Raw genomic sequence first — 142846 nt, forward strand, 5'->3', positions numbered from 1 at the left:
CCCCACAGACCAGATTTAGGGGCCAGCAGGGATCAACGGACTTAACAAAGAGCTTTCATTGCTCTATACCACAACGTGAAGGTGTATTTGCAAACAGCTGTGTGCAATCATTTGTGGCTTTGGAGGCGTGGCTAATGCTTTCTCTGAGCCTGTGCTTTGACTCATTGGCAGTGAGGGCAGATAGTCAGAGCTTAACTCTTGTTTGTAAGACTCAGAACAGCACCAAGCCTTAGGATACACACATAAGCAAGCACACAGCACACACACTCCATTCACCCTATTTTGTGTAGAGCTCTCTCAGCATGCCACCATTTTCACTGTTTAGTATTCACACGCCGACCATCAATCACATCAACTCTCAAAGAGCCCCAAAGCAGTTTTATAGAGCTCAAACTGGTACACAGACACTTCAGCTAAGTTAAGCTTTGTGGCTTCACTCACAGTAAAGGCAGTAGATGACGTCATTGGTGTCTCATTAAATAGATACTACGTGGAAATAAAAGAAACTTTTTTTCTTGAAAGGCAAATATTGACTGTAGGTTTTCACAATGCATTACAAACTCATTGACGTGTATGTATATTGTCTAATTTGAATTGGATTTAAGAAGAAATGTCATATGAGCACCTTTCCATTTTAGGTTATGTAACTAATCCTCACCTGCTGCGAAGAGATTTTTTTTTTAAATTGATCCTTGAACACTACAACCCAAATGCTCCTCAACCAACTCTAAAGGTGGTAGTAATTTAATAGTCAGATTTGTTCCAGAGTTGATTTGAAGCCAAAGTATTAAAACAGTTTAGAGTTAGAGAGTTGGAGTACAGTTTGTGTGGTAAAATTTATGTGCTGCAAATGTAGTTTCTCTTTCCATCTTTAGGAATTTTACAGGAAAAAGTAAGCATCACAAGTTAGAAGAGCCATAAAAATTCTGGTGGATTTTATGAAACATGTTCAATTTGTATTAATACACATCAGGATCCTGATCACCTCATATTTTGCGATAATGAATGCCGACTGACTTTACTTTATCTTGCTTATTGCACAACTATAAATAAATGGACATGAAATATTGATTTGAGTTGAAATGATCTTATCTTACACTAAAAATGCTGGGTTAAAAACAACCCAAATTGGATTGAAAATGGACAAACCCAGCGGTTGGGTTAAATGTTTGCGCAAGCTGCTGGGTAGTTTTATTTAACTCAACTATTGTTTAAAAATTACTGTATTGCATGCTTAAAATGAACCCAAAGTATGTTGGAAATTAGCATTTATTAATATGTTTAATAAATGAACATTTATTAATAAGTTTAATGAATAATAACTAAACAATAAACATTTATTAAATTGCTTAATAAAAAATGTTCACCTTTTGATTATTAGTGTTGCCTCTAGCCAATTTTGGGTTCATATTAAGCCAGCTAAATAGTCATTTTTAAACAATAGTTGGGTTAAATAAAACTGCCAACGTTGGGCAAACATTTAACCCAACTGCTGGGTTAAAGGGTTAGTTCACCCAAAAATGAAAATTCTGTCATTTATTACTCACCCTCATGCCGTTCCACACCCGTAAGACCTTCGTTCATCTTCGGAACACAAATTAAGATATTTTTGTAGAAATCCGTTGGCTCAGTGAGGCCTCCATAGCCAGCAATCACATTTCCTCTCTCAAGATCCATTAATGTACTAAAAACATATTTAAATCAGTTCATGTGAGTACAGTGGTTCAGTATTAATATTATAAAGCGACGAGAATATTTTTGGTGGGCCAAAAAAAACAAAATAACTACTTATATTGTGATGGCTGATTTCAAAACACTGCTTCATGAAGCTTCGGAGCGTTATGAATCAGTGTGTCGAATCAGCGGTTCGGAGCGCCAAAGTCACGTGATTTCAGCAGTTTGGAGGTTTCACACGCGATCCGAATCATGATTCAATACGCTGATTCATAACACTCCGAAGCTTCCTGAAGCAGTGTTTTGAAATCGGCCATCAGTATATAAGTCGTTATTTTGTTTTTTTGGCGCACCAAAAATATTCTTGTCGCTTTATAATAATAATATTGAACCACTGTACTCACATGAACTGATTTAAATATGTTTTTAGTACATTAATGGATCTTGAGAGAGGAAATGTCATTGCTGGCTATGGAGGCCTCACTGAGCCATCGGATTTCAACAAAAATATCTCAATTTGTGTTCCGAAGATGAACGAAGGTCTTACGGGTGTGGAACGGCATGAGGGTGAGTAATAAATGACGGAATTTTCATTTTTGGGTGAACTAACCCTTTAAAACAACCCAGTTGCTGGGTTTGTCTATTTTCAACCCATCTTGGGTTGTTTTTAACCCAGCATTTTTTTAGAATGTACCTTATCTTAAAGCTTCCATTAAGAAACAGTCCAGTACAACGTACAAAACAATATTTTTAAGATTTCAATTAACTAGATGGGATGAGCTGACTGGTATGACGTTGCCATGGGGGACAACGATTATAAAACATCAAACTGCTGGATGGTGCAAATGACCAATCAGAATCAAGTGTTCCTGTGAGCCGTGCAATAACTAAAGGTGCGTTCACGCCATGTCGGAATTACTGATTACAACTTGTAAAATCTGAATTTTCTGAGAGTTCCGACTTGCACCACATGACTGCTGTACAACCTGACCACTGCATATTCATTTTGGCATTGAAAATGTTGCCATAAAAACACATAATTCTGAGTCCGAGAACAGCTTTGAATAGAACGCCACGTCAAATATGACTTGGGGTGAACACTAATGAATTGAACCTTATTGTAAAGTGTTGCCCAGAATATTTATTTAATACATTAACTTTTATTTTAAAAATTATAATATATATATGAATACATTTTATTTGTGAGACGAAGGGTGAGGTCACGTCATATTCTTCACCGTTTGCTCTCATGATTGCAAGCAGCTCCAGACCTTCCAACTGAAAGGCCTGGACCCAATTATAGTCTATACATGTGGTGTTTGAAAGAGCTGGTCTGTAGCCAGAACTGTTACACATGATGCTGGTCTCTCCTGACCTCTCCTCACAAACAATCAAACACACACAAACACAAGTGCCCCCTGGTTAACAGCCCTGACAAAAGAGCGCTTACATAAGACACGGGATCAGGGTGTATTTCACCTCTTTACAGTGACATGACTGGCTCGCAGCTGTCCTCTATACTGTAATCACAGTGTTAAGAAACAATGCTCCATAGTAACACATGAGTTTTCATTCACTTTGCACATGTTCTCATAAAGAGGCTCTCTTTTTTCTTCTTACCCTCTCCCCCCTCTTTTTCCAGTAACTAAGCACCTTGACTAATTTCTGTGAAAATTTGGGTGACAGTATGTGCTTATGCAACTTAATAAGTGTAAGGGGATTGTAAGTCTACCCTGAGCCATTTTGTTCTGTAGTGCCCTCCCCTCTGCTCTGCCTCTAGTATGTGAAACTGTTGATGCAGGAGAAACCAGGGCTATTTGTCATATAGAGAAATTGTCACAAGTAACTATTGCATAAATGATTGTTTTCTCCGATGGTTTCAAACATCTTGATTTAAACCCTTATAAATTAGAATAATTATTGTGAATTCTAAATTCTTATGAATTCATCTGAACTAAAATTACAATATTGGGCAATAAACATACAAACACATTAAAACTACTTTGGAAATATTTAAATATAATATAATATACTTTTATTATTTTAATTTTTAGAAAATTAATAATTTAATTTATTGAAAATTATAGACCTTAGCCCCACCCCTTTTCAGCGCTGTCTTCCGGTTTGTATTTCCACAGCATGAAGGTAAGATCTTACGGATTTATGAATGAACTGCTCGTTTTAAAACCTTCCCGGTCTAATAACAATTGTTATGACGTCCGCTTCAAATATTACAATGCTCATGATAACTTTTGTTAAAGGATTAGTTCACTTTGAAATGAAAATTAGCCCAACCTTTACTCACCCTCAAGCCATCCTAGGTGTATATGACTTTCTTGTTTCTGACGAAGACAATCGGAGAAATATTAATAAATATCCTGACCCTTCCGAGCTTTATAATGGCAGTGATAGGGTTAAATGAGTATGAGCTAAACAAAGTGCCTCCATCCACATCCATCATAAACATACTCCACACGGCTTCGGAGTGTTAATAAAGGCCTTCTGAAGCGAAACGATGTGTTTGTGTAAAATAAATATCCACATTTAACAAGTTATGAAGTCAAATATCGAGCTTCCGCCAGACCGCCTTCCATATACAAGTTACGAAGAAAGTGTAAACTGGCGTCGCGTCAATTACACTTTTTCCGTAAGTTTAATAGGGAAGTCGCATGACGAAGCGTAAGCTTTGTGAACTGCAAGAGTTTTACACTTTCTGCGTACGTTGAATATGGAAGGCGGTCTGGCGGAAGCTTGATATTCGACTTCATAACTTGTTTATGTTAAAAATATGGATTTTTTTTTTTACACAAATGCATCGCTTCGCTTCAGAAGGCCTTTATTAACACTCTGGAGCTGTGTGAAGTACACGTTTATGATGGATGGATGTGGATGGAAGCACTTTGTTCAGCTCATACTCATTGAACCCTATCACTGCCATTATAAAGCTCGGATGCGTCAGGATATTTAATAATATTTCTCCGATTTTCTTTGTCAGAAACAAGAAAGTCACATACACCTAGGATGGCTTGAGGGTGAGTAAAGGTTGGGCTAATTTTCATTTCAAAGGGAACTAATCCTTGAACTCTAAAATAAGTAAATCCACTTAACCAGGTAACTACTCTTTGACAGTAATGCCATAGAAATATACAGAGCTTCCGCAAAAACGGAAGTAAAAAGATATAATTCCAAAGATGGCTGCGTGCTTGTTTCTCTGGTACATTAGGTCTATAATTTCTGTTGGTTTAAGTGTGACCAAACAAACTCAGTAAATGATCACAGTTCACTCATTGTGCTTAGTTTTCACACTAAAGCATGTCTAAAGAAACAAAAGACTTGGTTTTATATAATGTGGATTGACAAAAAAAATTGCAATTATGTCCCATCACATTTTGCAAACTTCAGCTGATGTGATAGAATCAAGCTATTTCTATTGTCTTGTTTCATTGTTTTTCATCCACAAACAGAACGACTTGCATCCTGCTGTCATTAAATTATGCTTTGTTCACTGCACTCAGTACGATAACCTTCATGCACTGTGATAAATCCTCATTTAGTTTTATTCTTTTTATATTGCTCTGAATTGCTGAGGTAAATCCAGTAACCTCCCATTATCCGTGGAAGCAAAAGCTATGCGTAGGAGTTAGAAATTATCTGTCAAAGAGCTTTTTCTGTTGTTTTTCTTCTTTTCAAAGAGGTTGCAAGTGAAAATAGTTTCTCTTGGCTACACGGGACGTGGCAATGGCTTTCTCAGACACTGTGGTACTCTGGAATTCCTCAGCCTGTCAGCAGCCGTCAAATCCTTGCTTTCACAGTGCGTTTAGTGCTTTGTGGGAGCCCTTACACTGGTACGCAGATCCTTCAACCCTGACCCATAATCGCACAAAGCATCAGGCCGAGTGGAATGGCCACCAGACTCCAAGATTTTGGGTAGCTGGTCGATTGAATTAACCCTCACCTGCATTGTCAGCAGTCACAACACAATACAGGCCAGCGCAGATTTCATTTCATTGTGTTTGGAAAGAATGTGTGCCCGGACCCTGATAACTAAACAGAGCTACTTTGTGAGGTGATGATGTCACTGAGGGAAGTAACACTGGAATTTTCCCAAGGTCTTGAGCACACATAACAAGCACAGAAGATTGATTTACTTCACGGAAACTCCATAGTTCAGTTGCTGTCCCTGCTACTTCTGTCCCTGTTGATAACGTTCTTATATGTGGAAGATGTGCAGAGGTTAAAGGATGACATGCACCGTAAAGGTCTAATTATAACCATGAGCTGAGAGCAATAAATAACCAAGTAGCACTGTGATTGTCTGATAAAGATATCTGTGATCACCAGATCAGCTCTCTTCCTGTCTGTCCTCTTCAGCACTGAAGAATATGACTGAACCTTCATTTCCTGCTTGATCGGGAGTCTCCGGGAGGCAAATCCTCCTGGATCTTGTCTTGCTGTGTCATAATATTCCTCTCATATAGCCTACACACAGACATAGGCTTTTTTAACTTTATCCTGCATGTAGAAATATATAGAAGTTTTAGCCTTAGAGTGAAAAAAAAGTTTGTGTTAACTAATAGTTAACTAAGGTTAACAAATGGAAACTTTTTGTAAAGTGTTACCAAAAGTTGTAACATTATGCAGTAATGGTTTGAGATATAAACTGACTTTGTGAGACATATTCACAATTGTGATATATCAATCGACCCTTCACCGGGAGTTTGATTGACAGGCAATCTAACCAATCATAACGCCGAATCTGCTGTTATGTCCGACAAAGCAGTTATGCTGCCTTCACGTGCTCTCAGAATTATTGTAAATACGAGTTTCCCAGGTAAAAATTGCACATGAACGCCCTCCCAAAAATGCGATGAGCTCGTAATCACGACTTCAGAAGTGGGAATTATCAAATTTCCAATAGCACGTGAAGGCAACATAAGTAGATTAACGTCAGCGGACTTAAATTTGAAAAATGGTGTGTACTGACGTCGGTTCACAAGCCGCTTGAACTGAGGTGCTACAGCGATCTGTCACGACACATTAAAGAGCCTCAAAACGGTATTTATTGTTTAAAATTATTTAAAAATGACAAAATTTGAGATTTTGTTTCATATCAAAAGTAACATGCTCTGTCTTGTCTGTCGACACGTTGTCAGTGTCCTCTTTGCTCCATGTATTTTTCACTGCGTGAGAACATGTGAGAGCGGCATAGCTTGTCGGACACAGCAACAGTAACTAAAGAGGACGGGTCTTTGCGAACTGTCAGCAACTTGCACTGACATATCTTATAATATGCCATTGTTTTGTCTCAAGATGCACACCAGTAATGTTTTTTCTAAGGCATATTTATAAAAGCTACTTAAATGTCCTAAATTAACTAAGTACTCATGGCTTAATCTAAGCCCTGTCTGTGAAACCAGGCCATAAAGTCACATGACCCTTTTATTATTTCTTTATTCTGAGGCAGAAACAGATTTCCCAATAAAAGACCAGTTTAGACCAGCTTGAATTTCCCTATCCGGTTATTGGTGGTCTAGCAGGCAGACCAACAAAACTGCTGAATAATTGCTGAATAACTGGGAAAACCAAAATAAAGACCAGCATCCAAAACAGAACATATGCCGGTGACCAGCAGTATAATCTCAATTATCAAAACAAAGGTTAGGCTTTAGATCAAGAGCATCTTATGAACATTGTATGATGAGAATGTAGCTTTTCTTTCTACAATTCGTATTTCACTTATGTCACCACAGCTGTGATGAAGTCAAATGTTCCATCATAGTGTTGACAGAATTTTGAATACTGTCCATCAATGGACACTGAGTTCCAGCTCCCTGTGTAGGGTGATGTAGCTAAACTATCAAAGGTTATAGCCTGTCATGTTTGATTCATTCATGGCCCGAATGTTAAAAGCTATTTGTAGCATGAGATCTTTTGGTCGAGAGGGCTGCAAACTGACGTTTTCCTTTGTTCATCTGCCACACAGAAACATGCAATATGAAGCAACTGGATAAAAGTGGCCCAAATATGTCATTGTTAACAGTGAAGGCGTCTAGAGCTCAGAGAGTGCATGTCAGCTGTTTAAGAAAGCAGCTCAATGGAGCTAATGAACTCAGACGCCACTTTAATTGTTTTGAGTACTTGAGGAAATGTGATTAAAAGCCAGATAAAATAAAGCCTTGGCAATAAAGCAACCAAACTGACAAAGGCATCACAGAGCAACCACCATAGCTTCCCTGCTTATATTAGTCATTTCATCGCCTGCAGCTAAAGTCTAGTCTGTTCACATGAAGTATATACAGTAGGATCTCCATGATTTCCTTATTAACAAGTGACTATAAGTATTTAAATATAAAATCACATTTTGAGATAAAAGTTTGCGTGATATAAAGTCACTGGTACAAGAAACGAAGTTGCCACTGCGATGTATAATGTCACATTGTGAGATATAAAATCATATTTTGAGATAAAATATCACATTTTGAGATATAAAGTCACATTACGAGATTTAAAGTCACACTGCGAGATAAAGTTAGATTGTGAGATAAATTGACACTTATATGTCATATTTTGACATATAAAGTCACATTAACAGATTTAAAGTCACATTGTGAGATATAGTCATAATTTGAAATATATTCGCAATTGAGATATAGTTATATTTTAAGATATAAAGTCAGATTACGAGATTTAAAGTCACACAGAGAGATAAAAAGTGAGATATAAAGTAAATTGTCTTTGGCAGTTTGATATGCGCTCCGAACAACTGATTCGAAACAAAAGATGCGTAAAGCTTCAAAGCTTCATGAAGCGGTGTTTTGAAATTGCCCATCACTAGATATTGTTGAATAAAGTCTTTATTTTGTTTTTTTGGCGCACAAAAAGTACTCTTGTCGCTTCATAACATTAAGGTTAAACCACTGTAGTCACATGAACTGTTTTAAATACGTCTTTAGTAGCTTCTTTAAAGTCACATTGTGAGATATAAAGTCATAATTTGAGATACAAAGTCACATTATAAGATATCACTTGCAAAATTTAACATTTAAGCTATAACCATACAATAGTATAATTTAAGCATTAATGAAAAGAATATTGGAAAAGACAACATAGACAATGAACTGTACACAACCCGAACAGACACCATTAAGCCTCATTATTTCTGCAGGCAAGACAAGTGTTTACCAATTATTAACTATAAAGGCACTGAGATTATGAAATTATCCCCTTCACTGATAGCTTTTCATAACATATCCCAAGAAAATGAAAGATGATGCACAGACAATAAGTAGACAAAAAGTATATTTATTCTGAGAAAGATAACAATCTACAGTACAGGGAGGTCTCTGTTATTGCATGTCGGCTTTTTGTCTGAACGACCACCAGATCCTGAACAGTTCCGTCTGGTGGGACGCTGCAGCAATGAGCTCACTCACACAGTAAATATACAACACTGCAATGCAACTTGCGTGCAAATCAAAGCAGTGAATAAACACACTGCGTGTCCAAAGTGATAGTTTGGCGACTTGTCAAAAACCTCTCAGTAATTGATCCTGCCCTGTGAAAGCACACAGCACTGTAGCGCTCATTTGCTTTGGTCAGTCTGAACTTAAGGCCTGTTGTTTGAAACATATGAAACAATTCTTAGATTCACAATATAAGGAATGCCACCAATATACTTCTTAATAAATGATTATGATTACAATATGCCTATGCTTAAAGAGATAGTTCATCCAAAAGTGAAAAGTCTGTCCCATCTTCTCACCCTGATGTCATCCAAAATGTGTATGACTTTCTTTTATCTGTGGAGCCTATGTGTGGAACACAAAAGAATATATTTTATATAACTGTTTTCGATCACAGAATGAAAGTCATTAGGTTTTAAAACAACACTGACTTTTACTGTATGGACAAAAAAACTTCTTTTGTGTCCAACAGAAGAAAGTCATACAAGTTTGAACACAACATGAAGACAGAACTTTCATTTTTGCAAACTATCCCTTTAAAATCAATATGATTGTTTGGTTTGGGGTTCAACTCTCACTATGCCACCTTTAACACTTGCGGTTTACAGCACTGTAATCACTTGCTGAGAGCCATTCACTTAGTTTCAACGCCATTTCAGCGCCTCGCCACATTCTGGCACAATCTAACAGTACAAGTGGCAAGCATAAAACTCATCTTGATTTCATTCTTGCTTCATTCTGTGCTCATGAGAGAAAAATGTTTGCCACTAGTGACGTTAGTGATTCTTCCTCACCTAACCCAGCTTATGCAGTGAAACATTAACTTTTCCTTACTCTGTCATTCAGCTTAATACTCATTCACGTCGCATAGCAGCAGGCGACTTTTCCAGTTCGTTCGACGTGGAAGCCTGATAAAAAGTGCAGTTTGCCCTGGAACAGCATTCCACGTATTTTATATAGAATTAATTTAATTATATGACTGTAATGCTTGTTAAAGCATGACGTGGCTGACATCATGGTTTAGGGGCGACAAATACACAACTAGTAGCTTAAACCTTAAAGGCAATGTAAGTTGCTTTGGATAAAAGTGCCTGCCAAACGCATTCACACAATTATGGCAGAATAGTTTTTTAAAGATTTTCTGTGAAGGTGAAGTGTGTCATGTCTGCGCCACTAATGTCCCCAATTTGTGAAACAATTGAATTAATAATTGAGAACTGAATTGAATTAATAATTACATAATTTTGAAAGAACAGAAATGAAAAAAAAAACAACAACACTAAAATCTCTCATCATTTGCTATTAGTTGAGCATACAGATAGTCCCATCCTCAAACTTACACCATTGTTTGTGTTGTTATTATGTCCAACTCAAACAAAAAGACTGCAAGTGGGGCGGAAATTACACATTTCACCTTTTAAAAAGTGCCATAAACTGCAAAGGCATGAAAAACCTAATTAGAAATTTCAGGCACAAATATTTTATCGGCTTAAACGGAAACTGGAAAGCAGTGTCAACCATTATTTCTGGTTGAAAACTCTGGCCTCTCTAAAATAAGTTTTTCCTTCATCCAAAATGACCAGCATACACCCCATTCAAAAGTTTGGGTTAGTAAGACCTTTTTTTAAATGAATGCATTTATTCAGCAAGGATGCATTAAATTGATCAAAAGTGACAGTAAAGACATTTATAATGATGGATTTCTATTACAAATAAATGTTTCTTAACTTTCTATTCATCAAAAAAAATGCATCACGGTTTCCATTTTAAGCAGCACAACTGTTTTCAATGTTGATAATAATAATAAGAAATGTTTCTTGAGCATCAAATCAGGATGACATGAAGGATCATGTGACACTGAAGACTGGAGTAACAGCTGCTGAAAATTCAGCTTTGCCATCACAAGAATAAATTATATTTTTTAAATGTATTAAAATAGAAAACAGTTATTTAAATTGTAATAATATTTCACAATGTTTTTACTGTATTTTTGATCAAATAATTCCAGCCTTGGTGAGTAAACGAAAAAAAGTGCCGACCCTAAACTTTTGAACGTTAGTGTATATTCCAATAAATAACCAAGAATGTCTGAGCTAATCAGAATCCTCCTGACAGCACTGAAACGCTTCACTCAAAACACTGTGTTTTTGATGAAACTCCAGGTTCAATGACCAGATATATAATCCAACTGGCCTACTAAGTCTACTTACTTACACTCAAAGACCCTGACCTCACAGCATGTTTGAGTCTGGACTTAACTCCAAATGTAAACAAGACAGCCTGGAGAGATGTGCCAGCGTCCTGCTGTCTCTGAAATGGACAATTATTCACCCTCACTGGACAACAAGGTAAATGTCAGTGATGTCAAGTTGATAGTGTGTCCACATCTGCTTGTACTCTACATAACACTTAATGCTTTGACAGATACATGACGAAGCACTTGAGTATCTCAGATTGAATCCGGTCTGGATCACTCTGGATAACAATGGCAAGTAATCCTGTTCATGTAAGTAGAAGAAGTGTTAAAACACCAATAAAATGCTATGTTTTTGCAGAGATTGACCAATAGGGTTGCTTTTCACAGTGCTTGAATGAAAAGAGAAAATCTGGCAGTCTAACTAGATCTTTGATAGTAAAACAGCCCTTAAGTCCACTTGAAACCCTCTTCAACAAAAGATAAGGTAAAGAAAGACAGATGACTCTTGCCCTGAATTGTTCACATGAGCATTTGAGGTTAACCTGGGACTTTCCAAATGGAGAGAAGATCTTAAAATGTAGCTGACAACTACTAGTGTCTATGAATCTTTCCATTTTATGACAAAAGCGTGATGATCTTTTCTAAACTGTCCCATTCATTTCACAGCCACCTGTGCTCCAGTTCACCCACAAACACAGTCTCATAAAGCAGATGGATCTGTGTCCATTTCTGTCCAAAAAAGTCTAACCGAATCCACGTCAACAGTACAATCACATTCTCGCATCTACGCCAAACAGCAGTATTTCCTCCACCATGATTCGGAGAGCTTCCTCATTTTATCGGGCGTCCGCTTCTTCAGCCTTTTCTGTTGCTGACTGTCCGAGTACTGGATGCTGGCCACTATAGCAGTGTCAAACACCTCCTTTAGGTTCTTCTGGGTGAGCGCTGAACACTCCATGTACGAGACAGCCTGCACTTCCTCAGCACACACACAGGCCTCCTCGGGGTCGACTGGCCTCTCCTTGTACTGGGCCAGCTGGATGAGCACTTTGACGTCTTGCCGGAGGTCAGCCTGAGTGCCGACCAGCAGTATCGGCGCCCTCGGGCAGTGCCGGCGGATCTCAGGCACCCACTTCTCCCTCACATTCTGGAACGAGGAGGGACTTACCACACTGAAGCAGAGCAGGAAGATGTCAGCATTGGTGTAGCACAGCGGCCGGAGCTTGTCAAACTCATCCTGCCCAGAGCAAAGAAAGATTCAGTAGTGATAAACATCCAGGAGAAACTAACACTTGTTATTGTTTTGGATTTAAATGTCAAATGTGAATGGCCCCAAGGGTGTTTTGTTCTGCTCACTCTGTACATTTAGAACTTCATACTGTTAATTGTTAGATTTCTTTAGTTATGAAGTTGTGATTTACTATTAAACATCTTGTCAGTTGTCAGAAATTTGTTGTATATGTATTCTTTATTTTTTCTTTCTGTTTGTTTATTGTAAACAAATGTTTGAAATATACACTACCGTTCAAACGTTTTTTTTTTTAATGTTTTCGAAATAAGTCTCTTATGCTCACCAAGGTTATATTTATTTGGTCATAAATACAGTAAAAACAGTAATATTGTGAAACATTATTACAATTTAAAATAACTGTTAACTGAATCTTCAGCATCATTACTCCAGTCTTCAGTGTCACATGATCCTTCAGAAATCGTTCTAATATGCTGATTTGCTGCTCAAGAAACATTTCTTATTATCAATGTCGAAAACATTTGTGCTGTTTAATATTTTGTGGAAACTTTGATCATTTTTTCAGGATTCTTTGGTGAATATAAAGTTTTAAAAAAACAACATTTATTTGATGTTTTGTAAAAAAAAATTGTAACTGTCTGTACTGTTACTTTTTAATGCATCCTTACAGAATAAAAGTATTCTTTTCTCTTTTTTTCATCAAAATTGTAGTATAAATAAATTTAGTGATGTAAAAACTTCTCCAAACACCAATAAGCAACCTTATCTTACAGTAATGGTACTTTAATCTTCTAAACTGCCAACTTCCAGGTCATGCTTATGATTCCATTTCTCTGAAATATCAGAACCCACTGTGATGTCAGCGGCACAAATGATACAATCTAGAACAGAAAATGTGAGATCTGTTGTTTATTACTGTTGCATTCCATCTCTTTTACTCTTCCTTTAGAGTCTCCAGCTTGGTTTCTGTTGATATACCAAGGAAGCTTTCTTCTCACATTAGTCAACTGGACACATTGTAACCTAAGAGAAACAATCATCCAACAGTGTATTTTATATAATTTATATGCAAGTATGTTGGTATCTGGTTTATGAAATTAAAGGTGTTGATACACAGGGCAACTTTTTGAGCAATGTTGCCCAGCGATGTTACTTGGGCACTTTCCCATTGAGAATGGGCAACAAATTTCTATCTGGATGCTTTAGATCAAAATTTGTTGCCCATTCTCAATGGGAAAGTGCCCAAGAAACATCGCTCGAAAACATTGCCCAGCAACATTGCTCAAAAAGTTGCCCCGTGTATCATCATCACCTTAAAAATTCTCGTTGATAGTAATTTTTATGTTATGGCTGATACCCAATAAATGGCTGATATTAAAATTCCATTTGATATTTGCTAGATTTAATTTACCCAGTGTTATTAATTAAATTATTAGTGCTTATAAAGATGAATTTTAAATAATGTTTAATAAAAGCAAAACTAAATGTAAAAGTAGAGGAAATGAGCACACACAAACTTATAAATAAATAATAAAAAAAAAAATCTCAAGTCTTTCTGTGTCTCTCTCTTCTCTTTCTTCCTCCATTTCCACTGACCTAAACGGGACTGATCCAAATCTCTCTTGGCTTGCCTCCCTTCACAGTCTCCCCTTAGCTTGCTAAACTCATCGAAAACACACTGATCTCACGTTTCCAGTGACTAGTCCCAGCTGTACCCCGGCTGAAAGTAGGTCTCCCTTTCCCTCGGATCGAGCCCAATTCATCACAATTAGACTGCTTCCCATTTGTGATCCCCTAGAGCTGGTTTCCCCCTCCCACAAAGGGAGAGAGACACTGACTGACCTATAATAGTGTTCCCATAGGATAAACCATATACTTCTTTATGATTCCTGGACTGCAAACTTCAGCTGAACTTTACCAGAAACTCTTATCATGAGTAAGCAAAACAACACTGAATCACTTTTGTTCTTATCTAACAGATAGGCAGCCATATGACTAATTAGGACATGACTCACAAGTCTGTTTACAGTTAAGAGCGGAGGGCTTCGACCAGCATGTGTTTGTGCAAACAATATGTCATCCTTATACAACGACATGATGAAGTTACACTGCCTTGAATGTGTTTGTGTGAGGTGGTTTGTTTGGGTCTGGTGGTGCTGAGTGGGCTCACTGGACTGACCTGACCGGCTGTGTCACAAAGCTGAAGTTTCACAGGCTTGCCGTCCACAGCTACAACCGCTGCAGAGGAGAACAGATTCAGTTCGACATTTAACCCTATTTAGGCAGTGCACATCATTAAGACACATGGACTGTGATTAATGAGACTGAATTGGGTTGGTGAACTTGCTGATCTTACAAAAACCATAAAAACATCAGCCAAACATCATGTGGCCATGTGATCAACTGAATTAGGTCACTCAATTTATCAATCTTTATCATTAATATAATTATTTATATATATATATATATATATATATATATATATATATATATATATAAATATGGGTCAAAGACATTTAGATGTCCGCATCAAAAGAAATTTACAAAAGTGATTTTATATACATAGAAAGCACATTAAATGCAAGTAAAACATCTACTTTTAAGGTTTCAAATGGGAGAAATAATTTTATTTTGGGAGAATAAAATGTCAAAATGTGGGTCAAATAATGTTCTATTGTCATTCAGTGTAACACTTTATGTAAAAATTGAAACAACATACTTATTCTGACCTGTACGTTTTAAAATATATTAAAGAATAAGTGAGCATACTAAATTTTATTGCATTTTAAATGAGTAAAAAATTCTCGCTGACAAATGGGCAAAACCTAGGATATGGCAAAGTTTAAAAATGTAAAATTACAAGTAATTAGCATTTGGGGTAAAAGTCTTTAATATGGCATAAATAGATTTTTGTTGTAAATATCCCTGACAAGATTGTTACACTGAATGACATTTTAGTTGGTGTCTTCTGTAAATCATGGTAAAAATGTATAATATTTAATTTTTGCTCAGGAAAAAAAAACAGGACCCATTCTGGTGTATGGAAAAACAACAACAATTCAAAGCTGTATTACACTTATTGTTTTGATGCTTGAAAACCCTTTTCCGTCTTTGACCCATATATATATATATATATTCTAAATTGACATTAACTAGTTCAAGTTGGTATTGATAGACATCATGTTCCAAAAAATAGTTTGACCATGTTAAGCTGAAATGACCAGATGGTAGCTGGTTTGTTGCTGGTCTAAGGTGGTCTATCAAGCAAATGACCAGCAGTTTGGACAAGCTAATAGCCATCTTAGACCAGCTACCTTTACCCAATACACAGCAGCAGCACCATCTTAAGCTAGATTTTCTAGCAGGTGGTTAGAGTAGTTAAAGTTTTGAAGTTTTAATTTTTACATTTAGTTTTATGTTTTGATTTTAAATGCTGGAGTGATATTTACCTGCAAAGTTGTCAAACGCTGTTGGAACATACTCGGTGGGATATCCATTGGTGGTATAGCTCACAATGAGACTAGTTTTACCCACTGCACCATCACCAACCAGCACGCACTTCACCCTGCGCTCCGCTGCAGACCCGAAGCGGCTCTTCACCGCGGATGACAAATCTTTTCCCCTGAATCTCCTCGGGGGTACCGGCGGCACAACCGTACCTGGGACAGGCTTATATTCTCCACCTCCCTGCGGAGGCATCGCTGAAAACACTGACCGTCCAGGAGTTTTAATGCAAGGTTCAGCGATTCATCTCGCGTGTGAATGAGAGATCGGAGCGCCCGTCTCCGGTTTCACCGCGGTGTCCATTTATTTTTGAGGGGGGAAAAAGTCCGCTAAAAGCTACATTTCAAATCAAGAAGTGTTTGCTTTATCTGGACATAAAACAAAGAAACGCTAAAGCAAAAATAAATACGAAGCCCACACATACACTGACGTTATGCCCTCATGAGGCGAGCCATCCTCCGCCCTCTCTAAAACTGATCTGAGCACTTTACTCTTTTACTCCCAAACACTGTGGCTGTGTCTCAATGCAGAGTCAGCCGCCTACTAGACAGTGTTTTGAGGCGCGCGCAGCATTTTTGTCCGTACCCGAGGTAGGCAGCTGAGTAGGATTTGAGACAGAGCCCATGACATCATCCACTGTGAGCTGCATTCATCCGTGAACTGAAGTTCAGCAGACCTGTTGTCATTACTGATAAACTCAACTGAACTGCCGCGAATACACGCGTCAGCATTTTTATTTGTTATCAGTGATAATGTCCTTGAGAACAGAAATGGGCGAAGTGCATATAAATTTGTGTTTGACAAATTTAGTCAAAATTTAGTGTTTAATGGGTGTTTTTTTTTCTAGAAGAACAATGTGCAATATGGATATCGACACTATCATAAATCCTATTAAATTCTTCAAATAGTAATAATTAAAGTAAATATAATTAAAGTAAATTATATATATATATATATATATATATATATATTTTTGCCACTTTCCGATACAATGTATTTATGTATGATGAATAAACATCAATGGCCCATCAGTGAACCTGCATAGACAACTGGCTGCATTGAGATCACATTTTTGATGCATTGCTATTGTGGATATACTGAATGTTTATGGATCAGTGTTGTAACTAAAACTACTCAAAATTGTTCTTGTTAATTGAAATAAAGCTGGAATATATATAGTTTTTATATATGTGTAATTTGTGTCTCTAATGTTGTTTTTAAGTAATGGCTAAGTGGAAAGTGGAATTTATGTGCAATTTAAGCAAGTAAAAAAAAATCAAATTAATTGAATTGTGACGCCATCTATTGGACAAACGCAAAAACGGTTTAAATTCACCCAAGAACAAGAGAAAGACGTTTAACTCTAGTCAATAGAAAATATTAGTTAATAATATTAACTATTAATAATTTTCACATATATAATAAGGTACATTTAGTGGGTTTCATGTATATTATGTGCGTTTTTATAGCTCTTGCCGTTTATTTTTGTGTGGAACGTTAGTTGCAGATCTTGTTTGCCCCGAGCCCCGGTCTCAGATGAACAGACACCCGCACATGATTCTGAAACCTTAGCTTTATGTGAGTGTGACAGATGGCTGCAAAAGCTGTTAAAGAAACTAAAACAAACCGTGAGGTCCTGTTGGGCTTCTTAGAGGAGGCAGAATCATGGCAGCTTCTTAGCAACCAGTTTCCAAGTAAAGTCGGAGGGAGACCTGCGTGGTTAAGCCAGGTGGATTTGCCAACTGTGTCTGAGTTACAGTGTGAGAAGTGCAAACTTCCAACAGTGTTTCTTCTGCAGGTGTATGCGCCTGTTATGGAATATGATCGATGCTTTCACAGAACACTATTTGTGTTCTGCTGCAAGACACCAGCCTGCTATACAAGAAATGACAACAAGTGTTTTAAAGGTAATTCATGAGCTGTCAAAATATGTTGAGTAGAACTTTCTGATGGATTTGCTATTTGTATATATATGTATATATATTTTAATTAAAGAGGTATTCATTTGGCATCATCTCTCATATTGTCTAAAAGTGGTTTAGTATTAATCGTACAAGCCTCTGTATAACATATGTATAAAGTTACAGTATTTTGCTTTATCCCCATTTCCAGTGTTCAGATGTCAACTCCCAAGGAAAAATGACTTTTACCCTTTTGATCCACCTTCTGATGAGAAGCCAGACCACCTTATGGATGATCATCAGGTTCTGAGCTCTGGGCTCAAATTGTGCAGACTGTGTGGCTGTCTAGGACAGAAAGCCTGCTCTCGATGTCACTCTGTCACATACTGCAGTAAAGAGCATCAGACTATAGACTGGAAACACCGGCACAAGAAAGAATGTTCAAATGAAGGTGAGTGTATGCTTTGATTATGCATTATTTCTAATGATTGCAACTTTAATATATACTTCTTCATATTTGGATCTATAGCTTCTCAAAGTTCAGAAGAGCTCAATTCATTTCTCTTTCCTGAGTGGGAGCTTGTTACCGAATCAGAAGAGCTTCCAGCAAAAGATGAGAAACTCCATGAATCCCATAGTTTGGATCAAGAGAGCATGGGATGCGTAAATAACGGTATGCCTTTATGGACAGATTCAGCAGCTTGATATTTCTACATCTTGTCAAGGATTTGTCATTCAGTTTTTATGTACCCTCTCAGGTTTGGAGAGCAGTGAGCTAGAGAGTATGGCGCTTCATGAAACACAGGACACTAAAGTGTTTCAGAAGTTCAAGAAGCGAATTGCTAATGAACCACAACAGGTCGGTTACAAGAGCCTGAAGAGCAAATGCTACCCATGGCTTATATCTGTTATATATTAAACGGCTATGTATTTTTTAAGGTTTTGCGGTATTGTAAAGAAGGAACTCCTCTTTGGGTGTCAGCTGAACACGTGCCACGTGATGAAGAAGTTCCAGAATGTCCATGTGGTGCTAAACGTCTCTTTGAATTTCAGGTAATGTAAAATATATGTTAAATATAAAAAGCACATTGTTGCTTAAACACTACCATTTAAAAGTTTGGGGTCAGTAAGATTCGTTTTCAAGAAATTAATGCTTTTATTCAGCAAGTATGTATTAAATTGATCAAAAATGACAGTAGAGTTGTTGACACTCCTTGTTTTAAAATACAAAGCTGTTTTAATGTATCTCTTACATGTCATACAATTGGATTAATGCATTACTCTGTGAAGCAACGTTGAGATTTTATTTTAACACTGTTTAAATTGTGGCTGTTTATTTCAGATCATGCCTCAGTTACTTAATCACCTCAAAGTGGATAGGACAGATGCAAGCATAGACTGGGGGACAGTGGCCATCTACACATGTGCTGACAGCTGTGAACAAGGGACCGAATATTCTGCCGAGTTCATCTGGAAACAAGACTTTTCAGGAGAACAAGCAGTGTAGAATTAGTCCATGCAGATGAACTACTATTTAGACTTGTGTATCATAAAGCACATTTGTAATAAAGAAATAACAATAAAGGATTGGTTCTTTTGAGGCAATAACATACACCATTTGTGTCCCTAACTGAAATAAAAAGATGTCATATATACAGTATATATAAATACAGTCTTTGAGTCCGAGACTTGCTTCAAAATGTAAAAATAAACCTTACCAACCCCAAACTTTTGATCAGTAGTATATAAATGTTAACAAGTCTGACTCAAGTTTGTATTTGCATTAAATAAAACCTGCTATTTCTAAAGCAACATCTTAACACAGTTTTCCTGCCTTGTTATTCAATACAATTGTGTCATTTTTTATTTATAGTTCTGGAAAAAAATCCAAATTAATCTCTCACTACCTCATTCTTTTGAGTCTAAAAACTGTAATCATAACACAACCAAAATAATATGTCTTACTGCCATTCTAGGAGGTTCAACATACTTGGAGGTAGAAATGTACAAATGAAGAGATAAGCTGAAGTTGGCAAACATTTATTTGCATTCAATGTAGCAAAGTAAGTTAGTTACATAGACAAACAAATTAAATTAAAATGTCAGTGCTTTACAGGGGGCTTATGGGAGACCTACAGCACATCATACAATGAAATGGGAATTCAGCTGTTAGATATGCCAACGGTTATCATTCAAAACTAACTTAATGGTCAAATCCACATAATGATTTCAACAACTGAAGGATCCGCATACTTGTTTGCAAAGCTTTGTTAGAAAATAACCTAAATGCGCTCCTTCAAACAAAATTTTCTTGCAATGGTCAACGAGGGCATTAATTGCCACAGACTGATTCCTCTCACTGATGGACAGCCAACACAGACAATCAGTAATGCAATACACATAAAACCTGCTAACAAAGGGAATGTGTAAAAGTATGTATGAAATGCTGAACATTATAACATCATAAAACCATAAAAGATTTTGTTAAAATGATCAGACATGGATAAAACAGTATTTTCAAAACCAAATGGCGGGTGAGAAACATTTTAAAAAGGTAAAATAAAAGCATTATCCTCAGATCGATCCACTTTCTGAGTGAAGAAAAAGGTGTCCTTTATATTTACAAGCTTATAAAAGTAAATGAAACAGTCACCCCAGACATACCGGTGGGCTCAGCAAGTAATTCACTAGCGGTAACAGAACGGTGTGCTGCACAGAGATTACGTAGTCTTCCTGAACCCTTTTAAGATTGGGTATATATTCTCAAAAGCTTCATAGATTTCTCCTCTAACCTTTGCACCTGGAGAGGAGAGGAGAGGAAAAAAAAAAAAAAAAAATTTTTCATTATGTAACCTCAATTTCACACACAAATCTCATACTAGTATTGAAACGTACTGTTTGTGCCATTTTAATTACAACAATGACCTCACCTGTGAGTACAACTTTGCCTGAAACGAATATTAAAAGGACGATTCTCGGTTTGATCATTCTGTAGATTAATCCTGGAAATAACTCTGGTTCATAGCTGGGGAAAAGTATAAGCAGGATATTAGGTTTTATATCAAAAGGTATTACAGTTTTTCCATCTCATAGTCAGAATGATGCTCACAAAGAATTCAAAATCTCAGGGGATTAGCAACGAGAAGACTTTGTCTGCAAGAACAAAAAAATAATGACTTTATTCAACAATTTCATCTCTCCCCTGTCAGTCTCCTACGTTGTTTACGTTGTATAGACAGTGCAGCACTTCCAGGTTCTATGTCAGAACTCCAGCTCATTATTGGTCAACGCTATTCACGCGAGCAGCACGACGCATGCGTGTGATGCTGACGCAGGAGCCGGATAATACTGAGCTGGCATTCTGACGTAGAACCTGGAAGCGCTGCACTGTCTATACAACGTAAACAGTGTAGGAGACTGACAGGAAGAGATGAAATTTTGAATGAAGTCATTATTTTTAGTTTGTTTTTGCACACAAAAAAATATTCTCGTCGCTTCTTAAAATTAAGGTTGAACCACTGTAGTCACGTTGATCATTTTAACGATGTCTATTTTGCTGGACCTTGAATGTGGTAATTACGTTGCTTTCTATGGGGGACTAAAAAAAAAAAAAAAAAAAAAAAAAAAAAAAAAAAATTAATTCGGATTTCATCAAAAATATCTTCATTTGTGTTCTGAAAATGAACAAAGGTCTTATGGATGTGGAACGACATGAGGGTGAGTGAGTAATTAACTAACCCTTTAAAGGATTAGTCCACTTTTAAATTAAAATTTCCTGATAATTTACTCACCCCCATGTCATCTAAGATGTCCATGTCCTTCTTTCTTCAGTCAAAAAGAAATTAAGGTTTTTGAGGAAAACAATCGATTTTTCTCCATATAGTGGACTTCAATGGTCTCCAAACGGTTGAAGGTAAAAAACTACAGTTTCAGTGTAGCTTCAAAGGGCTTTAAACGATACCAGACGAGGAATAAGGGTCTTATCTAGAGAAACGATCGGTCATTTTCTAAAAAAAAAAAAAAATTAAAATGTATATACTTTATATAAACAAATGATCGTAAGTTGAATATGGAAGGTGTAGGAAATACAGCGTAAGCTTTTTGAAGAATACGGAAGTGCGGTTTTGGCAGAACCACTTGAAGGTGATCAGTTGTTTATATAAAGCACATACATTTAAAAAATTTTTTTAGAAAATGACCGATTGTTTCGCTAGATAAGACCCTTATTCCTCGTCTGGTATCGTTTAAAGCCCTTTGAAGCTGCACTGAAACTGTAATTTTTACCTTCAACCATTTGGAGACCATTGAAGTCCACTATATGGAGAAAAATCCTCAAATGTTTTCCTCAAACCTTCATTTCTTTTCAACTGAAGAAATACATAAGCATCTTGGATGACATGGGGGTGAGTATATTATCATGAAATTTTAATTGGAAAGTGAACTAATCCTTTAAGTGGTTCAAACAGTAATGTAGAATATTCTAATTTATTCATAAGGCATAGAAAAGCATTCAATTTAGTTTGAGATGTACTATAAAAACAATATTAATTAATAATAATAAAAATAATTAATAGACAAACCTGCTAAACTGCTGGTGTGTAAGCACCAGGCCCTCTAATCGGATGGGAAATTTGACGTCGCAGCTGCCCACCATGTTCTGAATTTTGAAGTCTAAGAATTTGGCAGGAAAACCCAACTTCTGCACCACTCTGGCATATTTTCTGGCTGCTAATCGGGACTGTTCCTCACTGCAGAAGCGAGTGCACACAAGAAAGGAAAACAAACACACTGCTGTTAGTTCTACATGTGTGAGAGGAAGAAAACTACAGCAAGATGGCATTCGTACCTTTTAGCTCCTGTGCACACCATCTTCCCTGAGCTGAAGATGAGAGCAGTTGTTCTGGGTTCTCGTATTCTCATGATTACAGCAGCAAAACGCTGAAATAGTTATTAACGGAAATTTGTGTTAAATCAAAGTGGATGACCTTGCATGAAATGTTTAGAAAAAAAGTGTACACTTGCAAAAGTGATTTTGATTTATATGAACTGTTAGACTAACAATAGGCAAAGTCCCTTTCAAGGTAGGTCAGTTCACTCTGCGGTCATATTTGCAACAACTACAGGCAGCTATTTCGGGCATTCAAGACCAACTCTTATCTACTTGAATGAGGAAATTGTGAAATATCAAAAGCTGCTTGCCAAACTCACATTTAAATAACATATTTCAAATCAGAAAAATACAAATCTGACAACCTGTCCTATAATTATTTTTTAATGGTCAAATGGCATTATCAATGATCAAAAAGTTGCATAAAAAACTAAGGTCAATTTTTTTAAAGAAATTCTTAACTAGTCTTACCTTTGGATTATATTCAGCATTTCTGGCTCGAAGTGCTATCGTCTTCAAGTCAAGTTTGCACCCCAAGTTTACAGTGGACACAATATTCCTTAAAAGTAAAACGTATTATAATTTAACTTTTTTTCAACATAACATGGAAATACATATGATAAATTCTAAAGAGCAGTCATGTTACGAGCTTCTAGAAAAGGTGTCCAAAATCAGTCCTGGAGGGCCACTGTCCTGCAGAGTTTAGCTCCAACTTGCCTCAACACACCTGCCTGGAAGTTTCTAGTATGCCTAGTAAGACCTTGATTGGCTGCTTCAGGTGTGTTTAACTGGGGTTGGAGCTGAACTCTGCAGTGGCCTTCCAGTAGCAGGACTGGAGTTATTTTTTAATAGCTCAAAAAACTTTTTTTGTCTTAAAGGCAATCAACAACATTTCTAACAGGATTGTGCAGTGTTGACAGCTAAAGAACTCACTGTAACTGGGGAACGATGCCAGAGCTCTCTGAGGCTGGTGTGGCAGGAGTGACGGGGGTCATAGGGGTGAGAGGTGTGGTATAAAGTGGCGTGTTGCCTGGCAGTGCCGTAGTCGTGGACACCTGTGAGTGGTACAGCTGGGGTGTCTGGCCTGAACCTCCCACCATCCCACCCTGCTGTTGTGAGGCTGCCTGTTGCTGTTGCTGCTGCTGCTGCTGCTGTCGCTGCTGCTCCTCCAGGAGGGACAAGCTGTTGGTGTTCTGCACTGGCTGTGGTGTAAGTCCCGTGCCATACGGCATCATAGGACTGAAAATGGGAATGCCAGGTGTCATGGCACTCTTTGAATAGAAACGAGCTGAATTAATTTCATGCATTGATGAATTGAATAAGTTGATTAAAATACCTGTATTATGTAAAGCCTGGAATACACAGCATGACTTTTGCCCCAGTAATTTGCAGCCTGGAGCAGTAACTACTACTTGCTGAAAGTCAGAGACTATTTTAATTAGTTGTGCTTCTCCTAGCTACAAGGCGTTTCTGTGTGAGTTTGTGTTGTGTCTGGAACGACTTGTAAGTGTTAGATGCATGTGTCTGAAAATCAGGTGAGATTTTTAAAACCGTGTATTCCAGCCTTAACTATGTTTACTCAACACTACATTACTCACCTGCGGAGATGCCAGCCCTTGAGGGAAAGGAGGTAGACTGTTGTTCTGCTCCATATTGACAAATTATGAAGCAAAACAACCTAGTAGTGATTTCAAGACTAGCTTGAAGACCTCAATGGATTCAAAAGACCTGTGCTGAAATAAAGAACAAACAAAAACTCTTACACAACAATACTTCCGAGAAACTTGCGTGTATTGTAGACAGGTAAATCAATAAATATATGCATATTTACAGGAGGAACATAATTGCAGGGTTTGGTTGTGAAATGAAAACCTGCGGGGTGTCATTATTCCAAGTTTATTAGGAAAGTAAATTTAAAAGTAAAGTACAGAACGTATCAAACGTGTCAATACTGTATACACCAAGATTAGTTTATAGGTAAAGGCTTGTGCTTTTTTTGCAGTGTGGCTCAATGTTATATCACATTATCAACATCCATTAACATAAGACAACTCACATTCAATGGAAAGCGACAATGGAGTTGACAATTAATCAGGTAGTAGTGATCAGAACAAGATTAATGTCTACGGAACAGACTGCAGCCCAACATGGCTAGCTTGGCTAGTTTGTGGCGCTAATCTGTTCGTTACAAACTCAAACAGTTCATATTAAATATATAACAGACATCTTTCCCAAAATAGTATCACGGATTGTGCGTGAAAAAGGGGAAAACAAACCGATAATTTGCAGTATTCACCAGGCGGGCTGTGAGTTTGAGTGGAACAGTTCCAGAAGCGCAGGGAGCGCGCACAACATGAGATTTCACAACAACTTCCGCCGACTTCTTTATGCGCTTCCGGTGCATCATGGGCTATTTTAATATATATGCAATTCATATAAACAACACCAAGAAAATTATTATTTTTTTAATCATTTTATAAAATATAACGGGAAATTATTCAATTATGCAAAAAAAAGTAAGCGTAAAAAGAGTGTAGTAAAAGTAAAAAGCTGCTGCTGCTGCTGCTGTTTCATCCATTAATAAAATATTTAAGAATATTACTACTATTAATATTAATAATAATAGACGTTTTGCTTTTATTCAAAACACTAGTATTTTTAATCATGTATGATTAAAGCTAGACCACTTCATTTTATGTATATGCAACTTCGACAGTAAGTGACAGTATAATCCATGTTTATTTCTCTCTCTCTCCCATGGCCATTAAAAAAACCCTGTCACTTTCAATTAACACCCTGACTTTTATTTTGAAACGGTGTTTTAACAACCCTCGGGCTTATGTGCTCTCGGAATTATCGTAAATACGAGTTTCCTGGGTAAAAATTGCACATGAACGCCCTCCCATTTCTAAACTTGAATGCAATGAGCTCGTAATCACGACTTCAGAAGTGGGAATGATCAAATTTCCGATAGCACGTGAAGGCAGCAAAACTCTCACTAAAGAGGGAAATTAATGTTTCCCGTAGATTAATACGTGTATACATATTTTAATGCAAGTCCAATGGCAGCTGTGGGGACATGGTCTTTCTCTCGTCCTGCAGTGGAGAGAATGAGATGTATGCTGCTAGCTGGACAAAATGCTACAGATGTTGTAGAAACAGCAGTAGCAGGTAAATACACACCTGTTGTGCTCTTCATCAGTCAAATACTGTAACTTTTATTATTTAAAGTTGGTTGATAAATACAAGTACTGTTAATAATTATGGATCTGTTTGGACCTTCAACAATTGTTTATGTAACTATGTTTACTAGAGATTCAGTAATTATCATTAGAGAATGCATTCCCATTTTTTCATATGAATCCCAACAGTATGTTCTAAATGTTAGCACACTTTGTTTATTTAAGGGATGTATTGGAAGTATTTAAGAAAAAGTATTTACTAAATATGCCATACATATGAAGTAAATAGTTTTCGATATTGTGGCATCTTTCATATATAAACGAAAGCAAGGCATCTATGCTTTTCTGATTAAGAATAAAAGGTATATTCTTTCAGAGGTTGAAGATGATGTAGACACGGGACGGCACATTGTTGGCAGAGGAGGATATCCAAATTTCAAGGGAGTGGTTGAATGTGATGCTGCAATTATGGAAGGTGCGCCAGGGAGATTTGGGGCAGTGGCTGCACTGCGAGGGTAAAATAATAGTCTTTTGAGTATTTTCCAGTAGAATCTCTTACATATGTTACAGTGCTTTCACTTGCAATGCACTGCTTAGAGAGAAAAACAAACTTTTTTTTCCCAAAATGCCTGGTCTGAAACCATCTTGTATACTTTTGTTTTCATTGCTAGTATTGCACAGCCATGTCGTGTAGCTCGCAAAGTAATGGAGAAGAGTCCTCACAGCTTGCTTGTTGGAGATGGAGCAGAAGCATTTGCTAAGGAACTGGGTTTTACATCTGAGGCCAATGACAATATGCTCTCTCACCATACAGCTACTGCTTACCGGGTATTCACACACACGGTTACTTATTATTTCAATGCCTAGAGAGAATATATATATTCAATTTCTTTTTTCCTGTTTTCTTTTTTATATATACTCCAAAAGGAATTCCTTGAAAAAAATAAACCTGTTGCAGGTGGGCATGATACAATAGGTAAGAGATTAATATGAATCATTAATATGAATCGATGAGTGAATCATATGGGCTAACCAATTTTTTAAGTCAGGTGACTCAACCAGGTTGTGTAAATCACTTAGCAGGGAAACATCTACCATAATTTTTTTTTTGGAGTATGGCCTATATCATAAAATGTAATTGTGACATTTAGTATATAATCAGTGTTGTTTCAATTTTATGATTATGAATATAGATTCAAAAAGTATAATTATGCATATTACAATAAATCATTAATGCACTGACTAATTGCAGTGGGATAGTTGAGACTGAGAATATTAAGAATGAAAAAATGTTTGCTCTCACAGGTTTGGTTTATAATATGCGTTTTGTGAAAGCTTTATAGTAGTTAAGCAGTGCATTTTGTGCAGATTCCAGCATAATTTTGTTTACTTTCTCATATAGGCCTTATTGCTCTCGATCTAAGTGGTAACATAACAGTAGGTAAGGTTGAAAATGTTTACATTTCCCGTTTATTTGTAATTCTGTAAAAAATATTGTTCTGATGTAGTAGTTACATTTGTGTTCATATTTCATAATTATACCATAATTCACTATCAATATTAGTCTAATTATACAAATGTGATATTCACCAGGTATTTTTGTATAAACATTTTTATGTTCCTAAATTTACAAATATTGTGCAGGAGTTTCTACCTCAGGAGCTCCCTTCAAATCACCAGGGAGGGTGGGGGATTCTCCGCTTCCAGGCTGTGGTCTATATGCTGACCATACAGTAAGCTGTGCAACTTTATGGGTCGTGGGACCTGCAGGGCCTTTTCTCATTAAACTCATAGCCTGTTTCTTGACTATCAAATTATATTGCTTTTTAAAGTATGACAAGTTTCAGTTTTATTCCATTTTAGTATGACAGCTACTGTATTCTCTGTATTTTCAGGTGGGTGCTGCAGCAGGTAGGGTATTTTTTTTCTGCTTTTGACTTTAATTTAATTTGACACTTTATTGATTAAATTAGTTTGTACTATTGAACACACAGTATTGGCTATAGATACTTTAGAGACTTTACATCTGAAATACACTAAATGGACAAAAGTATTTGGACACCTCTTAATTACTTAAACCTTTGTAATAAGTAATAACTTGACTGGCCCCCACAGAGCCCCAACCTCAAACCCATCACCAACACATTTGTGATGAACTGGAATGGAGATTGTGAGCCAGGCCTTCTTATCTGATATCAGTGCCTGACCTCTCAAATGCTCTCCTGGATAAATGGGCAAAAAAATTCCACAGAAAGACCCCAAACTCCATATTAATGTTTATGTATTTTCGAAAGCAATGTAATTAAAGTCCTTGTTGGTGTTATGGTCAGGTGTCCCAACACTTTTGTCCATATAGTGTATATACTTTCAAAATATATATTCTCTCTGTCTGCAGCTACTGGGGATGGAGACAAAATCATGTGCTACTGCCCAAGCTTTCATGTTGTGCAGCTGATGAAACAAGTATGTAATTCTGTTTTGGTATAAATTAAATTATCTCCTTGGATGAACATACAGTTGTGTATTTATTTTGGTAATTATACATAGGATTATGTCAAAATGTATCCAAAGGTGGAGTTGTAATTTTTCTTCAGCAGTACATTTCATGTTGAATACTAGGAGCATCTGGGTATCCTGAAAATAGTAGTGGTGTAAAGTGAAGACAGTCAATGAAAATCTCATTAAACCATTAGCGACATGTTTGTACTTCAGTAAATTAGATCTGGCTCACATTTCTCACATCTGCTGTTTTCTGCTACCAAGGGCTCATCTCCTAATGACGCCTGTCGTGCTGTGCTTGCCGACATACAGAGGAGAATAGGTGACGATAAATGCTTTGAAATTGGCCTTATTTCTTTGAATATGAAGGTAAACACCTTTTATACGGTCCACTGTTTTCCTTTACCCAATATAAACATTATTAAATATTGTTTGTATGCTGTTGTGTTGTATGCTACATTTCATGTCAGTGAGATTCCTGTACTTATGACAGAAATATAATTTTGTAGAGGTTCTTTGTTACTTTTGATAAATTTGCTTTCTAGCAGCTCATACCCTTAATTGCAACTGATTCCAATTTCTATCAGCCTAATTGAAATAATGGTCTTCTCACAGGGAGAGGTCGGAGCTGCATCCTCAGTGGAATTTCCGTACGCATTCTGGAACCAAGGACTGGATTCAGTGGAGGAGCTAGTTATTAACCAACAAAAACCCATTAACATTTAATTTCTACTCATTAAGTATATGGGAGGTCATAAAACGTCATTACTTTTGACATTTATGTTTAACTTTTCTAAGTGTTCTATGAAAAAACACATTGTTCATTATTCTTCATAATCAATAAAAAGTTGGTGATTTGGTTCACAGTCTTCTTTTTGACAAGTATTGATCAGTGACTCGCACTCATATTAACCAATGCCACGTTTCACAAATGACGTAATTTTCTACCCCTCATGATAGGGGGCAGGATTTCGCCAGTCCTCAGCATGAACGATTCAAGTCACTATGAACTAATCGTGGAGGTTTAATAAATAGATGTGGGTATTGTAGTCCTTTAAACAGACATGTACCATTCAAGCGGGCCAGATGATCTCTGAATTGAACTACAACTTCCGCACAAGTTCTGATGACGACATTGCCTACGCAATCTGTTTAAGGAGTTCCTATTTCCTGGTTGAAGAGTCAGCCATTTTGGGTTTCAACCGACTAGACTTTGCGGCAGCAGCTAGCCAGCTAGTTACTTTTTAATCGGGAGGAAGGTTATTGTTTCTAGCATATCTTCACGCCGCGGAGTTGTTTTGTTAGAAGACAAGCGGTTTCACAGTGTCCAGTCCACGATGAATCCCGAATAGTAAGTGAATAAGTTATTGCACGGCTTTGTTTGTCGTTACTGAGCTCATAATTTACCTGTAGCTACTTTTGACAGGCAGCAGCAATGATGACTAGCTGTGTGTTCAATCTTACCAGCAACCAATATCACTGTATTATATATATTTCACCGGTCAAAACCGGAAAGATTCGTTATTTTCAAGACCAGCTTTTTTAACACATCGCTTTCTCTAAAGAAGTAAAAACTTTTGTAATTAAACGGCTGTTGTATAGCGGAGCTCGGCCAAGTTAAATATCCATCCGCGTTACATTTATGACAAGTAGAGCTCAGTAGTTAGTCATACCACACCTTTACCCTTTCTTATATTGTGATATTTTCATTTCCACTCGTCAAAGCAGATGTTAGCTATCAGGCATCAGTAGAAGTAAATATGAAGGCTAGCTGATGTAAGCTAACGTCTCCAAGTAACGTTAGATTTTCACTTACTTTTTAAACATCTTGACGCACTGTTGAAATGGCTAAATAGCTTAAATATCGTTAACATGTTTAGTAACCTGTTGCTGATATCCAATTTGGTCAGAAAGAGGGTTTTGATTTAAGTAACAAGTTTTTGTCAGGAAGGTGGACTTATAAATGACTGAGTAATGAGAATCAGTCGCGTTCATTTATTTGCTAACACAGCTTTTAAAGTAGTCTGAATGTAATTTATTATCTTTTTATTCATGCGTTTTTATCACCTGCAGTTGCTGCACGCAGAAATACAATCACGTGCCTTGTTGTTTAACACTAAATTGTTAATCACAGGTGTATAATTACTGTACACTTTGACACTAAATTAAAACATAAAAGTCAGGGTCTCTATATCTGGTTCTTAGAAATATAAGAGTGTTTAGCAAGACTTGAAAGCCACATTTCCACAACACCAGTCTGATTTGTGCTATCTTTATTTCCTTATCGGTAGTAGTTTACATAATCTTAAAAGGTGTTTTGTCATTGATTCCATGTTTCCTGTGTTCATTGGCACTGAATTGTGAGGTTTCTATACTCCTGTCCAAATGTCTGAATGTGCAGATGTGAAGTATGTCTCAAGGAACTGAAGTGCCCATCCCTTCCTTTTTGCAAGGTAGTCATGTGTAGGTCACATGCCAAATGACAAGCTACATGGTCTATTACAACTATCACTAGTGTGAGTGTTAAGCAACTCAGTTACTTAACAGACTTAATATCAGCTGTTACTATTTTACATGGGCAGAATAGGGGTGAAATATGTTCTGTCAGAGTTAATAGCTATTAAAATGGTGCTCGTTTAGTGGTTAACACTCCATTACTAGTTTCTCTTTCGGTTCTTCACAAATTGTATCGAAGATTCATTACTAAAGCGCATACAGACTTTGTCGTGGCTCCCTAAGATTGCATGAATCGTGATTAAATAAAGATAGTCGGCAAGTAGGACTTAATGCATATTGTCTCTGTCTTTTCTGACACCAGTTTTTAACGTCCAGCCTAATTGTAGGATTTAAATGCAGAATTTCAGATGTGCATGACACACTTTCCTGAACCTGTCTCTCATTTTTGATGAAAAAGAAGTTTGTTGTTATAGTAGTAATAATATTTAAACTACATTTTTTTAAGTCCATACTTGAACTAACTTTAAAGGAACTTTTACTACACCTACTTATTCTGTTTGATAGAAATCAGAAAATGTTGCAGTGTATAAACAGAGGGTCTTTACATGCAGTTTTTTTGTGTAGTGGCTCCCTACACAGGAGCGTTTGTTGCAGTCAACCTAACAAGGAGAGCATGACTTGAATTCTGTGCAGAGAGAGGGAAACATCAGCCTATCTGCTGAGTCGATGAGCTGGTCTTGACCAGACCAATCTGCTGAATTTCCTTCCTATGGTCTTTTCTTACTAGGCCATGTTGAATAGGGCCAGAGGATTTAGCACAACGGGCAAAATTCCCTCTCTGTGGAATGCTTAATCAGCTTACTCAAGTTTCCTGACCTCAGAGGTCCTCAAGCACATTGTCTCTATTAAAAATAAAATAACATTTTATTTTCTACATACAAAAGTCGACTAGTAACTGATTTACTGCGTTTTCATCTGTTACATCAATGGTCAGCAATAGTACATACAGATAGCAATGGTCTGACCTATTTCACACGTTGCAGGGGGATTTTAATGACCTCATTGTTAATGTATGCCTACAAAATGAACAATGCAAAATATACAATGAAAGAAAGCAACAGTTGGTTTCATGTAGGTCTTTTGAGATGTACGGCATACTGTTTGCATCAGTACAATGGGTATACTACCGTTCAAATGTTTTGGGTCCGTAAGACTTTACTTTTTTTAAATAAATTAATATTTTTATTTAGCAAGGATGCATTAAATTGATCAAAAGTGACAGTAAAGACATTTATAATGTTACAAAAGATTTCTATTTCAAATAAATGCTGATCTTTTGAACTTTATATTCGTCAAAGAATCCTGAGGGGGAAAAAAAAAAAAGTTTAAAGGTTTCCAAAAAATATTAAGTAGCACTGCTGTTTTCAACATTGATAATAAGAAATGTTTCTTGAGCATCAAATTAGTATATTAGAATGATTTTTGAAGGATCATGTGACACTGAAGACTGGAGTAATGACTGCTGAAAATGTAACTTTGCCATCACAGGAATAAATTATATTAAATATATTAACATAGAAAACAGTTGTTTTAAATTGTAATAATATTTCACAATATTACTGCGTTTACAGTATTTTTTTTTGATCAAATGTACCCTTGGTAAGCATAAGACGGCTCAAACATTTGAACAATGTAACAATAAGAAAAAATAATTTATTGGAATAAGTAATTTTAAAGTATAATATTACAAATATAAAATTACAAAATTACTTTTTTTTTTATTACTGTATTTCTGATCATATAAATGCAGCTTTGGTGAACATAATAGACTTGTCTTACCGACTCAAACTTTTGTATGGTAGTGTAATTTTCAGACAATTGCACTGTCAGATATTGATGATCTAATGTTTTGTTGATATTTCTCTTCTCGCAGTGACTATTTATTCAAGCTGCTCTTGATTGGTGACTCTGGTGTTGGAAAGTCTTGCCTTCTTCTCCGATTTGCAGTAAGTAGACTATAAGTTTCCCTACTCTTGCCCTCATGGAGGCATTCCTATCATTTTTGCTTGAATCTACATATTATAATTTCTGGTCAGAGGTGTTAATAATCAGCTGTCTTATTTCATGGATGAAATGAATTAGCATACTAAAAGAATTGTATCACATTTATTGTGAATTAAAATGAACTGGAAAAATAAGACATTTATATTTAACTTAAAAGCACTGTAGGGAGAGATTTGATTACTGAAACTTCTAATTCTGCTATTTTGCTTCTTTCAGGATGACACATACACAGAAAGCTACATTAGCACTATTGGTGTGGACTTTAAAATAAGAACTATAGAATTAGACGGAAAGACCATCAAACTTCAAATCGTAAGTTCCTTTATATCTTGTAATGAAATGAGTGTTTGTGAAATAAGATGACATGAACAGCATGTGATTGAAGAAAAGTGAACATTTGGTGTTTAGATGGTGTGATCATTTTAATTATTTTTGGACATCATCAGAGAGAAAAGGTTTATGTCATGCTTAAAGTGGTCATCTCAGAATCTCAGTTTTTTGAAAAAAAAAAAAAAAAAAACTTTCTTTGGTCTCTGCTAACTATTGAATAGAGCTGGGTTGATCATTTTGATTACTCAATTTTAATCTCATTTTGATGAACCGATTATAAATTTTTAAATCCCATAAATTGATCTTTTATTCTGTTGTTTTCTGTTAAAGCATGAAGAACTTCACTACAGAACACTTCACAACTTTGTTTTTGTAGCACGCCTGCCAATAATAGCATAAGCTTTGTGCTTTGTTACTTTTGAAAAGAAACAAAGTCTCAGCGTTGAAATTCTGTAAAATTTTATCACGAAATTCAAACAATAAATGTAATTTTGCCACACTTTGTGACATGACAGATCGCTGTGGCGCCTCATTTTAAGCAGTAGCACGAGCGCACAAGAACGATCATCTCTTCCTCTTTACTTCTAGTTATAGCATGAAATAAGCATAAATGAACAAATAAGCATGAAAGAAACATTACAACCTACAGAAATGTATCATGTAACTGCTCAGTCTGTCTTAACCGTGAAAAGTAAAAAAGCTTGTAAAAGCAACATAACACAAGCTATAGAAAAATAGCTATAGCTCAAGAAATTTTTGTTAAAATATATGCACTGTATTACATATTATATTTGTACTTAAGCTGTTAATGGTCTTATTTAATGCATGTTTGAATGAGTCTGTCAGGAAAACAAGCTTAAATGTTTTTATTTCCACAAAAAATGGATTAGAAAACATAATTGTATCATTAAGAAGTTTAAATTTAAAATTGCCTTGTGTGGAATTCAAATGTTTGTATACGACTTCAGTTTTTGTTTGTGTTTTTCATTATATCTAAAAAGAAATGCCAAATGAATTTAATAGTTTATTGTTAATTTTAACCTTTAATATTACAGTAATGCACCAACTGGGTTCTCTATCTAGTTTACAGCATTAGTTTAGAAAATAATCGCTTTGTGAAATCTGTGTATCAATGCCCAGCCCTACTGCTGCTGCTATAGTTGAAATAATATTTTGTGAGCCTATTTTTGTGTTTGATTCTGGTGTGTCATATTATTCCTTCTCCCTTACAGTGGGATACAGCAGGGCAAGAGAGGTTTCGCACAATCACATCCAGCTACTACAGAGGAGCACATGGCATTATTGTAGTCTATGATGTTACAGATCAGGTGAGCTTGTCCAAACCTTAAGCAAGTGTCCTAATTTTACTTTAAACACCTGTGGAAATGCCTTGAAACAAAATCGTTTTTTTCCTTATGCTCCACTCTATTTGTTTTTTTTGTTTTTTTTTTTGTTTGTTTTTTTTTCCCCCATTACCCTCAGGAGTCCTTCAATAATGTTAAACAGTGGCTACAGGAGATTGACCGCTATGCCAGTGAAAATGTTAACAAGTTATTGGTTGGCAACAAATGTGACTTAACAACAAAAAAAGTGGTGGACTACACAACAGCAAAGGTAATATTGCTATACTCCATTATATTACACCATTTATATCACTATTTTTATGGCTCTGTTCCAATCCTAGTGAGCTAGCGTGCTGTCTACTCCCTACATGGCCAGCTGCCTTCTTACTAAAATGAGACTTCCTAACTGACTGATTTGGAATGCTATACTTGGGCAGCAACACAGTGCATTCAACTTTTTTTTTTATTTCAGTTAGTTGCTTAGGCAGCAAGTTTTTTTTTTTTTTTTTTAAATGTAAGTTTTTTTTATGTAATGTTTTGTTTCAGCTTTATTTCAATCAGTGATGTTTAATAGTTTTAGTTTTGGTTAACAACAGTGGGGTGCGTTTCCTGAAGCCAACTGTGGTCACAAGTTCTGCGTTATCAACACAAGTGAAAGGAACTTGCGACCATAGATGACTAACGTTGTACAATGATGGTCTGGAGTGTGCTTTAAATGTCTGCCTACAAATGCAGCTCACTGGGTTTTGGAGCAGAGCCTATATGTACATAAGACTTGCAATTGTTCACTTTTCCAGTGTTCTAACAGAAAGAACTGCTTGGTTTATCTCTAGGAATTTGCAGATTCCCTTGGCATTCCTTTCTTGGAAACTAGCGCTAAGAATGCTACCAACGTGGAGCAGGCCTTCATGACCATGGCTGCTGAGATCAAGAAGAGAATGGGCCCCGGAGCCACAGCTGGAGGCGCTGAGAAGTCTAACGTGAAGATCCAGAGCACTCCGGTGAAGCCTGCATCTGGAGGCTGCTGCTGAGGCCCCCTCAACCCCGACCCCCGGCACCTCGGCCCCTGGATCTTGGAGCAAGAGTCCCCACAATAGGAGAAAGGAAGGGGAATAGATCATTTGTTATGGAGCAAAGAGTGAATATGGAGAAATAGAAAGAATAAAAGAGAGAGTGTGAAACAGGCAACAATTTAAGTTACCCAAGTTGTACTGTATGTAGCCGCACTACCAAAAACATTCAAAAATCTGCTGCCCCCTCCCCCCTTGCTTTTCACAAACAATAACTGATGAGATGTCCAAGATTTGGTAACGGTCAGTCCCCTTCACCCCTGTTGTCTGTCAGGGGCTGCTTTTAACCAACCCCACATCAAGAAAGGATGGATTTCATTCTCATTCAACGATTTTAAATCCTCTGTGTGCAGGTTTCTAAGAATAACGTGTGTATTTATCTCACTGCATTCCTACTGCAGGGCTGGTCTGTGGTCAAAATTCAATGACGTTTTGTTTTTCTGTCCTTTTGCTTTTCTTACTTTATTCTTACTTGATTATTTTACTGTTTATATTTGCATGTGTAGGTTTCTGTCACCACAGATTGTTTTGCCAGTCTGTTGCGATCAACCGGGCAGCGGTGGTTCACAGCCCAATATCTGTTTAGTAAAATATATGTACATATACATTATGTATATATATGTAAGATCTGAATTGACAGCTCTGTAGAGTTAAATACATGATTCAAGTACTTTTACCTTTTTCATTTAAGTTGTGGCTGCAGACTTGTAGTTACGTTGCGCAATGTGTAACAGTTAACAAAAATATAAATAAATATTGTACGACCATACTGTACAATATCGGTATGTCTGCAATTCTTGGTGGGACATGTAGAAACCCTTTGTGTTTTATTTATTCAACATTTATATGCAAATCTATTGATCCAATAATCTAAAATCTCTTGATATTGGCCATTTACCTGCGGAATACATTGAAAGAAACAATTTCACAATCGCATATGTGACAAACACTATGTTCTCTTTTTCATAATAAAGGCAAATGAATTCATTTTTGAATGAACTTGGAAACCGCTCATGTCTAGTTTATCATTTTTTGCAGTTTTAGATGAATATTTCACTTATCACAGATAAAGGCCTGAATTAATTGAGGACCTTTTAATACTGTATATGAATCTGTATGCATGAATGGTAATACTTCAGTACATTATGTGCATACTTGTAATTGAGTACTTTTGCATTTAATCAAGTATCTTATCAAAACCAACAGAAATATATTATACAGAAAATAATATAAACATATATACCGAAATATATTAACTAAAAACACAAGAAAACTATCAAAAAGGAGACTTTATTGTTAAAGAGACGTTTTTATATATACATAAATGCAAAAACACAGTTACACATCAGTCTGTGATCTCTACAGCTGAAGTTCTCCAAAACTGTCTGCCTCAAGGTGAATTCATTTTACATGCATTATGCACCATAACTTATTTTTTTGCATTTTGTTCCTTTGACATCTCCAAATGTTAACATACTGATATTGCTTTCACCCTAAAGGTTTAGTTCATACATAAATGAAAATTCTGTCATCTATTCACCCTCATATCTTTCTAAGCTTTCTTTTTTTCTGTAGAACACAAAAGATATTTGAACAATGTTGGTAACTAAACAACATTGAACCCCTTCGACTTGCATTGTGTAGAGAAAAAAAGTAACAACACTGAAACATTTCTTTATATATATATATATATATATATATATTGTTCAACAGAAGAAAATCAGAGTTTTAGAACGACAAGGGTGAGTAAAGGATCATTTTCATTCTTGGGTGAACAATAAAAAATATATTCCTAATCAGAAATATTTTAAAAACAGATTATTCATATAATCAGTCATGATACCATTACTGACACTAATATCAGTTAAAAAATACAATATATCTTTGAGGCACAGGTTACTCAGAAGAGAAACTGAAGCTGCAGTGATGCTAATGAAGGCTGAGCTGTCCTCCATTAAAACTTAATAGGGTAATAACCTGAGATCACAATCACGATTGGCACCATGTATGTTCACTGTGCACATCTTCAGCAGAGCCGAACAGTATTACTAAATTAGGCCATCTCAGGACATTTTCTGACATGAGTATGTTACAATATGCCTACACAGACAATCACAAGCTGGTATGTAAAAATACAAAGTGAAAAGTTCAACACATATGTTGAGACAGATAATTGTGACAACAGCACCTGGATTCAGTAAATGTGTAAAACAAAGATATTGGTGACATGATTCTAGTTATAAGTGTTTTTCATGTGAAAACACCAAAAAGGATGTCTGAGTGAAGACAGTGTGCAGACCAGACATTCGCCTTCCCAGATTCCTAATAACTCTCAGGAAATTGCTTCTGGGGAGAAAGAGTGAAAAAAGTAATGCGGCACTTTCAAAAGAGGCGACAGTCAGAGGGAAAAATGTGAATAATGAACTGTATATTATAGGGAATCCAATAAAGTGCTGCAGGGATGAAATATTTTTGTAGGCCAAAACCCAGAAATCAGAATTTTAGCACTTCCGCTTCCATCTCCTGAAGTCAATGTTTTTTTGGGTTTTTTTTTGTTTTTTTTTGTTGGTTAAATGTCTGAAATAAAGTCTGGGGTTAATACAAGCTCAAATTACTTTCACATTTTATTCTACAACATAAATTACATCAATATTTCCGCCTTGTGATTTTTTTTTAAAGCCTTTACTACTTGTCTTGAAAAAGGCAGTTGCTAACAAGTGGCTAAATGGGACCACAGAGGTTGTCGGTTAAATTAAACATCACACCGAACAGGAACAATCAACTACACAGTAGTCTGCTTTTACAGCATCATTGTGTTTATAGTCAAGCTCTTGCAAACTATTCTATCTCAAACTATTAAAGAAAATGTTCTTTAAATAACAACTTAAAGAGTTGCTGGAAGCCTAATGGTGCTGATGTTAAAGTCATGTGACTGTGGTGTAGTTAATGTATAGCCTACATTTAGCTTTTTACTTCTGCCATTGTATTTAGGCATCAAAAAAATTGTGTTCACTTGTGAAGATTATCATGATGAACAAAACGTGTCAGAATCATAAATTGATGTTGGCTTCCAAAAGCCATTTGAGAAATTCTATTCAGCGTCTAGGTTGTACAACAAAAATGTCATCACTGATGCACTCATATTCAGTCCATCCATTTATTGATATATAACCATTTGATGACACTAGAGGGCACTATACATAATAGTAGATCATTTACCTGATGCTTCCTCAGATCTGGGGTCAGTGAGGCAGTCCATGGCTGACAGAATAGAGGAGAAAAGAAACTCTGAATGAGTTTCCAGTGTGTGAGACTGCCGCTCTATCAGCACCAGTGTGTCTTTCAGAACTGTAGGATCAGAGAAAAATATTAGCAGCAGTATGAGAACATCTAAAGACTAGTGACGTGTTGACAAAAGTAATGGTGTTAATGCTTGATGTAAATGCAGAAATGGAGAATGCTAGGTAACAGCACGGCTCTCTAATTCATGCATGCATGGCCGCATTCTCCAAGCAGAGCGTTTCCTGTTTCTGTCCGATGTGACTGTGAGTATTGGGTTACACTGAACAACATGTCCAAAACTGAGAAGCTGTAGACACTTGTGGAAGTGTACCGAATGATCAAGAAACAAAAAGTCCATTATAGTGATTTGGAAGGTAAAAAGCTCTAATGCTTCATCTAATTTAAAATATAATTTCTCACTTCACAGCTCTGGAGGGTTCAGTAACAAAATTACTAATTTAGTATTCAGTACAGCAGCTGAATTGTAGAGAGATGTTTTCGCTGTTCTTTAAAAAACAATTATATTATCTTATTGTATTATAGTTTGATAGAGCTAATAAGACTCACACGGAGAGGCGGAATTCATGCAATGCAAAAGCATCTCTCCAGTCTGAAGAACATCTGCTGTGAGGGGCTTATGAGCCTGAACTTCTTCCTGAAAACTCTGAAAAATATCATGTGATGCAGTTATGTACTTTTTGAATGAACTTCTTTTGGAATAAAATTATTATTTCTTATTGTATATTAGCTGCATACACACTACTGTTCAAAAGTTTGAGGTCGGTAAGCTTTTTAATGTTTTGAAACAAGTCTCTTATGCTCACCAAGGCTGCATTTATTCGATCAAAAATAGTGTAAAACAGTAATATTGTGAAATATTATTACAATTTAAAACAACTGTTTTCTATTTTAATATATTTTAAAATGTAATTTATTCCTGTGATGGCAAAACTGAATTTTTAGCTGCCATTTCTCCAGTCTTCAGTGTCACATGATCCTTCAGAAATCATTCTAATATGCTGATTTGCTGCTCAAGAAACAGTTGATTGATACTTTATTTATCCCGAAGGAAATTCTTACAGTTGTGCTGCTTAATATTTTAGTGTAAACAGTGATACTTTTTTTTTTTCAGAATTCTTTTATGAATAGAAAGTTTAAAGGGATAGTTCACCCAAAAATGAAAATTTGATCATTTGTGTTCTACTGAAGAAACAAAGTCACCTACATCTTGGATGCCCTGGGGGTAAGCAGATAAACATCAAATTTTCATTTTTGGGTGAACTATCCCTTTAAAAGAACAGCATTTGTTTGAAACAGAAATCTTTCGGAACATTATAAATGTCTTTACTGTCACTTTTGATCAATTTAATGCATCCTTGGAGAACAAACAATTTCTTTCTTTCAATAATAATAAAAAATCTTTCCGACCCCAAACTTCTGAATGGTAGTGTAGTTTACAAACCTTGTAATCAGCCAAGGAGGCTTTGACACTCTCCAATTCAACCACGGGAGGAGATAGAAACTCTACTTTCTCTACCACCTTGTGCAGCCACCGAACCAGCTTTTCTAGGTTTGAGCAAAATACCTGTTGAGAAAGGATGTAACAGTTCTCATTAATTCGCAGCTGTCTCAGAACTTCGCAATCACAAGAGAAAAGTTTACTCACCTGTATGTGCTGCATTAGAGACTCCTGGGTCTCATATTCATCCTGGTCTGTTTGTATTGTCCTCTGAAGCTCTGACATTGACAGTCCACTCAGCTGATCCATAATAGCTTCCACTTCCCTCAGGTTCCTTCTATTCACATCTCGGCTAATCATCTGGATTCTGGTACCAGGCTCCTTTGCTTTCTCTAAATGATCCTCAGATGTGAGAGGAACTTCAGATCCCCTCTCCGCTTCAATATCTTCATCACCCCTTTCTTTCATCAACGGTTCATGCTTTCCCACTTGATCCGTTGGTGATCTGACGGAGGTATTCTCGCTCTCCAAGGATTCCCAGCTGGTGATGACCGGCTGGCTTATCTGGTCACTAATGTCCCTCAGTTGCTGTGAAAGCACCTGAAGTTCTTGTAGACGTTCTGGTAGGCGAAGGAACTCTTCATCTAACTCGTCTTGCGCATTAGGACGAGGAAGGACATGTGTTGAACTAATGAAAGTGGGGACAGATCTGAATGTTGAGAAGATGCCAAATTTACGGTAATGACCCCCTGGCTTCCTGTCGTAGTCAAGACTCTCAACTGACAAGCCAGCTTGGTCTAGAGAGGAGTACAGGCTACTGGACATGATACCATCTGAGGTCTTTGAATGTGATTGGTTTAGTGCATGAAACTCAGTTGACTTTCGACCTGTTCCTGGACTACCCCATCCCTGCCGAGTCCTTGTATGGGATAGGTCCAAACAGGACAGGGTGGAAGAGCTGCAAAAGCGATCCAACTCAATGCCTGAGTCTTGCAACAACAGATCATTTCGTAAGAGAAGATCTCCTTCTGGTGAACCCATTGTGCCTGTGATGTTGGGTCTCAGAGGGTATGTGTAGTCCAGGAGCGCCTCATATTCCTTTTCAGGATCCCAGCTGGGGGATTTGCGGTTTGGGGAGGGTGGCATGGAGTTGGGGATGGCACAGGCCCAATAGTTGGCCTGATAAGGCGACATGTGTTTGAACCCACGTTGATGGTTCTTATTGTAAAACTCAGAAGATCCTGTGTTAAGAAGAGAATCTATTCCTGTGTCCGTCATCTCACCTTTTCTTGTTTTTACCTTTCTCGTGAAATGAGACGTATGATTGGATGAGTGAGAAGTGCTTCTAGGTGTGGACATCCACTTAGGCACTGGGGGTTCTGTGAGGCTCAAGGAAGCTGAAGGGGGACTGGACAGACTGCGTTTGGCAGCCGAAGTGTTAAAAATAGGATCCTTGTCACATGACCATAGTCTGAGGTCCGATATGTTCATGGAAGTATCCAGGTCTTCTCTGGATAATGCAGGGGAGGGTTTATAATATGGAGAAACTTGTGTGATACTTCCAAATGACTCTTTGGGCAGACTTTTGTCCTTTTCTTTAGAGGAATCTTCTTTGTAACTGATCTGAGGAAAAAATAAACAAAAACAGGACATGTTATAACGAAATTCTGTGATGTAGACTAAAACATGACCAGAAAGCCATTGGCTCCTATAATTAAACATACGTTACCATTCAAACGTTTGGGGCCGGTAAGATTTTTTCATGTTTTTGAAAAAAAGTCTCCTGTGCTCACCAAGGCTATGTTTTTTTGATCAAAAATACAGTAAAAACAGTAACACTGTGAAATATTTTTACAATTTGAAATAACTTTTTTATATATATATTAATATATTCCTGTCGTCACAGAAAAGCTGAATTTTCAGCATCATTACTCCAGTCTTCAGTGTCATATATGATCCTTCAGAAATCATTCTAACACGCTGTTTTGGTGCTCAAGAAGTCAATGTTGAAAACAGTTTACTGTCACTTTTGATTAATTGAATGCATCCATGCTGAAAAAAAAGTATTCTTTCAAAAAAAATCCCCTAAACTTTTGAACGGTAGTGTATATTGTTTTCACAGTTTTATTCCCAAACAAAGTTCCCAAACATTACAATTGGACCTTACTATGCTAAACCATGATCAATAATATAGTTAGAATACCATTTAGAACAGCAAACACAATTGTGAATATGTATCTTTAATTAGAAGTAACAATTTCTGGTTCATTTCGAATCAGACATAACCAAAAATAATGACTTGTGGTTCAGTGAGGGAGTCAGTTATGGCGCAGTAATAGCTCTGAATGATTCACTGACTAAATTAATCTGATTAAAACTCACAAGCAAGTTTAAAACAGATTCACAAATCTCACTGAAAAAGTTGCTGTGTGCAGGAAACCCTGGCTTGCACTCACACAAAGCTTTCCGAACTAATTTTAAATTATTGTTTTTTCATTTTCAGCCATTTTAGTTGCAGTCTGGAGCCCTATATAAGACTTACAATAAAATGCTCTTTTATTGTTTCAGTTAGTAAATAGTGGTCGTATAATTCCTGATTCAACATGAACTGGACATAAACTCACAAGCTTTCTATTAACAGTCCACTAAGACACCATTGTCAAGCGTCATTAGATTCTTACCCTCTCCGAGTCTTCATGTGTGGATGAGTTCTTCAGGATGGGCATCTGGCATTGTGTGGAGATCAGTGGTTTCCTCATGGTATAGAGGCTTCTGTCTGTCATATACCTGGAAACAGGTGCCATGGTGACTGTCTTTTTGCAGCCACTCCTCTCTTTGTCTGAGTCTTTAGCTCCCTGGACATTTGTAGGCCTTGTCTTCTCAGTTGCCTTTTGACTGAGGGGTTTAGAGTGACCGCTGCGAATGAACTCTGGGATCCTGGTCTTCCACCTCCCATAGCTCTTGTTCTCCATCTGCGAGGAGGTGTCTGATAAAGCCTTGTCAACTCCAAGAGCCATAGCAACACATCCAGATTCTGTAGTTCCTCATTTGTCCAGAGCGACAGCTAAAAGGTCATAACCACACTGTGTTTTAAACACTGCAAAGGCTTAAAAAAATGATCACAGAAGGAGGCTCTGTGATGCGTGTGATCTAACATGATGCAGGACTCATTTACTGTATTAGGTCTAATTTGGATATGTAATCTCATTATCTATTCTACATGTTCAGGCTTGCCTGAAATGCACGAATGCTCTGTCATGAATGCTCAATTTTGATGATAAAGTAATTAAATTTAATAGCTAAAAATAATTTTGTAATAACATAATAATAATAATACTTAATGTACACTGACAAAATATGTATCTAATCTTTTATGAGTATTAATATGTGTCAGATGAACTGTAATAAATGCAACAGGGTGCAGACAAAGCAGTTTCGTGTATTTCTGTGAAATACTAGTCTGGAACTGTTTTTTGATTGGCTCATGCTTCTGGATTCCATGGCAACCGACAGAAAATGGCATGTCATGAGAGGTGATCACGTGGGTACATTTAAATCGTAGCCTGTTTGCAAACAAAGACAATCATGTGTCTTCACCACAGAACCCTCATGGACTTCCTTTTTCTTTTAATATAATAATTGTTCGTACACGGCTAGTCGGTTCGCATAATTGTTGTTGACCATTTGCAAGGCAATATTTATGAATTTGTTTACTTTGTATCGTAGAGCAAGGAAGCAAAACAAATTAAATCAATATGTTTTTTGTGAACATAAAAAGCCAGCAAGATCCTGTGGGCTACAATGGCACTAGATCAAATAAAAGGCAGTGCGAAATCCTATAGAATGTCATATATAGGCTTGATTGGCAGTTACCATAGCAACCTAGTCATCAAACAAATGCCTATTAAAGACAGCACCATATAGATAGATAGATAGATAGATAGATGGCACAGTGTCTGCATTATACAATCCCTCTAACAAACCGAAATAAAAAGGAATTGATTCAAATATAAAACACACTATGTATAATTCACAATATACAATCTACTTGTTTTGAAAGCCACAATCTGCAACCAGTACCTGTTTGCTTAGAATAAAGAAAGTAAATATCCCCAATTGAGAACTGTTGCACACATCGATGATGGAATGATAGATTAAATGTATTTGGGCATCAGTCACAAACAGGCAGCACCAGAAAACAAAGTGAACAATGTTATGCTATTATGTATCAGCCAGGAAAAATGATCTGTCAAACAACGGCTTCAAACCTCTGTCGATATCACTTTCACTTGGCTTGCGTGGCTAAACACCCTTCATAATTGATCTTAAACTGTGTTTACGTACCGTTTTTGGCTATGGAAGGTCTATCGACAGCTCGATGAACTACGTGCCTGTGATTTAGAGATATAATAGGGTAAATAAAACACCGCTGCGCTGTTGAGGAATCCAAACGGTTAAGGAAACGGTTCATGACACTGAGGCGGGACAAGTAGCGCAGATTGTCGCTTCTCCAGCCAATGGCGACATTAAACTGCACGAGCCTAAATTCAGTAATGCCGACTCAAGTTTCTTATTAATACGCATGCGCAATGTGATGTAAAATGCCAGTTATTGTGGAGAATCTGATGTGACAATACAATGTTTATTAAAGGATTTTTATTGTCATTATTCTGATATGAATTGTTGTTCAGACCGCTGCTGAAATAACGCCTTATCACGCCATACGTGTTACATTTCTCAGCGCTGGTCAGAACCAACCAATCACAGTAGTTTGTGATTATTTGATAAGGATTTAAAAATCATTTTATTTAAATTGTTGTGTCTGTATTCAGTTTTATTATTAGCTATAAATCTAAATTAAAGTTTAACTAAATTAAAAATAAATAAAATAAAGTTTACAAATGTTAATTACAGTTACATACTATCAACAATCCCTGTCAAACGCAGGAAAATGTGTATTCAGTGTAAATCTAAGATTTGCTTCTTATAATAATGCAATTGTGTAAAAAAAAAAAAGAAAGAAGGCAAAAGTACATGTAAATCAGAGACACAAATGCTTTTGATTTAATTGTAAGCAGAGACACACAGACAGACATCGGTAACAAGAAGATAATTTACAGTTAAAAGATAGTGGAAAAGTATATGAAGGTAAAATGCATATAAAAACACAACAATCAAGTGCTAATTAATGGCTTTTAGAGTTCATCTAAATAACATCTGAATATTTTCATAGCGACAGATTACGAAAATAATTTTCAATGCGGTACAAAAAGCTAAACAATTAGAATAAATTAAACTCATTCATACTTATCAAATTGTTTTAAAATGGTTTACTTATTAACTAATGACCAAACCTAAAAGTTGGGCATAAAATGTACAAGAAAGTCTAGACAGTCTTTGCTCATAATCCCACTTACCACTAGATGTCACTAGATACCATGGGTGATGTTGTTGGGTCAAACAACAAAATAAATCTTTTTTATGTAGAGAACGGAGGTCTATCAGGAAATGTTTGACCCTACAGTGTCTCATCATCAGGTTTAATATCACATGTGACCCTGAGTTTTGTCTCAATTTCTGAGCTTGGCGTTCACTTAAATCATATTTTAAAGTACTAAAACCATAAAGCACAAGCTCTGAATCTGCTAGAATTCACAGGAGTACTTCACAAGCACACATGCACAGCCCCCCAAAATCGCCAGACTATACCATAATGCAACAGGATTTGCCATTAGGGACACAAATATTTACAGCAAATACTTTCTGGTCTATCTTTGAAATAGTTAATATTTCACACAGTCAGTAAAAATATAGCAAACAAACAAAGAGCAAGAGGTCAGTCTGTGAATGATTTTCATTACTGCCCATCTCTGTTTGCAGATTGGAAATATTCCCTTTTAGATTTTGCACATAATCTGGGACATGTTCTCAAACACAAAAACTGATAGTAAGAAATAATTTTGGCACAGGTGGATAAGATTATCATAACAAAACCTGTTCTTTTGTCAAGTACTTAAAACTAAATGTAAAAGCAAACTGACCATTAGTGTTCCATTCACAGGAATAAGTAAACTTTACATATGATGTCAACTTCGCACTGGTGGTGACATAATGTCTATAGTGGTTTTTAAAGAGTGAAAAAGAGAAAAGAGTGAAGAAAGAGATGGGAGACCACAGTCAACACTTTACAGCACAGACTCCACACCGTCCTTTTCGTTGAGTGTTTCACGTGAGGAGCTTTCTTCTTGGTTCTGGTGTGTGACGAGAGGGGAGGTCTCTTCTTCTGCCTTGACATTAGCCACCACATCCACCTTCACCTCTTGCAGTTCCTGCTCCTCTTGATGCTGCTGTTGTTGTTTCTTCCTCTCTTGCTCATTGATGTGGTGAAGGATTCCAGCACCGAGGGCATCTCCCTCCACGTTCACAACGGTGGTCGTGCGGTCACTGATAACACGTCAGACACACAGTTTGTTAACTCAAGGGCTAGAAAATCATAATTCTGTTATATATTCTAAATCCTAATTCTATATGCCTTCATGTAGCTCAAACAGTAGAGCATGGCGCTAGGCTAGCGATGCCAAGGCCATGGGTTCAAATATAAGTTGCTTTGGATAAAAGTAATGTTTTCTATTCCATATTGAAAATTTTACATTGTGTCCCTATGTTTAAAACTGTATTCATGCATATACAGAATGTAAGTTTCTTATAAGTATAATGTTTCTGATTATGATAAGAAGATTTAGAAGACTTTAGAAGACTCTTAAGAAGCTTTACACAAAAATAGAGTGCAAAATCAGGTTTCATGATGATGAAGGGTGCATTTAAAGACCTATATATACTGTGTGTGTGTGTGTGTGTGTGTGTATATATATATATATATATATATATATATATATATATATATATATATATATATATATATATATATATATATACACACACACACACACACACATTTCTTATCAATGTTGAAAACAGTTGTGCTGCTTAATATTTTTGTGGAAACCATTTTTTCAAGATTCTTTGATGAACAGACAGTTAAAAAACAGCATTAAGTGTTATTAATAAGAAAAAATAACATTTAATTAGTACATTTAAATAGTTTGCATAAATTAAATTGAAAAAAAAAATTACATTAAATAAAATCAATCATATCCCATCCCATAAGTACATTTGTCACTGATATGGCATCTCAAAAACACAACACTGATCTATGAGGTTAAGTGTATTAATTACAATATCGATATCATGTATTAATTTGTTGATTGACACCAATATAAATATGAGTAAAATGGCAGAAGCTGTCTTACACAATCCAGTCCACAGCCAACATGAGTGACAGGTCATGGGTGGGCAGACCAATGGCCTCCAGAATGATAGCGATGGTGATGATCCCACCAGCTGGGATACCTGCTGCTCCCACACTGGAAGCGGTGGCTGTCACCCTGTGAATAAGCAAATTAACAGTCATTTAGCTGATGCTTTATCCAAAGTGACCAATGGTACGCTTATTACAGGGACAAATTCCCTGAAGAAAAGTGTAGTTAAGTGCCATGATGCTAAAAGCTGTCACCATCCATCCTTCCATCAGATCCTCAGTTCTGCATAGGCCAGCATAACCTGCCACACTGGGACAGGCTCCAGAAAGTGAGTGTATGTTGCTTGTAAAATTAGATCAAGCATAACATCTCTGCCTTGTTTAGATACAGAGCACATGTAGACACAGGAATGTTCACAGGAGACACAGGAATGTTCACAGTATCTATGAATACTCCTGCTGATTCAAGAAAGACCTCATAGGGATGTGCACTCACAGGATTGTGAAGATCTGGCCTGCGTTGAGGTCAACATTGTTGAGCTGGGCAATAAACACAGCCGCAACGCACTGGAAAATGGCTGCACCGTCCATGTTGACAGTGGCTCCAATCGGTAAAATGAACCGACTGATTCGTTTGTCAACACCGTTGTTCTCCTCTACACATTTCATCATGGTGGGCAGGGTCGCTGAGCTGCACAGGCATAGAAAACAGACAGAGTTTGAGTATGTAATGGCAAAATAGATGTAATAGTGTCCATAGCCATTCTATTGGTGGAAAAAAAGGTATATAACCCAACTTTTAGTAACATCACAACCATTACATAACTTTGAATCAGTGTTATTTTCATATTACTTATATACTATTATAGTATTTATTGCTTTGAATTAGCTTTTTTTATATTTTCAGTTTTCATGTAATATTTACATTTAACTTTATTTCAATTTTATCTCAATTAACAAAAACATTTTGCAATAGTTTTAGTTTTAGTTAACACTGCTTTAGATTGGTCTAAAAGGAATGAGACTGCAATTGAAAATTATGGAAAAGACCATTCAAGAATCTTACTTTGTCAACCCGATTAAGGGCCCTTTGCCAACGAATCAAGGTTTTGCATTTCCAACAACAATACTAAAGATTTAGCAAACTGGTGGTTCCAGGAAAAAAGGAAACAAAGCTTGTTAGTCACATTTTGGGAACCAAATTAACCCAAACATTAAGCTGCATTATTGCCTGCATTAAGCTATTGTATGAATGTAGGTTAGCTCATCTAAACCTGCTTTTAGGATTACATACTATATGAAATAAATAAAAAATTACCTGGAGCAGGTAGCAAAGGCTGTGGTGAAAGGTGTGATGAGGCCAGACAGGAAACTGAAGGGGTTTTTACGAGTGAACCCAAAGTAGATAAGAGGCAAGACAATGCCACCATGGATGATGTGGCCCAGGATAGAGGCAAAGATGTACTTCCCCAAACTAGTGACCAACAGAACCACATCTTCCATTTCCACAATCTTACTGCCAACCAAGAACATGATGCCAAATGGCACATACCTGAAGGACAAAACAACAGAATGTATCAGACATCATGTGCATAGTACAACTTAAGTTTTTAGAATATGTAAAAGTTTTACTTTCTTTGAGATTTCAGTGTTGAATATTAAAAGAATGTTTTAGTATTTTGTACTTTATGCTCACCAAGGCTGCATTTATTTGACTAAAAATACAAAAAACAAAAAACAAAAAAAACACCCCCCCAAAACAGTTGTGTACAATTTTTTCAGGATTCGTTGATAAATGAAAGTTCAAAATAACAGCACTTATCTGAAATAGCAAGCTTATATATATATATATATACACATATACACACACACACGGCACGCACACACACATACACGCATATATATATATATATATATATATAATATATAAACAAACTTTTGTTAGATGTGATTAATCATGATATTTACATTATATAATATAATTTATATTATATTATATTATATTATATTATATTATATTACATTATATTTAAGGGTCTGTGCCTTAGACTGGATTAGATGTCAATTTGACCTTTACTTACCACATGATCCAGGACACCAATACCATGGTGGCTTCATTGAAGGCATTGAAAAAACGAATGAGCTCCTCTCCTTCTGTCCCAAGCTTTCTCAAAGCAACTCCAAAAACCATAGCGAAGAGAACAAGGCCCAGAATATTCATTCCATCTGCATCTGTTCCAAAGGGAACCTGAAACCCACCAAAACATGTTTGTCATTGTTATAAAGTGGCTTACATAAGTAGACATTCAAATATTGCCATTCAGCCTTTTCAATGTTTTCCTGGCAGCACAAAGTTAAGAATTGGTTTAAGGCGAACAATGCAACAGTAAAACAGATCTGATGATAACATTGTTTTAAGCAACAAAATGTGACATGTTAATGTGCTCTGATAAATGCTGAATTTGCTAATAACCTATATGAATAACGTTCCCACTCACTGGGATATTTCATATTTCCTGTCACTGAACTTGATATGATTGTACATGGACAAGTGATTTTCAAAAGCCAAAAAAGTCATGAAGCTTGGCTCTCAGACAGACTGTCCCTCAGCGGTTGTGGCAGTGGGGTCACAGGTGATGAAGATCTGAAGGGACTGAGCTACTGTTCAACTGAATCCCTCTCTTGTTCTGGGCTTTATCACACATCCAGGCATGGCTCATCATTTGGCACATAGCACTGGTTGTTCTGTAAGCCCTTCTTAAGCAATTACGGACCTCAAGCGTTCTGAAGGATTGCCCACATATTTGCCCATGCACCAGCAGATATGAGACATTTTAGCTGAGCCAGGATGTAATGAAGACCCAATGATTTATTCAAAGGCTAATCACATACAGCAGATAGAGTATTTCATTTGCAATCTGTGAATGTTTTAATTTTTGCATATTTTGCCCTGAATTTGAAGGAAACACTGATGGAATATATTTAAACATTAACAAATATGCAAGTGGCAGGAGTCGCAGGACATATAAACGTTGTGAATGAAGGTCATTCCAATTCTGTGGAAATATACATGCATATAGGTCTGGATGTAAATATATTTACTATTTGAGGCTGACTGCCCTTACGAAAAAGAAGTTTATTAAACTGTGCGCTGAATAGCCTATTTTTTTCACATAGTTTACATACCCTCTTATAAAATTACATTGTTTGAAACTATTGATTTATAAAGAAATCAGATATGTTCCTAAATATCTGAATTTTTGTGTAGGCTAGTCTGGTATTGTGCATAGGAATTTACTTCAAATCTACTCTTTCTTTTCCACGATTGTTTTCCCTGTTATACAGTAGGGGGCACTATTACGCATCTTCCGAAAGAGTACAGAATCTCCGGATCAAAAGACAGGTGAAGAAGATGCAGCGATAGAAGATTGCTTACGCAAATGTAAAATAACGCAATCATCAAACATTAAACAGCATATAAGTTCAAAACTGCCTAATGTTACCAAATGATATGATGAACCCATCAAGAGGAAACGGCTGTGAAGTTTGGGTGGTGTTGATGGACTTGATCTAGTCCATCTATATTTTGATCATCGTTCTGAATCCCATCCGGACGTAGCCTTTGACAAAAATGCGATTTTCTCAGCTTTTTGTTTAATTATTATTATTTTTTTTTTTTTTTAATGAAACTTACCCACATTCAAGTGTTGATAAAAAAGAATGCATGAAGCTAGAATAAAATGTTTTTTAAAATAGAAAGAGTTAAAGTACAATTAAAGGTATATTTCAAGTATAAAAGATGTATCCCTAAATAGGACATAGTAGTATACTTAAAGTGCAAAATAATATATAAATACTAAACTGTATGGTGTTATGTTCACTTAAAGAAAACTAGTTGTCCACTTAAAGTTTACTACTGTTACGTTTATAGTACACTTAAATGTATACTTTATATAAAAGTTGGCCAATTTCCAAGCAGTATTGAAATAGTACACTTGTTTACTGTTACGAATGCCAGCGAAGATCCCTCAATCGGCCCCGGAGGTCTCACTCTCCCAAATATTAACTGGACTACAAATCCCAAGCACCCACATACCTGGCCTGATTACTGGGCACCTGTTTCACATCAGCCAGCTATTTAAGCCACACACACATACTCCTTGTGAAGTACTGTTTGCTCTGCTACAATTCTGTGTTTGATTCCTGTTTCTGTCTGCCTGTGTATCGACCTTGTTTGGATTACTGACCTTGGATTGTTTGTCGCCTGCCTGTTACCCTGTTGTTTGCCTGGACTATTACTTTGATTGTTTGCTGCCTACCCTGATCCTTTGCCCGGTTATGACTACGATTGTTGTGCTGCCTCTGACACTGTTGTTTACACTGGTGATAATACCTACGCCTGCCTGTACTGTGAGCTTGCTGTTTACCAATAAACCACTTATGAATCCCAATCAACCTGAGTCATCATCACATTTACTACTAGTACATTGATATTAGTATACTTACTACATAAAGTATACTTAAAAATATACTTGAACATTACTTAAGTATACTTAATAAAATTAACTTGAAGTATACTTTTTCGTAAGGGTGTACTAATAATATAATGACAGAAAATGTTAATTGGAAAATTATTTGAAATCTGAATATCTTTCAGCAGACCTTGAATCATTCTACAAGCACATTGCTGAGACTACAATGCAGACACATGGGAGGCACATAGAAAAAAAGCCCTCTGGGAAAGGCTTGCCATCTCCAGCTGCTTGAGTGCTCAGTAGGACAGGAGCAGCAAAACCGGCTGCGTCAACCCTGGCCCTGTGCAAACAAACAGCAAGCTCATTCAAGGCTGCCAAAGAGCCAAACACTACTGAGTGGTCTGAGACAAAACCAGCCAAGAAGCCCCAACTGGACTTGAGTTTCATTTTTTTATTTTATTTTTTTTTAAAATTGCAAAACTACTGGGTTAAATTGACATTTCAGCAAGTGACATGATGTGTGTTGACAAATGTTGACAATGCATGCTTAATATAGGAAAAGGAAGGACCTAATGCTACTAATAATTCTATTAATTAATATTAATATATATATTAATAATTATAATTATTAATGTTATATAATTCTTAAATATATTATTATCATTATTAATACTAATATCAATTAATAATATTTCAATACAATTAATGTAATTAATTAATATAATAATAAAATATTATTAAAAATAAAGAGATCATGTACCTTCTGGTAGTTGAGGGTTCCATTTGTTCCATTTCCAACAAGAATCGTCTTGTAATCAGTGACATACTGTGACAAAAGTGAGAGATAGAGGAGAAAAATATCATGAGCTATATGTAGTGCTTATCAAAGAGCTATTTTGGCCAATTTCAGTCCATTCCAGTTTGCGGCTTCATGAACTGTGATGCATTTGATTATTTCTCTGCACTGAGCGTGTTTATGTGCATGTCTAGTGCCAAAATACTCACAAAAGCAGCATTTAAAGTTAGCTGAAGAGGACTTTGAGACTGGTACACACAGAGACAATGACAGTGATCCCCCACAACTCTCCTATTCAGAACCTCTTCTCAAAAACTCCAATTATATGAGCTAAGCCACTCAGTTTAGTTTTCGCCTACTTTCTACCTCAAAAGTACAAATGGAGTAGGCACCGTTCGCATACAATGTGTTCTTGCGTTAAAAACACGAAACGTGAAGGTGGCACTGAACTATGGAAAAAATGCTGGATCTCGAGACACATTTTTAAAGGTTAAACTTTATGGCGATGTAAAAAAAGCGACAAAATCGCAGCGGAATTCTTATTTTTTAATGGAATATTGCAGTATTTACTATCAATTATTTATCCGTGCACATTTTTTTTTATTTTATTCACATGCCTTCGAAATCTTTAATCAGAATAACTTCCCCTCCCTCTTGCAATGTGGTGTGAGGGCGGGACAACTTGTCACTCTCATGAGATTACAGCAAATGGCAATAATCCAATGATCCAATCAATTTCAGATGGCCAAAATCATATCTCGCCCTACATTTTTTCTTGTTCGAGAAGCCGTTTCACTCAGATATATGCCACAAAAGGGAAGAAAGAACACTTCAATTTCACACCAACTTTAATGAAAGAAGGTGCCTTTTTGAAAAGTTTAGAAAAGTGGGGCACCATTCTCACAGAATGCGTTCTTGCATTTTAGAAAAATGTGCGACGTGCCATGGATTAGAAAAGAACGTGAGATACATTTTTATAAAAGTTGAACTTTGTCATAAAAAAAGTTGAAAAAAACAGCTAGATATCAGCGCAGTGGTGATAGATGTCCATTTATCTCATGATTAAATAGAAAAACATGTTTACATATTAAAAAATCAGTCTAGTGGAAAGCAAAAACTCGTTTGTGAACTGGCTCTAAAGGTTCACAGACAGCCTATCTGTAATGGTTCTTTAACTTAGATGAATTTACACTGTGTTTGGATAATCTGATGTTGACGTGCATAAACATATTTCATTTAGAGATAATTAAGACAACCTGGAATAGATCTACAAAAATGAGTTTGGACAAGTCCATATGTAGATGGCGATTAAAATAATTCCCAGGCATTTCTGTATTAATCCTGTTAATCTGTGTCTCTTTTTCTTTAAAGCCTGTCTGGACTCCATCCAGGCAAGTGTTGATGGAAATCCCACTGGATAGAGAAACATTCTCCCATTGGATAAAGAAACATCCATTTGCACCTAATGACCCTGTTTCTCTTTCTAAAGCTACTCTGGCCTTTAGGAAAACATATTTTTTTGCAAATAGATAACAACTGGGTACCCTGTTCAGTTTGTGTCAGTGAGGTTGTGCACATGCTATAGTCTGGGCACAGAGATGTTATCTTCCACCCCGACCACCAAACCCCCTGACCTTCCTTTGAGCAAAGCGTGCTCACTGTTGAGCAGCTGACCTGTGTGGTACAACTCAGTGAACTAAGCCAGGTTGCCAGGCACCAAGGAATGGAATCAGCTTTCTATGGTAACTGCCTGGTTGCTTGGTGGTGAGAAAGGATGGGAGGTATTTATTAAGCAGGGACAAAAATGGTTACTCCATTTTGTGACTCTCTCAATTAGAGATGAAGGAGCTGTTAACATGGAGGAAGTGATCAACAAATATTCATTCTGGACATAACCGTTGCTGTGTGAGAGTGTGTGTGAGAGTGAGTGTGTGTGTGTGTGTGTGTGTGTGTGTGTGTGTGTGTGTGTGTGTGTGTGTGTGTGTGTGTGTGTGTGTGTGTGTGTGTGTGTGTGTGTTTTGGGGACAGCTGGAGAACAAAAGTAACTCACTGAGCGGAAAGCTGCGGCCACAAGGTTGGATGGAAACAGGTTTCTGAAAAGGAAAAACAAGCAAGAAAGATAAACCAGTGATGCAGACATGTGTAAAAATGAGCTCTTATCATCACAGATGGACACAACTGGTGTTCCATTGCTAAATTCCCACCAGTTTGCATCATGATGGACCTGTAAAGGAAGTTTTGCATTGATCCAGACAGATCAATATCTTTATCTACAAACAGATATCCATTCACTCAGGCTACAGAATGGATTATTTTAAACTAAACTGAGTTTTAGTTCTTATTCATCATATGACCTGAGTTAAAAGAGGATTAATATAGTAACCCTGTGAACTATGAGGCAAAGAGAAGTATATTTTCTCCAGGTTCATGCAAGCCTATTATACAGTCATTCTTCAAGTTCTGATTACATAATTGGATAGAAGATTTATACTCCAACAAGAGGAACTTTCAAGACTTTTTAGTAACAGGTTTCAGAGGTTTCAGGTTTCAAGATATGTGCACATTTCTTCCACAATCACAATTATTTTCCTGTTGGAAAAACAAAACAAAACAATTATTATTATTATTATTTTTTGCAACATTGTAGCTGATTTGTTACTGGTCCGTGGTGGTCTACCGACCAGGTCTACCAGGTCGGCTCCACCAGCTGGTATCCATTTTCTCCATCAACTTGGATGAATAAAATCCACCATATATGTCCAGCAAAAAAAAAAAAAAAAAAAATCATGTAAAACCAGCAACCATCAAAAAGATAACTCCTAGGGAGACATAGCCTTATTTCTGTCCTATAGCACAGCAACAATTGGGCTGTTATGAAATATCGTAACTCTTGTAGGCTGCCATATGCCAGGCTAACTAATAGTATGATGCATAATGGTCAAAATCAATCAGAACAGTTTCAAAAAGTGACACATTATACCTTGACATATTAGAAAACAATATACAGCACTAAACAGACAACCAATTAAATTAAATATTTTGTAATTGTCCATCTAATCATCATTAAAAAACACTAATAAAAGTTTAGCGTCAGTGTTTTGAAATTTTTTATAGAGGCTTTTAGAGGATCAGTTCAATTTGTTGATGGATTTTCCTATATGTTGAAACATGATGATGTTCATGGTAATACCAGGCAATTAATAACATTTTCAGAATGACTATGGCCCATGTGCCATGTTATTACTAACATTTGGTTGTTTCCTGATTTTTAGAAGCTTATCAATATTTTTTTGTCCCTCTTTACTTGATGTCCCACTTTTTCTGAACACACTATGCTTTCTGTTTAAAACATTCTCTTTTCTCCAGAAATATGAGAATTTCCATCTGTTTTTCAGCTCTTCTTTTTCTGAGGCAATAATTAGGATGCACAGCATAGGTGACTTAAATACCTAAAATAAATAAATAAATAAATAAATAAATAAATAAAAGATGCAAAGTATGAAATTATTGTCACATGATCTGCAGGTAAAGGGTGAGTTAAATCTCAGCATGGCCTTCTAATCATGCCAGTGTTACCGGCAACTTCAGAAGCAGATTAATTGCTGCTAGTGGACTGCTTTATTTCTCACGTTGAATTCTATTTTTATCACCAATGTTTAGGCTATATTATTAGCAGTAATTTCACCAAAATGATACCTTGCAAGGTCTAAAAACGAATCCGCTGTCTCTTTGTTGGAGCTCAAGTCTTCCAGCCCCAAGTCGTTGGTGTTCAGCGCTCCGGCTCCCACGCCGGGTTTGATGATGAAGGCGAGCGCAACCCCGATGGATGAAGCGATCAGAGTGGTCACCAGAAAGTAAGACACGGCGATCCCTCCGAGCTTTCCCAGCGAGCGCGTGTCCAGACTCGCAGCGCCAGAAATCAAACTGCAGACCACTAAAGGAAGGATGATCATCTTGAGCATCCTCAGCAGCATCTCTCCGGGGAAGGCGAAATAAGTCATCTGCGCTCGGGTTAGGTTCATGTTCCGGACCATCATCCCGAGCCCTACGCCCACCAGAACCCCGGACACCGTCAGGATCACTAAGAGATTTCTTTTGAAGAAGACCATCAACCTGTCTTTAAAGCTTTTCTTTTCTGATTTTACTGAGACCGCTGGCAACAGGCTTTTGTGCCCGGCGTGCCCATTGATTTCGCTCTTCTCCTCCATGATTTTCCCTACACGCTCAGTCTTTCCACTCGTTTATAAGAGGTACCAGGCTTTTCTCATCAGCAGCGTGCGCGCGCTTGGAAGGGAGCGGACTGGAGAGCGCTTGTAAAAACCGGCCGGCACTTATACATGTGCTGCATCTACCAATGACGAGGGGTCTTTTAAAGATGAAGAATCAGGGCATGCGCACTCCTGGACCACGATGAAATGATGCAACAAGGCGAAGGGTTGCTGATATATAGGCTAAAACCAATCAATGAATTATTATTATTATTATTATTATTATTAGGCTATTATTTTATTATTATTGGGTGATTTCATATGTGTGCTTTTTCCATTTCGTGTGCTAATAAATTGCATGGCAAAGGTTTAATCTATCTATCTATCTATCTATCTATCTATCTATCTATCTATCTATCTATCTATCTATCTATCTATCTATTCCGGAGACAGTTCAAAAAACATGGATTTCTTTTTGTGTTAAGAACAATTATTAAGACATAATGTCAGTTTTTCATTGTTAAAGATGACAAAAATATTTTCATATTTTCATTGAATGATCCCATTATTACTGTAAATTCCATTGTTGTTTGTCATTTTTAAGACAATGGTAGATTTATTTTTCATTAATATTTGCACAATTTTCAGTTGCCATATTTGCAACATGTTCTGGTTGCAATTTTCGTCCATTTCTGTGTTCTGTGCTTATTATATAAATCATAATTTTAGACTCCCACATACTGTACATTTCCCCCCAAGTTAAAGAGCCTAAGATGTGAAAACTTCGGTTCTTTTTAGCTGTCTGTAGTTGCTTTCCCCTGAACCTCAACTATTCTGTTCCAAAAATAACATTTCACAGCTGCCAAACCAGGAGCACAGGAAGCTGAGTTTGCTCTCCAGTCTTTGCTATAATACTGAACCCCACTGTGAGGAGGCTGGGACGGAACAAGACTGTGAAGATTTTAGGCACCAATATGTCTTCTTCTTGTACACTGAAAAGAATCTTCAAAAGTAGCTTGCATTAAAGGTATAATATTGTTTAAAAGTGTTGGAAAAGTAATACAATATGTAATACAAAACAGTAACAAGAAAGGTGGTAAACAAACATCTCACTGTATGTAAAATCAGACCAAATCCTGCAGCTGCTGTCATGCTGAAGAAAGATGAGCTCTGTCCATAAGACCACCTCCTAATCTAGTTAAAAAAGTCTCTCCTCTGCTTTCTGTACCAGGTTTAACTGTATGTTCTGTAGAGCAATTGAATTAACTTTGACTTCCATACCAAAATATGGCTTGTTAAAAAATAAACATACTTCTAAATGTATATTTTATGTTTACTCAGTACAGTAATCTGTACATTATTAGCAAGATTATAGTCTACTTTAAGAAATAGCTCCTAAAAGATTAAATTGTGGATCAAAACTGCATTATTGTTATCAAAAACTAGATATAGAAGTGAACAGACAGGCAACATTTATGTTAAATAAGAAAAAGGGACGTAGAGTAACGCCTGAAGACTGTAATAATATTCTCCAACCACCAGATGGCGTTCCTTTGTCTTGTAAAGTCCTTTCTCTGTTTGAGAAGAATACTGGGTGTGATTGTAGACCATCAGGCACTACTGATCATTGCTTATTCGACATATAAGCACAGAATCTTGTTATATTATATTGATGCACAGCAAAAAAAAAAAATGTATCTTTTTGTTCTTCTTCACGCTTTTCTTATAAAAGTACTGTTAATCATTTTATGGTGATTTTTTGTGCTTTATTGTTGTGATTTATGAAGTCACTTCTCTCAGTGAGAATTATAACATTACACTAAGCCTACCTTACTATACTTTATATTATCATAAAAATTGTCATTTTTAAAAGGTCTACAATCTAATAGGGAGGTTATGGTTAGCAGATAATGAGCAGTCTGTCAGGGCAGCAGGCTTTACCCTGAAAACCTGAAATCAAATGTCAGACTCCCAAGATTAATGACTGTTTGCACTTATTCCATCAGACCACGCTCCATCAGCTGTGGCACACACACACACACACACACATACACATACAAGTGTAGGTAGGCTTTCTTGGCTCTTTGTCCCATTTAGTCAAACATTAGGGTAAACACTCCATGTTTTCCTTTACCGGTGAATTCACTGAAGAACAAGTATATGAGAGAAAACATCTTTCACCACTTTCCCTGCTTTTTTCTTTTTTAAGTTAATGCCTATTTTCCGCAGTGGCAGGCTTTTTGAACACTCCATTTCCTGTTATGCAGCAGAGATTGAACTTGTAACAAAAAAAGATTGAGCCAAGCTGTCGGTGGGCATCTTGCCAGAGCATGCTGCCTTTTCTCGGTTCCGCCACTTGAAGAATTCAACTCTGGCCATCTGAAGTCCTCTAGAAATGACCATTCATGCTTCAAGTACAGTAGGTGTTGCAGCGACACATTTTACGTATTACATATATTTAAATATATATTTTAAAGTCTAGATATGTTCCCCATGCAGAATGTGTCAGTGTGACATGACTTTTAGACTGATTTGTGAGCTCACATTTTGCTCCGTCACTTTTTCATCGTGCTGTAAATATCACATTACTAGACTGTTAGGCTCTTTAAATAACATGTCCAACAGCAGCCTGTTCTGCATTTTGATTTGTTGATTCTACCAGAGGGGGCGGGACTTGCGAACTGGGATTCCGCCTCGACTCACAGAACAACCTATCATTCAAATCCAATGTCTTGCTACTGCGACCACGCGCAGAGTCACCGAAGGCAACCTGCCTACTACTACTTTTGGGGGCACTTTGAAGTCTGACTCTCATATGTGCAACTGTTTACTTTTTTCTCAGGCTGATGGGGCACGGGACGCTTAAAAAGTGCCATGTGAATTCATGTCGACTAGCAAGGCATGCAGAAAGCACTGATACAATGTAAACGCATTCGAGAATAAATCCGCTGAGCACTCAGTGATTTACACTCATTTAACCGGATCGTAGAAGTCCTTCAGAAGGGTGAGTGGACGTTCCTACTGAATTATCAACATAAATTCGTGTGTTTTGACAGGTCAGTTTTGATGTGGGTCGTTCCTGCAAGCGTGCTGACTTGCATATACTGACCCCAGCAGCAGCAGTAACCTGTTTGCACACTGTGTATAGCCTACGTCTACAAACTTGGCAATTAGCATATCTGTAAACACAACCTGCCAGTTGTAGAAGACCACCACTGGCGTGGATGCAAAATAGTTAATGTCTTAAACGAGGAAAGCTACACGACATTCTTATGATTGCTGCTTGTTGATAGTTTTCTGTAATAGACCCGAGTAAGCAGTGAATATTTGTTTTGTTTTGGTGTTATTATATAACTGTTTTCTGAAGCTGTTGAGACGTGTTGCTGCAGTGTTCGCCCATATGGCGTAGAGTACTTCATGTTTTGTACAGTACTTCATGTTGCTAGATTAGTATCAACTAAAGATTGAAGAGTTTTCTCTGTTACCAGTGGCTTTCAGAGGTTTTTCTGATAAAAAGGCCTAAATATAGAAATGAGTGTTGAAAGCTGCTGATGCAGTCTGTTGCAACTTCCAAAGCTAAAATAATTTTTATGGAATGATTACTGCAATAATAATATTCAGTATAGTCAATTATGACTCCATAAGTAAGGCTTGAACACCCAAAAAGGAGGTCAAAGGGAAGGGGGGTATTAAAAGTATGCATTAAAAGTATGTATTTTTACATCAGCGTTTTCAAACAACTTTTCAGTTACCTCAAAAATGAACTTAAAGTGCAGTCACATTAGCGAAAAAAAAATTGTCCATTGCCAATATTGTAGCATTTCATGAAGCACAGCTCACACAGAAGTCACTTTTAAACCAAGCAGTTTTCTGTTGGTCAATAGAGCAGATTCGATGGAACAGCTTGAACATGAGTGAAATCTGTGGTGGGAACTTTTTCACACTTATGTAAAACTCCAGATCGCATGAATTCAAAGGAAAATTTGGGTTGGTCAAAGCACACCTCAATCATCTGTGGCTAGAAAATTACTGAATGAAAGTTCTTTTAAAGTTGTGATGAAACAGAAGTAGAGACATGAGTATGAAGTTCGTCCATATTGTGACGTACATCTGCGTGTTATCAAGGGCAGGGACTTAGTTCAGTTCACTGGTTGTTGATTGGACTTAGAGACGTGGGTGGGGTTTAAGCTAACTAATGCTGCATTCACGCCACCACGTAATTACCGCAATCTTGAGATGACAATACGTGAAGTTATGTTCGGTGTTGTTCACGTCCTCGGACTGGGAATTATACGTTTCTATGGCACCACTATCAACGCCAAAATGAATTTACAGCGGTCAGGTGGTACAGCGGCCACGTGGTACACGTGGGAGCTTTCAGAAAACTCCCAGCTTACAAACTGTAATTACGAACTCTACGAGGATGTGAGTGCTTTTTATGAGCCAGAATCTCATAGTTACAGTAATTACAATATGGCGCGAACACCCCTTAAATCCTGGTCCAGGAGTACCCTAATAAGTACATATTTTGGATGTCTCTAATCTGACATAACCATTTAGGGTGCTTCTCTATTCGAAGGCTGCATCCTAGTAATGCTGCATATCTCGTCATCAAGTTCCATCAAAGGCCATCTTAATTTGAAGGATCCTTAGAAGGCAGCCTTCCTTTCGCATCCTTCAATCTGCCTATTTTGAAGGATGCAACAAGTGTATCCTTCATGTCAGTCACCCACAATCCTTTGCACACATTCCAATTCACAAAAAAAAGGAAAAAAAGCGGGAAATGAATCAGCAGTGAGCTCGTCCAATTTCATTATCTAATGCAAAAAAAAAAGGATTTCAGAGGCATTCTTTTGTTTTGTTGTAAATTATAACACCGTGAAGTAAACCATTGGGTGACCACAGACAGTTGTCATTCACTGTATTGCATATATCATATAATTTTTAAAATAAAGTATTTTTTATTAAAACACAGTTTTAATAGTATGTTCATGTTCTTACTAGACCATCTCATTCTAGTGTTTAATGCTGAGGAGGACTCTAGCCCACAATCCTCAGGAGGACTGGTCTAAGGGCGCAGCCTCACTAGGTTGCAGACTTCTAATTGTGAAGTACCCTTCAGATCTTGAAGTAGCTCATCTACTAAGGAGTTGATGAGTTGAATCAGGTGTGTTTGATTAGGGCAACATACGAAATGTGCAGAGTTAGGGGCACTCCAGGACCAGAGTTGGGAACCACTGGACTAAATAGGCTGGTTTGAGATGGCTGGAATTCAGACGAGAGTAGGCGGCTGCAGTGAGGGGAGGAGTGAAATAAATGCAGTCAAGACGGACACTTCTCTCTTCTAGTAGTCGATCATACACCTACGAGATCAAAGCTGGATATTGCGTGATTCAAGCTCATGTGTTGTGTTGCTAATAAACTGTATGTAATTTAAGTTTTATATGAAAATAAATGTGATGAGCAAGACACCCAAACAAGTACTTATTTAATTCCATCTGAAAGACGTGTTTTCCATCCATTTTTTACTTTATTACAGACATGTATTTTAAATTTCTTTTTAGAAATATGACAACAATCACTTAATCACTATGAAAAGGTCAGTCATTGTCAGAGAGTTTGAAATATTCACACATAGTTTATACACACATAAAAACATAATATCAAAGTTTCAAAATCAAACATTTTAGAAAAGGAACAATACATCACAGTTGTTTAAACCAATCAGCATAAAGATGTGTTGTCAGTAAGCCGTTTGCCATCAAGCTTTTGATCAGCTCAGTCGGTGGAGAGCAAATGCGCCCGACTCCGCAATCTTGCACGGCTGCCTCGCTGGCGCAGTCAGAGCAAGTCGGACCACTCTCGGACACATTTCTAACCGGCATGCATCTCACGGTGATCACAGATTTTGCTCATCTCAAGCTTCTTGATTGGAGAAGTCCTGCATAGGTCACCAGAGAGAAGTCTGTCATTTTACCAGAAGGTTATGATATTTTGATTAAAGATTACAAGGTCAAAAAATAAATAAAACATATACTTGAATGATTCTTTCACAATAAGATCGATACAGTTACGGAAGCTGCACTGGTTTGTGTGTCCCACCGGTCTGGAATCAAGTGGTTAAGGCAAGAGTTTGGCAATTGCGGATTAGAGACACATCTAATTTAGTTGATAATCCAGATTAGGGTGTGTGCTGTGCCTGTGTACAGTGCTTTGTTGGGTCAGAGAGCTCGGAGTTCAGACTCGTCACCTCATTAGAGGTCATTTTTTGATAAATGAATTCACTCTCCAGCCAGCCTGTTATGTTTTGCAATATTTATGTTGTCAAACTTTAACGTTTTGTTTTTATGCAATATTTGATTTTAAAGAGATAGTTCACCGAAAATGACAGTTATGTAATTATTTACCCAGCCTCATGCCATTCCAAATGGAACACAAAAAGACATTTTGACATTTCTCTGTATAATAGCAGTGGATAGTGACTTGTTTTTCAATTTTAAAAGGATGCAAAAGCATCTTTCTCCATTGACTGTCACTAAGAAATGTACTTGGTTGTAGAATACTGTTGTCACACTCATTAATAACCAAACTCTGTGTTTAATCACTCTGGATTAAGCACTCTGAAGAGAAGTTACAACTGTATTTAGCTGTAGCTTGCATGGATAAAGGCAGTATCCTGTGTAACAGAGCCTATGGAGATAACTTTAACTAGTTAGGAGCAAGTGGAGCTCATAGTTTCATTAAGCACTTTCCTTGACTGTAACTTGTAGTCTGTTTTTGTATTCCTTTAACATGTGCTTAGGCCAAGCCTGAATAAGCTTCCCATGGAAGACTTAAATCCATAACATGGTCACGGTTACATTTTCTGCCAGTCTATAATGTTTTAATGTGCTATAAATTATGAGTCCAGTGTTACTGAATTGCTCAAATGCATTTGCATTGAATTCTGTGTAAATGAACTGCCAGTGCCTGGGGCAGTGACCTGCTTTTCATTATAATGTGCAGGAAGCACATTCACTGTATTGAACTCTGAAGCATCAGGCACACTGACGACCTGGGGATTTTGAATGCTAAACCTCTAGGGAGATGTCAAAAGTCCCCTTAAGAACTTTATAACCTGTGGCCTGCATCCTGTTGTATTGCTGTATTGCTGTGTTATATGTTGGCAACATAGTTTGATCAGCACCAAATTTTCTTATCATCATGCAGTTCCCTTTTACAAGAGTGAATTTACAAAAGGTTAGTCCAGGTATTGTTCATGTGTATTTTTTTGTCTTCATTTTCAAGAACAGTGTTACACGTTCATTTGTTTAAGATAAAACTGAACGCACATTTAGCACCACTTATTGGACGTTTCATTTTGATACTTCTGCGAAACATGCAAAGAAGCAATATAATATAATTTTGAAGAAATGTTGCCATAGGCACTTTTTTACAATGATCCTGGTTTGAGAAATTTGGTTGATTATCTCATCTTCAAAGTTAGACTGCTGATACAGGTGGCTCTAATATCAGTGTTCATTCATAAGCGTATTTCAGCAATTTTCTTTAATAAAGTCAAGAGAGATCCAGTCATTTAGACTTTTAGAAAAAATATGCATGACACCTACAAGTAGCACTTGAGACCTACTGCTTATACTTTGTGTTCGGTTATCTAAATGCCATTATAATAAAGTGCTGATATTGAGTCAGTGTTCTTGAGTATTTCCTCTCAAATGATCTGCAGTAGCAGCGAAGGCCCCAGCAGGTTGGGGAGCCTTGTAGAGATCGGGTGTCTCTGGAACAGCAGCAATGCCAGTGTTAGCTGGCTGTCTCTCTAACACACACGCACACACATTAAGAGAGAGACCGCTTTCCTACAGCCAGTTGTACTGCAGCATTAATATTTCATACACCCACCTTTAAAGAAGGAGGAGGGCTGAGAGAACGAGCCGGAGAGAGGCCTCAGAAAAGCATAGCTCAGAGGGCATTCTCCATGGCTCAATAAAGCATGCTAAGCATCTGCACACACCATGACGATGCATGAAGCTTCAAATATTCTCCAATACTAAGTTCATTTTCCACTTTATATATGCTTAAATCTGACCTTTGTGGATTTAATGTTAAAGAAAGCTGTATGTCCATCCAGCCTGACATGGAAATATTGAATGTTTTTGGAGGTAAAATGGTTTTTGGAGGTAGTTCATGTACTGGGTTGTTAGTTGATTACTGTAAATGATTGCAGTTGATTAATATTTAACATAATTACCTTTATTTTTATAGTTATTATTGATCTAAGCATCTGGAACCTTTTGGGCTATTGGGGATATTGGGCTATTTAAAATAATCTGACTATAGCCATGAGTATTCATCCTGATCATCTCAACTATAAACTTAATCTATAACTACAACTGCTATAGTTGTAATAAAAATAAAGCAGACTTCCTCATTCCCCTGACTGATTATTGAATATGAATTTAGACACAGTTACCACTGTTGATGTTACTGCATTGATTGACATAGTTCTTCCTCTTTTGTCATTGTGGTTCAGAATGTTCAGTTGAAATGTTTGATTTCTCCCAATGTGTTTTAAAGTATGAAATTCTCTGTAGAGTTCAAATGGGTCACTCAGGTCTGTACATTATGCAGTGGTTCACACAAGTAATCTGCTTTGCGTTATCTAGTCATACGCACTGTGGTTCAGTTAGGAAACACATTTAGTGATTCCCACATTAAAACACAGATTATGTCAGATATTATTCCAAAAATGCAGGAAACCCCCTGATAACGAACTCAGTCTCTCTTGCTCTCTGTTTCTCTGTCTATCTGGCGTATTTTCAATGCAGCCTTACTTCCCCCCTCTAGCATGAGAAACATTTGTGCAGCATGCATATGTTGTGCATGAGAAAAATTTTCCTTCTGCTCTTGTGTAAAATATTATTTTCTTAATAAGATGTTTGAATGTTGTCGATGGAATAATAGCATATCCATGATTAGTTTTGAATACATTGTCTGTAAACACCTCTTTAATTTGGAGAGAGAGGAGTTACTGTGTGCATATTTTTGCATTCGTCAGTGGTTTGAAAATAAATGCTTGGAATCAACATAAGCTCATTTGTAATGTCTCAGATAATTGTTCGCTGTTCATTTTTCTCTTAAGCAGATATAAATATAGCTGTAATCAGTAATATTTGATAATTGAGTAATATTGTGGTATAGTACGTTTTCAGGCATCTGTGTTTTTCTCCCTGAGGTTTGCTTTGATACGCTCCTGTGTGTATTGCAGAAGGCAGGGGAATTCTGATGACTAAGCACTGAAGCACACATCTTCTGCTGGACATACAAGATCTCTGACCTGCAGTGAACATGTCTTAAAGGGACAGTTCACCCTGAAATGAACATTGTGTCATCATTTACTCACCCTCATGTCATTCTTTATTTCTTCCTTTGAACATAAAAATGAGAAATTTGCTGGTTGTGCTATCTATATAATTAATGAATTTTGGATATTGCCTTAAAGGTTTTAAAAGGGTGAAAAAGCACCATAAAAGTGTCATTAAAATGGTCTATGTGACTTGTGTGCCATATTCCAGATCTTTGAAGTAACACTGTAGCTTTGGCTGAGAAAAACTGTGAAGAAATTCACATACATTCATACTTTGAATTTTTTTTGTGTGTGTGTGTGTGTGTGTGTGTGTGTGTGTGTGTGTGTGTGTGTGTGTGTGTGTGTGATTTGGATCCGTGGAATCATTGAGAAAATTAATTTTTAATTTCCTCATGAACCGTCATGAATACACCAAGGAGAGTTAGATTTTCAGTCAATAATAACTCGACAATTATATATGACCGTTCAAAAGTTTGGGTCAGTAAGGCATTTTTTTTTTTAAAGAATTTGAACCTTTTATTCAGCAAGGATGCATTATATTGATCTAATGTGAAATATTTCTATTTCAAATAAATGTTGTTTTTTTTATACTTCTGTTGAATAAAGAATTCTGGGAAAAATGAATCACGGTTACCCTGTTTTCAATGTTCATATTCATAATAATGAAATATTTCTTGACCACCAAAGCAGAATATTAAAATGATTTCTGAAGGATCATGTGGCACTTAAGACTGAAATAATGGCTGCTGAAAGTTCAGCTTTGCCATCACATTAATATTACATTTTAGAATATATTAAAAAGAAAACGGTTATTTTAAATTGTAATAATATTTCACAATATTACTGTTTTTGCTATATTTTTCATGAAATAAATGCAGCCTTAGTAAGCAAAATCAATTCTTTAAAAACATTTTTAAAAAAGACCCCAAACTTTTGAACTGCAGTAATTATAAAAGGCATAGAAAATAGATTTTTTTTTTTCATTCTTTTTTTAATGCTTGAAAATTTCCAACAGCAGCCAATACATTCTTCTTATATGTGAGTAAATGATGACAGAATTTTCCTTTAAATAAATTTATTACGGTTGAAGGGGGCAGTATCATCCAGAATGGATTTAATTCCAAAATTTTCTTGCCAAAGGATACCATTTTGAAACCACTTTTTTGTAATGTGTTTATTGATCTATTAGTATTTGTTCACTTTCTTATGCAAAGAAACCAGTAGCCTGCATAGGCATTAAACTCCTGCATGCTGCCTGATCTCTTTGTATGTCAGATGCATAGCCTTGTTGTTGCTTTTCAAATGGTCTCTTCCCTAGTCTCATTGTGCTGTGAATTGTTGGTATTATTGAATAATAGATGAGGAGAATCCGGGGGTGTGTCTGTCTCAGGGATCTTATCAGACAGGCAGCAGGACACTGAGTACAGTAAGAGAGATCAAACCCCTACCTTTCAACAACTAGTTACAAACCATAGCTTATTATTTTCTGCCACCAATCTCAGATATGTCTTGATGTGCAATTTTAGTTACGATTTATACCATGTTTTCTATAGGGTGTCATTACTTTGCACACTTGGTACCTTATCAGAATATTTAAATAATAAACCTCTTGTCATTCCACAGTCACTCTGGTGCCTGTGGTCGTGATTGTATTTACACCAGCGGGATAATTATCAGCTGATTAACTGCTGTGGGCTCATTGCACAGTGTGCACCATGTGTTAACATCTGAGCCCTATGTTGTAGTCAAAGACGCAGAACCGGCGCTGGTTTGGTGCCCTGTGTCATAAATGTATGCCAGGCCCGCACAACAGAGGCTTTAGTGAGGCTCTGAGCTGCAGGAATAAAGGGCGCATTCTCACATGCCTGGCCCTCTCGTTCAACCTCCTCATTATGTCTGTGGAGTGGAGCAAAGTCGACTCGACTCTTATTATAAAACTGTCTATTATCACACCGCATTGAGCCAACTTCTCTTCTCCCACCGCCAGAAGCTGTAAAATAACTATCTTGTACAAAAAGGCCTCTCAGTAGAGTAAGTTAACAGAAACAATTAAGCTGACGTGTTGAAGCAAGTTCACTCTTGTAAGCAGTGGTCTTTCGAAACATCCTGATGGCATGATGGCCTGTTTTCTTAATTTGATAAGGTTTTTGAACAATGCTGATACTGAAACTCTTTAATTTAAGGAAAGAGTCAAAATTTATAGATCAAGGGTCTTCAACAGGTAGTCCTCCAAGTATTTGGAGGATCATAACAAAGTATGTAAATACTCTGATGTTGCATTTTTCATATATTATAGAATAGGCTTAACATGCAACACTCAGGCCTGGTTTCACAGACAGGGGTTAGGCTGAGCCAGGATTAGGCCTTATTTCAATTAGGGTATTTAAGTTGCTTTTATAAACATACCCTAGAAAAAAACATTACTGATGTGTATCTTTAGACAAAACAATGGCACTGACAAATTTTAAGACATGTCAGTGCAAGTTGCTTTCAGTTAAAACAGCTCAAACATGCATTTTAGTCTAGGACTAGCTTAAGCCTTGCCTGTGAAACCGGGGGTCAGTTTTATACATTATGTTACAGCGGGGTGCCTGATCCAGCAAGAGTCTCATGGCCTGAAAAGGTTGAAGACTACTGATACAGATGAAGGTTATTGAGAGATCCCTTAGAGGGAAACATATTTTTATTATCATGTGTTCAGTGTTGGGGTGTGAATCATCGGAGCATCTAGTTCTAATAGCGCAGCAGCTGTCTCAGAGAAAGGCAGACCATGCAGACGCCTTCACCACTTCATCAAACAGATGCTCGATATCTAATCCGACTCGTTCACATAGCGTGTCAGGGTCAAAATCATGGTCGAGTGTGAGAAAAGGCTGTAGGCACTGTGTGCCATATGAGATTCCCGCCCTCCTGCTCGTCGTGATAGGGTGGGTTGTCAGCGTTGTGGCCTGGTGTTTGACAGACCCTGCTCCTCCCTTTTGTCAGCTGGCTATTAGGAAACTGAGCACCTTAAAGCTCTGTTTGGAGACACATATTGTATTTCTGTTTAATTCTCATTATGGTAGCCAACATAAATAAAGTCTGGAAGTAAGAGATAGACAGCTACTTGCCGTCCTGCCTCAGTACAACATACAGACAGAGACACCACCAACCTCCTTATGTCAGTCTGTCTTTTTCAAACCGGCAGTGGGGTTTAAAAGTCAAAGGTCATATTGAAAATTGGTATTCAAAGACTAATTTAAACCTGGAAGTAAGCCAAAAGTTTTATAACATTTTCACTATGGATTAGTATTGTCAAAAGTACCGACTTTGATACCAAGTCGGTACTGAAAACGCTGTTGAGCGGATTCGTAAACACCTCTGATTGGCCATTGTGTTCACACGCTCAACATATATGTCTGTGATTGGCTACAACAGGGGTGTCCAAACTTGGTCCTGGAGGGCCACTGTCCTGCAGAGTTTAGCTCCAACCCCAATTAAACACACATGAATCAGCTAATCAAGGTCTAATTAGGCATACTAGAAACTTCCAGGCAGGTGTGTTGAGGCAAGTTGGAGCTAAACTCCGCAGGACGGTGGCCATCCAGGACCGAGTTTGTACACCCCTGGGCTACAATGATCAACGCACGGGAGCGTTTGAAAGCACACAGAAGTGTTTGAATTTGAAAGTGGAAGCCTGTTTCAGTGTAAGCGCTCTGTGAAGAGCGTCATTGATGCCTGTTTACAACATGTTTTTGAAGTGTTGATCATTGTAGCCAATCACAGACATATCTGATGAGTGCGTGAACACAATGACCAATCAGAGGTGTTTACGAATCCACTCACTGGCGCTCAAAGCGTCATATTTTTAAAATGTCAGTACCGAAGTTGGTACTTTTGACAACACTGCATAAGATGCATTGTTTAATGTCTATGATAATATTTCAATCCTTTAAGATATAATCAAAATTCAAGATATGGGGGAAAAAATGCCCCTGTATGAATCCTTGTTTTTTATATGTATATCATATGATATAACAATATCACACAAACAAGAGTGCTGTTTTTTTTACCTAAGTATCAGCATGATTGCAAATGTGATATTGATTGACAACAGTGCAATAAACAAGAAGTAAATATAAATTGACTTATATTGTAAGCACAATATTGTCAATGTTGTCTGTTTTCACTCTGTTTCGCCAATAAAAATGGCATCTCCGAGCAGCACAGTGGCGTTTCTTTACTGAATGAATCCACGTTTTTTTTAAAAATTGGGTTAGTCGATGATTCAATGACCCATTCATAAAGGCAGCCACTTGCTTTGTTCCTGAATGAATCAGATGTTTTTTTTGTTTTTTTTATAGTCAATATCACACACCCCTAGTATGGATGCACAATATATTAGTACCTTATCAGTTATCAGTCGATATTATACTTTTTTTTTTTTTTTTTTTTTTTTTTTTAAATCTATTAAACTAATATTGGCCAAGTTTGGACCCCTTATATATTTGTGTCTGGGCCTCCCTCTCACTGTATCTTGTGTGACTAGCAATATGTCTACATTAGGGAGGGCAAAAAAACCTTAAAAATGCCTTCAATGTTTCAAGCCAATGTTATATTTACCATGTCAGTTAAAATAATGCTCTGTGTTTACATTTAGTCTAGGCCTATGCATTTTGTCGGGACGTTGTCCATATAAAAGTGCATATTTCTTTTAGCCTCATATAGTCAGTCTTTCTTTCCCAAACTTATGTTGGCAGATTAGACCTGTGACAATGTGTTTACCTAATTAAGTTATTCGGCAAGTGAACCACAACAGCAACAAAAATAAGTTGGAACGGAGATTTACTTTGATTTGTTTAGCTATTGGTTTGCTTCAGCAGAACATGAGTTGTTCCTACTACTGTTCTGGCTAGACTCCTAATCACTGTTAGTGCAGAATATATATATTTTGCCAAGTGAATGTGGACAAAGGACTTGGTGTTTGTGTGTGAGGATGGTGGGAGGGGTAAGGGTATGAGGACAGAAGGGGTGTGTGTGTGTGAGCAGGGGTAGAGCGAACAGTTTGTAATGTGGCAGTGGTGCTGGAGAGGATGGGAGGAGATGGAAAGGGTTGGAGGGGAGGGATGTGCTTTTGTTTTGTTCTCTGTTGCTGAGCAATGGGGACTAAAGCATTGGGAACAGCTGTGATGGCCAAAGCTTTTCTCTTTCACTCTGCCGGAGAAGCCCTGAGGCACATACACAGATACAACAGCTTAATGTGTGTGTGTGTGTGTGTGTGTGTGTGTGTGTGTGTGTGTGTGTGTGTGTGTGTGTCTGTACCAGGGAGAGGGAAAAAGAGAGGGAAAAGGAGGCTGATATTAACCGAAGGAGGCATTAGTGCTCTTATGAAGGTCAGGTAATCACTGTGTAAGTGAGTGCAATTAATACAAAGAAAAAGTGACTGCTGAAGCAAATGAGTTCAGATGGCTTTGTGTTGAAGAGGATGCTGGGAAATGTAGTCACAGAAATGGAACGAGATGTAGAGAGTTAAAGGCATATATACACTACCATTCAAAAGTTTGGGGTCAGATTTTTAAGATTTTTGTTAAAGAAATTAATACTTTTATTCATCAAGGAAGGATGAATTAAATTGATCAAAAGTGACAGCAAAGACATTTATAATGTTACAAAATATTTCTTTCTTTTGAACTTTCAAAGAATCTTGAAAAAAATGATCATGCTTTCCACAAACACATTAAGAAGCACAACTGTTCAACATTGATAGTATTAAAAAAAATGTTTCTTGCAGCAAATTAGAATGATTTCTAAAGAATCGTGTGACACTGAAGACTGGAGTAATGATGCTGAAAATTCGTCTTTTACATCACAGGAATAATGCGATTATATGGACTATGTCCCAATAATGGTTGTAAGATAATTTCACTCCAACTTTGTGCTGCACATTTTATTGCTGATTGTTAATGTGAACCTCTCATATTATCAGGCTTTGCAAAGAGGCTGTTATTTTGAAGAATTTAAGAGTTCTAAACTTGAAGCTTATGTGTTTACATAGAATTTTTGTGCATAGTTAATAGTGCTGTCAGACCTGATTCACAGAATGTTTTCTATAGTCACCTGACTTACTGTGTTTGTTTGTTTGCTTGGTTTTTATTGTCTTTATGTGATATTTGTATTTTTTTAATTGAGTTTTTGCCATGAAAATAGCCTCAGATGCTGACATGGCATTAAATAAAATTATACTATACTATAGTCACCTGACTACTACTTGAACATACTGATATGTTTGTGCAGTAATACACCTCCTGTCAGATGCGTATGCTGCTTAATGCATTTGAGACCTGCTTTCCTCAGCGCATTACCTATGTCTTACGGTTATATCATTATCTGTAAATGTTAGAAAGTCCAGTATTTACATTTTGCAAAAAGGTTCGTCCTGACAGCAAGCGAGTCTCTGTTAAACTTTACTGATGGAGCACCATCATGCATGCACATCTAACAGACAGACAATAGAATGAGAGCACAATAATTCTGATTAAATTTACATTTTGCTAAAATTTTGCATTTAAATCTTCCCCATGTACAACAGCACTATAAACGGCAGTACGAAGAGTATGTTGCAACCAGTTGCAGCAGTATTGACAAATTTTAATTTAAAGACAGAACCATAGTTTTTTCAGTAAATCACTGTTTAATAAAAAAGAAAGTCAATTTAATATTTTCCCTCTGCTGTACCGAAAACATACCAAACCGAATGTACCCTTAAGGTGCTACAATAAACCTTTAAGTTGTATATAAGGTGCAAAGTTTTCCCTATAAGGTTTCAGCCTCAGTGACAAGCTGTTGTTCCCCTAAAGGTTAAATTTTTGCACATTTTTTTCTGAGAATGTTCTGTGCACCAACATAGAAGTTACAAGTAAATCATAAGTGTTCAGCAAAATGTTTTTAGTGACCTTAATGTTGTGTTTGTGTTGTAGTGAGTCTGGACTTTAGTTATTGGAGCAGCAAACTCTCTCCATAGGGGTCTTCCTCCATCCATTGTAAACAGTCTCTTCATACGCACCCACCGCAAAGATCACTCCACTGTGTTCCTCCAACAGCCATATTGACCAGGCTGAGCAATGTGTCCATAATGGCTTGGCTCAGGGGAGTCTGGGCTACAAATATGAAATTGTGTCATATTTCTTTTTTTTAGAGGACATAAATTGGGTCATGAAACTCCTGAATTTGGCTAATATTGATACTGGTATGAAAGCATCACATCGTGATCAGTGATTATTGGTGTGGCTCTTATCCCAAGTGACATACATCAGCAGTGGCTTTGGTCCAGGGTCGTCCAATCATTTCATTACCCACAATCCTAAGCACTCTGGTGCCTTTCATTTTTCTGTGTTTGGTGTTCTTACTGACATCTGTGGCTTCATTCTCTTCAACAGGCCATTTCAGAGAGAGCAGACACGGCAACAAATGCTGTAGTGTTTTCAGCAAGTAAACAGAATCTAAAATAACTGAAGCAGTCGACCACAAAATACCAAAATTAAATGGGGGAAAAAAAGAAGAACATGGAAATTGGGATTTGAGACATTCTTTAGGAGCCCACAATTTTGAAAACACAAGAGACATGTTGAATACGGAGGTGCTGGCATGCAGAAGCCCTAAATACCAAAATGATTGCTTTTTGCTAGGAGTTGTTTTTCATCAAGACATTTGATCTTTTTCATTTGAAACCTGCTGTTTTTCTTTTCTTCTATCATGTCTTTTAGTTCGAAGCCATGTAGCAGAAAGCTCTTGCCATGTTGGTGAAAACATGTTCTGTTTTAATGACTCAGGCCATCTTCAGCTATGACTAATATTCATAGATTCATGCTTTTTTAATCAGTGGTGCTGTGGGTTGTCAACTGTACCCCATCAAACAACTGCTTGATGTGAGGAAGACAGATATAAGATATGTTTAGAGAAGACAGTTTCACTGTTTGTAGATGGTGCAACGTCCAACGCTGGAATGTTTATTGAATTAGTCAGCCTGAGGGAAAAAAAAAGGCAATTCATGATAGGGGAATGTTTGCCAGCAAGTGTGACCTGACCACTGTACAAACGTACCTGTTTTCTGCAATTATTGTCTTTCCCAACATGGGTTTGGTACTGTTACATTAGTCGTGAGTCTATGAATAGCACACTAGGAATGTAATAATTCATTGAGCATTAAGTGCACAGACACACACCAGAAAGACTTGCTCAGTTTTTCGTGCTCGCCCATGTAATTATGCTTTTATTTACAGACATTATGGCAGATTACTCACTTGCACACGTGATAAAGTTTTGCTGGCGCCAGTGGACATACTCACAAACACTGAACGCGTGTCAGTGACAAATAAGAGTGTCCACAACAACAAATACATAGAAAAATCTAGTTTAAAACACAATCAAGTTCTTAGAAATGCACTCACACACACACACACACACACACATATATATATATATATATATATATGTGTGTGTATATAATGTGTATATGTATGTGTGTGTGTGTGTGCGTGTTTGTTTTTTTATTTAGACCAAGAAAAGTTTAAATGTGATGATGGGAAATGTAATATTTTATGTTGTGTAGCCATATCAAGTAAAAAGTATTTTCCTCACAACTTGAATACATGTGAATGTACACATCTTAAATATTAATTGCAATAAAGTTTTAACATTTTTCAAAGTAAAACGTTGATCAAATATCATGAGTTATTAATTCATAAATAAAAGTATATATATGTTTTGGGTGAATTGCACCACATGAGTTTTTACAACCTGAACTTACTTTGCCTTGTCGAAAAATTATTTGATATTTTAACTTTATGATATAATTTCCTGTTTTATGTTGTTTTTCTGCATTTTCTAAGAAATAATAATAAAGGATTATACCCAATTTCTTAACATGGTTTTCTTTTCATGAATTTCATCTTTATAATGAGGCTTTTTTCTTTATTATATCAGGACAGTTGTTTCAGTACATTTTCAGTAAATTCAGTAAATGCCCCCTAAAATTTAATCAATTTATTTATAAAAATAAAAATATACTCATTATAGAAGTCATGAGTTATATATTTAAAGTATTTGTGAACAAATTAGTAGATGCGGACAAAAAAAGAACGACATTGACCCTTTTACTTCATATTCCTGTTGAATTATCTTTTTATCCTCCCATAGAGAATTTCCTTTTAGTCGTGGCACCAGCATTTAATGAAATATCTTCCTTTTCCTGCAGGATTTTATTGAGGATACTCTGTGCCAAAACTTTTTGCCTTTAATGTAAGACCTTTCCGCTCGTTCTGGGTCTTTGTGTCCACTCAAAAATTTGGCTCCCAATAAACACATCTTGAGCATTTTGAAGTTCTCCAGCGCCAGCCAGGAGAGTCACAGAATGAAAAAGAAAAACAGCATGATGTATGATGTCCTGTCATATATGGAGTCCACTTCCAAAACCACAACCATCACTGCATTGGTTTTGCTCCAGCCGGGGTGTGTAAGTGTATTTATGTGAGCGTATGTTCATGTGAGACGTGCAAACCTATTAATGTCTGGAGGAGGGTAGGAAAACCCTGTGTTATATCAATATTGTTCTACATAATCACCATGGAAATGGGATAAAACACAAGCGTGTGTACACAAAGTTCGGCGCTCGTTCAATTTTTTTTTCGTAAAGCACAGCATGCTTCATAGCACAGCCTGTTTTTCTTTGCCTTAATACACAGCACCTTAGGGAGAGCAGTGATGGATGACTTAAAATAACCCTTTTTCATTTATCTTCTGTTCCCTTGCTATTGAGATGATGATTGTTATCAAGCTATCGCATTTTCTGCTTATTTCAAAATAACTGTTATCAGCAAATTGCTAGTAGGCTTACTTGTAAATTCCCCCTCTTGCTCATGTTAAGATGATCCCTATAATTAAATATCTGTTTTCTTTGTGTTTCCACTCTTTATCTTGTCCTCTTTTCTTTACCTGCCCACTATCTGCAAGGCAAGTGTGTTACACACACTCTCATATCTCCCGATATCTCCCGTTTTCCCTCCTGATTTCTCTTTCTGAAATGTTGCATGACTCAAGATTTGTAGCATTGCTTCACACATGTATGCAGTAAGAGGAGGTTTGGCGTGAGGGTCTGAGTGATTCTGATGTGGAGGTGGCACAGTAGAGAAATGCTATAATGTTGGCCGTTGGGAAAGTGGGCAGCTGGATTTGCAGGGGGAGAATCATGTCATGCTTGTCCGAAGGCCTGGCACATGGTGCACCTCAGACATGGGCTGACCAAGGCAAATAATAAATAAATGAGGAACAAAAAGGGAATCGGATTTCAGACCGGCTTTAACTTCTCAACTTCCTTGGCCACAATAGCTGGGCGATATACTCAAGAAAATCCCCAAGAAACATTTTTAGAATTTTTTTTTTTTTTTTTTTTTTTGCATTCGGTGGAAACATCATTTCAACCAAACAGCCATTGTGGCCAACAATCATCTTTAAAAAAGTAAAACAATTAAATCTATCAAAGCTTGATTTACACTGAATTAATCAAGTTTTTTTATTTATTTATTTTTTTATTATTATTTTAATTTATATGCATCTGTATACAAATGCAGGGTAATATACAGCAATATTTACTTGCATATATTTTTTAACAAAATATTTTTAATATATGAACAGTCACAGAAAATTTTAAGTGATGATGAATCATTGAATCAGTTTTAAATTGTTTCACTGAAGCCAACTATTGGAACTGATTTTTTTTTTTTTTTTTCAATTTTAGAGAAATGAATAGTACTTTTTCAATCCCAGTGCTATGAAAGCATGTTTCAACATGCTCATACTCATGAATAACAAGACAAGGAATGATATGCAAAACTTATGTAATTGCACAGAAAATTAATCGCCAAAAAAAAAGTGCTTTGAAAAACTTTTTAATATCACCAACAAATAAATTGTGAATATATTGAGAATACAGATTTACCATTGTTTGGGGTCATTTTTATTTATTTATTTATTTTATCTTATTTTTGAAAGAAATGAATACTTTTACATCAAGGATGCATGAAATTGATCAAAAGTGATAGTAAAGACATGTTACAAATAATTTCAACAGTATATTAAGAATTATATTCTTAATATATTAAAAATTAAAGCTGAAGTCCGTAAGTTTTACCTCTTTGTCGCCATCTCTGTTTGAAACCTGCAATTGCAGTTATTTGTGGAATTATCATTTTTACGTGGGTTGTGTATCGGCACGGCTCCTCAGCGTGGATGAATCTAATGTTTGCTGTCGGTCACCACATCGGTGATACAGAATCACAGATTCTACGTTTTGGAAGTGTGACCAAAATAAGAATTTTCACTGGAAAATGTTATCTGAAGGAGTAACAAATCTGCCACTTTTGTTCTGACCAACTGAGAAAAAAGCAATAAATCACTGCCAATGGTGATTAAATCTAACGATCGCTTAGCTCAGATCACGCCAAACTGTGCAAATGATTATTACTGTTACTTTGTTCTCAAATTGTTAATGTTAACAACATCAGCATTGCGTGACTATCTGTATTTAGTGTGTATTAGCGTAAGATTTCAATTTCTGTAGCCACTCCGCAGTCTGAAGTCCTTTGCTTTTGACTACCGGTGAATCTCCCGTTGTCACTGATGATTGTCATTTGGATCTTTCTAGATTACAATCCACCATCAAAACAATTAGTTTAATTATTCCAGCTGTTGTGAGAAGACGCTATAAATGATCTGCTACCTGCTTACATATAGCCTACTAGCTGGGACTCCTTCCTTTCTGTCTACAGACGTGACGTAAAGATGCAAAGACGAATGGCTACATGCTTGAATTTCCCGCGGAAACCCACCAGTACCGATTTTATTATAAAACATTATTACAAGCTTATTGTTGTGAATCAGGCTAAGGTAAGGAGATAGTTTTGAACGCTGGCTGGCTCAAAAATTGATTTTGGATAATTTTTAACCAAAAAAAGTTATGGATAGCGGCTTTAATGTAAAACTTTTTTTTTTTCCTTTTTTTTTTTTTTTTTTTTTTTTTACCATGTTTTGATCAAATAAATGCAGCTTTGGTGAGCATAAGAGGCTTTTTCTTAAAAAACATAAAAACATTTCACCGACTCCAAACTTTTGAATGGTGGTGTATATCGCCCATTCTTCCAGGCCACTGATATAAGTAGCTATTTATCAATGGCTCCAATCAGTTATGGTGTTAAGATGAGGGAGCACCCCCTGCTGAAGTGTGTCTGCATAATAATGAGCCAAATTAGATAATGAGGGAGACAGACGTGCCAAGGGTACTTGACAGAGTGTAGAGGAGGAGTGGAGTGGACTGCGGTGTAGAAAGGAAGGTTTAGCAGCAGTTTAGTCAGGGCCGTTTCTGCTGGCACCAAAACTCTGTGTGTCTGTGTCACTTGGACCCTAAAGAGGCCTGTAATTAACAGCACTGCAATCAAGAGGCTCTTTTGTTTGCATGACTGTGTGTAATAGAGCAGAATGATTTCACACCACTTTTGGTGATATCAACACCAAATATCTGTCATCATATCATGGAGTAAAAGGCTTCACATTTACTTGGGTCAGGCAAGACCTTGTTGATCTGCTGCTTTTCACTTAAAGGGACAGTTCACACAAATTACAATGCTGACAGTATTTACTCAGCCTCATGTCATTGCAAACCTGTGTTTTTAGGGGCTTTTGCACTGGGTAGTTATAAGAACTCAGTTATAGGAACTAGCCACAAGGGCGGTCCCCTGAGAACAAATTTTTCCCTAAAGCCAATTTCCTGGTTGCATTTGCACCACTAGTAAGAACTCTGAAGTGATGTAAGAGGGCCAACAGTGATTGGAGATGTGTTTTTGTTGTGTGTCGTGAGTTTTGTTATAACGGAGATGGAATGTATAAATTATGCGATTGAAAGAGGAAAAAAGTGAGCTAAGAGACGAAATCTCCTACGACAACTTAGTGCTACATATCATCGAGCCTGAGAAAAGAACACAATGCCACAGACAAGCATTTACCTGTCGCCCATCTATCGCTGTTTTCCATGTTCCTGCAGTAAGTATATGTAAACTGTGTTTACACAGCTTTTTAAAAATGGCGAGTGCCAGTATTTCATATGGCATGCGTTCAGTCAGTCAATGTACACTTACGTCACTGGTAGCAGGGTTAGACCCTACTCTGAAGTAGGAGCTAATTTAGGCCGTTTCTCAATATGCGTTCTTAAACGATCTTACGCCCTTGTGGTCTCGTACTACGTCATCATCAAAAGTTCAATTCCAATACTCAAGAGCGCAAGTACAGAGAACGCATGAAAGTACCCGGATGTTTTCTTGATATCGAGGATGCATCGAATGCAGAAGACAGTACAGAAGCCTGTAAGCTTTAATCTTCTTTCTCCTGTAAGAGATTCCCAAGATTGCGTTTTTGGAATTGAGGAACAGCCTTAGTCCCCCCAAAAGGTGTACCTATAACTAAAATCGTTCCCAGTTTCTGCGGTGCGAACACGCCAAAAGTGGGAGCTTCCGCCAATAGTTATAAAAACTAATAAAACATTCCTCCGGAACCTTAACGGAGATAATCAGAATTTGTTTATTTTGTTTGTTTTTTGATCCGTACAAGGAAAGTCAGTAGAGTCCAGTGTTGTTTTGGACCCCATTGACTTTCATTATATGGACAAAAACAGATCTTCAGAATATCTTATTTTTTGTCCCGCAGAAGAAAGAAAGACATAGGGATAAGGATGACATAAAGGTAAGCAATGATCACAGATGTTTCACTTTTGGGTGAATTTTCACTTGATGCTTATCAAAAAAAAAAAAAAAAAAAAAGTGAAATTTGGTAACAACATTTTAGGTTTTATAGATTGAACATAAATTTACAGTAAAAACCTGCATTTCATTAACTGATATAGTTAAAATACTAACCTACTGAAGTACTAATTCTGTTTTATATACCTTTATAATATATGTACAACCACCAAAAAAACACAGGTGATAATGGGAAAGCCACAAGCTGAGGTAAATATTAATATGTAGAAGGTACACCGTGTCATGCACACAAATAAACACAATCATGGTAACACACAACATTAAAATAATGTAATAAAAATTAATTGTACAACATAAAATTATAAAACCCATAACTGATAAGAAAAAACTAAGAAATTGTTATTCCAATGAAAAACTATCAAATGTGAAGTGTCACACAGGGAATTCTGGGAATGTCAATTTACATTTTTTTTTTTTTTTTTTTTTTACTGTAAATTATAAATGACCTGTTCTTTTTCAATTCCAAAAACTGTAATTTAGTTTAATAATATTTTATTGTAAAATGACATTAAATATCCTATTAGATTAACAGTATTACAGGTTTTTTACAGTCTTTTACCCTTAAAATTATGATTTTTTTTTTTTTTTTTTTTACAGTGTTAGGATTTTTTTGTTGTTGTTGTTTCTCTTCTTAAATATGAAAGACTTGCACATCATAGTAGGATTAATCCAGGAAATAAAGCAGTTGCTCATTATTTGGTAGTGACTCATGGTTTTTTTGAATGGATGCCCACACTGTTCGTGCCATGTTCAGTGCTCCTGCTGAAGGGGTAATTGTTGGGAGGTTCCCACAGCAAATGATCATACACTGTCACAATGTATAAGACAGGCTTCGTAAAGAAAGGCAGGAGAGATCCGGAGGGATAGAAAGCGAGCGAGAGAGAAAAAGAGAGGGGAGAAAGAGAGACACAGGGAGACAGAAACAGAGGGGGAGAGAGAGAAATGGAAAGGGCTGTGTTTCCTTGCTTGTAGTGTGGGGGAACAAAGGGGATGTTGTAGATGCCGCCCAGTGGCCAGCACTTCTCCGTCCTACCTCGACTGCTCACTGAGCCATTTCCTGTTTTTGACCTGAAATCTTTATTTAGAACCACCCTTCTGCTCAGCACTCTCCTCCTCATTTATAACAACTCAGAGATAGGCAGAGGAACATGGATTCACACCGCTGCTTTTTTGTCTCACATCTACTCCAGTGATGTTTTTGTGTGGGATATTTGAGGGCTGTAGCTATAGTGAAGTGTGAGATGTGACTTTAGATGAGGAGCTATTATGCTTTTTATATTTTCTTCAGTGTAATGTTGCTGTTTGAGCATGAAAAAGGTCTGCAAAGTTACAAAGCACGAAGTCCTGATATAGTGAATCAATCAGTAAGCACTATTTCTGAATTCCCTGAAAATTGTAGTCTTCAGTTTTCTTACGAGAAGTCACAATATACCTCATTTAAATAATTCCCGCCCAAAGCATACCAAAAAAAAAAAACAAACAAAAAAAAACGAGGCCTGAATTGCGTCAGTAGTATGTTAAAAATAGCTGTTATGGTAAGGGGTTTGACATTACTGAAAGAGTTGACCTATCACAACACACTGATCCAGCTGACCAATCAGAGCACAGTGTGCTTTACAGAAGGTGGGGCTTCATAGAGGCAGGAACTAAACAGAGCGTTACTGACAGACTGGGAAGAGAGGTGCTGCAACAATGTAAAATGTGTGAAATATGTGTTTTTGAACATTCAAATATGAAAACCCATTCTAGTAAACCCTAAAAACTAAATCAAGACTTTGTAAAAGGGCATAATAGGTCATCTTTAATTTTGTGCAATTCACTGTTGTTGTTGTTTGTACAATATGCAAGGCTTTCTTTAAAGTCCAATATCCTAAACTGGCTGAGGCTTAAAATAGGTGAGTGTTGTGCCCGTCAAATACACTAGCAATGGTACATGAACGGTGTACACTGTATGGATACGTGCCCTGTGTTATTGCAGTGGTAGCAATAAATCAGACTGCATTGCTGAACTGTGCAAACAGTGTTAGTTGGTTCCCTCAGAGAGTTTATTTATGTGTTTTGGATTGCGTATTTATTTTGGAAATAATACTTAATTGCCACATAAATACAGTGGATCACGTCTAAAAATAAGAGCAGACAGTGAAGCATTTTATTCTTGGATGATGCATTGCTTAAAACAAGTGTGCCACTTTTATGATCTCATATGTCGTCTTGTGTCCAGTTTAAAATGATGTGTATTTATATCTGGAAAAGCAATCATTTAGGCAGTTTTAAACATTTACAGAAAGGATGACATTTTTGCATCGGATATTATATTCTCTTTGATGTTGTATGTTACTCTCCTGGCAGAATTGACAGTGTGTGCAAGGCATTATATGTTGGCAACATAATTGTGAAAATGCTTTCTGCATTAGAGCTGTTTGTTATACATTTGAATTGTATTGTTTAGTTTAACTGTCTGTGTTTTATCTGTTAATATACAGTTGGAGTTCTAATGTAGGCTACAGGAATACAGTATAAGGCGGTCATGAACCATGCAGTGCTTGTCCTTGCCATGTGGTGGCAGTTTGATAGCTTGAGGCCTATAAGAGCATCATCAGTAAGGTCATACAGTATATGCAGCTGGAGTCAAGCATGCATATTACTTTCTTTACAAAGAAACCCTTTTTCATTACATGAAATCTACTGAAGAACATTTTGTTTTATCAGCCTTAACCATTTTCATGACAGTACACTCTGGTATCTCATGGTTTAAAAGCATTAAAGCATCTGTTGAATTTATATTGATAATTATATAGTTATTTATTTACTTAAAATTATTAACTAATTTTAATGATCAAAATGCAATATTTAGCAGTTTGCAAACATTTTGTGCAAAACCCTTTTAATGCATGATTACTATTTTAAAAAATTTAACATTCCTTAAAATTGTGACATAGCATCATTTGAACTGTACAGCATGGTGGGAAGGCAAGTAAATAATCTCATTTCATGTTCTCAATTTTAATACAAACTGTCGTGTTGACTGCATTCCTCATCCTCAACCTTCAACCCTGTTACCCAAATAAAATGATCAAACAAATAATTTCCTTTAGCTAGCCTTTACTGATCTACAGCTTGATTTAAGCTAAAATTGTAATCCCATTACAGATTCTTGTGTAGTTTTGTGTATTTATTTCATATTTATTTCAAGAAACTTGAAACAAATTTGTTTTAAACTGTCACAAATTCGAGTTAAAAATCACAACCCCCCACAGAAAAGAAAATCAAACCACATGAAATTTAGTTTGATCTCCTGAAGTAGTCATTAACATTTTCTGCAGACTAAGTACCTGTTTTCACTGACCAAAACCTACTTTATTTTTTAAGAGCTTCAGGCCCTGTTAGGTTCAGAAGAAAAAAAGACATGTAGACTACAAGAACTTTCGTCAGTCTTATTTATACTGCCTATGTGCTATGTAGAGACACAAAGGCTGTGTGTCGAAACCTATTGAGCTGCCTGCTTCACCAAACGCATTCGGCTCGCGCAAGTGTCACGCAACGCGCCCGTGAGGCTATCTAGGTAGGCAGCACGCTAGGTTTTGAGACAAAGCCTGAGAGTTAGTGGGTGGACGCGTGGAGGGTGTGCTTGCGTGTGTAGGGGTTGGACTTTTCCGAGGCCAGGCTCTGTGTAGTCGAGCACAAGTCTCACTCGACGTCATTCGCTTTCGAAGGCGATTGTCGGTCATAGTGACTGACTCCGGGCTCGCGGATAGTCTGCCGTCCTTTTCTCTCTCCACAAACTCACTGCCGACCTTCCTCATCAGCTGCGAGAGTTTTATCGGTACCGACTGTCAACAATAAAACAAAGATCCATCCCGATGCTTCAATTTATTCCTCCACTTGAAGTAGACGAGGTAAGCGTGCGGCTTATTCATAAATAACTGAGATCATGTAAGTGGCGTGGAAACGCTGCGGCGTCACTGATGTTGCACATAGCAGAGGCAACAGTCATACATGTATTCGTGCATTGTTGTCTGGCGGTCGGTGCGATCTTCGGAAAGTTCAGAGGCATGTCGCAACCCAAGGCAGAACCGCTCTGTAGCCGAACCGAGTCGTTAGTTAAATCAGATTAAACATCTTGATGTTTCTAAATGTTTATGCTTGCGCTCTGTTTTACTGATATTAAAGATACAGATCCAATTGGCTAAAGAGTTCAGCTCTGGGACAGAGGTCCAGAACCAGACAGACACTTTACACTGAAAGCGGGTTTTTTTTTCTTTTTAAAGATTAAACATGATGTTGGGCCTTACTGTAACTGTAACTGGAAAGTTTTTTTTTTAATTTGCTAAAATCAAAGTGACAGCCTGTTCATTGCACTTTTCAACCACTTTGAATTTAACTGCAAATGAAGTTGTAACTGAAATTATTGACACGTTAAATGAATGAAAACAAAGATATTAACATAATATGATGATTTTTACAGCCTCATTGTGTATTTGAGGCTTGCATGTTTACTTCTTTGTTGAATTAGACTGCTTGTAAATGGACTTTTTGGTTTTGATTAGATGGTAAATTGGCATTGAATAGTTTTGACAGTAGATTTTATTTGGCATCTGATTAAGATAAATGAATTTGTCGTCATGGAACAAATTCACATGCTGGAAAATGGCAGTGGGGGGATTGAGGGACAGTGTCTATGTCTCAGTGTGTGAGCAAAGTCGTTTGTTTTGGTTTTCGAAAATTTGCTTTAAACTACACTGTAAAAAAAAAAACTGCAGTTTAATTTTTAAAGTAAAATCTTAAGTCACAACCTGCAGTGATAAATTCATCACAATGTAGTGAAAAATACTACATTGTTTTCATAACTTTTACTGATTATTCTTTATCTTTATTGTAAAGACGTCTGTGAATCTGTGGCGACTCAGAGCTGCAGTTATTTTGCAGTTGCTTTCCTTGTCAGACACACTGGCATTCAAAGTCCGAATAACTCACATGCACGCACACACACGCACACACTCAGTAAATTCAGAGGATCAAGGTCCAGTTGGATTTTCTAGTGAATGCACGGTTCACATTAAGCAAAGTAGATTACAACCCCTGCTTTTGTCAGTCTGCTCATCGTATTGCTGTCTTATTTCCTTTAAACAAAAAACCTGACTCTGTGACATTTACATGTTGTACTCTCTGTGCCATCTTTAAATGTGCACTTCCTTCCTGCAACAGTCACAGAAGTAAAATGAGGTTTTGTCCCTTAATTAATTATAAATGTCACACATAGTGGGTGTATTCAAGGTCCAGAGAATTCACCTTTTTGACTTTTATAGTGTTGTGGACAAATTATTCTGTGCCATTATATATTGATGGGCCGCTCAGGTTTTTCCTATAAGGTTTATATGGCAAAATTGGACTTATTAGTTAGTCTTTTGAATGAGATATTGTTCCAGAGTCTTTTAAACATAAGTTTTAGTTATATATTGCTATTTCAGTTGCAAATAAAATAGCTTGTCTTACAGTCTAGTCTCTTAAAATGACATGACACTAACTGATTAGTAGTGAGGAGGTCTAGTAATGAAAAGAAGGAAGACTAATAATTACTGTTTATTAGTTTCATTTCACGTCACCTGTTGCTTGAGTTTTATTTTCGTTTAAATGGTGTGTGCATTTGTGTGTGTGCCTATCTTACGCCTTCACATAGTGCTCTAAGACTTCTGCCCCTCTGGTCAAACCGGTTTGAATTGCGTTCCTCTCTATGCTACTGTTTAGCTGTTTTTTAACAGGAGTCTGACATTTAGGAGAAGTTCAAGTGAAGCTTTTATCTTTACTTGTGTATATTGCACACATTTTTTGTTGTTTTTGTTTAGTATATATTACAGCACAGTTTAGGTTACTCCAAAAACTGTGGTATTTTTTTTAGGGCATAATTTTAGCGCCAAACTGAGTATTTTCTGTTAAAATAAGTGCAAAGCTTTCATACATCCTTCCTTAATGTATGGACAAGGTGTCCAACAAAGTGAACATATCCAATGTAATGTAAAAGGTATGTATATGAGTGCATGATGCAGTGATTTGCAACATTCAGTGTATTCTCAGAGTATGTGTCACGCCTTTTTTGCTGCTCTCTGAGACTGAGACCCGCAGCTCTGCCTGCTCTGAAGTGTCACCCACTCCAGTCCATACTTCATTTATAAGTGACTTTCGTAAAGTTTTATCACTTTTATGCTTTTATATATAGATAGATAGATAGATAGATCCACAATGAAGACAGGGGGGGAATGCATTCAACTTTTCTTGAGCAGCAAATCAGCATCTTAGAATGAATTCTGAAGCATCATGTGACACTGAAGCCTAGAGTAATGAGATGCTTAAAATTCAGCTTTGCCATCACAGGAATAAATTACATTTTGTAATAGATTAAAATAGAAAACAGTTGTTTTAAATTTTAATAATATTTTACAATATTGCAGTTTTTACTGTATTTTTGATTTATTCGGTGTATGTGTATATATATATATTAGTCATTAGTAACTCTTTTTACATATCGTTACAAGTTATGACTCACAGTGGCCAAAAAAAAGCTGTTGCAGACATCTTATCTGCTAATTTGAAGAGCATCAGTTGCAGAATGAGTTTTCATCAGCTCTCTGAAAGTAATGACAGGCAGCTCTAACGTTTTATATGGCCACATGTCTCATTTTTCTGTTTATTGATGTTTGCTTTTATTACTTCTCAATTTTGGGCAAAACAATTGATATCACATCCTAATAAAAAAACAGTACAGCAACAGATGTGTATCTGTCCACTTATTTGACTGTCTTTAGTATTGTAAGACTTTGCTATGAAGTAAAGATCGTAAAGCAGGCACGGGTGAGGTACAGTACAGATCCAGCATGCGACAGTTTTACAGACATGTTATTTTGTTAGTTTTTAAGATGTCAGACGGTTGTCTGACCCCTGCAGCTTTCGCTCAGTGCTGTGTGAGAATGTGGTGTCTGGGCCTTCTCCATCTGTCTGTCTCAATCGCTCTATGTTTACCGTCTCACACATCCCTCTCTCTCCTTCTATCTTTTCTCTCACTGCCTTCTCTCGGTCTGTCTTGCCTTTTTCCGTTTTTCTTAGTCGGTCTCACTTTCTCACTTATTTGCTTGTTTGTTCAGTGTCATTGGGCCTTCATCAGGAGTTCTCGTTTAAATTGCACTCCAACTTTGCACTGCAACAAATTACACTAAGTAGAGAGCCCAAGTGGAGAGGATGATGAAACATGTACCTGAAATGTTTCTACAATAACAATAAGACTACAGATTTGAGTGTTTATCTGTCTCTCCTCTCTCTTATCATCTGCCTTTAAAGACCGCATTAAGGGAAAAATGGTTTTTTCTTCCTGTTAGTTGATATATATTAACTGAGGCTAATCTGTCTAAACTCCTAATTTTTAACAAAAATGACTTTTATTTAAAATTTACAGTCTTTCTAATCTGGGACTAAAATTACTGATGACTCATCCTGAACTACACAGTTTTTTTGTCTAATGAGATCTCTAGAATGTGAATGCCCCTCCCCTTAATTAAGTGCAACTGACTAACTGACTATTGCAAGTGATTGTTAATGGCTGTGGCATAACTAATATATATTCATTTTCTCCATAGATTAATTATTTTTTAATGCTATTTTATAAACTTTCAAAGACTGACCTACTGCGGAGCTACTTGATTGTTAATCGATGGTATATACCTTTTTTTTTTTTTTTAATAATTGTGTTCAACAGAGGAATTTCTGGTGAAAACCACATTACCCATGATTCTGTAAAAAAGAATGAAAACAAGTAAATCATGCCAAAACAACTTTTAGTGCCCGCCCACTCCCACGATGCACTGTGAATGACGCAATCGAGTCTCTACACTTTCACTTAAATATTTGTATGAATAATATGCTTGCTTTGCAATAAATGTAAAATTTGTTGTTTGTTTCTATTTTTATAATCAACAAATTTAAATCAGTTCACTTTTAAATAGTTTTTCATTCAATTTTTATTCGTAGTGCTTCACTAGATAAAAGTTTTTTCCATCATTAAAGCCGTTAATTAAAAGTCTTGTGCTTTTGTCTTTTTATCCGATTTTCAAATACTTGTTTGCTTCAAATCAAAGTTTGTAATGTTGTGATTCACCTTTTAGCTGGTTGGTTTGGTTCATATGACTCTTAAACAAAGACTCTTAAATCCCTGTGGGGAAAAAAAGCATCCATTCCAGTAGCATCATCCAGATCACTCTTTCACGCTTCATGACTGGTGTTGTCCTTTATGTGTGTGCAAATTATTTATGTCTGTATTTGTGCTTGTCATCTGATGCACCCACTTGCCATTAGTGAATCTCAGTATTTCTCAGCATACATTCGACTTTGTCTATGTTTGTGCATTTGTATCTGCAGGTGTTTGAGAGCTAGAGACAGCGTGAGTGTGTGTTTGTGGGAATCAGTACCCTCCGGATCTGAAATAGCACTGTGTGGAGGTGAAGGGGGAGGGGAGCTCTGAAGCACAGGCATGGAAACGTGCAGATCCTGTTACAGGATCATAATATCACTGAAAACTCTGCGCTCTGTGCTCCATCCTCTCCGCTGCACTTGTTCGCCTGCTCACACCATCCTTTCTGCCGCATTCTCTCACCCTGTCTCCACCAGTACACCCAGTGCCGAAGCTCCGGCGTCACACCCGGTCCCTCATGTGCCGTATGTGTTATATGTAGGATTGGAACAGAACGTACAGCCTGCCTAGCAGCCCTGACATATTTCCAGGCTCTGCTCTGACAACTCAGTCGGAGCTCTCCTCCTGAAAGGTCTCTGCCTTCATTTTCACGCTAATTCCACCGTTATCCGGTGCTGTGTTTCAGAAACGTACTTACTGGCTGGAGTCATATCCAGGAACTAAGTTGTGCTTTTGCAAGTGTCCTTTAAAGGTGGGCTTCTGCCAGCCATTTTGTCAAACTCTATAAAGCCTATTTTGCACTATAGACATTTTTTGACGTTGTGTCTTTTCCTCTCCTTGGAGAGTTTTCACTCAGGATCATTGCTCAACGCTGGTGCATTAGGGAGCATGGAGACAGGTTGTCTGTTTATGAATGTCTCTTTGCGTGAGGGAACACGGTGTGCTGCCCCAGCACTTCTTACTGAGGAGAACTCAATATTCCCCTTTTTCCTCATTCTTTCTGGCTCTTCCTGTTCTCTTCCTGTGGTTAGTATATCCAGGTCAGGAGCCAAAGTACAGGTTGAACAGTTAATCTGGTAAAGGCAACTGACCAGCATATGGAGTAAAAGAACTAAGAGAACCGAGAAGCCACAGTAGTGGTGAAGGTCTTCTCTCTTTGGTTGTGTCTCATTATAATTCTTAGTTCCCTATGATGTGAATTACTATATATTGAACAAAAAATTAGGCTCTAGCAAGGGCCTTTTATCCTCTAAACATTGAGACACTGATGATTCAATTATCTATGACTTAATTACAAGGTATCACATTAAAACATAGCAAAATAAAAAGGGATCAAAAGATGAGGGATCATACAAAATGCATGTTATTTTTTATTTAGTACTGTCCTTAATAACATATTTTACATAAAAGATGTTTACATATAGTCCACAATTTTTTAAAAATGACCCACTCAAAAGTTTACATACCCTTGATTCTTAATACTGTGTCGTTACCTGATGATTCACAACTGTTTTTTTTTTTTGTTTTTTGTTTTTTTGTGATGGTTGTTTATGAGTCCCTTGTTTGACCTGAGCAGTTAAACCACCCAATGTTTGTTAGAAAATCTTCCAGGTGCCGCATATTCTTTGTTTTTCCAGCATCTTTTGCATATTTGAACCCTTTCCAGCAGTGACTGTATGATTTTGAGATCCATCTTTTCACACTGAGGACAATTGAGGGACTCAAACACAACGATTAAAACAGGTTCAAACATTCACTGATGCTCCAGAAGGAAAGACGATGCATTAAGAGGGGGTGAAAATTTTTGAACAGGATGATGTCGTCCAAAGTTTTCTTATTTTATTTAAATATCATTTTTTTTTTTTTTCATTTAGTACTGCCCTTCAGAAGCAACAGAAGACACTTATACATTTCCCGGAAGACAAATTAAGTACAATTTACCTTGATCTTCAAATTCAAAAAGTCTACACCCCCTGGTTCTTAATGCATCGTGTTTCCTTCTGGATCATCAATGAATGTTTGAATCTTTTGTAATACTTGCGTATGAATCCCTCAATTGTCCTCAGTGTGAAGAGATAGATCTACTATAAATGTTAGCACCTCAGTACAAGAAAATGGACAACTAAAATGAAAATAATCTTTTCAATCTTCTTAATTCCTGAATAATACTTCAAAAAAGCTGGATTTTTGTCAGTTTCAAAAAAATGTTTTAAATACAGAAAATAAACTTTTGTCTTTGTATATTGGTACTTGTGCTTGTCCTTTGATGACATTTCCAGTAAGTGAATATAGTGAGCAGCCAATCAGTACTGGCTTTTACAACGCATTCTGGGAATTTCTAGGGAGTGAATGTTTCAGTGCACTGAAGTGATTTTGACAATGGAACAGAACAGGCCTAGAAACTCCCTGGCCAGTGTACTTCTGAACTAGGGAGCAGAATGATACACACTTTGACCTTTCACACTGAAGATGAAAGTAAAATGATGGAGGGAAGCAGAAGCAAACAGAGGCAAAATCAGAAGGAATGCGTAGGGTGGGGCGGCAGTGGCATTTGAGCGCTGCAGACAGTCGTATCCACTCCTCAGCGTGAGTCACAAGGACACGTTCAGCTGCCGTGGCATTCCTCTGTGTGGATTACTGTGGGAAACTTTATTTGCTTGAGACTTTCTTGAAAGCTTCAGACAATGGCATACAGTTCTAGGGCCACTCTGGGTGAGTTTATAGCCATAGCGAATGACTAAACACTTCTGTGGTACTGATTTTTGCCTGTTATTTACTGTCATATTTGTGTCTGTCTCTCCGAAATACTCATAGATCTCAACCCAAATTTGCAGTGACTTTTTAGCTGCATAGTGTAAGATGCTATTTTTATTACTTGAGTCATTCTTACAGCCTTTTTCTTTTACTCATCCTCCAAAAAACCTCTCAAAACCGCCTGAAATTGTCTTCTCTACTGTAACACTTTTCTGTAAAACTCATCTTTCAGTCTGGCATCATAATAGACATTACAACTGTAATTGCTGATCCTTTACTGTAGCAGAGGAGGTGTTTATAAGTTTAACTAAATGACTAATTTGTGTTCGTATGTCACTATATTTTATTTTATTTTTTGGTTATTTTTCACATTTCAGGCTTATTTTATCTCATGTTTTGTATGTATTGTTTTAAATATCTCTCTAGAAACTGAAAAATTCACTCTGTGTCCGCCCTAAATGATACTGATATTGAAACTTAACCAAATGGCATATGACTGTAAATCTGCATCTTATGAATTATTTGTGTTCTCTGCATGCATGCTTTGGAATGTACATCCAACTCCGGCAGATGTAACCTGTTTTTCTCTCCAGCTAGTCGTATATTGTTTTAGATTCATCTGCTCAGAAGCAGTGCAGTCAAGGAAGAAACATTTCTTTCTTTAACTTTCCTCAGCCCCTCTTCTCCCCCAAACTCTCTCTCTCTCTCTTTCTCTCGCTCTTTGTCAAGTCTTTGGGTGGATTCCCAGCTGACTATGTTTGTCATGGTAACAGGCAGCAAGGCAACAGGCCCAGCCACTTGCACTTCCTGAGTGAGAGGAGCTGCCTGACAGATCTGCGCCTGCGCTGTGTGTGTGTGTGTGTGTGTGTGTGTGTGTGTGTGTGTGTGTGTGTGCAGGCAGGGCTAGGGTGCGTGAGGCTGTCAGCCTTTATTAGGTTCAAGCACACTGCAATGCTGCCTACTGCTACCGGGCTTCACTTTATGCTAATGAGGGGAGGCCTCAGGAACGGGCTTCCTTGTCTTTCTGTCTCTCTCACTGACTCCTTGCTGCCATCTCTGTGCTTTCCTTGTGGGCTAGAGAGAAGATTGATGTGTTGTTTTAAATGACTCATACATGTTTTACTCGATAAATAACGCTCATTTTGACCTTAAAGTCAATTTGAAATCAAAATGGACTCTTTTTACTTTCCTAATACATGGGCTATTCATGGTCTTTTTGTGAATGATTCATTGGCACTTTGTATTCCAAAGGAAAAAAGTATTGGTCTTAATAATCTTTAATGAAATATGTAATAAAATGGTTTGCTTCTGAAACTACTTTCATCACCAAGTCCTCTCTTATACACCACAGTCAGCTTAGACACAATATTTAATGGGTGTACTGTCTTAAGGTACAGTCAGAATTTATTCCCTCCTTAAAAAGTTTTACACACTATAACTTAATTGTAGTTTTAATAAAATGTTTAAAATCGTGTACACATACATGAGGTGAAGACTTCAGTCTTATCAGTTGCATAATAAAAACTTTTTTGTTTTAGATGGATTGCCTCATGTGGGCCCCCTTCTTAGTGCCATCCTTTTGTCTTTGTAGGAAATCCTATTTTCGTGGAACAAACACTACCATTTGTGGTTAGTAAGATTTTTTTTATGAAAGAAATGAATGAGTTTTTTTTTTTGTTTTTGTTTTTAGCAAGGATGCATTAAATTGATCAGAAGTGATAGTAAAGGCGTTAAAACAAAATATTTATATTTCAAGTAAATGCTGTTAATTCATTAAAGCACCGTATTATATTATATTATATTATTATATATTTGAATGATTTCTGAAAGATCATGTGACACTTGAGTAATGGCTGCTGGAAATTCAGCTTTGCCAGCACAGGAAAAAATACATTTTAAAATATATTAAAATACAAAATAGTTATTTTAAATTGCAATAATATTTCACAATATTACTGTTTTTACTGTATTTTTGACAAATAAAAGCCTTGGTAAGCATAGGAGTCTTCTTTCAAAAACATTAAAAATAATCTTACCAAACTTTTGAATGATAGTGTATGTTGCAGAATGCCATTTTAACCATACTAGAGTCTCAAAAAATGAATGAAATGTATTAAAGGTGCAGTATGTAATATTGACAGCTAGTGGTTGAAATAGGTACTGCAGTCCAATTAAAAAAAAAAAATGGAGAAGGTAGTTTCTCAGACCTAGTTTGTTTGCTGGCTTCTGTGGCTACAATACGCTGTGTTTTCCACCAAATGGCAACCCGGGGTGTCTAAATATTATTGGGTAAATTGGCAGTGGGCGGGATCACACGGACCAAAACAAAAACAGACATTCTGACATGGAACACACATTTCAAATTAGATTAACTGGTTGTAGCATTGTTTTCAGAGAAACTTGGCATGAACTTGACATGTTTCCTAAATCTCTGCAAACATATGGTATTTTTGTGCTTTATACATTGAAAAAAATTTACATACAGCACCTTTAATGTAGCTCAACTAGAAGAGCATGGTGCACCAAATTCCAAGATCATGGGTTCAGTTCCAGGGAACACACATACTGATCATATGTACGATATAATTTGAAAATCACTTTGGATAACAACAGCTACCAAATTAGTAAATTAAATTTATGTGACTTCTTCAATACATGAAAAAAGCTAAGTATGAGTCACACTAAGTTGTAAACATGGTGAAACGTTTCAGTGTACGTTTAACGCTCGAGTTGTTTGGACCATCTGTGTCTCCGCACCCCCAAACCCTTTTTTTTTCCCTCTCTCCTTGAGCAGTGTACTGTAATATTACAGTGGCCCATGTGATCTGATTTAAATCTCTTGTATCATGAACCTAGAGCTACAGTATCTGAGAACACTACTGCCTACATTCAGAGCTCAGCATAGGTCACACACTCGCTCCTCCTCTCCGTCCCCCTTTTCCACCAAACACTCAGCTGGATCTTGTCTTCCTGCAGCCAACATGTATTTAAGCAGGGAGTGATCAGGGCTTTGCGCTCGTGTGACACATTCTTACCGTGAGTACTTACTGAAAGTCTGACACACATTTGCCTCCCTCCTCGCTGCAGCACGGCTCAGGAAGGAGTAGTCAGAACTGTATTCCTGTAAACACTCCTGCGGTAGCGACTCATGGCGTACAGTTATTTTCAGAAGCACACCTTTCCTCTACAACTCAAAAGTTTGAATTCTTATGTTTAGAGATTGTTAATGTCCTGTAGGAGATGCTGTGATTGCTAAACACTGTGTGTACATCGGAGTGTGTTCCCATATTGTTACCTTATCTGTTTGGCACAGTTATAACGTGAGGCATTGTGGGCTGTCTGCGACGGATGCACGGAGACTGTACTGACTCTCACCCCAGAAACGGCACAGAATGCTAATTTTTACCATGTCTGTTTGGTCATTTGGGTCAAAACAACTGTTGTGGCCTGTTCCTGTATTTGTTATTCATCTATTGGATATATAGTTTTAAAAAATGTACATAATTTAGTTGAAAACACTATATTATCTTTATTGAAAAAGGTTTTTGGATTATCTCTAAACAAAAATTTGGTGTTTTTGTGAATTATCAAAATGTTGACCCAGGCACTCTGCCTGTATTTTCCTGTGAAAACAGTGTTATTATTTAAAAGTGCAGTTTCTGTGAACTAGCGGTACCCAACAGAGTGGCAAAAATAATCGAACATGTTGCTGTGTTGGACTGGTTGGAGTTCTCAAACAAACAGCAATGTTTTAATAGCGTCAGTGTTTATGCCCTTTAAATGCACCCAAGAAAGTTTTTGATATGACTTGCTTTCCGCTCACTGATCTGTATATGGGTCAGTGACATGACATGCATATTTTTGTCCAAGTGCATTATTTCCATTTAAAATAATTTGATAAATTCATGACATATCACTTTATTCTATAAAACCTATTTAGTTTGAATTCATTTTTAGTACATTTAAATAATACATATTATTTTATGTTTTGTTATCTTAAACCCCCAAAATGTCAGGTGGTGCAACTGTCCGAACAAATTAACAGACTAAGAAAACTATTTTAAATGGTGTCTTAATAATAAAAAATACTGAGGTTCATCATTTTAGGTTTGAAACATTACATATAAACAAATTTTATAAATATCAGTAGTTTTAAAGCTGTTGAGATCATTGAAAAACTTTTGTTCAGCAATTTGTATATTCTCAAATGTCAGGGTTGCACAACTGCAAACATGGCTCTTTCATTTCATTCTGAATTGACAAGGTAATAACAGTAAACATGATAATGCATCATTCAGAGGACCCCAAATGATCCTTGGGGGAGAGTGGAAAAAAAAAAAACTGATAAAAACTGCTAATTTCAAGTATGGGTAGGTTGGTACACTTTCCATGTCAGGTGGTATAACTACAGAATATATATATATATAACTATTTGATTGTAACAAAAACAGTAAAAAAAAAAAAAAAAAAAAGAATTTAAATACTTTAAAATGTTATTTAATAACTGAAACTTGTTTAAACACATTGTTCATGACTCAAAAATATGCATTACATTAGTTTTGAAAAGATTTCCGCCATTTTTCAAATCAACATGCCCCTGGTAATGTCACTACTTGGCAACTGATGTATCATCCAGAATTCACAGTTTCCCACTTGTAAAAATAACTTTGCTCGGGTCACTCATGTGCTCGTAACTCCTAATTACAACATTTCTGACTCAACTTGAAGGGCACATAACCTAAAATTGACCAACTTGTTGTCTCTCTATATTCAGCTAGCATAGAGAAAGTATTTAAACCTAGAATTACACACTTACACCTTTAACATGTCAGTTTCTTGAAATGTGTATGTTTGACATTTTTTGCCATTTAGATATTTTTCTGTAGATCAAGAGATTTATACGGAACCAGTGTTGAGTCATAAGAGAGATAAACTGCAATGAGTCAAGAACGTAATGAGTGGCTGTGTGGCTAACACTCTCTGTGTCTCTCTGTCTCTCTCTCTCTCTCTCTTTATTCTAAGCAGATATATGTTGGGTAAAGGGGCAAAGCGGAAACTAGATGAGGATGAAGAGGGGCTGGAAGGCAAAGCGTTGGCGGCAGGGCCTGGAGCGATGGTCGATGGGCTCTCAAAGGTCTCCTACACGCTGCAGAGGCAGACCATCTTCAACATGTCTCTGATGAAGCTGTACAACCACCGGGCGCTCACCGAGCCCAGCTTGGAAAAGCGCGTGCTCATCAACAACATGCTGAGGCGCATCCAGGACGAGCTGAAGCAGGAAGGCAACCTGCGGCCTCTCTTCTTCCCTCCTTCCCCTCCACCCGACGACCCCGTGGATGAGGGTTTCCGTGAGGCGCAGCCTGCCTTCAGCGTGTTGTCCATGGTGGCACCGCCGCTGTCCCAATCCACAGCACTCTCCGCTCCAGTCCTTACATCGCCTTCGTCAGGGCTGTCAAACCCAGCACCTCTGGAGGCCTGTCTCACCCCAGCTTCACTTTTAGAGGAGGACAGTGTCACACTTTGCACATCACCCTCTCCGCTTGCTCCTCCTCCTCCTCCTCCTCCTCCGCCAACCCTGCCCAGACTCCCTTCACCTGTGGCCAGAGACAGTTTTTCTTCTGCCCTGGATGAGATTGAGGAGCTCTGTCCTTCGCCCTTACCTACAGCTTCATCAGCGCCCGGTGCTACCTCCCACTCGTCCCTTACAGTGACCCTCCAAATGCCGTTGTGTCTCCCCAGCTTAAACTCAGGGGCCTTGGACTCCAAAGACTGCAGTAAGCCTTGCAGCCCAAAGCTTGAAGGGCTGGTCCCGCTGCCCGAGGAAAGCTCGGCGGCGCCCAGTGCACCAGAAACTCTTCCTCCTAACAGCCTGGACATGAGCACCTCACCCTCCGCCTCGTCCTCAGGCTTTCTGACAGACCTTGCCCTGGACGACATTCTCTTTGCAGACATTGACACCTCCATGTACGACTTTGACCCTTGCACCTCATCCTCAGGTGCAGCTCCCTCAAAACTGGCACCCATGGTGACGGCGGACGAGCTCCTCAAGACTTTTTCGCCCTACAGCGGTGCTGCTCCTGCTGTCAGCTCAAACCAACCTTTCAAAATGGACCTCACTGAACTGGACCATATTATGGAGGTGCTTGTAGGATCATGACCGGGTTTAGAAGGGAACTGGGGAAGACAATGCAAAACCAATCAAAGAGTTTTTAAACAGAAACTAAGAAAGAAACTGAAGAATCACTTTGTGAGTGTTTGGAGTTTTTTTTTTTTTTTTTTTTTTTTGTACAGTTTTGTGTTCGTTTTGTTTTTAAAGACAAATGAAATTGTCCATTTTAATGGTGATGTTGCCCAGTACTACTTCTCAACACTGTGCATGCACTGTGCTTGCCTGTCCCAAAAATGAACATGAAGAAATTTTATGGAACACACTTTGGCCTCTGGCAGATCTGAGTGCCTTCATTTATGACCACTTGGTAAATTACTCTTTGTTTGTCTTGTCCTATTTTTTCTCATCATTTCTAATCGAACAAGATGGATTATCAGGCAGTAGCATCTCTCTTACCCATCCTCAACATACAGGTGCAAAAATGTGCAACGGCAGCCCTATTTTCATATTTTTCTTTCATTTTCACAAAGCACAATGATTCTAAAAGAGGAACTTGGTTGTTTTGTTTGTATGTTTTTCTATCCAGAGGTGTTTTATTGCTTTTTAGTAATATTCAAAATAGTCTGTTAATATGTGGTCATTTATTCATTTTTTTTTTTTTTTTTTTAAATATCCATTAAAGGGATAGTTCACCATGTACTCACCCTCATGCCCTTTCAAACCTGGATGAGTTTCTTTCTTCTGTGGAACATGAATATATTTTAAAAAATGTTTTTTGTCCATATAATGAACGTCAATGGGGTCCAATGTTAAATTGCACCCCACTGACTATTCTTTAAAATATCTTTTTATGTTCCGCTGAATAAATAAAGCAATGCATGTTTGAAATGACATGAAGTTGAGTAAATGATGATAGGATTTTCATTTTGGGTGAACTACCCCTTTAAACTTCCTTCAGTGAAACATATACATTTATGAAATGTACTCATTTATGGAACATGCTTTACCGGGTTATTTATACATGGATGTGTGTAGTGGTCAGATATTTACAGTCAACCAACCAAATTTCTTGTGATCTGCCATAACGGCTCAGATTTCATGTGTTTACATCTCAGCTGGCAATGTATTTAATTTTTTTTTTACAGGTGCATTTCTTTGATTAGCCAATGCTAAAACCCCTTTATGCTACAAATAATGTATGCAATCAATGCCTTCTGATCAGTAATAAGCAAACTGTCAACTTCTCTCAGCCATTTCCTTTTTATCTGAGTCAAGGAATTGCCGTAACTTCCCTATTTTGGCCTTTGTTTTGGCTTTATATCGGCTTTATATCATCACTCGGGCTCAGTGGCTGGTTCGGTTTTAATGCTACACTAATGCACATCAAGAGGGTCTATGCATGTCTGTTCATGCAAAATGAGGAAAAAACTGTACCGCACATGTAAGTTTATGGTTGCTATTCAGTTCATTTTCAATAATTTCCATCATCATAATCTTTTTGCCAAACATTTCCTTCATAATCATCTCTCACCAGTACAACGGTACATTTCTGTTAACATACTAATGCATGCAGGATTATAGCTCATAATTGTACAGATGTCAGATGATTTTTGTATGGTTTGGTCTTATTTTATCTTATTTATACCATTGTTTGAGTTTTATTAATGGTAATGTTCCAGACAGACTTTCTCTCTGTTGCCCTGCTGGGTTTTAGTGTCGTTTGGCCAGTAGGAATGGTCACATTACATTTAAGTGGAGTTTATTTGGTGGAGTTTAAGTATGCACAAGTTTGGCGGGAGAGTATTATGCATGTATGTGCAATAGGCAGCACAGTATATTTGCTAAAACACTTGCTATAAACCACTGAAGTTGATCAGATTGGTTGGAAGGATTATTTTATGTGCACCTGACATAAAAGGGAAGGGACCATTTATCATATCACCTGTATTAGTTTCACATAGCTGTTTATCGCACTAAACTAGCTCTCATTAATAATGTTAGATTTACATACCGACAAAAACTGTGCATTATATGCCTTCCTGGTAAGTGCAATGTCAGTGAGGGAAGAAAACTTGTCAAATGTGTATTTTTAATAAATATATTATACTTAAAATAAGTGTGACCATTAATAATCTGAGAATTGAACTTCCTGTCACAGAGACCTAAGCTAGAGGTGACGGTTTGGATTTGTTACCCAGAGTTCAAAAGAGAGATTGTCTGAGAAATAAAAACACGAGTGAATGAGAGCAGAGCGGACAAAACTATGGAATCAAAACTATGATTACTGTTTCTTATAGGATTTTTGGATTTGGAGTGTTTGTTTTAAGTTATTTATTTTTTTGTTTCCTGTGTAAATATATTTATTTTTTATGTTAAGCTAACAACCAGATTGTGATTTGTACAGAATATGAGATAGGAATGTATTATGCTTATGGGAATGTATCACTGCTTATTAATTGGGGTGGAAGCCATTTTTTTTTTTTTTTTTTTTCATCTTGTTTTAATAATGCATTATTTTGTGTCTGTTTAGTTTCTTGTATTATAATTTGGGGTGGTGTTTGTGCTAGTCCTCTAGTCAAACACTCCCTGCCGCTATTTAATTATAAGTATTTAATGTTTTATGTATTTCAGATTGTGTGCAAGGGAAAGGTTTGTGAAGCAATACTTTATTCTCTACAAACTTCAGAATTTCAATCTTCCAAAGCCTATTTCTGGGAAAATCTTTTTGATAACCCTCAATGCCAAATGTAAAAAAGAAAGGCAGCATGATTTCTGATGATATTGGTGGTTGTTTTTTAACGGTATCTCACTGTCCCATGGTTCAGGCCATACATTCGGGGAAGTTTAAAGTGGTTTCAGGATAGTGACCACTGGGATTGTGTGTGTGCGTGTGCTTGTGTGTGTGTGCGTGTGTGTGTGTGTGTGTGTGTGTGTGTGTGTGTGTGTATGAGAAACAGAGAGACAAAATGTGGTGGAGGGTCTAAACCCTTTTTCTGCTCTTTAAGGAAGGCTGTATCTTCAGGCCTTGGAGCTGTGCCTTTTTCTATGCAATATTACAGACACATTCATTTTGAGAAAAATAACCCATCAACTGATGATCACTGTATTTGCATCAAGGTGTGGACTGTAGAATATATATAAAATATGGACATGTGTCTATGAATTTGAAACAGTCTTACTTTTCTAGTTTTATATCATACAATAAACGGATAAAAAATACATTGTTTGTTTTCTTCATTTTCCATCCGAATAAAGCATGCTACTATGTTTAAAGATTGTATAGTGAGTACATAACAGACAAATGAACAGGTTGCTTTGTATGAAACAGCGGACATTTCTCTGCATCAACAGTTGCCTCCATTTTGCACCTATGACTCATGGCCTGGTAGCAGGAGTCTATTTCCAGTATTGGGGCCACACAGCTGTGTAGCAAGGACAGTTTTAGCACGTGGCAGTGTCTGTGTGAACTGTAGGGGGATGACCGGCTCAAAACATGGCCGAACTGATCTCAGGTCAGCGAGAATGTTTTCCCCTTGTGGATCATGTTGCTTTTTATGAGAGTGGTGAGTCAGTGTGTGATCTGTAGGATCACTCACGCTGACCGTCTCACTTTTACTATTTGTTTTTCTTTCCTTTATCTAAAACAAGTCTTTCAGTTACGCTGTTCAGGAGGCTCTGGACACGACCTTAATCCTGTGTTGTCAGACAGGGCTTGTTTTCACTTTACATCCCTCTGAAGTCAAGCTTCTAACAAGTTTCGTGTTTCATGTGCAGATAGCGGGTGAAATATTTGCCTTCTCATACTGTATTGTTTCCAGTAAGCGCTATGGGGCCTGTGTCATAAAGCTGACTAATTTGCTGTGGTTAGTATCCGTCCTTTCCCTTCAGTGTTCTTTGTTGGCCCACTTTTATCCACGCAAAGAAATGGGTCAAACCAAAGAAAAAAGAATGTACGCTTCCTAACTGCAACTCATTGTAACGCATCACTGGAAAGGTGTTGCAGTGTTTGCAGTTTCAATAACTTCAGCCATACCACGCACTCAAAATGACTGACAGCCAGCAGCTCGTTGTCTTTTTATGCTATAAAAGTAGCATTTTTATTTTATTTTTATTTGAACATTTAATTTTTAGAAGACATTTTTATTATTATTAAGACTTGCATCAATGTTTAAGTCAACATGAAACAACTTTCCTCTGAAACAACTTTTGGGATGACAAAATTCCTCTACCCTTTTAACCTCTGACTTCTAATGGCTCAATTCTATTAAAGGGTTAGCTCACCCAAAATGAAAATGATATCATTAATTACTTATTATTTGTTTCGAATCAGTGGTTCGGCACGCGTATCAAACTGCCAGAGTCATGTGAACTATTGAAGTTTCAAAACACTTATGACATAACGAAGCCTCGTTTACTGAAATCATGTGATTTTGGCGCTGATTCTAAACAAATGATTCATTAAGCTTCGAAGTTATGAAGTAGTGTTTTGAAATCGCCCATCACTAGATATTGTGGAATAAAGTTATTTTGTTATTTTTGGCGCACAAAAAGTATTCTTGTCGCTTCATAACATTAAGGTTGAACCACTGTAGTCACATGAACTGTTTTAAATATGTCTTTAGTACCTGTCTGGGCATTGAAAGTGTTAATTAACTTGCTCTCAGTGCAGGCCTCACTGTGCCATCGGATTTTATCAAAAATATCTTAATTTGTGTTCCGAAGATGAATGAAGGTCTTACGGGTGTGGAACAACATGAGGGTGAGTAATTAATGACATAATTTTCATTTTTGGGTGAACTAACCCTTTAGCGCTAACTTTTCAGGATCCAATCAATGATGACTAAAAGTCCTATCCTACATTTTTCCACATTGAATATCTTGTTTCACTCACAAGTACATTAAACTACAGGCATAAGTGGTGTTGTGAAGTTTTACATTAACAATTTCTTACTTTCTTTAAAATTTCATTTTAAAAAGTTGGGGGGTCTTCAAGCCTCCTATTTACTCACAGGCTAAGAATAGTCACTTGACAAAAAAAATACACCAGAGTAATTTTTAACTCATTTTCGTGGCAATTGACACCTGTCCGAAGGGCCTGCAGGGTTAAAATAATCCAAATTATTTTAGCCTACTGTGAGCTTTAATTAACCACAGTTGTCCCTAGTCTTCGTACACTTTCACTGTTTGGGGAAAAAAAAGCAACTCGGACATTCTCCTAAATTCATCTGGAACCACATGAGGATGAGTAAATGATGGCGTAATATTTATTTGTGAGCGAACTATCCCTTTAAACTGAACGCGAGGTGGAAAGTAAACTGCCCGTGCAGCTGCAGCTCTAATTTGATTCTGCTCAGTTCACAGGGCATGAAGTAGACAGTCTTCCTTGTTTCTTTGGAGGTAGAGAGAGAAGAAAGAAGAAGAATGAGAGAGACTGCAAAAGCCTTGCTCTCCCTCTCCCTCTCCCTCTCCTCCCCCTTCTCCCTGTCAGGTTGGCTTTGTGCAAATATCTGAATGATCTTGTTCTGCTGTGACCACGGAGGGAAAGAAGCCACACCTACTCTCCGCCAACCACAAGCCCAGCTCAGCAGGCACACAAGCAGTTGCACGTTTATGTAACACACACACCAGCCCATAACTGCCCCCGCTGGCTGGAATTTGAATTGTGCACTACAGCGGCATCTTCACCCCTCCTTCGAAGAATACATGGTAACATTTTATTTACAGTGTCCCTGTTACAGATATTAGATTACATACAGTTATAGGCCTTACCAGTCAGTTCATCATTAAGCACTTCTGTAAATACACACATTCATCTATCTGCAGAATCTGGACAGTCTGGTATAGATCATAAATCATAAAGAAAGAATTTCAACAGGGAGAAATATTCATTGGCTTGATGTCTGACATTCAAAGGAAAATGTCAAATTAAGTTTCAATTTTCATTTTAAATACAAGCAATTATTTAACCAATTTAACCAACTAAAATAATAGATGGGATTTGTGTTTGGGAAGTATTATTGAATAAAAATACATATGGTTAAACACTGTCAAATTAAAGATAAATGACTTGGAGTTATAAACTTATTTCATTCTCCCATTTTGCCTTCATGAAATGCATTAGCTGGAAAAAAGACTTAATTATTGTTATACAACATCTATATTTCCTTGCAAAAGAAACAATTATCATCATAATAGCTACTTCAGACAAATATATATATATATATATATATATATATATATATATATATTGTCAATAAAATAGCAACATTTAATATAGAGCCAAATGTGCAAAAAGCAAGGAGCATCCATCCATTATCAAATTATTTTTATTCATTATTTTGTTTCAGAAAGTATTAGTGTTACGATATGCATAGATTTCCCTGCAAAATATTTATTAAAATTTTATTTTATAATGTAATATCAGAATACAGTTGTTTGCATTTGTTTCAGTGTAAAATTCAGTAAATTTAGCCTAATTAAATAATTTAATATGATTCAGCTGTATTATTTTTGACTTGAATAAATGTATAATGTCATAAATGAATTAAATCTAATTATTAAGAAATGTTTTTAAAGTTACCTGAACCACAAACAAGAACTGTGAATTAAAATAATGGCGATAAATCAAGATTTAAAGGCTGCAGACATACAGACCCCAAAGGAGCTAAGAAGTTTCACTAGAATGAAAGTTTGTGCCGTATAACAGTGAGCTTATGCCGGGTTACATCTGTATCAAAGGTCACTGAGAGTTAATTATTATGAAGGACGCTGAGCCCTAAAGGATGGAGCCAAGACTGTCAGACTTGCTGGATTTTTTAAACCCATTGCATAACAGGGAATTTGCTATCAGACACCTTATTCAGATCAATGCGGTGGACAGTTTTATACAGCGGTGCATTGCCGTGACTGTGTTTGTGATGTTGTAGCGGGCATGTGACTATATAAGTTCATGTGATCTTGTATCTGTGTGTGTGTGTGTGTGTTAAGGGGAAAGGCCCTGAGTGAGGAGTCAGAACAGGAAGTAAGAAACAGACCACACACAGCTGCTGCATGGAGAGAGTGGGTGTGAGGAAGTGTGTGGGAGCTTGACATTCACAAAAACACACAATAAGCCATATTCAGTGAGGGAGAGACAGAGAAAAATAGACAGATTGCAATATATTGATATTGGGGAAGCAGACTGAGATAAAGTACTTGAATATGACATCCTAATTCTAAGTTTATTAGAATTGTCTGTGCCCAAAACACTTTGAGATATCCAACAGCTATTGTACACTTAGTCATATTAGCAGGTGACGGTTAATGTCAGTTGGAGGTTTGGACATTGGCATCATGTGAGGCAGGTGGGCGAGGTGTCCAACAGGCCCAAGCGGGCATGATCAGAGCATGGCGGGCAGTGCCAGGTCCGTCTGTGGTGCTTTCCGCCTGAGCAGGTGAGGAGAATGGAGCTGTGGGAGAGCAGTGCAGAGCGACTGCAGCATTAACCTAATTACAGGCTGGCCCTGCTAAATAAACACTTATTAAATTTGCATGCTCAAATACACTTCTGAACAGAGCAGGTCACAGTGCATGATGCAGCCTTTTGCTGTCACCCAAAGGTCCACACTTTGTTATAGAAGAATATTCATTAATCCACATAATGCATGCTGCTTAAAATAAAATATTTTGGTCCGAGATGCTGGGATAAGCTCCAGCCCTCCCACGACCCTGATAAACTGTATTGAGAATGGATGGATGAAAATTAAAAAATAAAATAAAAATAATAATATTAAAAAATAATAACATAATATAAAATAACATCCATCCAGGGTGTCCACTGCATTAGGCCCGAGATGTTGGGATAAGCTCCACTCCAGCTCTCACATGACCCTATAGGATAAGCAGTATCGAGAAAGGATTCATGGATATTTTTTTTTATAAAAAATAAAATAATTAATTAATAAATCTGAGATGTTGGGATAGGCTCCAGCATCCCTGTGACCCTGCTTAGGACAAAGGGTTTGGAAAATGGATGTATAAAAAAAAATAATAATAAAATGAAATAAAATACTGAAATAAAATAAATAAAATAAAAATCCATGTAATTAGAAGATATAGGATAATAAAAATAATTTATAAAAAAGTTTCTTTCCTTATTTATCCTTATTTAAGGTATTTAACTGCAGACCAACTATTTTGTGTTAAGACACCACAGAACCAAATCGTCAAGCTCTTAGATGGTTAACTGCATTACAGTGCCCCCAGTGTAACAGTTATTTGTACCAAGTTAGCAGAATCCTGTTAGCCCCTGCTGGTAGATGCTGTAACTGCACCAACTGCTACTGAAAAGCATGTTTCTCCATTGACGGCCATTCAAAATTAGCCATGTGCTCTGACTTTAGGCACTGACCGTATATAGAGCTGTAAAGAAAAGTCTGTTTCTGGCTATGATCATGGTGCTTGATTCATATCAATTCAGACACTTCAGTGCCATATTGATTGCCGGTCTTGAAAAGACTCACTGTGTATTAACTGTGAATGACAATCATTATTATGATGATTATGACTTTTTATATTATGATTCAGAGCTACAACACATTTAAATCACAAAAACTGTACATAAATGGCAATTTATATTACAACATTATATTATATTAGCTACTTATTGATGTATATTATCTCCATATTTATTTCCGTTAAACCTATTTTTATAGATTTCATATAGTAGCATAGTAAGAATGAACCGCGGATTTAAATAAATGTAGGAGTTTCTAAAAACATACACTACTGCCTTGGTGCCATTGGTCACAAGTGCCACTAGGGGTCTCCCTCTGACCGCTCATTGAGGGCGCACATTTCAAAGATCAGAAACACTGGAACAATGTCAATTCTTTCTCTCAGTATTAACCAACAAAACCACCACAACCAACAAAAAATGCAAAGCACAGAATGTGTTTACCTACCAACACATATTACATCAATATTTAAAAAAATTCTGAGTTACTACAAACAATATTACAAATACTGGCGTTAGTAATTTGTAACGTTTAAGCAAGCAAATAGCCATGTTTTAAAATACGAAAGTGGTAAAATGTGGCCACTCATTATTCTGTTGGTAATTATGCTCAGATGATCCAATGAGATCTGAGCAGATTAGGTTCATTTGGAGGCTGGATTAACCTCCACCCGTACGATAATCCGCGTCAGCATATTTCTTTCTCACGTAGAGACAATAGAATTGCTTCTTAATTCGTTTAGAGAATTTGTGTTTGTTTTATAATTTTCTTCTTGAACTTAGACACCTTGCAGCTCCCTGTCCAGTCTGCCACGACACTGATAGATTCCTAATCTGGACCGCCTTTGATAAGCATCCTATGGTATTTTGTTCAAGATGGCGGTGGCGAGCATGGAAAAGGACGCGATAGTAAGTCACAAATACCTTTATAATCTTACAGTGCTTCAGATTTTCATAACATAGCCATTATAGGTAATAGTAAGGGTATATTTAATACGAAGCGCAGTGGAAATCTGTATGCATCACATGAGAGGAGACGACTCGCTCCTCTCTCATACATAGAGTTGAAGAAAATCACAATGATTTTGTTGAAATGCACGGCAGACGTGGTAGATAGCAATTGACAGAATATTTCGAGCCTTATTTTATCGCTTCGTGTATTTGGTGCACATTTTGTGTTTGTTTTTTAAAAAGAAGTACAGATGCGGTGAAGGCGTGTCGTTTTATTGTTAAAATCTGCATGTGCATCTGCATTACAGCGCTCGCGCTGTGTTTCATCCTGCATCTTTAAGTGCTTTTTAAACTTGTAAATCTTCTCTTTCTCATTTGAAGAACACCGAAGATGATCTTCACCTTAATAATTCATTTGGAGATGCTGGGCTTATCTCCCCTGATAAAGAAGACATCTCTCGTATTCTGGTAGAGTAATGTTTAAAAGCAATCTTTGTTATGCTGTAGTTTATGTGGCATTGATATTTCCCCCCACATCTGATATACCAGACAGTTCCTTTCAGTGGACGGATCAGAGGTGGGATGAGGCCTGGGAAGAAGATCATTATAATGGGCATCATTGATCCAGAGCCAGACAGGTATGTTTTTACATTAAGATTGCATATTTAAGACTTTACACATTCTAGCATTAGCAAATAGTTACATCAGACAGAAGTTTTGTCTCAAAACCATGTAAGCTTCCTTAAACTGCATTTTTGGGCATCGTGGGCTCATATGCTGTCCAGATAGGCAGCAGCTTTGAGAAACAGCCAGAGCCTCTTGTTTCAGGTTGCTTTGGGTTGTAGATTTGCTCAAGAAAAGCACTGCATGGGTGTGTGCAAAGCTTAGAATTGATGGGTGTTTACATTAGCTGTTAAGGAAACATATCAAAGCTGTGAGAGCATTGGGTGTGTCTTGGAAATGTTTTAGTATGCTGATGCAAATAATCAGTGATAAATCACAAGATAGGGCGTTATTCAGCCTAATGTTCAGCCTGTGTGTGTGTGTGTGTTATACACACACATACAAATATGCATGCGTGTGTGTGTGTGTGTGTGTGTATATATGTATACCATTTTGTGATACAACATTACTGTCCAAAAGTTTAGGATGGATAAGATGTCCTTTGTTCTCAGCAAGCCTGTATTTATTTGATTAAAAAAATACAGTAAAACAGAAATATTGTGACACATTATTACTATTTAAAATGATTTTCTATTTTAATGTTTTAAAATGTAATTTATTCCTGTGATGGCAAAGCTGAATTTTCAGCATCATTACTCCACTCTTCAGTGTCACATGATCCTTCAGAAATCATTCTAATATGCTGATTTGGTCCTCAAGAAACATTTCTCATTATTATCAATGTTGTAAAGAGTTGTATTACAGTTTCCACCAAAAATATTAAGCAGCACATTTTGTTTTCAGGATTCATTGGAATAGAAGTTTCAAAAGAACTGCAATTATTTGACAGACATTTTTAGCAACATACATGTCTTGACTGTCATTTTTGATTAATTTAATGCATTTTTGCTGAATGAAAGTATTCATTTATTAAAAAAAAAAAAAAAAAAAACTTACCGACTGAACTTTTAAATGGTAGTTTAGTTATTTAATATTTGTTTAATACTAGTCCCAAAAGCTTTTTGTAGCACTTTACATTTATTCATTTGGCACACTCTTTTATCCAAAGTGAGACTTGCATTGTGTTCAGGGTCTGCATTTTGCCTGTATGTGTGTTACCTGAAAATCATTTGATTCCAGGCTCTACCAGTTTAGCTCATGGAGTTGAATGTGCTGGTTATTTTTTTGATAGTATAGTAATGGTTCCTGGCCTAAGGGAATGGAGCGGTTTGTTATCTTGATGGTGTAGTTTTTACATTGTAATTATGCTGCATTTTAACTAAATCTCACATTATGGTTCTGATATATCAATGGTTAAATGGTACTAATGTGTAATTTCAGCTCAGGAATTTAGCCTTTCTAAACAACCTGCTGATCCATTAGGAATGCACTGTGAGGCTCAAGTCAGTGTGATAATGGATGCCAACGCAGGCCTAAATCGCTATGAATTTATGTAAAATAGATGCATACTATTTTTCTGTAATGTTTGGTGCATTAGCACACAGTTTGTAATGCTTCATCATCCAACACTTGTCATATTTTTGTTAACACTAATGGCTAGTCATACGGTTATGCTAACATACTGAATGTATTAGTAAGGATGAATAAATCTTGAAAAAAGATAAATAACTTTAGAAGTGACATAAACCAGCTGTTTACATGCTTAATGTTTTATTATTGTTGTTTTTTTTTTTTTTTTTTTTTTTTTTACACAGCTTTGACATCAGTTTGAACTGTGGCCACAGTGAGGAGAAAGATGATGAAGAGCTCACTGATGTGGCCCTTAAACTCAGCGCACGATTCACTGAAAGGCAGTTCTTGAGGAATGCACGAGTCTCTGGGAAATGGAGTGAGGAGGAGGCACCCATAGCTTACTTCCCCTTCATCCCGGACCAGCCTTTCAGGGTAATGAGCTGAAACACTGACATCTACATGTTCTCTAATCTGAGATCTCTAATCTGCACAAAGCATGAGTCCAGGGTTGTGTCCAAAACAGATAGCAGCTTCCTCGTTGCCCAGTCAGTCAAACTTAACAGATACAGGCCCTGTTTCCAACTGGTATTAAGATGAATTTTGGTTGATCAGATCACAAGTGGACGACACTAAATACAGGTGTAAATGGAGTCTGAATCATTTTGAGCTTGTCCACTTTTGACCACTTCCAGAGGTAGTCGAAAACGCATTGGACCGGATTGCTTTCCTGGTGGAAACGCTCATGTGGTCGAATGTGTTTGAACAGCCACTAAACACCCCTTCTCTCCGCCTACTGACCTAATGCGTAAACAATATGGGAAGCACACTAACAAGACGGGATTTAAACTTTGTCGGTTTAAAGATAAAAAAATTTACCAAGCACCATTCCTGATTTCTAATGCACTCACAGCGTTCAGCGTGGTCTTGCAACTGTCAGAGCAGAAATGAAAGCTGCTGCTCTCCATATGTTTTTCCGTCGTCTCTGGGCGCGTTCATGTGTAAATTGCGCAATCTTATTTTGTCCATTAGATCGAAAGATCTGGAAAAAAACCCATACATTTACCCGCCCATAGACCCTCGCCTCGAGGAAATCAGGACAAAAGTGTTTGAAAGTGGACAAAAGAGATGGATTAAAATACCAGGTGTAATACCACGTGTGCTTGTGATCCGATCGACCAAAACGCATCTTCATACCAGGCGGAAAAATGGCCACAGATGTTGTATGAAGGTACCTCCTTCAGACTCTGTAATGTGATGTCTAAGGCAAAACCTCTTTTCTCCTCCTTTTTCTCCTCCAAGATATATTATATTAAGATAATATTTTAGTATGTTTGTAGTTATGTAGCATTAATTAAAATCAAGCTACATCAAAGGATTTTTAAATAATTTTCCTTAAAAAAAATAATACCTACAATAGTAGAATTAAATGCACAATAATGTGTGTGTGTGTATATATGTGTATATATATATATATATATACACACACACACACACATGCATTACTGTTAACCTACTAAAACCAAATTTTTTTTTTTTATACTGTACTTTTTTTTTTTTTTTTTTTTTTTTTTTTTTTCCTGGCAAAAATCATTTAAATTGATCAAATGTGACAAGAAACAAATTTTATTTCAAATATATGCTGTTATTTTGAATTTTATATTTATCAAAGTATCATTAAAAAAATATCACAGTTTCCACAAAAATATTAAGCAGCACAACTGTTTTCAACATTGATAAGAAATGTTTCTTGAACAGCAAATCAGCATATTAGAATGATTTCTGAAGGATCATGTGACACTGAAGACTGGAGTAATGATGCTGAAAATTCAGCTTTGACAAGCGTAGGAGTCTTCATTCAAAAACATAAAAAAAATCTTACAAACTACAATCTTTTTAATGGTGGTGTAGTGTCTATATAATACTGTCATTTTTTTTTTTCTTTTTTTCTTTTTTTTTTTTTTTCAAAAAGTATGGCTGCTTTTGTATGTCGGTTTATTCCCATAATATGCAATTACAGAATTATACCGTATGGCAAAGAGTTGTACGACCGAAGTGAGTAAAGATGCTGGAAGATAATGAGCGCTTACTGTTTGTAATTGGGGTTGAAGGCGAACCAAAAAATGGGTCACTGTTTCCAAATGTTGAGCTGAGATAAGCAGTCATGCAAAGTCAGACAAGCACTTCCTTTCAACACACTGTCCACAATGCGTCTCAGTGACTGACAAAGGATTCTTTTGATTTGATCTCATTTCACTCTTTTTCCCCTCTCCTTTCCCTGTTTGTACAGATTGAGATCCATTGCGAGCACCAGCGTTTTAGGATCTTTGTGGATGGACACCAGCTGTTTGACTTTTATCACAAAGTAAAGTCTTTGCTGGCCATTAATATGATCCGGATAGTTGGGAGTCTTCAGATCACCAAGCTGGGCTAAGCAAGCACACCTGAGCACGCTCCAGAAAGGACTTCTCACAGGTGACCGCGCGCACCTGTGCATTTGCCACAGGCAGTGAAGGCCTCTGGGCCGCAGCTCACACAAAGACATCAGCAACATCTGCATTTTCACTCCTTTTGCCCTCTAACCTCTCATTGGAATGATTTCTGAGTATTGTATCATAACAGGTTGGTGAATGGTTGCAATATCAGATGTGTGTTTTCCAGTATCCTTGCTTCACATTGTAGCTTATTTGTTTAGCTTTGATAATTTTTCAGGGATCACACACTTTGATATGCACTCTGTGGCAGTACCATGCGCCACTGGGATTTAGCTGCTCTCGATAGACACTGCCAATGTAGTCGTGCTTGTAGTCTAGCAGTGTAGTTTCAGAATGATCCAAAACTCAGGAAATCAGATAAAGTTGATTTACTTCATTTCATTCTGATGACAAAATGCTTTAAATTATTATTAGATAGGCTATCTTGACATACTTTGGCTGCTAATTGGAGCTCAGATTCAGCATTTGCCGTTCCGTCTGGGTTTGATTTACTTTATTTTATCTCAGTAATTTTTATGTTATTGGAAAGATGTTATTTGATCTCCAAATTGTGTAGTAGGGTGTATGGCATGCCTAAATAGCTGTTCCCTCCTGTATCTGGTCATTGCAACTATTCATTTTTTGGGAGATATACAGTGATCTGTCACACTAAATTGTTGTAGAATGTCACATTTTATTTAATTTGAGGTTAAGAGGAAGTTTTTATTTTTGGAAATGAAGCACTGAAATTTGATCATCCAGTCATTCTCTTCCAAGCCAGTGCAGTATTTAAGTACAACTGTATAATGTAAAATCTTTGGCAACCAAACCAACAAATTACTGCTTTTGGACACAGATGTTTATTTAGATTGTTTTCTGTGAGGAATGACTTTAGTGCAGTGATTTTTTTTTTTTTTTTTTTTTTTTTTTTTCCCCCACTCATCTGTTTACGCTTTATTATAAGCACCTAGTAAAAGTTGAAGGAGCAGAAATAACAGGGCTAAATTGTTTCTTGAATGTACCGTCATCCACTCACAGGCTTCGTAATAGCTTAGCTGTGGATGTAAAGCGAGTGTCTTCACAGAAAAAAAAATTATCCCGTCCTCCTTATTCTTACTCCTTATGTCACTCCTCTAAATATAAACACAGAAAAGGGTCAGCATATTTCCTGTGTTCAGCAATGCTTTTTGCCCCTCTACCCTGCACACCCACATTCCCACAATCCTCTCAGTTGTCTTCTGCTGCACCTTCACTTGTAGGACAGAATTAGTGTGATATCAGTGATTATTATTGCTACTAATTACATTAAATTACAATACCTGAGAAATGATTCTTGATTTGCGTTTATTTGCATGACATGCATAAACTACTGTTCAAAAGTTGGGGGTCAGTAAGATTTTTATGCTTTTGAAAGAAGTCTCTTATAATTACCAAGGCTGTTTATTTGATCATATTTGATCAAATGATTTTATATTTATGTAATTTATTCTTGTGATGGCAAAGCTGAATTTTCAGCATCATTACTCCAGTCTTCAGTGCCATGTGATCCTTCAGAAATCATTCTAATATGCTGATTTGGTGCTCAAAAAACATTTCTTATTATTATCAATGTTCAAAACAATTGTGCTGCTTAATATTTTTGTGGAAACCGTGATTCATTTTTTTTCATGATTCTATGATGAATAGTAAGTATTTTATTTGAAATATAAATCTTTTTTAACAAATGAAAGTCTTAACTGTCACTTTTGATCAATTTAATGCATCCTTGTTAAATTAAAGTGTTAATTTCTTAAACAAAAAAATCTTACTGACCCCAAACTTTTGAACGGTAGTGTATGTAGTACTACAGTCATGTCAACTGTTGTTGATAAATGTGCTCTGTACTGTAGTGAAGAAGCTGGCAATGCTTCTCATCAGTCAGTATTTATTCAGGTCAGTATTGTAATATTTTATATTATAATTACTCTTTGTGTCCTGGAACACATGGAAACCAAGGCAGTGATGAATGAAGTTGAAGGGCTGCTGTTTTTGTCTACTTTACTGGCCGATCTGCTTGCCTGAATTTCATGTGATGGAATAATGCTGTTATTTGCCAGAGAGTACTTAACACCAGCCAGAAACCATCTGCTCACATCAGTGTTTGGGTTAGAATTTTTATCGACTGCAATGGGGAACTGTTGTATTAAAGATCCTTAATGTGTTGAGAAGGTACTCCTGATAGAAAACTCCAGCTGAATAAACTATTGTACATTTAATGTGAAGTAGGCCATTTTTACACTCTGAATATATTGGCCGATTTTCTCTGCAACCGGTCATGTCACAAACTTATGCAGTGTTTATTTAATGAGAATTGGTATTGCAACACAAGCAATGTGGTCCTTGACCACACACCCATCTGACATGTTATGGCAAACACACTTTGATAGGACACATTTAGCAACTGAAACCTGGTCATCAGGACCAATACAATACACTTAACAGTATTGCTGTTTAACTGCTAAATCTGTGAGTTGCTTCATTTTGTCTGGTGCTGTTTTAATGTTGACCATCATTTGGTCTCTGAACAGTGAGTGTGTGTGAAATTACACCTGGATAATTGAAAAATGGGGAGGGAGAATCTTTATTTACAAAAATAACAGGTGAGAAAGGGCATATAAGGAGAGAATGTCAAAAGTGTTGACTGTGCTGTAAGAAACCTTAGTATAGTAATGGATTTCATTAATGTATTTGGCAGAAACTTGTTATCCAAAGTGACTTAAAGTGCATTCAGGGCGTATTAAAGTGTATTCATCAGACTCCCTATGATCCTTCTAATATTCCCTAATACAGATACCAGTTCTAATGCTTCCGTTTTCATTGCTGTTTCTTGTCTTGTATCTCAAAATAAATTAACAATCTTTCCAACTGTTCATATTTATGAGGGTTTAAAATGAATGTCTTGGTTGTAAACTATTGTTATGAAGCCTTCGAATTTTGGATGTACATATACTAAACAGGGCCTCTATATGCTTCATTGTTTTATATATATACTTTTTTGCTACTGCAATAATGTCTAGACACTAAAGAGAGTGTTTGATGGTGTATGTGATATTTAGTTTGAGTGTTCACTGGTTACCAATTCATCAACACTTCAGTTGGTTTCTTTATACTCTAGGTAGCATGGTACATGTTTTTTTTTTTCTTCTTTGGGATATTCAGAGCTTTTCTTTTAGAGCCCAATATGTCATTTCTTTTATTTGAAGACTATTTCAGAGGTGTATGTGTATTTCTAAAGTGGCCCATTATTTAGAGCTAGTTTGTGATGTTAGATGTAGTTGTACATCATTTCCATGAGTTAAATCAAGACCTGAAGAGTAGGTTTAGTGTACTTTCAAAACTTGGTATTTATCAGAAATGTGCCTATTGAAATACAGCATTGGTGTTTGGGATCTAAAATTGAATTCTTACTAATGACTTACACCAACAGACTCAATTGTAATGTAATGCAATGCACTTTTTTTCATGTGTGGTTAAAGCAAGTGTTGTAATTGAAATAAATCAAATAAAACAAACAATAAAACTTAAAATTTCCAAGGTATTACATGTTTGCCCTCTAGAATACCCTGTAAATATACTGCCATATATATATGTTACACCTAAAGAGTAGCAATTGAGTGAAAAAAGCATATGTGTGGATAAAAATGTGCATTACAAATACCTAAACGCACACCCCAAAATGATTAATACTATTTTGAAATCGCCATCTGCATAAACGTTTGATAGGTGAATGCATTGTTGTGTTTTGGTTTTACAGAAAAGATTATTTCATGGATTTTGTAACCTTCATGAGTTTCATTGCTTTTCTAACAGATTTACAGACCAATAAATCAATCTTTACGGACTTTGAAGTCATTTAATGTGTCCTAAGTAAGCACTTGGCAGTTTGCCCTTTCAAACAAAACCGAAGACCGTAAACAGCATCAAACCCTGCAAGAATAAAGCGCCCTCTACTGGCTAGTTTCTTCTATTGGAGAAAGAAATACATCAAGAATTAATATCATTAATACAAATTCTAGACTGTAATAATAAGTATAACGTTTTTTTAGACAATAATTAGCATTACCCCAAGATCATCATTCTTTATGTAAGCCATACAACCTCAGCTGGCAATAGAAATGACAGATTTGCACAATGTGGAGTTCATTCACAAAAATTGACCAATAGAGGGAGCTATAAGCACAAGAACGTGCTATACGTTGTTGCCATTATTTTTCCATCTAATCCTTGTTTTAAAACTAATCCAAGTATTAAACAGGGAATAAAAAAAAAACTCCTTAACACGTGTTTGTACATATTTGTGTGGCTCAACACTAAGAAAAGACAAATTCCCATTTGAGGTGATTTCGATAAAATCCAAGTATAGAATCAAATAAAAGACGTAAAAGAAATCACTCGCCTTATTCTATCTTTATTAAAACTGCAATCAAATGCTAACGGAAGAGGGGTTTCAAATACAATATCTGGCATCCTGATTACGCTGTGACGTCAGCATTGACAGCCAACCAACGCTTCAGCGTCGCAGTGTTACCGTTGACCTCGCACAACTATGGCGCTGCTCTGCAGATCCACAGGGTTACTTCTCAAAAACAGTAAACTGCTACCCTCTGCATTAGCAGCAACAAGGCAATGCAGTTCAGGTAACAGGAACCATGTCTACTTAAAAATAATGTCTACCTTTTTCTTGTCACTCTCGAGTTTTTCTTTGTTTGGAAACTTGCGTCATTTGCCTGCTCTGGTTCTGTGACTGACTGCTGAAAGTGTTGTTGTTCCTGCAACTTTATAATGGAAACATTGTGGCCTCTGCAGCTAACCTTCTGTGTGCTTGTTTACAATCCAAACATATCTTAAAAATAAGAATAGGAATATAAATATAATAAAGAGGTGATGTATTTGACAAAAATAAATTATGTTTTTAATCATTAAAAAATTGCATTGAGCCATTTTGAGTAAATTTGTCCCCTATCCTCATCTCTTTTGCAGGTGGCCAGTATCAGTATATACTCGTGGACAAAAAGGGTGAAAAGAAGAATGTCGGTTTCATCCAACTGAATAGACCAAAGGCCCTGAATGCTCTTTGTGATGGGCTTATGATGGAGGTGGGCAAAGCCCTTGATGCATTTGAGGATGACAGAGAAGTGGGAGCAATTGTCGTCACAGGGAGTGAAAAAGCCTTTGCAGGTGTGAAACTGTCAATAACATTATTTGTGTATTATATTGAATTCCTTTGGACTGGTCGTTGTATATTGTATTGACACTTTTGCTTTGATAGCTGGAGCTGATATTAAAGAGATGCAGAATCGAACCTTTCAAGAGTGCTATGGTGGAAACTTCTTGGCACATTGGAACCGGGTATCAACAGTCAAAAAGCCTGTTATTGCTGCTGTCAATGGGTTTGCGGTAGGTACATTTTTTTAGTAAGTCACTAGAAAGCCTGTTTAAACCTTAATTCCCACTCAAGCATGAACATGAAGTTTTTGTCCTGTCCAGCTTGGTGGAGGATGCGAGTTTGCCATGATGTGTGACATAATCTATGCTGGGGAGAAGGCGCAGTTCGGACAGCCAGAAATCTTGCTTGGGACCATTCCTGGTACAATAACACATCAGTTTTTTGATTATGTGGATTGATATAATTATAAATGGCAATATTTTTTTTTTAAATAAGCTAGCTGAGATCACATGATTTCTTTGGCTCAAGGTGCTGGTGGCACTCAGAGGCTTACAAGAGCAGTGGGAAAATCCCTTGCGATGGAGATGGTTCTCACAGGAGACCGAATCTCAGCTCAGGAGGCCAAACAGTCTGGTTTGTCTTTCAAATTTACAGTTGCACTACAGCTTCTTTCTTCTCACAGTTTAAAATGTGGACTAATGTATTCATCTTTATAGGTCTGGTAAGTAAAGTATTTCCTGTGGATCAGCTGGTTTCAGAAGCGATCAAATGTGGAGAGAAAATAGCTGGCAATTCCAAACTTGTCTCAGCCATGGCAAAGGAAGCTGTTAATGCAGGTAAGGGTTTCAATAGCGATTAGAAGATATTTTTTGTTGCTCAATTTATTCTGCTCATGTTTCATGAATAAGGCTTTCAACATTAGGCTCACGCATCAAAATAATAAAAAAAAATGCATATAATCCTCTGCAGCCTTTTAGAAACTGATAGTTTTTTTAAACTTTACTTACAGCATTTGAACTGACTTTAGCTGAGGGCAGTCGCCTTGAGAAAAGATTGTTCCATGCAACCTTTGCTACGGTGCGTCACTTTTCTTCCATTTATTCGTTTCCTTTTTAAGCAAAAAGATTACTTCTTTCTTGAACTTGCTGTGTTCTTGTTTTCAGGAGGACAGAAAAGAGGGCATGACTGCCTTTGTCGAGAAGAGAAAGGCTGCTTTCCAGGACAATTAAAAATCCAGTGGAAAAATATGGTGATGTTTAGATTGTGATCAAATGCTGATATTAAAATACTCTTAATTTGCCTTAATTTTATTATTTGGTGTTTATGAAAATAACATCAAGATTTATATAATTAGGCTGTCAGATGTGCATACCTGAAGTTTACTGGTTTCACATTTTATTATAATATTATCACTGAAATCTTTGCTGATACACCATATAGATGGATCCAATACATTAACTTCTGTGTAACTGAAACACTAAATTCATTATAATATACATTTGAACAGTTCAAAAGAGAGAATGCCATTGCCACAGCCTTCTTAAACTGTTTGTAATTACTGTACAACTCTATGTAAGATTTTGCAAAAATCCTCTGATTTGACTGTATGCTCTATCTGGCCATTCTTTGGCTCATTCATGAGGAATGAGGTGAGACCGCGCAATTACACTTTGTACACTCAAGGTGGTGCTGTGGGTGTACTTTCAGTCACTCGTGCAGCGTATCCAGTGAGATAATAAAATCGCTGTAGTAATATTTTGTAGCGGTGTTCTTTAAATTGTATATTTTCTATTAATCTAAAATTGTTTTATTACAATGTAATAGGCTATTAAGTGCTATAATTTGATGTAGGGCAATATAGGGGTTTGAGGGACGCGAATTATAGTTTTTATATAGCCTATAGCGCAAAGCAGGTTTTGTGCGGTATACTGAAGTTTGTTTATTGACTAACACGATTAACATATCTTCTTAACAAAAAAATATTTTTTTCCTAAACTTATTCTCAGTAACCAGGTCATCTTAAATAGCCTATATAACTATGTCCGATGTGTTGAAACTGAGAAATTTTAGGACGATGGTTTATAAATAACTAGTATTTTTCATCTTATTAATATGCGTTTTTTTCTGTTTTTGAAGATTATCTTAATTTTGTTTCGTTTTTCGTAAACCTAAATGCAGTTTATGAAATGTCGCTGCTTTAAACCAAACCGCTCAAACTTTCTAATTATTGATGAATCACTCTAAAGTTTCTAATGTCGCTTAATCGTCACCTGTCAGGTTAAAGATCACCAGAGAACTTGCAACCCACTTTTACGCATTAAACACTGACCATTTTATGTGAAATACAGCGTCCAGAAGGACCACAGCAAATGTAATTATAGGACGAGTCTATTCATCTCAATTGCACATCAACTGAGGGCATTTTCTCACTTGAAAATCTAGGCTTTTTTTCGCACGGCGTCGTTCCAAACACTCTCAAAAGTCCATAGCCTAATTGATTTTAATTTTCATTCAATATTCCCTCAGAGTCCAGCTTTCTTCTCAGCCCCTGGAACAAAACTTTTAAAAGAGGAGAAAAAAACGTTCTCTCCACACACCGCAACAGCACAAAGGTCTCCTTAAAGACAGCAAAAGAGAGGTTCCACTTTGAAGTCTATCCCCTGCTAACGAAAGGTCAAAATAATAAATGTAGACCGAATTGAGGCGCTCAGCTCAGACAAAAGAGGCAAAACGTTACATTTTGGCAAAGGCAGCTCCTCATAGCGTGATAAACTCATTTAAAAAAGCAGAACCAAAGAGGGAGCAGCATGGTTCCTCGGTAAAAGAAAAGAGCTTTGAACTGATCAGACAGTCTTGGCTCCTCCGAATGTCTTTTCTTCCATCAGTCTTCCATCTTTCCACTTTCACTCCACATTTAGCAGCTGCAAAGCCTCCACACACCTCTTTTGGAGCAAATTTCTCTGAATTACAACCACATCACCGGCGGTTCTTCATCAGTAGCAGCTGCACGTCTAGGTGTCGTTCTTCATTTAGACGGCGAGTTTAAGTTCAATTAGCTTGCTAATGTCTTTTTTTTTCTTCAAATAAATGTTCCAACTATGAAAAAAATGCTTTCCAGCCTTGTGTATCATCAAATTTCCATTTACCAACAATAACATTTGATTAGACATGGGGCCTATAATACTTCATATTTAACATGGGACCTTGTAGGAAATTTAATTTAATATCACTTTGGAACATATTTTCATATTTTAACACAATTTCACGCGCAGAACGTAGGCTATATGCGCGGAAATGTTTGAAAATCAGTGAGTGTTGTGAGTTCAGTCACTGCAGATGGTTAGATTGAGTACGCGTGGATTTTTCCTCAACATTGTACAATTAACTGGTTCACATTATGGGTAAGATTACAATATAATGCTTGATCGCCAGAGACTCAGAGACATGCATGATAAAACTGAAATAATGAATTTGCAAACACCTGTTGCTAGGCCGCTAGTAGGCTATATACTATTTAAAGATATGGATATTACAATAATGAGCGCCACTGATGTTACGCTATTTGTTTATTTTAGCAGTGTGCAAATTATTCAGTGACGATTCAATATATTTTTGAAATGTAAATGAATAAAAAACACTGTTTGTGTACCGACCAGAGTGGATGTTGCTCCCTCGTCCTCACACAAAGGATATTTCTGTTCTCCAGTGTAAATTTAGCGCTCTCTGACAGGTTAATGCAATTTTTATTAGGCTATTTGCACCCTGCTCAGTCTGAAAATGTAAGGAGGCATAAGTTCAAATGTATTCAAAAACAGTGCTGAACATGAATATGCCTTCTTATCCTGAAACAGATTCAGGCATAACCAGTCTTACTTGAACATAGATGAAGAAAAAACAGACTACTGTCACTGGTATGCAAAGGAACGCAAATTACGTAGCTATTCGAAACGCAGGTTGCGTTAGAAACGTAGGCTATTATTTCGTGTAACCAATTGAAATACATTAAAGGGTCACATGACTCCCCACAAACTCGCTTGTGTTCCGTCACTGCTTTGAAATGGTTATACTAAAAGGAATTCCATCGATACTTACGCCTGAGTTATTGTATGTTTTGGCGCAAATGGGTCATGGAGATGAACTAGGTAAGTCGTTAATGAGATCGGATCACATGCAGCGTCCCTTTTACGAACGTCAAGCCAAACCAAAGCTCTTGGATCACACGCTTCTGAATGAATATAAAGACGATATACCTGCTTGTACCATTATAGCATGTCCTTGGTTTATTTGAAGTTAGATGCGATTTAAAAACGCCACGGATAAATCCTTGTTCGAACAGTGAAACGGGAAGTGATTCTGCTTTGGCTGCGCTCCTTACAACACGCGCTTTCATTTCGATCATCAAAATGTCAGTCAAAAAACTTTGTAGGCTGTCTCTCATAAAAATGTCACATTTTTATTATGTCTAAGCTAAAACACATATCCACACTTTCGACTCCCGCTGATGTTGAAAAGCGTCGGTTTTCTGTCCGTCTGCAGCTTTGAGTGGATCTGGTTTGTCTAATGAGCACAGACGAGATGTCATTGCAACAATACTTTTATAAGAAATGAACGTCATGTATGGATTGTCATGTAGCCTATCACTTTTTTTAGTTCTTGCAGACGCAAATTTTCCAGCCACTTCTGTTTGCAAATGTGGTCCAGTGGAGATAAGAGCGGATGGTATGTGTCCTACTAAGTTACCTTAACAAAAATGTAGCTTCTAATTTCGAACATTGTAGATGCACTTTCGTTAAAAAAATCGAATGATTTTACACCTCTCTTATACTGTTTAAAAGAGATCTCATGTTAATTTATTATGATTTTACAGAAGCAATAATAATTATTTTGTAAATTATGGTTACCTTTGTAGATATTGACCCCAAAATAATTCTTAATATTAATTAGTTGAACAGCCAAAAATGTTAAATGTTTGTCACTGCACTGCTGTGCAAGGCAATCAGGTGTATGGTCTGTTTTATTCTTTAAGGTGTAGGTATACCAGAACTTCTGAAGGCAATACTGAAGCTTTTTCCTCTTGATACCTATGAGGATTCGGTGGGTGATAACATTCTCTGGCATCTTTAATTTTTTTTATATGGCTAAACCACAAAGTTAAACCCTGTTCATGTATGTAACTTTTCATAATTGTAGGTTGTGTCTGTAACTGAATATGGTCTGATTTGTTAGGCAGCTGTCATGGACCTTGTGCAGAGTGACAAATTAAAGGGGCTGAAAGTGCCGGTATGGGACCGGTACTCTGCCCTCCTGAAACAAGCAGGATCAGATGTAAGCTATTATATACATAAAAGGTCATAACTCATATGATGAGGACTATTCATCACTACTGAAATTATATTTGACCAAGCTAGGCTTACAAAGGGAATACAAATCATTTGTCCAGGATATCAAATTTATAGAAACACACATATATATATAAACCATACTCTAACAAACAGTCTTAAAAATTAACATGCTTTTTTCAGGGTAACTTCAACTTTGTTGAGCGGTTTGCATTTTATGAGCGTGCCAAGAAGGCATTTGCTGTAGTGGCAACTGGGTGAGCATTTATATTTATGATGATATGTTTAGCTATTTTTTATTTAAGAAAAATAATCGATGATCCTTAAATCTCTCTGACAGGGAGACTGCACTGTACGGAAATCTTATCATCAAGAAAGGTGTCATTCCGCCTGATGAACAATGCTGAAAGAGGAGCTGTTTGGTACAGTTTTTCATTACCAAAGCGATTAGACCAAAAATCCTATAGATAATGCACATGCAAAATATCTTTATATAATTGATAGAAAACTATTGTATATGTTATTACTTATATAAAAATGTATGTATGTTGTTAATTTAGTGCCTTCATTTTAGATTTAGAAAAGGTTACTCAGTTACATTTTTTCTGTTCATATTGTCTGTAATAATGTGATGTATAATAAGTAATATGACAATTTCTCTAATAAAAAGAGAAAAATCATACAATTCATACGGCAAAACAATTAGAAAATTCTTAACTGTATCCGCCTTTCTTTGATTGATTAAAAAAAATTAAGTTTTGTGAACTGAAAATTAGCTCTGTTCAGCAAGATTTAATTTTTTTAAAATTTACCTATTTTAAGTTTTAGCTCTTTTGTGCGACAGGTGTAGCTCAATCCTCACCTGGCAGCATTTCATTATGTTGCCTATTGTTCTGTGAATCAATACTTTTGCTTTTCCTATAATACTTTGCCTTAATAAGTACTTTCTATTTTTTTTTTTTTTTTAATTTTATTATGATTGTATAAAAATGTATTTCATTTACTTATTTATTTAAAAATGATTCAATAAAAAACAGTAAGTGAACCATATGGCTTACTAGTTATGGTATACTTTTTCTATGTTTAATACTGTATTTTAAAAAAATCATACTAAGACACATTTTATGATTTTAACAATAGAGATCATTTAATTAAAACTGCACAATGAATTAACATCCAGCAGTCATTTAGACACAACAAGACTTATTTTGTCATTGCTTATGATAAAGTTCATCCAGGTCTACCTCTGGCTCTGTGTGCACTCTTTTGGGGTGAACGGGGAATATATTCATCGCCTGCTGGTCAGACTGATGTCCTTTGAGATCTGCGTGGTACAGGTCATCTTTGTCCTCTTCAGGGCTTGAGTAGATGGGCCTGGCATTACCTCCAATTACATCCTTCTCTCCTCTCATTGGCTCAACAGCTACACCAAACATGCCGTGGTATAGACCGTCCCTGTCTTCTTCTGGTTTGTCATACTTCTGTACCTGATCGTGTCTCAGTGGCTGAAAGTAGTTTTCATGCTGTTTTGGGTCAGCTGGATGTTTTATATCAAAGGGGTGGTAGAGAGCATCTTTATCCTCTTCAGGTCTGTTGTATTTCTGCTGAATTTCCTCTTTTACAGCTTTCCAAATCAACATGTTAGGATCGATGTCAAAATCTGTAATATCCATGTCCTGTGGTGGCTCCACCTCCTTCATTCCTAGGATTATCTTCCCATTGGGATGATCAAAACTGGAAAATACCATGGAAAAGGAATATTTTGTGAATATTTGGTTGTATTGAAATATATATATTTTAAATTTATGTTTTAAAAATTTTATGGTTACACTATAAATTCTCACTATTAACTATGACTTTTGCCTAATAACTGCTTATTAATAGTAAGGTAGTTGTCAAGTTTTGGTATTGGGTAGGATTAAGGGATGTAGAATTTGGTAATGCAGAATAAGGCAGTATGTGCTTTATAAGTACTTATAAATAGCCAATATCCTAGAAATATGCTAGTTAATAGTAAGAATTGGACCCTAAACTAAAGTGTTAACATTTTTATATATACTGTATACCTACTTAGATCCTTCACGGTGTGTGCAGAAAGCAAGACAAGTACTTACACTGTGTCCTGAACTGCTTTGCTGAAAACTTTTTCCTGTAAAAGCAAGATTTAAAAAAAATTAATAAATATGTTTAAAATAACCCAATAAAAGGTGGAAGAGTACTGCCTCAGTAGTCACAGTTTGATATATAAGAAAATACATTAAAATTGATGTTAAATTCTTTACATCCTTTTCTTCTTGCTCAAAATGGCAAGAAGGGTCAGGGCAGACCTTGTAAAAACAGTTGTAATTAAAAGCGACTATAGCCATTGTTTGTTTTTTTCTTTTGTAACATAAGACAGTCAAAATATTTTGCTGTAAATTAAGAGTGTCCATATTAGAAGTTAAACATACCTTGGGCCTGTATGGCTTGGCCGAAGTGCTGAACAGCAGCACTGATAGGCAGATTAGAACAGAAAACCTTTAATGTGGGAAACACAACATGAGTGTTCAAGCACTACTGAAAATAATAATAATAAAGATAGAAACCTACTTTGAGTAAAAAACAGTAAAAAATATCTATATGTAACACAGAAGCTCATTAAAACTCACCTCATCATAGTGGTTCTGATACAGTGACTATCACAAATTTGAAAGCTGTTTTACATGGAGATGTTAAGACCAAACAATCTTACCTGTAATAAAAAAAGATCAAAGTTCAGCAAAAAAAACCTGACTTTGGACCCTGAACTCTATGCGAGGAATTCTGCTGTATTTTATTAGCCTACTGTTATTGTTGTTAATATTCTTTCTCCAGGTAATTAAGATTTCATTGAAACAAACACTATACAACTGCGCCAAAGCTGCGTTTAGATCACCCGATTATTAAAATGATTTGGCATTTTAAATCTGTCATTTCTGCACTTTTTGCCGAACACTGCTATTATGTAATCTTTAATATGATAAAGGAAGCTAAACACACCTTTCAACATAAGAGTCTAAGGTTCAGCACAATTGAAAACTGATCATCATTCGCAGTTATCTGACCTACAGTATGTTATCGAAGATTGATAGGCTATAATAAATGTAATGATGCGCGTGTATATGACTGTGGGAAAAGCAGAAGGGAATCGGAGTCTTCGAGGCGGCTTCTCAGTCAACGACGGTTTATTGCGGATTACAGTCGAAAACACATTTAAAAATATGGAAACCCTTTATAATAAGTATCGAATATTTAATGTAGTCTACATGTGATTTAATAGTGACACGACTAATTAGGAATAACGTAAAATCTGTAACGTTTTTATTCAACACAAAAATCCTATAATGTTTTGGTTTATGTTTGAGGCAGACGTCCGACAACTAGACGCTAGTAAATGCAGTATAGGGTCAGGTTTGGGTTGAGGATTAAGGATTAAAGGTTACTTAGACTTCGGGATTCTGCCAGGGCTCCAACCACCCAAGTGGTGCTCTTTTCCCAAGCACCAAATAAAAACACAAGCCTGTAGTCACGGGGTACGACGCACATCCACAAGAGCTCTTGAAATCATATCTAGCTATCTGTGTAATGTTCATCAATTTATGTGAAAACTATAAGCTATGTAATAGTTAACTAAGTAAGCTAACTAGTTATAAAGTAGACAAGCACATGCTGTTGAAGTGGAAGATGGACGTCTTTTGTTTGTGGCCTGAAACTGCATGCAGAAGATTTATAATAATTACAAGGGAAACAAGGACCTAAAACTCATTGTGAATGTTGCTGTTGTGATGAATTGCAAAACATTTCATGACCAGGTTCAGGTTTGTGAAGCATTTTAACGGGCTAGTTCACCCAAAAATGAAAATTCTGTCATTTATTACTCACCCTCATGTCGTTCCACACCCGTAAGACCTTCGTTCATCTTCAGAACACAAATTAAGATATTTTTGAATAAAATCCAATGGCTCAGTGAGGCATTTACACTGAGCCATTTACAGTTCTGTATTGCCAGCAAAATAATTAACACTTTTAAATGCCAAGAAAGCTACTAAAGACATATTTAAAACAGTTCATGTGACTACAGTGGTTCAACCTTAATGTTATGAAGTGACGAGAATACTTTTTGTGCACCAAAAAAACAACTTTATTCAACAATATCTAGTGATGGGCGATTTCAAAACACTGCTTCATGAAGCTTCGAAGCTTTACGAATCTTTTGTTTCGAATCAGTGGTTCGGAGCGTGTATCAAACTGCCAAAGTCACGTAATTTCAGTAAGCGAGGCTTCGTTACGTCACAAGTGTTTCAAAATGTTTAGAAATTTCAATGGTTCACTTGACTTTGGCAGTTTGATACACGCTCCGAACCACTGTCGAAGACACCCGTCTTACGGGTGTGGAATGTCATGAGGGTGAGTAATTAATGACAGAATTTTCATTTTGGGTGAACTAACCCTTTAATGTATTCCATGGAATTTTTTTGCATAGCCCACTTTTAATATTTTGTTATTAACACATTGGTGGCAGGGTAAACAACTGCAACTAATAAATGGCAACTAGCTCAACGAAAGGCCTCTGAGACATTGCATTGAGTTGATTCACGTTTGAAAAGCTGCTGCGTGATAGGCCGCACAGCATCATGTTTGTTCAGAAAGCCCCTTTTGTAAATGCTATTGCTATCCCATGGTGACTAATGGCACCCGTGCAGACGCTCTCATCTCCCACGGAACTGAGTCAAAAATCTGTGCAGCAGCAAACAGCGTCTGACTGTGCGGCGTGAGACTGAGGGCAGACGAGTGCTCTGTGATCTTAATGCCAAGTGCTTGGCCTCATTACCGGGCTTATTGCAGGATCAAGTGCGAGATGATGTTTACTCACGGCTCGAGTGGAGACAACTTGAGTCACAGTCTCACTCTCACCTGGAAGGCTGTTTCAAAAGGCTCTCAGTAGGAAATGTGTGGCACCTGAGTTCTTCGCATGAGGAATTTATTCCAGTCAGTGTATTAACAAAGCCTTCAAGGCATCTCTGTAGAAAACATTCTCCTTTTCTCACCACTCTGACTGTGCATACCTGTAATTAGACAGATTGTGATTTTAATGCAGCCGAAGCCTGTGGGGCCCCATACAGCGCTTTGATGCTTGTTTCACAGCCATAATACTCAAGTGGTTAAAAAGCGGAACAGGAATGATCAAACCTGCTTGGTTAATGAATACAAATTATGGCATTATCTCTGGAGTTACATGTTTTGTGGACTATTATGATGTCGCATGTTCTTCTATTTGTTGTTCTAAATGAATGTGTTTTGTGACAGTATATGTATGCGCTCCTCACAAACCATGACTAAATAGAACATGTTTGCTTATTTGGTAACTTTATGAACCAGACTTATGCTGTACAAACCACAGGAAATAGCATAGAAGGAAAACATAAGCATGACTTAGGAACCTGAGGACAATATTCATGCGTAAATCAACTGAATGTCTGTCACGTCTTTTACTTTCCATTTTAAACAATAGATTATTTGATTGGAGAGAATTTCCATCCAAAATATTCATGCTGCAAAACACACCACTGACCTAGACAAGAAACTTTAAGGTTATGATTTTTAAGTTGAAATTTATTAAAGCATAAAAATTTCAAAAGCACAAATGCTGTTTTTCTATAGCTCAGATCTACAACACTGTGGAATATATTAAACATCCAGATTTTATAAAACTTAAAATTATTTAAGTTATTTAAATGCAGTAATAATACACCATGTCAAAATTGTAAGTATTTAGCTTTTGTTATTTCTTTAATTTCTGGTATTTTCATGTAGAATGATTTTATATGCAGTTGTTGTGGCATTTTTTTAAGGTTATGAGGGTTATTATTTTAAGGTCATAAGGGTTATCAGATATCATAATAATTACTTAAAAGAAAACAACTTAACCTTAGAGTTTTCACGCTAAAACTGTTTATAAGAAAAATATTTTTTTTAGTGTGTTCTGTAGTGAGCAACAAAAAAATCTCTTTAGTCAAGCATAGTCTGCTAATTATGACAGCAATCATTTGATTTCTTTTTTAAATTTTTGATTTAAAATCAAAAGGCCCATAACCTCTGTTGTTGTCAATGAGTGTAAATTCTCTTGCATTGTTCTTTAAAATATTTGATTGCATATAAATAAATACACAATAAACTGAAAACAGTAATAAATGATTGTCTATTTACTTTTATTTAATACTATAGGGTTCCCATATTTGCCTTCTCTTGCACATCGGCAGTCCACTAATTTATCTTTTAATAGAATAAGCTCAGGAACTTAAGAAAAATAACATTGTGGGCATCAATAGTAATTTCTGGTCTTGTCAGAAATGTGCTACACGCGGCTGATGAACAGCCACACCCAGCCAAGCTGGATTTAATTAAATTGACACTGCTGTGCCTTTTCTCTCCATCAGCCGCACAGTTGCTGAGAGATGGACTGTAGGAGCTAATGGCCCACGGCATGGAACTAAATTAAGTGCTACAAAGTATTTATTGGGGCCAGTTATGTGGACCTCGTGCTTGATCAAGCACCTTCTCTTGTTGCCAAGGTAATCAGGGTTTGTATATAGAAACATTTTGGGAGAGAGAGTGGTTGTGTAAAAACAAAGAAGAGCAAACAAAACTTACAGAAATCTGCAGCATCTTATGATCAATAAAACATGAATGTGCCTCATTATGACAGTCTTGCCCACTGAAATTTCATTTTTAGATATTTGTTGACAAATTTGTATATACTCACTGTTGCATAAATCTGTATTGAACAGTTGGCATAGTCAACAGTTGTCACAGCTATTGGGTTTCCAACCACAAAATCAATGCAAAACTTACTGTTCTTGACCCCTCAGTCACAAAAAAGCACTGACAACCCAAATGCAAAAACTAACAAACATTTAATATCTGCTCAAAGGCTAAATATTACTACCCAGCTAACAGGGAACGTTCTCAGAACTTTGTCTAATGTTCTAGCAAGGTTCTCTCAAAGAACAAGCGTTCTTCCAGTAATGCCAATAGAACGTTTGTTCTAGGTTATCTGGTATTTAATAATGTTCTCAAAACATTTGCACAAAAATGTTTTAGTTGGACACTCATCTTTTTTTTTTTTTTTTAAATGTTACTATGCTTGTTTCTGAATGTTCAGAGAACTTTCAAAAGTAACATTGTTTGCAAAATGATAAAATGGAATATTTCCTTAACAATAGAATAACCAAGAAAAAAAAAAATTGACATTTTGAATGTTCAGAGAACATTTAGAAATAATGTTTCATAACTTAATGGTAACATTAGCAAAATATATATATATATTTTTTTTTTCAATAAAATAGCTGGGTTGACGATCTGGTATATTGTTATTTAGAAAATGCGTGTGTTCACACAGCTCTCTTCAGAAATGCCTAACTCAACAAATTTAGTACTAAGAGCTATAATTGATTTATTAATCAACACGACTGCGCACAACCCCTAACCACAGATGTCAGCAACATCATCACTGCCATATTTCTATAGCTCAAACACCCACACAAACCATATGCCTTGTGTAGACATGATGAGTTATCAAATCTAAATGAAATATCTTGATCTAACAGCAGCACAGACATGCATTTTTGTCTCATAACTTTCAAGGGCCCACTAGATATGATCTCATTTACTCATAAAATGTAAACCTGGATTTATTTTTCTTGGGCTGGGTCCAAACTCCCACTGTGTATGTTCTTCTTTGAGTCTCTCCAGGAATGTTCCAGAACTCTGCGTTGCTCAGTCACTGCGGCTAACAGCGAAACACGAGTTCTGTGTGAAACACTGCCCGTGGTCACTGCTGCCTATAGAACGCTACATGCCCAAACTATACATTTCATATGACATACACACTGTGATTGTTTTTACCATCATTGTGGATGTTCAAATAAAGCAGAATTAATGGCAATATGGCAAAAATACACATTTTGTTGCTGTAGGTGTCAAAGAAAAGTAGACATATTTAAATTACAGAGGGCTAAACATACTCAGTGTGTTTACAATTATGGTATTTCTTTTCATATTCTGTAAACCCTCATTTTAAGCTTGGCCGGCACCAAATATATGCAAAGACAATTTTTAATTTTCACTAAATCTGTGGACTAAGCACAGTGAAAACAAGCTGATTTATTTATTTGTTCTGGCTCTACATTAGCAGTTGAACACTATTTGTTTTAGTTGGTCAAAGAGCAGTCTGTGGCATTGGTCTGAGACAAGTTACCTACATTCCATCATGGATGTAACCCTAGCAAAATTGCTCCCCTCACTTTAGGAGTCAATGTGTCACCCAAATTATTCTTTCTGCCTCCGTTCAGCATCTAGCCAATTAATTTGGATGACTATTTTGACGTGTCATTGTAAATCTGTGAAACCACAGGTTGTATTGAATTGTCAAAGCCAAATATACATTGGGTACATTAAGAGCTAAATGGCTGAAAATGATATTTACTGGTTCATGCTCTCTAGTTCTAAAAGACGTAGTTCAAGCCAGATTTCATCATGTTTGATTACTCAGCATTTATGACTGATTTATGACATTTAGAACCTCCTTTTCAGATGACGATGCAGTTAATCTTTTAGCAACTGACAAAAGTTATTTTCTGCTTTTTTCTTCTGACTATAGTTCACGGACATCCTCATTAGTAATATTTTTTTTTACCTATAAAAAGTATTGGTGATGTCTGATTTTAGATATTTTGGTAACACTTTATCTAAAGCCTTTATGTATAATGCATTATAAATGTATTATTCATCATGTGCATTATATCTTTTCATAAATAGTTGTAACCAAAGTTAAAACGCATTATAATATTTGCAGATTCCTTGATACATCTGAAATTGGTTGTTTGTCATGTTTTAATGCATTATACTTTCTAAAGGTGTAACAATGAATAGAGAAGTATTATAATGTATCACAACTGTTGCAATTATTCATGAGACCATACAATGCATTATAAGGTGCATTACAAGGCATAATAAATGCATTGCAAATACTTTTATAATACATTATATAAAAAGGCTTCAAGTGTTGCTGATTAATTTTTCAATAAGACAAAATGTAGTTACAATTATAGCAACATTTTGTCCCTTAAAATGAATCTCACATCAAGCCTCTACAATAAAGATATAAATGTAATATAATGAAAATTATAAACAAAAGTGTGTTAATGAATTTAAAGCTGCAGTGAACACCATAGTTTCAAAAAATGATTTGTTGTAAATGTTTCTTGTTCAGCAAAGAAAAATGTTAAATGAAAAACATAACTATATTTTATTCAGAAGATAAAATGTATAATGTTTTAGGTTAGGTAAGAACGGAGCTACTGCTACTCATTTGTACTCAAGGAAGGCAGATTTTTACTAACAAATAATGTCTCTGATTCTGAAAAGCAAAATGAAATAGTAATAGCTTTGAAAAATCAGACATCTGTTAGTATCTGAAAATCTTTACAAATCACACTGGCTGGAGGTATACCTTTGTGTTTGTGAAAAGGGAAGTTGTTTTGTGACTGAAAATGAAAAACAGTAGCATGAACACCACTAACTTCCTCCTCTGAACGAAGGATGGCTCCATGTCGTCTAGTTGTACTGTATGAAGGTTTGCCTATATTGAATCCATGTGTGTCAGCTTTCCCTTGCATTTAAAGGGAAGACTGCTTTCGAAACATGCTGCCACCCAGAGGACATGTACATCTACTTGTATTGCAGAAACGGGTGGTGGAATAACTCAGAAATGAAGCACCCCAACCGATGATGAGATATTCATATTTAAACCCGAAGAGAAAAAATAGCACTTTTCATTTGTAAATACAAATGACAAAAACTAAACATTCATATAAACAGATCGTGAGAGACACATCATGAAATTGATATAAAGAAAAAGCGTATCCAGAAATAATATTCATAAATAGTTTAGAAAACAAATATGCACATCGGCACGTTTTATTATATACATTTCATATATATAATGTTTGCGTGAATACATTGACATGACATTCTTCTAAGGTGGAAAGACTGAGTTCTGTACCTTTTCATAATCACAATATCATCATTAAACGGGTTTATAAACCATTAAATTAGCTAAATCTGTTCGTTTCATTGTTTGGAAGAGGGACTCAAAAAACCCTTACATTTATTAGTAAACAATTTATCCAAAACTAAGCATGGCTAATCTCTAGCTTTCATCATCGTAATGGGAAGAACAGTAATTGGCTACTTTGTTTGACCTACTTCAGAACACAAATATTGTCATTAGTCATAGACCAAATCCTTTAATGACATCCTGTCATTACGCTGAAGCTAATATGCTAATGGTACAAATGAATTATAAAAGAGCAGAGTTGGTTTTCATTAGCGTTCGGCTCTTAGCGAATAGCTGGGGCACAATGCTTTAATCTAAACCATGCGTGCTTTCATTTAAACCGTGGAGAAAATGAGTGCCAGCTCAGTTTGGATAAGGCCATTCTTGGTGAATCGCAGGCAGGGGATCGTAGTTGGATTTTGATTTCTGTTATGTTTAGAGTAATTATCAGAATACTCAGAGCCAGCCTGAGCATAAATCACACAGGGTGAAATTTAAACAAATAGCCACAATTAGTGGAAAACTGTTTTGTCACAATCAAGCTGTTGTGATGAATTAGGTGTAGAGTGTTTATACTTACTAAAAAGCAACTAAATGAAGTTGAGCCGCTGATCAGAATGGAGCTATTTGTTTGGACCTATCTGCATCTTGTCTGGCAAACGATCATACAGTCTTGACGGTTGGTTAGTAGTACATTTCAGTGTAAAAGAAAGCACTAGTGATTTTGTCACAGTCAGAGTCCTCTTTTTCAACCACATTTAACAGTATCTTCACCTGCCGTGTTTGCCTGAGAATAATCGCTGTGCCGTGAGAGTGGTGTAAAACTAGTGTTTTAAAATCATGAAAAGGAACAATAAAGAGTAAAGTGACTCGTGAACTGTCAGCAAATAATGACTGCTGGCAACTAAGCGTGACACACTCACACTCACACTGGCATAGGTATGGAGTCCAGTGTGTGCCAAGAATAAATTATCTGTCTGTAACTATTTAAAGGCAGTATTATGGTGTGATTTATGCGTAGAAAACTGCATTGTGGGCTCGAACATTTTCCAAGTGCTGCAGCTTGCAGCAATTTAAATTATATGGGGGGAAAACCACCAGAACGACTATTTGACTGTGGTCCCATATTGAAATTGATATATTTATATGGATTAATTTGGCTCAAAGGAGTAGTTATACGTTTTTGAATCTATTTAGGGACTTTGAATCTTTTAACAGTAAACATTTCACAAATTCTAGGCATGTGGAGTTCATGGTTCACGGATGGCATAACTGAAACAGAAAAAAAAATGCTTTGATTTGTTTCAACAGCATTATTAAGCTTATGCTTCTCTAATTAACACTGCAAATGGCTGAATGTTGCATGAAATACAGCATGTGTGTACATACATTCTAAGAGCCAGATTGTGCAAAACATACCATGTGATGTGTGGACTAAATCACATGGCCTGTACATAAAGGTCACATTTTCCAAAACTGATTATTCACACATTTAATGGTAATGAAGTTTGATATGCTGCATATGATGACTGATAAACTGTCAACAGAGTAACAAATGGGCTCTTGGCAGATGATGAGTATGAGTTTTTACTGAATTTTTCTTACAGCTGAAAGAAGATTTAAAAACATGCAACACGTAAAACAGAAAGGCTGTTATTCCTGTTTAAAGGAACCAAACTCAGACCCCTAAAGGGTCCATAAAGTGCTCTTGACGTTCACACTGACCTTGGCCTTGAAAGTAAACTACATTCTGCATTCCATTGAATATTATTGTAACGCAATATTGATGATGAATAAATTGTATATTTGAGTACAGTTTGGGGAGTCAAGGTTAACACATTAACACATAGGGATTAATGAGATTAATTAAACATGTTCCGTTATTAATGCCCTTGATAAAAAATAAATTACGGTCTCAGTTCAGGTTGCTTTAAAAGTGTTTGTTTCACTTTCTTTCTACACATGTCAAAATTCATGTGAACAGCTCTCAGACTCCTAAAATGAATCAAGTGTGAAAACACAGTAAGTTATGGATTCTCTCAGGGATGTGGCCAAAATGTTGGATGAGTTGTTTAGCATCTGTGGTCTCCATCTCAGGTTTCTCATTGTAATAAATACCAAATGTGATCTCAGTCATTTATTTATTTGTTTGTTTTACACAATTCACACAATGTGAATAAGTTTTATCAATAGCATAACAGATCCTGTAGTTATCAGGTGATCTGCTCAACTAAATGATTGTTGGGGTCTTTTGTTTTAAAAATATTTTGTAATTTAATTGGGTTAGAGTTGTCACGGTACCAAAATTCCAGTAGTCGGTATCAATAGGCTACCATTAAATTTTTACGGTTCTCGGTACCAATTTCGGTAGGCTACCACAGGAAAATCTGTTGGAACTATTTTACTATTTTATTTAACTAGCCTATTTTAAAAACATTAAATATGATGGTAATCATACATATAAATATTTGGAGCGTGTGTATGTTTGTGGGTGTATATATACCTCAAATGAAATAAATTTTGAAGTATAAAAAAATAAATAAACAAATGCTCAATCCATTTTGTAACAGACGTGCGTGTTTATTTGAGCTATTCCGTCAGTGAAACAACACACTACAGCCTGTAAAACTATGAAATAAATATCAGTAAATAACGGTAACCTAAATAATAAGAAAGTTTAATATTACTTTTTTTTAAAAAAAACATTAGTTTTTTTATTTCTACACAAAGATGCGTCATATACCGCTCTAGGTTTTGAGAGGGATGTGGGACACGAGCAGGAAAGAGAGCATCTCTTTTATAATATCTTCATGTTATCTCCTGATGTTACAAGCAACTGACACTTGTTTTAAAAGGTCTGAAGAGCGAGTTTTATCCTCCGCAGGGGCAAGACATTCAGGCTATGTTTGATTTTGCGCTGCCAGAGAAAGCGAAACTAAAAATCACCGGTGTGTGAAACGCGCTATACAAATAAACTTGACGCGCCTTATAAAGTCTAACAACAAGCACAAACTGTGTTAAATAAAATTGACGTGCAAGCAAAAAGGTTTCTGTCCTACAGCGCTTTTTCTACTTTACCACAGTAAAGAATGCGAATATAATAGGCCTAAAAGTGAACGAAAGGAAGAAACGTTTATAATCCCCTGCGTGAGTGAAGATTTAGGAAAAGAAACAGAGATTCCATGTTCAGTGGAATAACTAATGGAATATTGTTAAATTCTCTGATAATCGGGTGACCAGATCACGATTCACAAAACAGAATACAAAGCTTAAATTTATGGACTCACGTAACTCTCTCATTTGGCATTAACCAAAATGTTTCCATGGCTGCAATGTCACAATTAATTGCTAACCTATTATTTCTTTTGTAAACAAAGCTTTGTGCTTCACTCGTGTCATATTCACGTAAATACTGGCACAGCCCTATCAGTAGGTACCGAATATATCCGGATACTCGGTACTCCCGGTAGGCCTATACAGAAATGCTGGTATCGTCACATTTTCAAAATTTCAGTACCGACTTGGTAACGAAGTAACGGTATTTTGACAACACTAAATTGGGTCATAAGTACTTTAGAGGATATGCAACCCAAAAAGAGTCATTATTTCCATATTTTCTTTACAACCAAGTTAAAGAACGCAATGGAAATATGCAAGCTTTGTTCTGTGGTAAATTGATAAGTACTGTCTTCAGTGTCAGCCAAGGCCGCAGTATATTTCCACATTTGCTAGACATATGTGTGTAATTAGAAATAACTCATTTGGCAGACTGTCTGGTAATAGTGAGGAAATCGGTGTAATGTTTGGCTTATGGACCTCGGGCCATACAATTACCATTTACAACGTGTTTGTTTTTTATACACAACTGCCATTTGCTAGATATGCCTCATGTGATGGAGGGCTATCTCAATTCATTAGAACAACACCTTCTTAATCTCTTTACACTATGAGCCTGTGGAAAAATTAGTTGTGCAATGATTTAGTTTCAACATCCTCTCAATATAATACAGATTATCTTCCTTCAAATTTTTACTAATGAACAGAACATAAAAGAAAGCTGAAGTAGAAGATCTTTGGATATTATAATATTATATCTCTGTATATAATATAATAATAATAAAATAATGTGTGTATGCATATATATATATATATATATATATATATATATATGTTGCAGAATATATAGTAATATAATACTGGGTCAGTATCAGAGCTTACAAAAATAAATAAATAAATATATATAGCCTAACAGCAGTATTCTATGGCAAATGACATTTAGAATTTTTGCTTACCACTGAAACTGGGGAGTTGTAAACATGTAAGATCAAAAGATGAATTCTCAGTTTTATTTGTTTCTAAATTATGACTGATAGTTGGTTATCTTTAATTATAAGTCAACTTTATGTCAAAGTGATAAAACTTCTTTTCTTTCATTCACTTTAATTCTCAAATTTAATTTCCACATCCAAAAAAGTTAAGGTGGACAAAAAGACCCTCTTAATTAAGTCGATAAGCAGTAGCCTAATTAGCATAATTTGAAACCCTTAAGGTATATATAAATACATATTAAATATAGGCTATATGAGTTTAAACTGCATCTTAAAAGAGTAGGAATTACAAGCCATTCACTCAGATCTCCGTGACAGACTGACGACAATATAAAACGTTATTATGATAAATGGGTCTTGGTGTCTCTGCAATAAAGTCACATTTGATTTTCATTCCAAAACATGCAGTGGGTGAACTCAGAAAAAAGACAGCACTTCATCCAGCTACTAGGATGAGTGTCTAGCTAAGATTAACTGACAGCACAGACCAAGACTAAGCAGCAGAATAATTAATATCTGGGTTACACTTTATTTTAATGTGTCCCTATTACTGTGTAATTATAGCCTACATATAAGTACTGAGTAATATTAAGTAAGTACATGTACTTACGGTAGGATTAGGATAGGATTAGGGTTTGGTTTAGGGTTAGTTGCATGTAATTATGCCTAATTTATTACTATAGTAAATACATGTAACGTGTAACAAGGACACATTAAAATAAAGTGTTACCAATATCTGCCCTTGAAAATAACACTCATGTCACTTTAAGCACTGCGGTCAGAATAAAACTTTTCCATACCATATACCCAGCGAGAGCACTAACTAAAAGTGCTAATTCAGTAGCGTGACTGTTGTTTTCAAAACCAATAAACAGCAAAGCTACTTTTTTCAACGACTAGCGCGACCATATCGTCGTTTTTAATGCCTTGGATGATGGAATAATCAAACGCGCTCACCTCTTTTTCTCTCTCATAATGTATCACTGTCGAATCCGATTCATTTTTTGTGAATCGATTCGTCCTAAACAGTCCTCTCCATCAAATACTGGCTGCATCCGAAAACCTAGGCAGCTGACTTGCTGCCTCGCTGCCTTATCTGGCAACTTGTAAGGCAGCGTTTGTGCATGAAGGCACCTCACGAAACTGATTTCAGACAGACTTCTGAGGCAGCGTAACAGTTTAATGATCTACAGCAAAATAGCGTGAGCTTTGGTGAGAACAAAATAAATATTTAATTACTACATTAGTAATTTCTCGCTAGAAATGACATCAAAAGTGGAAAATGTTGGTCAAAAACGTACATTTACACACAACCTGAACAGCAAACGCAACTTTCGGACGCCATCTTTATTTTTCTAGCTCAACTGTCACAGAATGGAAAGCACAGGATTATGGGATATCAAAGGCAGCGAAGAAAAATCGATCAGATGAAGGTATCTCAGGAAACAAGAAGTGAAGCTAACATTGGATTCAAGTGCCTTGATCAAAGCCACTGGAAGGCAAGCCTGCAACCTTTAGCCAAAAAAGCGTAACGGCTAATGCTAACGCTCCGCCTCTGGCTGTACGCAGGGAAGGTGACCAGAGGCTGTTTTTTGAATGGATGTCAATGGATGAGAGGCTTCACCATGCTGATTGAACAGCTTTGTGGGGAAATAACTAATCATTTAATTAATCGACAGCCTGTTTGCTAATCTTCAGCATGTTTTACACTAAACAATACTTTCGTTGGAACTATATGTAGATTTTAGCTTGATAAAAATGTATTTTTTTTAAGAGAAGGCAGACTAGGGAATGTTGCGACTGATGTCACTGCCATTACACTGCTCGTGATTATGTTAGCCGTTACGCTTTCTCCAATGGTAAGAGATACAGACCCTTTCATCTCCCTATAATATACAATATCTGCCTTGATGCCTTCTTACTAGAGATACACCGATATATCGGCCAATAATTGCTATGGGCTGATAAAAGCAAATTTTCAAAACTTTAAAAACAGCCAATACTCAGGGCCGAATATATCCTGTCAATCAAAAGAGGGCAGGAAAATGCACTGAATTTGGGCTTTGTGTAAAGAAAATGCTAAGAAACCAGTTTGATGTTCAATATTCATAATTATAAGAATTAATAACATTCAGAAAGTTAAGAAATATTAATGTTATTAATTATAATGAAATTATCATTAATTTAAAAGAAGGTATAAAAGGCAGAACCCCCAAACTATCGTTATCGGTATCGATAATCGGTGAGCGGTATCGGTGCATCTCTACTTCTTACCTTGAAATGTGTCCTCTTAAGGCAGCATTTTCCAGTTTTCAGATGCAGCCACTGTCTGTAGCGCTGAAACGTCCGAGTCATTTTAGAGATTCGGTTCATCCTAAAAGGTCCTTTTATAATTGTAGCAGTCCAATTCGTCGTGGTTAATTGATTTGCTCTCATCAAAAATGATTCACCGATTCGAGTCCCTGCACTTGTTTTCTTCTCGGTTATGTAAATTAGGGTTTTGTATTATTTAGTATAAATTTACCTGTTTAAGTTTGACACTGTCAACTTAATTTAGATTCTTCATTCATTTAAAACCTTTTGTGCCAGCAAAACTCTGACTCTGATTAAATGATCATTTATTTTAGGCTACAGTTATATTTTTAAATGTAATAATAGCCTATTACCCTCTTAAGTAGCCTAACTTCAATTTAGTTAACTTTTTTGTAGCTTGTAGTGCAGATAACTAATTTTTCAAAACAGTAGCTTGACTAGGATAACTCTTACTTGAAATTAAGATTAGCTTGAAGCTTGCCAAGTTTTTAAGTAGCTTCCCCAACACTGCTTACGTTGGGGAACGTAGCCTAACACTGCAATGTTAATGGTTGTGGCTGATGAATTCAACTGGTCTTTCACAGACATTCCATTGCAAAACAACCTAATAACCGTACAGTTGCGATTAGACTGGACAGATATTGGTTCAAGAGAGACAACAGGCCCACATATTATTTTGGATCTCATTTGCTTTGAGCTCCACAGGGGCAGTGGGAAAAAAGCGAAAGTGGAGGAGATGTATTATCAGAGGCCCTAACTCATCTTTAGGGGAGCTCGAATCTGCCCATTGTCTGAGAATAGGAGCGAGCCCCACACTGTGGCGCCGTGCATTTGAATTGCTGACATGGCAGAAAACTGTCTGGGTCACAGAGTCACCTGGCACCAGTGGTAATGGCCGGCGAGGCAGGGCGATGGGGGGGTGGTGGTGTTTTTGAGGGTGTGCTACGTACAGCCACTGCCGGGCATCGGGGCCATTATGGCGATGCTGAAATGCTCCCCTTCTACGTGATGACAGGCCAATCTTCCTCCAACAATACGGTGTAATTTGTGAGGGGACCTCGCTGTGAGAGTGAGGATGGGTAATTAAGGGAAGAGAGGACAGTCGGGGACACACACAAGCCAACAGTGATGACAGCCATCAGCTGACTGCTGTATGGAGCCTTGTTATACGCTCCATCATCATGGAACTAAACGCTCCCTTGACCCGGCGATGAGCTCGGAGCGAAGCTCAGTGGCAGTGGGGCGGGTGGCTGAGGGGGGCCGTTCGGAGCCTGTTCTTCTCAGGGGAGAGAGACGAACCAGGGAGAACAGTGCAGGGAGTATTGTCCCCCCGCTTTCTCGTACGTGGGAAAAACCTTCAAGTTGTACGACGGGAAGTTATTATGAGGCCTCGTTCAGACCCCCCTCCATTACTGTTACTGCCCAACAAAGCCAGTTCAGTCCCAGAGCCCAGTACTGACATGTTGAGGCTGAGCTCTTGCCACAGTCCTAACTGCTGAATTAGGAACTTTCATTTGGCTATTAAGTCATGAATGGGATCGTCCCTCTACTGGCTCTTTAAATGTGAGGGCCTTTATGCTTTTCAGGGGAGTTTAGGCTCTATACTTAGGGGAAAATGATTGGCTCTATTGTGGACTGAGATAATCTCTCTTGTCACTTAACAGCTTAGACTGCAGTCAAAGAAACAGCACAAAAGTCCTATTTAGTGAAAAGGCCACTAATACACAGCTTAGTACCCATTTGTGTACTAAATGGACATTAAGCTGCTTAAGAACAGAATATGATATGACTTTAAGCAATGAGGGAAATTACTGAGACTGGTCATACTGTCACTGTGTCAGTGGCTGTTGCAGTAAATAATGTATTTTTACATTTATTCATTTAGCAGTTACTTTTATCCAAATCTACTTACAAATGAGGAACTTGCAAGCAGTTTAAAGGGTTAGTTCACCTAAAAATAAAAATTATGTCATTAATTACTCACCCTCATGTTGTTCCACACCCGTAAGACCTTCGTTGATCTTCGGAACACAAATTAAGATATTTTTGATAAAATCCAATTGCTCGTGAGGCCTCCATTACCAGCATAAAAATTAACACTTTCAGATGCCCAGAAAGGTACTAAAAACATATTTAAAACAGTTCATGTGACTACAGTGGTTCAACCTTAATGTCATGAAGCAACGAGAATACTTTTTATGCTCCCCAAAAAAATAAAAATAACGACTTTATTCAACAATATCTATTGATGGGCGATTTCAAAACACTGCTTCATGAAGCTTCAAAGCTCTACGAATCTTTTGTTTCGAACTGCCAAAGTCACGCCCCCCCAACCCAAATGAGGGTGAGTAATTATTGACAGAATTTTCATTTTTGGGTGAACTAACCCATTAATATATGCACCAACAATATTTGCAGTACATAATGGCTAGTTTTAACTATAAGCTAGATTGGTACAGCTAGAGCAGAAGTGAAATACAGAAAGAGAAAAACCAAATTCAGGGACATCACAAAACAAATTGCAATAAAATAGCCGTTAATAGTCACAATTTCCTTAATAACTGCTATAAAAAAGATTAAAAGATGAATATAATATAATATGATAATTTAATAATACATACTGATTTACATAAACATTAAAAAGTTTTGAGTAAGAATTTTTTAAAAGAAATTTTTACTTTTATTCAGCAATAATGGATTTGATTGATCAAAAGTCACATTAAAGACATTTATAATGTTACAAAATATTTATTTTTCAGATAAATACTGTTCTTTTGAGCATTCTATTCATCAAACAATCCTGGAAAAAAATGTATCACAGTTTCCACAAAAATATTAAGCAGCACAACTGTTTTCAACATTGACAATAATGAGAAATGAAGACTGGAGTAATGATTGCGGCTGAAAATTTTGCTTTGTCATCACAAGAGTAAATTACATTTTAAAACATTAAAATAGAAAACAGTTCTTTTAAATGTACATAAAAACCATATATAAACAGATATTAATGTATTAAATATGAGAGTTATTAAAGGACATGGGTCTCACTCTATAAATTCAGATTGAAGGCCTTTCATTCTCCGTTAATGAGCATGGAGCAGTTATTCTGATTGTTCACAGTGGCCAGAGTTCCTCACACTTCAGGTTTAACATCATTTCATTGCCCCCACAGGCTTCTGTCTTTTTCCAGTGCTTCACACCAGAGCAGATACAAGCCATATGAGTGTGTGTGTGTCTGAAGCTGCTTGGCACAGTCATGGGCAGACTGTGGCTTCCCCCTCACAGACAGCACACTTTCAACCACACTTCAACCCTCATATTCACCATGAGACCACTGATCTGCTGACAGATACTTGATTTACGATTGCTTTGCAGATTTTTATTGCAAATGTTAACGTGACACAGACCACTCATGGAAGTCATTTTGGCACCGGCGGTGATGGCTGTATTAAAGTACTTAGGTTTTGCAAAAGCAGTGGCTTAATGATATGCTTTCCCCAACCTTCATCTCTAGATTTTTGGTCCTGTTCTGTAAAAGATGACATTGCATCAGTCATCAAATCCAGTAGCTCTATACCTCTTAAAGGGGTAGTTCACCCAAAAATGAAAATTCAGTCATCATTTACAAAATTACTTTTGTGCTCTAGAGAAAAAAAGAAGGGTGATTAAATGATGACAGAATTTTTGGGAGAACTCTCTCTTTAAAGCTACAATATGTAAATTGAATATGCAACCTGAGGTTGCATATTCAAAACAAAGGTGTAGCTTGATGGCGCCTTGATTTCGCGGAATCATGGAATGTGTTGTCTTCAAGTCTACAGCCGGTGGAAAAGAATCGGGACAGGACTCAGGCAGAAATTATGTTCATGG

The 142846-nt window shown here is 36.7% G+C and overlaps 12 protein-coding genes across 17 annotated transcripts; 7 read left to right on the plus strand and 5 right to left on the minus strand.

The window, feature by feature from the left end:
• Positions 1-8960: 8960 nt before the first annotated feature.
• Positions 8961-16656, minus strand: rhoua (ras homolog family member Ua). The gene is made up of 3 exons (XM_051917402.1): positions 16033-16656; positions 14763-14821; positions 8961-12571 (listed from the first exon to the last, which is right to left on the minus strand). The coding sequence occupies exons 1-3, from the start codon at positions 16280-16282 to the stop codon at positions 12119-12121; spliced, it is 762 nt and encodes a 253-aa protein (XP_051773362.1). The 5' UTR covers positions 16283-16656; the 3' UTR covers positions 8961-12118.
• Positions 16657-17604: 948 nt separating this feature from the next.
• On the plus strand, positions 17605-19808 carry pdcd2 (programmed cell death 2). Its single transcript, XM_051917585.1, has 6 exons — positions 17605-17994; positions 18200-18439; positions 18518-18661; positions 18747-18847; positions 18928-19041; positions 19331-19808. Exons 1-6 carry the CDS (start codon positions 17679-17681, stop codon positions 19493-19495), a joined length of 1080 nt encoding a protein of 359 aa, XP_051773545.1. The 5' UTR covers positions 17605-17678; the 3' UTR covers positions 19496-19808.
• Positions 19809-20012: 204 nt separating this feature from the next.
• tbp (TATA box binding protein) lies at positions 20013-25294 on the minus strand. 2 transcript variants are annotated; one of them, XM_051917586.1, is made up of 8 exons: positions 25153-25294; positions 24475-24609; positions 23810-24147; positions 23348-23435; positions 22835-22926; positions 22569-22736; positions 20919-21013; positions 20013-20788 (listed from the first exon to the last, which is right to left on the minus strand). In XM_051917586.1, exons 2-8 carry the CDS (start codon positions 24526-24528, stop codon positions 20709-20711), a joined length of 915 nt encoding a protein of 304 aa, XP_051773546.1. In that variant the 5' UTR covers positions 24529-24609; positions 25153-25294; the 3' UTR covers positions 20013-20708. The 2 variants fall into 2 exon arrangements, with proteins under 2 accessions (XP_051773546.1, XP_051773547.1); XM_051917587.1 differs by having other exon boundaries at positions 24475-24604; positions 25153-25266.
• Positions 25295-25678: 384 nt separating this feature from the next.
• On the plus strand, positions 25679-29417 carry zgc:153169 (uncharacterized protein LOC767799 homolog). The gene is made up of 10 exons (XM_051918080.1): positions 25679-26047; positions 26435-26573; positions 26730-26886; positions 26986-27034; positions 27461-27499; positions 27703-27791; positions 27954-27969; positions 28454-28521; positions 28822-28926; positions 29173-29417. Exons 1-10 carry the CDS (start codon positions 25939-25941, stop codon positions 29281-29283), a joined length of 882 nt encoding a protein of 293 aa, XP_051774040.1. The 5' UTR covers positions 25679-25938; the 3' UTR covers positions 29284-29417.
• A 296-nt stretch (positions 29418-29713) lies between these two features.
• rab1ab (RAB1A, member RAS oncogene family b) lies at positions 29714-36828 on the plus strand. The gene is made up of 6 exons (XM_051918083.1): positions 29714-29908; positions 32948-33020; positions 33295-33390; positions 34641-34736; positions 34891-35022; positions 35585-36828. Exons 1-6 carry the CDS (start codon positions 29895-29897, stop codon positions 35780-35782), a joined length of 609 nt encoding a protein of 202 aa, XP_051774043.1. The 5' UTR covers positions 29714-29894; the 3' UTR covers positions 35783-36828.
• Positions 36829-37095: 267 nt separating this feature from the next.
• Positions 37096-45123, minus strand: cep68 (centrosomal protein 68). Of its 2 annotated transcripts, none has more exons than XM_051918074.1 (7): positions 44907-45123; positions 43244-43626; positions 40770-42185; positions 40566-40688; positions 39671-39767; positions 39041-39169; positions 37096-38164 (listed from the first exon to the last, which is right to left on the minus strand). In XM_051918074.1, the coding sequence occupies exons 2-7, from the start codon at positions 43577-43579 to the stop codon at positions 38154-38156; spliced, it is 2112 nt and encodes a 703-aa protein (XP_051774034.1). In that variant the 5' UTR covers positions 43580-43626; positions 44907-45123; the 3' UTR covers positions 37096-38153. The 2 variants fall into 2 exon arrangements, with proteins under 2 accessions (XP_051774034.1, XP_051774032.1); XM_051918072.1 differs by having other exon boundaries at positions 37096-38167; positions 44907-45122.
• A 480-nt stretch (positions 45124-45603) lies between these two features.
• slc1a4 (solute carrier family 1 member 4) lies at positions 45604-57500 on the minus strand. Its single transcript, XM_051918075.1, has 8 exons — positions 56848-57500; positions 55202-55244; positions 53116-53181; positions 49962-50128; positions 49199-49432; positions 48377-48571; positions 47873-48007; positions 45604-47006 (listed from the first exon to the last, which is right to left on the minus strand). Exons 1-8 carry the CDS (start codon positions 57357-57359, stop codon positions 46748-46750), a joined length of 1611 nt encoding a protein of 536 aa, XP_051774035.1. The 5' UTR covers positions 57360-57500; the 3' UTR covers positions 45604-46747.
• Positions 57501-60032: 2532 nt separating this feature from the next.
• Positions 60033-100822, plus strand: sertad2b (SERTA domain containing 2b). Of its 4 annotated transcripts, none has more exons than XR_007933356.1 (2): positions 60033-60363; positions 66625-67347. XR_007933356.1 is itself a non-coding variant. In XM_051918079.1 (2 exons), the coding sequence occupies exon 2, from the start codon at positions 96524-96526 to the stop codon at positions 97649-97651; it is 1128 nt and encodes a 375-aa protein (XP_051774039.1). In that variant the 5' UTR covers positions 60077-60363; positions 96520-96523; the 3' UTR covers positions 97652-100822. The 4 variants fall into 4 exon arrangements, 3 of the variants coding, with proteins under 3 accessions (XP_051774039.1, XP_051774037.1, XP_051774036.1); XM_051918079.1 differs by lacking the exon at positions 66625-67347 and adding an exon at positions 96520-100822 and having other exon boundaries at positions 60077-60363; XM_051918077.1 differs by lacking the exons at positions 60033-60363; positions 66625-67347 and adding exons at positions 84222-84460; positions 96517-100822.
• A 5912-nt stretch (positions 100823-106734) lies between these two features.
• On the plus strand, positions 106735-115232 carry lgalslb (lectin, galactoside-binding-like b). The gene is made up of 5 exons (XM_051918084.1): positions 106735-107006; positions 107430-107516; positions 107598-107686; positions 109427-109616; positions 111472-115232. Exons 1-5 carry the CDS (start codon positions 106974-106976, stop codon positions 111613-111615), a joined length of 543 nt encoding a protein of 180 aa, XP_051774044.1. The 5' UTR covers positions 106735-106973; the 3' UTR covers positions 111616-115232.
• Positions 115233-116166: 934 nt separating this feature from the next.
• Positions 116167-118616, plus strand: echs1 (enoyl CoA hydratase, short chain, 1, mitochondrial). The gene is made up of 8 exons (XM_051918081.1): positions 116167-116331; positions 116675-116872; positions 116964-117091; positions 117182-117281; positions 117390-117494; positions 117578-117697; positions 117871-117938; positions 118025-118616. Exons 1-8 carry the CDS (start codon positions 116241-116243, stop codon positions 118088-118090), a joined length of 876 nt encoding a protein of 291 aa, XP_051774041.1. The 5' UTR covers positions 116167-116240; the 3' UTR covers positions 118091-118616.
• A 2141-nt stretch (positions 118617-120757) lies between these two features.
• Positions 120758-123250, plus strand: fuom (fucose mutarotase). Its single transcript, XM_051918085.1, has 6 exons — positions 120758-121003; positions 121512-121580; positions 121888-121955; positions 122088-122186; positions 122384-122457; positions 122541-123250. The coding sequence occupies exons 1-6, from the start codon at positions 120919-120921 to the stop codon at positions 122605-122607; spliced, it is 462 nt and encodes a 153-aa protein (XP_051774045.1). The 5' UTR covers positions 120758-120918; the 3' UTR covers positions 122608-123250.
• Positions 122869-124928, minus strand: si:ch211-217g15.3 (uncharacterized protein LOC368914 homolog). Its single transcript, XM_051918082.1, has 4 exons — positions 124849-124928; positions 124651-124717; positions 124315-124349; positions 122869-123934 (listed from the first exon to the last, which is right to left on the minus strand). The coding sequence occupies exons 1-4, from the start codon at positions 124854-124856 to the stop codon at positions 123412-123414; spliced, it is 633 nt and encodes a 210-aa protein (XP_051774042.1). The 5' UTR covers positions 124857-124928; the 3' UTR covers positions 122869-123411.
• Between the last annotated feature and the right edge of the window lie 17918 nt (positions 124929-142846).

This window comes from Ctenopharyngodon idella, chromosome 13, assembly GCF_019924925.1.
Source record: "Ctenopharyngodon idella isolate HZGC_01 chromosome 13, HZGC01, whole genome shotgun sequence".
Taxonomy (NCBI): domain Eukaryota; kingdom Metazoa; phylum Chordata; class Actinopteri; order Cypriniformes; family Xenocyprididae; genus Ctenopharyngodon; species Ctenopharyngodon idella.

Excerpts from the sequence above, each read along its gene's own strand:
- echs1 (XM_051918081.1), top strand. The coding sequence starts at position 116,241 with ATGGCGCTGCTCTGCAGATCCACAGGGTTACTTCTCAAAAACAGTAAA. Across the intron at positions 117,282-117,389 it reads CTTGCTTGGGACCATTCCTG|GTGCTGGTGGCACTCAGAGG; the intron begins GTACAATAACAC and ends CTTTGGCTCAAG. Across the intron at positions 117,495-117,577 it reads TCAGGAGGCCAAACAGTCTG|GTCTGGTAAGTAAAGTATTT; the intron begins GTTTGTCTTTCA and ends TCATCTTTATAG.
- rab1ab (XM_051918083.1), top strand. Across the intron at positions 33,021-33,294 it reads GCCTTCTTCTCCGATTTGCA|GATGACACATACACAGAAAG; the intron begins GTAAGTAGACTA and ends TGCTTCTTTCAG. Across the intron at positions 35,023-35,584 it reads TGGACTACACAACAGCAAAG|GAATTTGCAGATTCCCTTGG; the intron begins GTAATATTGCTA and ends GTTTATCTCTAG.
- sertad2b (XM_051918079.1), top strand. The coding sequence starts at position 96,524 with ATGTTGGGTAAAGGGGCAAAGCGGAAACTAGATGAGGATGAAGAGGGG.
- slc1a4 (XM_051918075.1), bottom strand. The coding sequence starts at position 57,359 with ATGGAGGAGAAGAGCGAAATCAATGGGCACGCCGGGCACAAAAGCCTG. Across the intron at positions 48,572-49,198 it reads GCCTTTGCTACCTGCTCCAG|CTCAGCGACCCTGCCCACCA; the intron begins GTAATTTTTTAT and ends ATGCCTGTGCAG. Across the intron at positions 48,008-48,376 it reads GGCCAGATCTTCACAATCCT|GGTGACAGCCACCGCTTCCA; the intron begins GTGAGTGCACAT and ends GCTTATTCACAG.
- pdcd2 (XM_051917585.1), top strand. The coding sequence starts at position 17,679 with ATGGCTGCAAAAGCTGTTAAAGAAACTAAAACAAACCGTGAGGTCCTG. Across the intron at positions 18,440-18,517 it reads GAAAGAATGTTCAAATGAAG|CTTCTCAAAGTTCAGAAGAG; the intron begins GTGAGTGTATGC and ends TTGGATCTATAG. Across the intron at positions 19,042-19,330 it reads AACGTCTCTTTGAATTTCAG|ATCATGCCTCAGTTACTTAA; the intron begins GTAATGTAAAAT and ends TGTTTATTTCAG.
- fuom (XM_051918085.1), top strand. The coding sequence starts at position 120,919 with ATGGTTATACTAAAAGGAATTCCATCGATACTTACGCCTGAGTTATTG. Across the intron at positions 121,581-121,887 it reads AGTGGAGATAAGAGCGGATG|GTGTAGGTATACCAGAACTT; the intron begins GTATGTGTCCTA and ends TTATTCTTTAAG. Across the intron at positions 122,187-122,383 it reads TGAAACAAGCAGGATCAGAT|GGTAACTTCAACTTTGTTGA; the intron begins GTAAGCTATTAT and ends TGCTTTTTTCAG.
- zgc:153169 (XM_051918080.1), top strand. The coding sequence starts at position 25,939 with ATGGCAGCTGTGGGGACATGGTCTTTCTCTCGTCCTGCAGTGGAGAGA. Across the intron at positions 27,500-27,702 it reads AAGTGGTAACATAACAGTAG|GAGTTTCTACCTCAGGAGCT; the intron begins GTAAGGTTGAAA and ends AATATTGTGCAG. Across the intron at positions 28,522-28,821 it reads TTGTGCAGCTGATGAAACAA|GGCTCATCTCCTAATGACGC; the intron begins GTATGTAATTCT and ends TCTGCTACCAAG.
- si:ch211-217g15.3 (XM_051918082.1), bottom strand. Across the intron at positions 124,350-124,650 it reads CCAAGCCATACAGGCCCAAG|GAAAAAGTTTTCAGCAAAGC; the intron begins GTATGTTTAACT and ends TTGCTTTTACAG. Across the intron at positions 123,935-124,314 it reads AAAGCAGTTCAGGACACAGT|TTTTGATCATCCCAATGGGA; the intron begins GTAAGTACTTGT and ends GGTATTTTCCAG.
- tbp (XM_051917586.1), bottom strand. The coding sequence starts at position 24,528 with ATGGAGCAGAACAACAGTCTACCTCCTTTCCCTCAAGGGCTGGCATCT. Across the intron at positions 23,436-23,809 it reads GGCATCGTTCCCCAGTTACA|GAATATTGTGTCCACTGTAA; the intron begins GTGAGTTCTTTA and ends TTTACTTTTAAG. Across the intron at positions 21,014-22,568 it reads ACACACCAGCAGTTTAGCAG|CTATGAACCAGAGTTATTTC; the intron begins GTTTGTCTATTA and ends ACTTTTCCCCAG.
- lgalslb (XM_051918084.1), top strand. The coding sequence starts at position 106,974 with ATGGCGGTGGCGAGCATGGAAAAGGACGCGATA. Across the intron at positions 107,517-107,597 it reads AAGACATCTCTCGTATTCTG|ACAGTTCCTTTCAGTGGACG; the intron begins GTAGAGTAATGT and ends CTGATATACCAG. Across the intron at positions 107,687-109,426 it reads ATTGATCCAGAGCCAGACAG|CTTTGACATCAGTTTGAACT; the intron begins GTATGTTTTTAC and ends TTTTTTACACAG.
- rhoua (XM_051917402.1), bottom strand. The coding sequence starts at position 16,282 with ATGCCTCCGCAGGGAGGTGGAGAATATAAGCCTGTCCCAGGTACGGTT. Across the intron at positions 14,822-16,032 it reads AGCGTTTGACAACTTTGCAG|CGGTTGTAGCTGTGGACGGC; the intron begins GTAAATATCACT and ends TCTCCTCTGCAG. Across the intron at positions 12,572-14,762 it reads TTTGTGACACAGCCGGTCAG|GATGAGTTTGACAAGCTCCG; the intron begins GTCAGTCCAGTG and ends TGCTCTGGGCAG.
- cep68 (XM_051918072.1), bottom strand. The coding sequence starts at position 43,579 with ATGGCTCTTGGAGTTGACAAGGCTTTATCAGACACCTCCTCGCAGATG. Across the intron at positions 40,689-40,769 it reads CTCTAATGCAGCACATACAG|GTATTTTGCTCAAACCTAGA; the intron begins GTGAGTAAACTT and ends CTTTCTCAACAG. Across the intron at positions 39,768-40,565 it reads CCTCCTTGGCTGATTACAAG|AGTTTTCAGGAAGAAGTTCA; the intron begins GTTTGTAAACTA and ends GATATTTTTCAG.